Raw genomic sequence first — 144,179 nt, forward strand, 5'->3', positions numbered from 1 at the left:
GCAATATACTACGTCACTGTGCAATATACTACGTGGCTCTGTGCTGAATACTACGTCACTGGGCAATATACTACGTGGCTGGGCAATATACTACGTGGCTCTGTGCTGTATACTACGTCACTGGGCAATATACTACATCACTGGGCAATATACTATGTGGCTCTGTGCTGTATACTACGTCACTGGGCAATATACACTGTAACTGGGCAATATACTACGTCACTGGGCAATATACAATGTAACTGGGCAATATACTACGTAACTGGGCAATATACTACGTGGTTGGGCAATATACTACGTGGCTCTGTGCTGTATACTACGTCACTGGGCAATATACTACGTGGCTAGGCAATATACTACATGGCTCTGTGCTGTATACTACGTCACTGGGCAATATACTACGTCGCTGGGCAATATACTACGTCGCTGGGCAATATACTATGTGGCTCTGTGCTGTATACTACGTCACTGGGCAATATACAATGTAACTGGGCAATATACTACGTCACTGGGCAATATACAATGTAACTGGGCAATATACTACGTAACTGGGCAATATACTACGTGGCTGGGCAATATACTACGTGGACATACATATTCTAGAATACCCGATGCGTTAGAATCTGGCCACCATCTAGTATATATATATATATATATATATATATATATATATATATATATACACACACCGTATATACTCGAGTATAAGCCGACCCGAGTATAAGCTGAGACCCCTAATTTTGCCACAAAAAACTGGGAAAACCTAATGACTCGAGTATAAGCCTAGGGTGGAAAATGCAGCAGCTACCGGTAAATGTCAAAAATAAAAATAGATATCAATAAAAGTAAAATTAATTGGGACATCAGTAGGTTAAGTGTTTTTGATTATCCATATTGAATCAGGAGCCCCGTATAATGCTCCATACAGTTCATGATGGACCCCATAAGATGCTCCATATTAAAATATGCCCCATATAATGCTGCACAAATGCTGATTATGGCCCCATAAGATGCTCCATAGGCACATTTGCCCCATATGCTGTTGCTGCGATTAAAAAAAAAAAAAAATCACATACTCACCTCTCTTCGCTTAGGCCCCTGGCACTTGCTATAGTCACCTGTCCGCGTTCCACCGCTGGGCACAGCTGCGTCTTTCGCGTCCTCTGCACTGATGTTCAGGCAGAGGGCGGCATGCACACTAATCGCGTCATCGCGCCCTCTGACCTGAGCGTCACTGCAGAGGACGCGGAAGATGGAGCGGCGCCCGACAGCGGAACAAGGGACAGGTGAATATAGCGCACTGCTCCCGTCATACTTACCTGCTCCTGACGTGGTCCCTGCACATCCCTGGTTCTCCGGGCGCTGATAGATTCTTCCTGTATTGAGCGGTCACATGGTACCGCTCATTACAGTAATGAATATGCGGCTCCACCCCTATGGGAGTGGAGTCGGTTCCATATTTATTACTGTAATGAGCGGTACCATGTGACCGCTCAATACAGGAAGAAGCTGCTGGCGCCCGAAGAACCAGGGACGTGCAGGGATCGTGCCAGGAGCAGGTGAGTATGATTAGACAGCTCCCACTCCCCTGCCGACCCCTGGGAATGACTCGAGTATAAGCCGAGAGGGGCAATTTCAGCCTAAAAAAATGGGCTGAAATTCTCGGCTTATACTCGAGTATATACGGTATATATAGATATATATACCAGGAGGGGGATATTAGTACAGAATTGACCACATTTTTTACGGAAATTTTTTTTTATTTTCCTCTTCTAAAGTCTAGGCGCGTCTTATGATCCGGTGTGTTTTATGGTCTGAAAAATACGGTATTTATTAGTGGGCGAGTGAGTACTTGGTGGCCATAATACTGTAGGACTGCGTTATATTATATAAGGGCGGCTGCATTATATTATATGAGGGTTGCATTATATTCTATGTGGGGGGACTGCATTATGCTTTAATGGCTGCATTATATTCTATGAGGGGGCTGCATTATATTCTATGAGGGGGCTACCCCAACCCCTGTTGTATCATTAAGACGTGTACTACCTAATAATATACACTGATCTTAGCGTGTTTTACCGAACAGTTGGTGGTCTTGTATTTATTTCTTTGTAGCTAAACAGTGAGCCCCAAGAACGATTTTCTCTGGTGGACCCAAGGTGCTCCCGTCCGACACTGATTGTGTGACATATTGTCATGCAATCCCTAGGAGAGCAAGTAACCACACTGTAGGGGGTCAGCCACTGTCAATAACTGAATAACACTGTGACTTTAAGAGATGATGCTCCCATTTAATTTGTGTGCACTTGGACAAGTCCTGTTCCTTCCTGCAGCTTGCTGTTTGTTGGTTTGAGCAAGATGCAGGAAGTGTCTGTTCAGGAAGTGTAGGGAGAATTGTGCCTGGGTGAGAGAGACAGGACAATAAGTGTGTCCTAACACTGAGAGACTGGTAAATGACCTAATGGCTTCAAGAGAGAAGATAATGCCCGGTTACCACAGAATTGATCACCAGGACCATGTGAGAAGGAAAGAGTCGCATTGCGCAGCCAAGATGGTTCTCCCTGAGCACCTATAACCTGACAGAGAAAACAATGCAGTAGTACCAGTAATCCCTCGGCATTGAAAGTGGGAACAAGACTTGCTGGATCTAGAGGAAGATGGATCTATTAATCTGAAGTAAGAGCTCAACACAACAAACTCAGCTCCACTACATTGGGTCCAAGCAGAAGCTATCAGACTTTTTCCTGAACGCTACAGAACTGTGAGAGTGACACCGGTGTTCAACTGTGTTATGATGTACAGCAGGGTTCCTTAGGTAGGGTGCTATATCAGTGCTGCCTGATTATCGGAACCTAGGTAGTAAGTTAGGATAGTCTATAGAAATTGTTTTTTGAACTTCGCATGGTCACAGCTGGAGCGCAGCTTGTGTGACACTCTCCAGATATCTCTCCTTGTATCTATTATTGCTATTATCATTACAAAAACCGTTAGTCTTATTTTCTGGCATATAAGCCTCTCTGTCTTGCAATTAAGCCGGTGTTTTGTTTCTGCCTCCTTGTCTACTGTATCGTATTTGAGTCCTGCCTGGTAGTAGCATTCATTCACTGCTACAACACAGCGGGAACGACACTGCCACCACGGGTGAGTATAGATGTTAGGCCGGGGTCACACTTGCGAGTGTAATAAGCGAAACTCACGCAAGTCTCTCGCCTCAATACCCAGCATTGCCGCCGGCACTCGGGACTGAAGCGTTCAGCTGCATAGAAATACATGCAGCCGCACACCTGAGTGCCGGCGGCAGTGCCAGGTATTGCGGCGAGAGACTCGCGTGAGTTTCTCGCATTACACTCGCAAGTGTGACCTCGGCCTTACTATTTTACTGGGGATTCAGATGGGGTTGTCCAAGTGACGCGCCCACAGGGCAGTGGGGTACTCGGTACCGGGTCTGGTCACAAAGGGGGATGTCACGGTGGCTGCGACCCAGTCCGTGGCCCTGGGCATCAACATTAAAGGGGGTTAAACGTTCAAAGTTTGTCATGACGCCACCTGTGGAGTTCGGTCCCCTGGGGGATATTGCGGCAGCCCAGATGTTCACTTCCCACAGGTGAAGCGGGGTCCCCAGGGGTCCTATGGTGTAGCCGGTGAATAAATGGAGGAGACAAGTGATAAGTCTTTACCTGGTTTACTTGTGGGTGACAGGCCACAGTCCAGGGTACAAGGCATGGGTGATGGTGGTCTGGCCAACTCAGAGGCAAGTGAGAGTTCTCTTTTGCCAGTAGAGGTCCATGAGCCTTTCCTGCTTGCACCTTTCTAAGTGAGGTCCCTGCTGCTTTAGGCTTCCTACAAGGTCCTCCAGTTTCCCCCTGTCCTGGGACAGGTACCTGCACGACAGGCAGCTTGAGCCTTTTTACAGGGACTCTCAGATGCCACGGGCTCCTCCAGTGCTGCTGCATCTCCCGCGTGGTGCGGTCAGGTGACGTATAGTGTAGTGCCCTCCAGTTCTGCTCCATGTCCTAGAGTCCACGCAAGCCTCGGGCTCCCGGTACCCGGATTACTGCGCTTTAGCTCCAAGGGTGCCACAGTTCCCCTCAGAGCTCTGTCTCTCTCCTTTGCTCCTCCCACCCAACAGGTTACACCTTCCCAGAGGCTTCCCAGAGGCTGCAGCTGCAGGTGGCTGCCAGGCCTCTCACGTCTGCTCCAGACGTCCTTCTCTGTTTCCCTCCAACTCAACTAACTCCTCCTCCAGGTCAGGAAGCATAAAGCCTAGGGAAGCTCCCCTGAATCCGGGTCTTGAGCTCCCCCTCCTGGCCTGGATTCAGAATGTGTTGCATGTGTGTGCCTTACCTGGTGAAGAGAACTCCTTTGCCTCTGAGTATGACATCACCTTCCCTGAAGGAAAAGCAACATCACTGCAGCAACCAGTAACCTGGGGTGCTGCACAAGTAGTGGACAACCCCTTTAATAATACAAACCATTTGTTCCATTCTCATTTTAGAGTACTTAGAATCTATTAGATACATAAGCAAGTGTTGATTTTAAGAAGATGTTTGCATTTTGTGGTGGCAAGAATGAGTATATCTAAAGACGCTCTAACATAAATATCCACTTAGTGGAGATATTATTGGATTTCTGAGCTTCCTAACATGGATGTGCACATTGTACTGCCTTCAATATCTGTACAACAGTTTGTCATTTTTTTCCTTTTTTTTCTAAATTTAACCCAATAGTAGCCATGGTAAAATGATATTAAAAGGTATACAAAAGATAATCTATGAAAGCAACTTAGTCAACCTTTACTTGGTGGCATTTCATCTTGTCTTCACAGATCTTCTTTTGCGGAATGACAAAAGAGTTAGTTGTTCCTCCAGTTCCACATCGTTTGCATTTGATCTTAAAGAGTGGTGGAAATTTGTCATAGGCCATGCATATAAAATCAGACGCCTAAAGGGTTTGTGAATGGTTAGGAATGATGTTCGAGCAATAGAAAGGTCCATTGGGAGAAAAACGTGACACCAGACATGATTGTTTGGAGGCAAAGCTTCTTTGTCTTGTAGATGAGAGCTCCACTTGAATGAGGAAGGACATCATTGTCTTCATCAAAAGGGTTCTCAGCAGATCCAATTTCAAGGGGAAACATGGCCTTCACCTTAATGTGAGGAAAGAGACAAAGAGAATTGATAACTTTGTTTAGCTTGCAAAGTAACTAGTCCTGGTTCACACAGTGATAGGGGTCGAGGGCGACCTTGTGGCTTCTCACCTGTTTTTTGGTCCTAAAAGGATGCATTTCAGAGAAAGATGATCAATGGGACATCTAGTGTGACAAATCTATAGAATGAGTAAATACAGACTGGCATGCTATAATTGCGTATAATTCCCCAGTACTGCTGATTTATGCAAAAGAAAAAAAATTATATTTTATACTAGATTAGATAAACTTTCTTTGTTTTCTGTAATACATTTCCAAGTTATAATTTAAAGGGATTATTTACTGCTTTTACTTTTAAAAATGGGCCCATGGCGGTCCAAACATACTCTCAGCTTGTTCTTCCATCAACGACATCGGGTGGCCACTGCAGCAAATCAAAAGCCACTGATTGCCTGCAGCAGACACATTCAGTCTACCTAGTAGGCTGCTTATTCCGGTTCAGATGTATATCGCTGCGACAGCCAATCAACTGCTTCTGTGGTCCTCTGCCATATGCCAATAAGGCAAGTGACTGGCTGCAGTGGATACCTGTGTTATATGGCATTTGAAAAATAGTCCCAATTTCCCACACCCACTCTAAAATTTAGTGGAAAGCCTTCCCAGAAGAGTAGAGGTTTCTATATCTGCAAAAGATTTCCATCTGCATATTAACATTAGTGGTTCTCTAATGTGAACTCCAAAAAGCTGTTAGGCTCACCTATTAAGGTGGGTCTGTGACACCCCAGTCCTGGTTATCACAGAGGCATTGCTTTCCTCACAGGGAGAGTGATATCACACTTGGAAGCGATGAAGGATTCCTTTTATCAGGTAACCACAAAGCACACAACACGTTCACACTCCAAGCCAGAAGGGTGAGCTCTGATCCAGCTTATGGGTGGCTCCTATATATATATATATATATATATATATATATATATATATACTAGAGAGTTAGTGCCAGACAGCAGACTGGAGCTGTCTGAGGCAGAGAGACGTGTGTGGGGCAATGCAGCCTGAGGTGCTGCAGCTCCAGGATTGAGAGAATACAGAAGGAAGGACAGCGTTTAGTGAGCGTTCAGGCGAGTGAAGCACAGGAGAGTGACATTTGGGGAGGACAGCTGTGACTGGCCTTCCTCCCTGGCAGAGTGCAGATACCGGTAGATGGAAGACCGAGGTTGTGTCGGACTCTTGGAGGCACAGCAGAAACCAGCAGGAGAGCTGGACTATACATTACTAGTGATGAGTGAATATACTCGTTACTCGAGATTTCCCGAGCATGCTCGGGGGTCCTCCGAGTATTTTTTACTGCTCAGAGATTTAGTTTTCATCACCGCAGCTGAATGATTTACATCTCTTAGCCAGCTTGATTACATGTGGGGATTCCCTAGCAACCAGGCAACCCCCACTTGTACTTATGCTGGCTAACAGATGTAAATCATTCAGCTGCAGCGATGAAAACTAAATCTCCGAGCACTAAAAAATACTCGGAGGACACCCGAGCGTACTCGGGAAATCTCAAGTAACAAGTATATTCGCTCATCACTATACGTTACATGTCCACCCTAATACCAAGGAGACACAGTGGCGAATAGAGCCCGGGTCATGATAGAGACCCTGTAAAAAGGCTCGGGTCACCTGTCATACGGGTTGGTGTCCCACCTTTATGGAGGACAGAGAGAACTGGGAGGACCTTGCTAGAAACCATAGGCAGTAAGGGACTACAATTCCACCGCGCTATGAGGAAGGCTTTTAACTCCACCTGGTAAAGGGTACTCTGAATTTACTTCCAAGCCGGCCGGACCCTGCCTGTACCTGTGATCTGGTGCCCTGGACTGTGGATACCTGAAGTCTCCAGTAAACCAGGTAAAGATACTGCAAACCTGTGTCCTCCGTTCTTTACTGCACCACTCACCATTTTCACCTACATACTGGGAGCCCTGGGGACCTACTTCACCTGTGGGAAGTTATACCATCCTAGCTGCCATAACATCACTCCAGAGGACCCCTTTAAGCAGCGTAGTTCCCCACTGACCGAATACCACAGGTGGCGTCACGAACACAAACTTTATTCAAAACTCTTTTAAGGATATTCCCTTTAACATGGGCGCCCAGGGCCATGGACTGGGTCGCCGCCACCGTGACACATCCCCTTAAGTACCGAGTATACCTACTGCCCTGGCGGGCGACCCAGATCCCCAAATCCCAAGGTCCAAGGGCATTGGTGTAGCAGGCAGGTGAGGCACGCTGGAAACATATAGCAGAGGTCTGGAGACCACAGGTCGACAGAAGAATGGGAAGAAGTAGAAGAGGTCCTGGAGACCATATGTGGACAGGAGACCGGGAACAGGTAACAGAGGTCCTGGAGGCTGCTGGCACACAGAACTCTTAGAAGTCTTAATACCTTGGTAGGCCTTATATAGGCACAGGCAGTTGATCAAATGGGATCATGTAATGCCTGACATGGAGCACAACAAAGTTAAGCAGACTGGGGTGAGGTGAGCAAAACCCAGATCCGGCACAGGTACGTAACACAAACTCATACTGGTGTGATGGTCAGATGTCCATAGTGCATGTTGCATTGAGTAGACTAGAAGAGAAAGAAGCTGAATCATCTCTTTTTTCAGTCTTCGTGGTTGTGATTTGTACATGTTAGGAATGTAATAGCCTTGACGAGCCGAACCCTGGAATGTAGAAATAATGAATATTATTATCAGCGTCACGCTGATGTTCATGTTTTCTTTTTAGTCATTCTTGACTCATAAATGTTTCTGTATTTATAAAATTGTGATTGGCCGAGGATGTGCTAGGATGAAACAAAAAGTACATCTTCAGGATTATTATTGTTTCAATACTACACTATGCTGATAAATGTATCGGAATTTGATGTCAAATTAATGAAACACAAGCCTGGGAGTAAGAAACCAAGGTCGGGTCAGACATGAAAAATTAATTGATTTTCATCCAGAAAACTCTGGCGATTTTTCTGTGTATTGTCATCCGTGTGTCATGTGTGTGTTTGTCTTTTACATCCATGTGGCATTCGTATTTACACATTAACATTTTAAAATGTACATGATCACATTCCGTTTCCTGGGTCAAAAATGACAATGTATCCACAATGGCAATGGGTAATTATGACAAACTTTCTTAAAGAGAACCTGCCACCAAGTTTTCACAATATAAACTAAAGCCACCATGTTTGTAACTTCTATCGCAGTCCAGCAACCTGCACATAAACCAAAACCCCTTCTGCGTACCGCAAATATTCCTTTTATAACCTCTGCCAATACGACGTTGTCCAGTCTGATGGGCATGTCTGTTCTTTCTTGGCACATCGTCTATTAGCTATCCCCATCCTCCTATCTTGCTTGATGTGGATGATGCATGCACCAATTTCATTCTTATTCGGGGTGGGCAGAACTAAGTCCTGTAATGCATATGCGCCAACTTTACTTATGGGTAATCGGCGCTATTGATCCTCTCCCTGCACATGCCCATTACAGGACTTTGTTCTTCTCTTAGGAGGATAAGGTAAACCACACCTGCGCAGGAGCAGGATGCCCATCGGACCAGACTGCACCATATAGGGGAATTATAAAAGCTATTTTTTATATGAACATGGGGTTGGAGGCTTACATACAGGTTGCATGGTTGCTGTAAAAGAGACCTTAAAGGTGGTGGCTTTAGTTTATATTGGGAAAACTTAGTGACAGGTTCCCTTTCAACGTGTTATACTTTGTGGTCAATTTTTTTGGTAGAGTCAACCAGATAATAAACTGATTGCAGGGTATCTCACTGCTGAAACCCCCAGAGATCATCTGTAATGTTAGAGGGAACCTGGTATTAAGTGTTCGGCTTCCTTGCAGTGCCATCACACATGATATGAAGCATTGCACATAAATGTTCTACGCAGCTAATCTTCCACAATCTGCTTGCAATTGATTAGTTGTAGCATATCTTTTTTATGTATATCCAGATGGCAAACATATCCTCAAAGGGATATGTTATGGCACATACCTAAATTATAGATGCTAACAGTATAAATCAGCAGAAGTTATTTCGATAGATGTCTACATATGATGAGAAAAATAGACAGAAATGGATTTTCTTCCAGCCAGGGTCATGATACAATGTCAGTGACTCCTTGGCACCTTCTATTCCTGTTAATGTTTGTGTTGTAGAACATGCTGACAATTATATAATTTGCCTATACGCTAAATTAATGGAATAATTTCTTGAAATCAACGGTTTTCCACATCATGGTCTTTGGATGTCATTGAGGGATGTGTCTCACAAGGGACCTATCAATAAGAGCCAAAAAGCAGCATTCATTGTGTTGGACCCAACCTATAAAAGTAACATGCTAATATTACCTGCATCTTAAAAAATATCTCCAGAATGTGACCTTTTTTCATATTTAAAACAGCAAAAACTCTTACGGTCACTCTTATTCATTCTAATCAGGACTATTGCAACTATACTAATTGGTCTCCCTCTAACCAAACTTTTATCCCCCCCAAATCATCCTGAGTACAGCAGCCAGGGTTGTATTTCTGTCCATCCACTTCACCGATGCCTCCACCTTGTGCCTGTCATTGCACTGCTTTCCCATCAGCTACAGAATACAGTGCAAACTTATCTCTCTCACCCACAAGCACTCCGCAGTTTTGCACCAACTTACGTCTCCTCAATCATCTCTATTATCCTTCCCATGCTTCTGCAACAGATCTAAAACTAGCATCCTCCATAAACTGAACCTCCCACTTCTGTCTCCAAGACTTCTCTTGTGCTGCAACAGTTTTCTGGAATGCGCTACCCCAGGCTATCAGACTAATACCTAGCCTCACATTTTTAAGCGTGCTTTAAAACACACACATCTTTAGACAAGCATATCACCTCACTTCACTAACCTAACTCTTTCCTGTTCCTGTTTTCTAAAAATTCCTTAGAATCTGGTCCCTCCTACTCACCTGTCTCCACATCCTCCTTGCACCCAATGGAAACTTAGACAGATACTACTGGCTAATAACAGCTCATGCAGCTTATTTGAAATGCCCTATTTATTATAATGATGGCTGGACTATACATGACAAGCCCTTTTTAGCTATTGTGCCCCCCTATACTTATAGATTGTAAGCTTGAGAGCAGGACCCTCACTCCTCCTGTAACTGGTGAACTATGTGTTACTTTGTGTTGTCATTATTTTCTGTACATATCCTTATTTCTATTGCTGAACTGTGAACTGTAACAATCCTTTCACTAAGCAGATTCACCCCAAAATGGTTGTTGCTCTGCATTCCCTACCTCGACTTTTATACAGGCTATGATCGACTTCACTATGCCGTGTAATGTAATAACTGCAAAGCATTAGGCTATGTTCACACGATGCGGTTTTTGCTGCGGATCCGCAGCGGAATTGCAGCTGCGGATCCGCAGCAGTTTTCCATGCAGGGTACAGTACAATGTTACCCTATGGAAAACAAAAACCGCTGTGCCGACGATCCTTTTTTTCGCAGGCAAATCCGCGCGGATTTGCCTGCAGAAAAAAGAAGTACCATGTCAATTCTTTCTGCGGATTCCGCTGCGGGTTTCCAACAGCACCAATAGGAAACTGCAGTTGGAAACCCGCAGTGGAATCCGCAGTAGAAAAAGGACACAAAACTGCAGAGAGAAGCACCGCCGTTTTTCACTGCGGATTTTCCCGAAAAAGGACCTGAAAAATCCGCAGTGAAAAAAGGATCGTGTGAACGTAGCCTTATTGGGAAGACCGCCCAGTCATGCCCATGGTCATGTCAGTCTTTTCTGGTGGATACGACCTTCTGCATTGTGTAAAATAGCTTTGAACATTTTTGGTTCTCGCCAGTCAAAACTTAAATTGTTCAAATTTGCCCGGTCAAGCAAGTTTCTAAAAGTTTGCCACAAATTTAATTCACATCAAACTGATTCACTAATTGATTCTCTAGTATTAGGGTACTGTCACACAGTGCAATTTTCGTCGCTACGACGGCACGATCCGTGACGTCGCAGCGTCGTATGATTATCGCTCCAGCGTCGTAGACTGCGGTCACACTTTGCAATCACGGCGCTGGAGCGATGCCGAAGTCCCCGGGTAACCAGGGTAAACATCGGGTAACTAAGCACAGGGCCGCGCTTAGTAACCCGATGTTTACCCTGGTTACCAGCGTAAACGTTAAAAAAACAAACAGTACATACTTACATTGCGGTGTCTGTCCCCGGCGTCTCAGCTTCTCTGCACTGTGTAAGCACCATAGCCGGAAAGCAGAGCGGTGACGTCACCGCTGTGCTCGCTTTCCGGCCGGCAGGCGCTCACAGTGCAGAGAAGCTGAGACGCCGGGGACAGACACCGGAATGTAAGTATGTACTGTTTGTTTTTTTAACGTTTACGCTGGTAACCAGGGTAAACATCGGGTTACTAAGCGCGGCCCTGCGCTTAGTTACCCGATGTTTACCCTGGTTACAAGCGAACACATCGCTGGATCGCTGTCACACACAACGATCCAGCGATGTCAGCGGGTGATCAATCGACGAAAGAAAGTTCCAAACGATCTGCTACGACGTACGATTCTCAGCGTGATGTCTGATCGCAGTAGCGTGTCAGACACAGCGATATCGTAACGATATCGCTAGAACGTCACGAATCGTGCCGTCGTAGCGATCAAAATTGCACTGTGTGACAGTACCCTTAGGTCCTCCAAAGTGAGAAAAAATTCTACATAATCACTCTTTGCTCAAGATAGAACTTTTATGATCCCTGTTCTGTGGATCGATGGGGGACTTATAGGTCAGAGCTCCAGTGGTCAGTAAATTATCACCTATTGGGTAGTGTTACAAGACTGTTTTCTCACCATTCGAGAAAATCGGTCCAATTATGCTAGCCCACTCGGTCCAGAGTAGGATCCAATTTTCTTGGAGGTGGAGAGAAAAAATTTCTCCACCTTCTCAACTATGTCAGTCCGTGAAATTTGGACCACACTCAGATATCATCCAAATGTGGTCAGATTTTGTTCATGAACTCATAGACATGAATGGGAAAGTACGATCTGATTCTTGGAGGCCAATCATGCATGCTGTGATTTTTTTTTCCTCAACCTCTTGGTCTAAGGAAAATCTCAGACATGTGCACAGCCTCGAAGAATAACATGTGTACGAATGCTATCCGCTAAAACCATGGTTAGCACTCATCCGATTTAAACGATGATCTGCAAGAGGTCATTCTGTGAAGAGGTGATAATTTGCCCAGTTGAGAATTCACCTTTAACCAGAGGGAAAATCCCAGTTGTAAAATTAGTGGGTAAAATGAAGAAAATAAGAATGGTGCTTCTGTATATTTACTGTAAGAAGAATAATTTGTCCTGGCATGATTTTGTGCTAAAAGACTTACGACATATTTGCATTTCACAATCGAGATAAACGGATTATGAAATCCACTGTCCCAAGATATTGTGCTGCCTCAACTTTTCGTCTAAAGAGGACGTGATGTGGCCACATGTGATGATGTCATGTCATATTGTAGAAAACCTATATGTGCAATAGAAATAGGGTTAAAGGGTTCTGAGGACAAACTGAAGCTGGGCCGGCAATCTGTGATCATCATAGATTTTGCTTTAGAGATCCTCTGCATTTATCCGTCATTGTTCGTGGACGCTGCAGTCAGTAGGTACTAAATGAACAGACCACCAAGTGATACTTTTATAGGTTGGGTCCATCACAGAGAAAGCTGCTTTTTGGTTCAGATTGATAAGTCCCATGTGAGACACATCCCTCAATGACATCCAAAGACCATGATCTGGAAAAAGTTGATTTCAAGAAATGACTCCATTAATTTAGAGCATAGCGTAAAGCCATCTAATATATAATTGCCTAGAATACTACTTCCTGCAATTTGTGCCAACTTCCGTGGCTTTGTCCGGAGCTAATGTCCGGAGCTAATGTCCGGAGCTAATGTCCGGAGCTAATGTCCGGAGATAATGTCCGGAGCTAATGTCCGGAGATAAGTGACGTCACCAGTGTCCTACACCCAGGCAGAGCACAGGGGCCCCAGGCAGCATATGGGGCCCCAGGCAGAGCACAGTGGCCCCAGGCAGAGCACAGGGGCCCCAGGCAGCATATGGGGCCCCAGGCAGAGCATAGGGGCCCCAGGCAGCATATGGGGCCCCAGGCAGAGCACAGTGGCCCCAGGCAGCATATGGGGCCCCAGGCAGAGCACTGTGGCCCCAGGCAGAGCACAGTGGTCCCTGGCAGAGCACAGGGGCCCCAGGCAGCCTATGGGGCCCCAGGCAGAGCACAGTGGCCCCAGGCAGAACATGGGGCCCCAGGCAGAGCACAGGGGCCCCAGGCAGAGCACAGGGGCCCCAGGCAGCATATGGGGCCCCAGGCAGAGCACAGTGGTCCCAGGTAGAGCACAGGGGCCCCAGGCAGCCTATGGGGCCCCAGGCAGAGCACAGGGGCCCCAGGCAGCATATGGGGCCCCAGGCAGAGCACAGGGGCCCCAGGCAGCATATGGGGCCCCAGGCAGAGCACAGTGGCCCCAGGCAGAGCACAGGGGCCCCAGGCAGAACATGGGGCCCCAGGCAGAGCACAGGGGCCCCAGGCAGAGCACAGGGGCCCCAGGCAGAGCACAGGGGCCCCAGGCAGCATATGGGGCCCCAGGCAGAGCATAGGGGCCCCAGGCAGCATATGGGGCCCCAGGCAGAGCACAGTGGCCCCAGGCAGCATATGGGGCCCCAGGCAGAGCACTGTGGCCCCAGGCAGAGCACAGTGGTCCCTGGCAGAGCACAGGGGCCCCAGGCAGCCTATGGGGCCCCAGGCAGAGCACAGTGGCCCCAGGCAGAACATGGGGCCCCAGGCAGAGCACAGGGGCCCCAGGCAGAGCACAGGGGCCCCAGGCAGCATATGGGGCCCCAGGCAGAGCACAGTGGTCCCAGGTAGAGCACAGGGGCCCCAGGCAGCCTATGGGGCCCCAGGCAGCATATGGGGCCCCAGGCAGAGCACAGGGGCCCCAGGCAGCATATGGGGCCCCAGGCAGAGCACAGTGGCCCCAGGCAGAGCACAGGGGCCCCAGGCAGAACATGGGGCCCCAGGCAGAGCACAGGGGCCCCAGGCAGAGCACAGGGGCCCCAGGCAGAGCACAGGGGCCCCAGGCAGCATATGGGGCCCCAGGCAGAGCACAGCGATATTTTGGACCACTGTGCGGTGTTTCAGACCCCCTGTGTGATGTCTGGGGCCCTGTTCTTAAGTATATTAAAGATTAAAGTAACATATATTAAAGTATATTATAGATCAAATTTGACACGTTTATGAGCACCATTGAGTGATATACTCAAGAATGACATAATTTTTCAACATTTTATGGTTTCAAACTGTAAACACTCAGTTTTTTTTACTTCAACCAGAAAACCTTAACGGTTCATAAAAAACTTGACTGTTCAGGATATGATAAAAGTCATAGTATTCTGAATCTTTAACTTATAAAGATACCTTTACATGGGGTGATTATTGGTTCCAGAGAGGCTTTCGGCCGATAATCGTACACATGGCTGGTGACAGGACAATACAATATAAACGTTCAAAGGTAAACACTGATAACATTAAAATCTAATATATAATTGCCTAGAATACTACTTCCGGCAATTTGTGCCAACTTCCGTGGCTTTGTCCGGAGATAATGTCCGGAGATAAGTGACGTCACCAGCGTCCTACACCCGCTCAGGGTGGACAAAGATATATGCCTTCGTGGTGCGCGGCACTTTTCTGATTGGTTGCCGCCTGCCGCGAGCGACCAATCAGAAATGTGCCGTACTGTCAAGAATTGTCAAGAGCTGGTGAGTGCAGCCATTTTTTGTTCTTTCTTACTATTATTTATTAATTGTATTATTCTTACATTTGAATAAATAAAGTATATATGGATTCTAGACTCCCGATTCTTTAGAATCGGGCTGCCATCTAGTATTATATAATTGTCAGCATGTTCCAGAACACAAACATTGACAGAAATAGAAGCCTCCAAGGAGTCACTGATCACCTGCTGTGTAGGACATTGCATCATGACGTTGGCTCGAAGCAAACCCATTTCTGGCTATATTTCTGGTCATATGTAGACATCAATATAGCAAAATAACTTCTGCTTATTTATATTCTTAGCTAGCTTCTATGATGTAGGTATGTGCCAAAACATATCCCTTTGAGGATATGTTTGACATCTGGATATACACGAAAAAGATAAGCTACAACTAATGAATTGCAGGCAAATGGGTGCGTAAATCTGCAAACAACTTGTGGAAGATTAGCTGAGTACTGGTAGGCAAAATGGGATGAATGCAATCAAAGACAGGAACACACTGTTAGGGCTGGCGGAAGGCATCGAATAAATATAAAGATAGTAATAAGGTGCGTTCGCAGCCTGGGGTCCACCGTGCAGAGATGGAACCTGTTGCTAGGTAATGGCGGCACCATATGGCGGTACTACGCCAGAATAAACACGGGTTCCGTCACCCGGTATGAACTGATGCGAACTCTGTTGCTTCAAAGAGTCGCAGGGAAGCAAAGGAAATGCTGTGCCCTGTTAGCAGTCACAGAGTGCAGCAGATGGACTCTAGTGGGATCCCTGAAATTCACCCCCACTATGCTGGTGATTGATCTCGCTCTGACCCTTGGTGGCTTTTGAGCCCGCGCCTAAGGACACCCTGAGTCAGACGCTAAGATCAAGTGGGAGTTGCCACCCTACACTGACTGGTTGTCAGGACTACTTAAAGATTTACCGCACAGAGCGCGTACAGCGCCGCTCTGGCGGACGCCACTAACCATCCTTACTAGGGATAGGAAAGCACACTAGTTGCGCACCGCGCCGCACTGGCGGTGGCTGCAAATTGATGCAGTAATTCGTGTCTAGATGTGCGGGATAGCACTGTCTGGTGCTAGGTAGCTTCCACCATTCACGGGCAGTCAACAACTCAAAGGATGGGAATGATTCGGAGCTTTCATCCATTGACAGGCATACATCCACACACACACACGTAAACAAGTTTATACTAGCGCATGGCCGAGCGGCCAAGCGAACCTTTTATAGCTGTAGCCTTCCGGGACCTCCCTAGTGATCCAATCGGAGATGCTACAGGACCTGAGCATGTGACCCCCGACCTCCAAAAGCAGGACTTAGTCCCTGGAGAGTCTGCTCGCAGCTGATCAATGCTGGTAACAAAGGCTGATCCTGGAAAGGCAGCTGTAACCAAACACACAGTATCTGCTTGAGCGAGATGCTGGGATCGACGTCTCCGCTGAGCAGGCTCCACTGCGGCTGGAGGAGAATGAGAGACCGCAGCGGACATCGTTCGAGATTCCCCCTGTGCAGCGGCGGGAACTCGACACCTAACACACAGCAGTTCAGCTCTTTATTATTGATGTATAGAATAAATGTAAAGGCTTCACATCCAGGTACAAATTAATCTCTTCTTGCCTGTGCATCCGCTTTCCTGGCTATACAGGTGGCCTACTGCTAATCTCCCGAAAAATAAACAAAAAAGGACGAGTGTTACCTCACACCAATAACACCATCTGGAGGCCAGCAGTCCTCAGTAACAGAGTCTCTTGGACAGACACCTTCTGCCTCTTCAAGTTTCCTCTAACTAAAGTGTACACACCCCACTTTCTGTTTTAAATCCAAGTAATACATTAATCTAACATTAGACTGAATATTACCTATAGAGAAAACCAAGCCTGGAGGGAAATAACAGGCTCGGCTACCAAAACAAACCTCTATATCATTCTATAAAATTTCCTGGCTGAAAACAGGAATTACCAAAACCCATAGCAAACTATGTATGGACTTCCTGAGGCCTACTATGCAAGCCAGAGTGATCATGAGGAAATATAGCAATCCCATACCACTGGTCCTGTCGCTACCTCACAAACTGTATGGTTTATGTGTACCTCCTAATATTGAACGTTAGGAAAGATATATGGAGAGCCCCCAGACGCAGGGCCGCGGGGTACTCGTACCGGGCCTCTCTGTCTCAGTCCTGGGGTTGTCACGGTGGCTAGACCCGGTCCGTGACCCTGCTAAGGGGCGTCCAATGAACGGTGTGATGGTGGTGCGTGGTGCAAGGCGCGGGTGCCTAAATTATATGGTGACGGATACAGAATACAACTCTGCAATCCAAACACAGCCGAAGTCCCACGGCAGATTACCAAGTGCACTGTGTAAAAAAAGGGGGGGGGGGGAATATATACGTCCTGGCGAAGGACCGAGATCCGAAACGCGCGTTGGGGTGCGCCTTCACGGGACCTGGCTGACCCTTCCTATACAGGTATATTGTATATATTCCCCCCCCCCCCCTCCCCTTTTTTTACACAGTGCACTTGGTAATCTGCTGTGGGACTTCGGCTGTGTTTGGATTGCAGAGTTGTATTCTGTGTCCGTCACCATATAATTTAGGCACCTCTGGTACTGTGCTGTCAAACATTTCTTAGCTATCTACATTTAGTTTTCTTATTGGTACCATTTGCACATTTTTTGCAGCTGTGCACTATAAATAGCAGTCGCACCTGCTTCATTTATGCACTTTGTGCAGATGTGACAATTTTCATGGTTTTTGCACAATTATTGCACATTGCACTTTATTTTTTCTGCATCATTTGCACAATATATTGTGAGGTGTACTATATAGGCTGTATATGTTTTAAAGTATATTTTTTATATATACTTATTATTTTGCACTTTATATTGTAGTTCTTGCACACATATTATACAGTTCGGTAATTTTGCTAAAAACATTTTTGCACACATTTTTTCACGTTCTAGAGTGGTTAATATATGGACCTATATATATATATATATATATATATATATATATATATATATATATATATATATATATATATATATATATATGTAATTTTCATATTCATGTATTGTTTATGCTATATCCCACATATAGATTTTTTGCCAGATTTTTTGTTTTATTATTTTTTGGGGGTTATATTAACCTGATATTTTTATATAATTGGGTTAGCCTGTACCATTTTCCATATTGATTTGGATTTTAATTATAAATTATTACTTTGTCCTGGTGTGCGCACAATTGTTATATTATTTTATTTTTAATGCTGCCAATCAGATATAATAAAGGCATTTTTATATCTCACCTCTGCTTGGTAATGTTTCTGGGTAACTCTATATTGGCTGTGGTTGCTCTTTCTGATCAGTGGTTTTCCACACTCTTCTCCACAGAACACTAGTCACTGGTATAATATACACATATTTTAATTATCTTTTTTTATGTTGATTTTATAAATTATTGGCATACAGTGATTGGTGCATCTGTGGTTGTGTTAATCTTAAAATTAAACAACTGAATGAACATCCTCCAAGGCCAGTGATTCCATAATTTTTGCCAGGGGTTGTACTCCTCGCAGGGAGAAAATATAAGAAATAGCATAAATGAACAAGGGGTTTGGAACGCAGGGTAATCAGGTGTAGGGGATAGGATAGGAAGTTCAAGTATGGCAAAACTTTTCAGTCCAATGACTTTAGAACGCAGTTTCCGAGCGGTGTACATTTGCACCAAGGCCCTGGCGCATGAGGGAACCGGTGTAGTCCTGGAGAAGATGGCATCCTGGATCCTGGCAACTGCGGTGAAGTTGGATCGCCCCCAGGCGCAGGGCAGTGGGGTACTCTGTACCGGGTCCCTCTGTCTCGGTTCTGGGGATGTCACGGTGGCCCGACCCGGTCCGTGGCCCTGCTAAGGGGCGCCCAATTAAAAGGTGTAGTTTGTCAAGTGTTCGTGACGCCACCTGTGGTGTTCGGTCAGGGTGACCGACGCTGCTAGGGGTCCGCTGGGGTGATGGAATGGCAGCTAGATGTTATACCTTCCCACAGGTGAAGTATGTCCCCAGGGCTTCCCTTGAAGAGTAGGTGGTAATGGTGGATGTTGTAAGGCACGATGAATAACGAGGACACAAAGGTTGCAGTCTCTTTACCTTTTACTGAAGACTTCAGCGTCCACAGTCCAGAGGGCAGACTAAGTCCGGCCGGTCCGAAGGCTCATCCAGAGTTCCCTTTGCAGGTGGAAATCAGTAGCCTTCCTACTAGCGCCTGTGTGTTGTAGTACCTCCCTGCTGAGCACCACGGGATAGTCCTCACAACTCTCGTGTATATTTCTGATGTTCTCTCTCCGTCCCCCAGATGGTATGGCTAGGACGACCCGTATGACGGGGTAGGCCTGGAGCTATTTTATAGGGACCCTAGAGACGCCCCTCTCCCACAATTTGCCTCCGTTGTCCTCATTAGGTTAAAGGTTGGGCAGCCAACTTGGAATTAACTGTCCTGCCGTGTTTCGAAGTAATGCGTAGAGCCAATTACTCCCTCGGTGTTCCGGCCACCGGCTACGCGCCTCAGAAGGATGTTGCCGGTCTTAAGGCAAAACTCCTCCTGGTATTATCTCCTTGTGCTGTGATCTCGTTTCCCACTTCTCCACAATATACTTCGCTTCTTGTCCTTTCTTAGGATGCTGCCGCAATGAGGTGCAGGCGCAGCTCCGTAATGTTCTATCTCTTGCTATGTCTCTGTCAGGATCCCATCCCTGACAGGGACCTCTGTCTGCAGCTCAGATGTTCCTCCTTTTCTCTCCCTGTCTGCCTGACAGGTCTTCTCTGGGTCTCACCCAGGCAGCTTTCTCACTAACTTCCTATCCAACCCCCAGTTTTACCCGAGTGTGAGGAGTGGCCTAATAGATAGAACCTTTTGCTCCCCCTGGTGGCCGGAGTGTGAAGTGTAGTGTGTGACTGTGATACCTGGTCAGGTGAACTCCTTTAGTACCATCAGACGTACCATCACTCCCCCTGGTGGAAGAGCGACAATACTGCAATGATCGGGACTCTGGGGCGCTGCAAATCCTTGTTTTCCGGGCCACAATCGGCGGGTCTAGAAGCGGTGAGCAGGAAGGAACACTTTGTCTTGTCAGAGTCCAGAGACAGTATCTGGTTGGAAGCAGGTGTAACGGGATACCACTCACGGCGGGAGTCCCGACTTCCCCTAAGATAAGTGTCAACGCCCTGACTACGAGGCTTGTCACTCATGGTCAATGCTGTCAGAGGGGACCGGATACGTCCTTGTTGGCAGTGTCTGGTCACGGCTCGCTGACCCATCTGACTGTGGTCTGCTTTGTCTGGAGGTCCAACAGTCGTAGCCTGACACTGCCCTCCTGCGCGCTGTGAGTTCCCACTCTGACTTGACTGATTTCCCACGCGCTGCAGCTCTTTTAACTTAGCCGCCCCCCTACACCCAGGTGCGAAGGTCGGTCTGGGGCCTTATGCTTTCCCCTATGCAACCTGGGTGACAGCCCCGACAGTTCCGGATCCGTCATGGAGTAGGTACTCCTGATCCGGGTCTTTTCCTTATACACACACAGACACAGTCCTCTCATAGAGTATAATGCCCCCACAGTTTCCCCACATAGTAAAATGCTCCCACTGTACATCCTCGACACAGTATGCTGCCCCCAGCCTTTCACCAGATATTATGATTCCTCCATAGGTGAGTCCACACAGTATCCTGCCCCCAAAGTATGAATTCCCCACAATTACCCTCCACACACGTATCTGACTTGCTTGCATGCCTTGCTACCTCTGAGACTTGTGTTTTCTGTTGCTTTTTCAAGTCTCAGTCTATTGATATGGAATGAAGAGCAGAGATCTGACGGCTCCGTGTGCTGCCACTGTCTTCATCTGGATCTGCGTCCACAGGACACAGATACAACTGAAATTTGGACATACCATGACCTCCTGGGACAGCTGCCCAAATTCAAGACTGTCCTGCTAGATCCAGGACCGTTGAGAGGTATGTATATGGTTAGATTGTGTTGAAGAAAAAAATGGAAAAAGAGGGAAATATTTGTTGTTTTTATTACCTTAGAAGGGTATATTTCATGGATCTATCAAAAGAATGTATACAATAGCTATACACTTATACTGCTTTTTCTTGCAGTTAAAATTTTAAAGTTTCATTAGACTAATTCAGGTTTTCTATTATAAAAAGTGGCTGCATGTAAATGAATATGCCATTTCTTTCCAATCAGTGGGGGTCCGACAAAACACAGCAACCTGCACCATGACTCCAGTCAAGTGAATGCATCTAAGCTGTGGTTTCTGCACAATTGGGGCCTGGAGCTCCAATCTGCAGGAAAAAATGTACTCAGTGTCAGCCTCAAATGACTGATGTCCACAGAACCATTTAGAAATAAATTATTGCCCATGGGAACCACCGCCCCGGTATATCCTTTAATTATAAAAAAGAATGCAGAGTGCTGCCTTTTAGTACAGTCAGTACATTTGTCAGGTTAGCTTAGGTTTATGACAGGACAGGAGCCCATTACTCAGCTCCAGATCATAGCTTAGATAAAATAGATAATTTTCAAAGGGTCATTATAGCCCTGTCTCCACTAACAGTAAATCGCTCTATTCTTGCTCTCTGGTAGGCAGAATGAAGTTATTTTTTCATTACATCACATATCGGTACGTCATGGGAATTAATACTCTTTCTGAGATATTGGCCAACACATGTCAATTACTGTTTTCTGCTCCTAGTTTTTTTGTGATTGAACTTGAGAGGTCTCACTGTCTGATCTGTAGAGAAATCAACTCATTAACTCCCATTAATGCTATCTGTCTGTAAGGGAGTGGTTAACAGAAGATGCACCCAGTCAACATCCTACAGAACTTGCAAGTAAATGCCGCCAATGGTTGGTTGGACTGGACAATCAGGAACTGAAGGACGGAGAGTGTGTTTCCTCTGGGGTAAAGTTTGAAGGAGATGTCAGGAGTAGCGTAGTTGTTAAATTTAAAAGGCCGGGATGTTGAGGCAGAGGTTTTAACGCCAAGATGTGAAAAGAAAGAGAGAGTGTAAACAGCGGAGCAGACTCATGGCCACCACTACAGTAGCAGTAGCGGAGAGTGATCTGATCCCAGTAAAGACCAAAATTCACAGGTTATGAATTGAAGACCAAACGCCAAAGGACAAGCACCGCAGACCAGACTTTGCAGGTCAAGCACCGAAGACCAGATGCTGATTACTGAATAGAGGGGAATGCATGTCATCTTCAAAGAAGTTCATTGTGAACCAGGCTGTTGCTTCCTGTGCAGACATATGGTACTAATTGAGGAAAGTTGCTAACTTGAATTGGACTTGTGACTTAGCGGATTGTACCATAGCCCCAGTAGGCCATGTATGTTGATATTTTGAATAACCTATATTGTATATTGAATTGTTTCGATAAGGGGAAGTGGTGACCAGTTGGGATGACACTGCCTCTTCCCTTACATAGAAACCAGGTTTAGGTAATGGTAGGTAATATCTGTTAATTTAAGTAGTTGAACGCAGAAATATTGCCTGTGTATTGATCTGCCTGTTGAAAGTCATTTGTACTGTTTCCTGTTAATCTCTTATCACTGCTAATTAACAGGGACTGGGACCGCTGGACGAAGTGATAAGGGACCAGCTAGTTATGGGTATAAGGGATCCCTACCTGAGACAGGCTCTGAAGGAACGTTTACATTATAACCCCAATATGAACTTCCTGGCGGTAGCAGCAGAAGCTAGGGTTCGAGAGGGAGAGGCACCAGCTATGACAGGTGTAGCCCAGAGCCATGAATTAACCACTTCTGAGTTGCCTAATGCTGAGACAGGCTAGGCTCCAGAATTGTGGCAAGAAATACAAGAAATCACGGGGGGAACTATGCAGTATTAGGAGTATTAGGAGAATGCCTACAAATAGCACAGAGCTAAATGTCGCTCCCTGATATGAAGAGACACCAGAGCGGGGATATCCCCCACCCATAGACCAGCAGTACCAGCCGTGTCATAACACACAGAGAATGTAGGGTCAAATATTGGACCCGTGGAGGAAGGGGACACATCTCCAGGAATTGCCTGCCTTGAGAACACCAACAAAAAGGACGGTTGTTAAACTAGCGCACCCCACAGTCAACGATCATACCGTGAGGCTCTGTACTCATAGACAAGATGACGAAAACTGCAAAAATGTAGTTTTTGAGAGACTCATGACATGGGCCAAACTTAATGGATGAAGAATTCTCGGTTTACTGGACACAGGATCTCAGGTGACCACCATGCCTGAAGAATTCTATTGATGGCACTTCCCGGACGTTGCCCGCTCCTGAGAAGAACCAGTCATATGGCTGATGGCTACCAACCAGTTGCACACTCCCATAGTAGGAAAAGTGTGGCTCAAGATATGAGTATGTGGAAAGAATCTTGGGAATAAGGGGATTCTGCTATTGAAAGACCCTGTTGAGTGAGGACTCTGGGGATGAAGTGGGACAGTTTTTTGCAGACAGCCAACAAGGAAGTGGCTGTACCTGCGCCACTCGACATAACCCAAGTAAAAAAAATATATTACAATATCTCATCTGGGTTAGTCAGATCTAGAAGCTGCCTGCTGCATCCCAACATCTAGGAAAAGTAGTGGTGCCCCCCAACAATGCCTTGACTCTGCCACAAAGACAGACTGTGCTTTTATGCTGTTTTGGGCTTGGAAGCCATTGGAAGTGGTGGAGGTGCACGTGAGGGAGAAGTGATACCAGGACCATCGGTTGTCTGCAGAACGTCAAGGTCGTGTGCTGGTGAGATGCATTAACCTGAGTGGGACGAGTCAATAGCTGATTCCCAAGAAGGAGCTAACCTGATGTTTCCTGTATACTTTGTATATTACTGACTGTGCATTGATCTGCCTGTTGATAGTCATCTGTACTGTTTCCTGTTCATCTCTTATCACTGCTTAGTCTTTTAATTTTTTGTCAAATAAATTCCCGTTGTGAGTCATCACCGAGTCTCCTTTCCTGCCCCGTTGCATTCTTGGATCTTGTTGACATGTCATCGATACACACCTGAAGTTCAAGGAGTGCGTTCAGTTTCAATCTAAGTTTTGCAAGTGATTATTATTGTTGAAAATTAAAAGAAAAAATCTAATTTTTTTGTTTTATTTAATTTATGATAGTTTAATATTTAATATCAATTAAATCTATTTGGTCATTAAAAGGAATCTGTCACATGTATGCACATGGGGACAACACGGTGTAGAGAAGGAGAACATGAGCTGAATGATATATAGGTTTGTTGGAAAAGAAACAATATAACTTTTATTTTATTCAGTAAAATCCTTGGTATTTACATGTAAGAGTCCAGTGGGTGATCCTACTAGTGATTGGGAAGACTGTCAAACACTAGTAGGACCGCACACTGGACTCATGTATACAAACACCTGGGATTTCAATCCATAAAATGCAAGTTTTACTTAAACTTTCCCACAAAAATGTATATCAATCTGATCAGCTCCTCTTAAAAGCTTGCCTGCAGATAGATACCATTTTCAGCATGACAGGTTCCCCTTGATATTGCTGATTTTACAGTTCTTACAATGTTAGTCAATGAAATGTCCTAGATTTTAACTTAGTAAAATCATACATCACCAGCGTCTACATGGTGGAATAACTTGTCATATTTACTTTCAGAAGTTTGTAAAAGTTGGGTGACAAATCTGTGAAATGGCTGGAAAAAAATACACCTACATTTGCTACTGAACTACGTAGTTTAAAACATCAGAATTATTAGAATATATAAAGTAATTTCTGTATTATTCTAATTAATTCATTGTATATATTAAACAATATGTGGCTGCAACAACAGCAGTTTACCACAAGGTGGAGACTCAGCAATAGAAATGATTCCCGTATCTCTCTATGCAGAGGGGTGGCCGCTAGATATTTATAAAGGATGTGAGGCGTCTTCATGCTCGAAATAAATTAATGGAAATTCAAGGATAAAAAAAAATTGTAGATGACCTAAAAAAGGCAAACTGTGGGAATTAATTTATAGAGATGGGACCTAATGTTCAGCAATAAATGGGTTTACTGTTCCAGGCAAAAGTCAAGGTTACGATTCCCAAAAATTAGCAGCAGTTACCCACCAATGAAAATAGGAAATCTGTAATAGGGTGGACCTATAAATAAGAATTTGGGACTATGAGCAATGTTGGGGATATAGACACAGGTGTATAGTTAGCAGATAATACAGAGGGCACTGGGGCCTGAAAGGGATCAAAGGCAGTTTAGGCCATAATACGCAAAAATGTTAAGGATTAAGGGTGCAGTACCATTTTTTGCAAGAAAGGAAACTGAAAATAATAATGTCATCAATGCCCCATAACACTGGTATGTAGTGCTCTCCCTACAATGGTGTCACACAGTGTCCAATCTTTTGCAGCACTCACAAATACCGCTATACCGTGACTGAATAGTAGGTTCCAAACGAGCTGCCATATAGGAGGTTTACATCAAGATATGTTCAGAACAAGACTATTTGGAAAGGCTCCCGTGCTGTAATATGGGCCAGTCTGGGTAAGAGGGCCCACAAGACTGATTGACATGAGCAGAGATGATATACATCCCAATGGTGTATTTCTGCCCCAATCTCACTGATTTGCAGGATTGCTTAAGTCCATCTTGTTGACAGGTTCCCTTTAAGAATGATCTTACTTAAAGAGGATTTCCCACAAAGTTAATTTTAATCAACATTTTAGTCACTAGATCTTGGAATAATAAAGGTACCTTCACACTAAACGATATCGCTAGCGATCCGTGACGTTGCAGCGTCCTGGCTAGCGATATCGTTTAGTTTGACACGCAGCCGCGATCAGGATCCTGCTGTGATATCGCTGGTTGTTGAACAAAGTTCAGAACTTTATTTGGTCGTCAGACTGGCGTGTATCGTCGTGTTTGACACCAAAAGCAACGATACCAGCGATGTTTTACACTGGTAACCAGGGTAAACATCGGGTTACTAAGCGCAGGGCCGCGCTTAGTAACCCGATGTTTACCCTGGTTACCAGTGTAAAATGTAAAAAAACAAACAGTACATACTCACCTTCGCGTCCCCCGGCGTCCGCTTCCCACACTGACTGAGCGCCGTAAAGTGAAAGTGAAAGTACAGCACAGCGGTGACGTCACCGCTCTGCTGTTAGGGCGCTCAGTCAGTGCAGGAAGCGGACGCCGGGGGACGCGAATGTAAGTATGTACTGTTTGTTTTTTTTACAATTTACGCTGGTAACCAGGGTAAACATCGGGTTACTAAGCGCGGCCCTGCGCTTAGTAACCCGATGTTTACCCTGGTTACCCGGGGACCTCGGCATCGTTGGTCGCTGGAGAGCGGTCTGTGTGACAGCTCTCCAGCGATCAAACAGCGACGCTGCAGCGATCGGCATCGTTGTCGCTATCGCTGCAGCGTCGCTTAATGTGAAGGTACCTTAAGTTCTACAATTGGATGTGTTTAAAAAAGTGTTCCTGTGCTGAGATAATCTTATAAATGTGCCCCTGCTGTGTACTGTGTAATGGCTGTGTCTCACTGTGTAGGAACATGTTCTGACCATACCACAGCTGCTGGGCAGAGGAGGAAGCAAAAGAGATAATACAGAGAGGACAGTATGGAAATGCAAACAATTATTTCTTTCAGGAAAAACATTGCTTAAAAAGAGGCAGGGAACTGTTTTACCTCACAAAAGAATCATTTCCGACCAGATGCTGTCCTGTCTGTATACTCTTTTGATTCCTCCCCTGCCCAGGAGCTGTGATCACCGGCTGTAATGTCAGTATACTCTTTTTCTCCTCCCCAGCCCAGGAGCTGTGATATGATAAGACCATGTTCCTGCATGGTCAGACACAGACATTACACAGTACACAGCACGGGCACATTTATAAGATTATCTCAGCACAGGAACATTTCTATTCAACACATCCAGTTGTGGAAATTATTTTTATTCGAAGATCTAGTGACTAAAATTGTACTCTGTTCATGAGAAAACCTATTAATGATCTTTCAGACCATGAGAACATAAAAGGATTCCGACAAAGCTAATATGACCAATCAGATTACAGATCTCATTTGTAGCGATACTTAGAACATGAATTCCTGTGAAGAACATTGTGCTTGCCAATAAATAAATGCCAATATAGTTATATGCCTTCAAGAGGGTGCCTCAATATTATATAGTACCTCAGTATAAACCTGTACATACTGTACTTAACCCTAAAATTGACATAAGGCTAAATATTCAAACATCAAGCTTTTAGTTTATGCATAAGATATACAGGACATACATAAGACATACGCCCTGCATAAGATATACAGGACAAGGCGTAAGCAAACAAAGCTGTGTACATAGGTAGACGAAGCGGGACCACTGGCGCTGCAGGGTGCTGGGGAATATGGAAACCTGTCCATGGATGGAATCACCTCACAGGTTATAGGTTTATGGAAATGTTGGTGAACATTTTTGAGCATAATAGAACCTGTATTATGAAACTTACAGCGGACATCTAACATTCTTCTTCTGAAATTTACTGCTATTCTATTGGTGAATGGTGACCCACAGTAGGACCTATTTGTGGTGATTATGTGCCATTTTGTGGTAACGTTTCCCAATTTACTTTAACTTGGTGAAAATCGACTCCCATGCATAGTGCTTAATGGAGTTATTTGGGAATAGAAAAAAAAGGAAAAAGTAAAAAAAAAAAAACAAAGAAAATGTCATTATAAATTAATTCCTAAATAACTTTAATTAGTGAATCACACTCGTTTTGTCTAGGGAGGTAATCACAATAGAACATTAAAATGGCCGCCGTCTTATTACACTGATAGAAACCTGCCCTAGAATTTTAGGACAAGTCAGGTACTTGTGAGCATGTGCAGTAGGATGCTTTGCTGCTGTGACCTGGAGATAACCTGTACCATGCACTGCCTATCTCCAGGCAGGTCACAGCAGCAGAATTTATTACCTCACATGCTCACAGGCTCCTGTCCTACTAACTAGGGCAGGTTTCTGTCAGTGTAACAAGATGGCCGCTATGTTAATGTGCCATAAAGATTGTCTTCTCAGACAAAACAAATATGATTTGTTCATTTTTTTCTCATTTTTTTTTATACCCAGAGAACCCATTTACAAACTTGTCAAATTCACCCATAAAACTACTGCGGAGTACCACAACTTTTTACCTCAGGCCTGGTATTTCCTTTGGGTGGGATTACCCTTGTCTAAAAACAATCAGTAATTATACTTCATTGATTTGTCATGGAGAGTCCTATCCCTGGGGCCACCACTGATCACCACAATAAAGAATACACAGCGCTCCAGGGAGAATAGGTAATCAATGCGTTTTCCCAGAAAAATCTTTAGTGATGCTCATTCGGACTTCATTCATTAAGCTGTAGTCATCCAGGTTTCCCCTTAGGCTACTTTTCCACAATACGTTTTGGGTGAGTTTTGTTTCGCTGCATATTTTCAAAGAAATGCAAGTAACCTATTTTACTTAAAGGGGTTTCCCCATGAACAAAGTTAATTGTAATCAACATTTTAATCAATAGATCTTGGAATCATAATAAGTTTCACAGTTGGATGTGTGTAAAAAAAATATTCCTGTGCTGAGATAATCTTTTAAATATGCCACTGCTGTGTAGTGGTTGTGTCTTACTGTGCAGGAACATGATCTGATCATACCAGAGCTCCTGGGCATTGGGGAGGAAGCAAAAGAGAGTACAGAGATATTACAGCAGGGGATCACAGATGATTCTTTCAGTAAGCTAAAACACTGATTAAAAACAGATGGAAATGTTTTACCTCACATAAAGAATCAGCTGTGATTCCCTGCTGTCCTGTCTTTATACTCTCTTTTGCTTCCTCCTCTGCCCAGGAGATGTGGTATGATCAGACCATGTTCCTGCATGGTCAGACACAGCCATTACACAAAAGGGGCACATTTATATGATTATCTCAGCTCAGGAACATTTTTTTTTAACACATCCAATTGTGGAACCTATTATTATTCAAATATTTGTTGATTAAAATGTGGATTAAGATTAACTTTGTTCATGGGAAAACCCCTTTAATGATTGCAGAAATGGTGCAAAAAATCTGGAACATCAAAATCTCACCAAAAGCTGAGAACATAGCCTAACACTAGACTTGCATATGAATATTATGGTCGAAAAAAGCATTGTAGGCACATTTTCATCCACACGGCGTTCCATAAGCATGTCCTTATTACTGCCGCATTACCTTTGCATGTCTTTATTTGACCCTTATTGGATCATCAACAATAAAATCCTGCATGTCCCATCCATAATATGGCTCGAAATTGCATAACTTTCCAGATTCCTACTACCAATGTAATTATTGAGATCTGCATTGATTTCTCAGATCAATTCTTAGCTGCCAATCAGGCTGAAGATATACATTCTGCAATTCTTTTTTTTTTTTGCAGCATGCGACCCTGAGTGTGTTATGCAAAAAATCATTCATGTGAATTGACCCTTTGATTATTACGGAGTCAGTGCGCAGACTGTATTGTGCTTGCTGTAAATTAGGATGCCGCACTGATACAAAAAGCTGTATGTCATTGTGGCATCCTTTCTTAAAATGAGGGCAATACTGTCTGTTCACGACCATATGATAAAAAATGATTAAATTCACATGAGAGTTCTTACATGCTACAAGAAAAAAAAACAAAAACAGAAGAATCAGTTAATCAGAGACTCGGGATAATTGGATTCATAGAGCAAATTTAAAAAAAATCATCTGTTTTGGATTCATATGCAGTAGGTCATTAATTTCTGATCGGTGGGGGTGCGGCACTGCACAGCGCCCTGAACTGTATATTGGCTGGGGCTGGGTGTTGGATATATGCCCCCTATTCAAATCAAAAGGGGCAGATGTGCAGTACCCAGGTGTGGCCACTATGCTGTTGAAGGAGCAGTGCTGTGCAGCTCCACAACCGTCAGTACTGGGAACAGCTTATCTAGGAGGGGGTGCCAGTTGTCTCACCTCCACCAGTCAGATATTAATGATCTGTCCTAAGGACAGGCCATCAATGTGTAAGTCACAGACTAACCCTTTAAGCTACAATCAGACGAACAGAGTATGTGGCCTATGTATAAACCGTAATGCCCATTCCGACTGCGTGGCTCCTGACCCAAAACTATTGGTCTTCTAGGCATATGTAAGGTTGCAAGTTTTGGTCAAGAAAAATATGGTCAAGTTGGAAATTTTCTCTGAGAATATATATCGTATAATAAGGACATGTGGATTCAGTCCGTAAGCTCTCCGTGTGCCAAACAAACCCCATATGGACAGGACAGCACAAGATCCAATGCAAGTGAATGGGTGTTTCACATGAATGATTTTTCTTGAGGTAAAAAAAATTCAGCATACAATATTCTGATCTGTTCTTTTGGACAGCCTTGTCCATTTAAGTCTACGTTCACATTAGCGTTCGGCGCCGCAGCGTCGGGCGCCGCAGCATCGCCGCATGCGTCATGCGCCCCTATATTTAACATGGGGGCGCATGGACATGCGTTGTGCTGCGTTGTGCAACACATGCGTTTTTTTGGCCGCAAGCGTTGGGCGCAGAGAACGCAGCAAGTTGCATTTTTTTTGCGTCCAACTTTCGGCGAAAAAGGACGCATGCGTCGCAAAATGCAGCGTTTTAGCGTGCGTTTTGTTGCGTTTTTGTTTGCGTTGTGCGTTGCGTCGCCGACGCAGCGGCGCACAACGCAAATGTGAACGTAGCCTAACTGAATGAGTGCGTCAAAGAAAATTGTATACCATACATATACCATCCGTATGTCATCAGGTTTTTATAAGGGCTGAGTCAAATCTCGGATAATACGGATGAGAGAAATAAGTGAATAGATTTGCAGGACTCTGGTCCAGGAGCCAGGTCAAAATTCCATCACCACTGGCACTGGACAAGAACTTTGTCACACGCCTTCCGTTTGCTGGAATTCCCAGGTCCTCTTTTGGATAAGTGGGCCTAGCACAAGGTTGTGTGTACACCATGCTGCAACAATGACCTCGCTCCAGACCGGCTTATCAAAAGAATCGCAAGGCTCCCATCCAGCGGCCACTGAATACTGACCTGGCCGTTGGACCAGGCTCCTTTGAAATAACTTGCTCAACTTTAATGGATGAAGTAGACGTACAGATGCGAAAAACGGACATATAGAACACCATAGGGATGAAGAATTAGTCAGAAAAACCTGACATATGGATGTCACACTGACATGAAATATGTACATATAGAGCACTGGGTGGATGATGAATCAACCAGAAGGAAACTGACTTATGGATGACACACGGACATCAAAAACGGACATCTAAAACACCACAAAGATGAAAAATCAACTAGAAAGAAACTGACATAAGGATGACATACAGATATCAAAAATGGACATATAGAATACAATATGCATGAAAAATCATGCAGAAGAAAACTGACATTCGGATGCCATATGGATATGAAAAATGGACATCCAAAACACCATTTGAATAAAAAAATCTTCATTTTTTTCCGCATGAAAAATAGACAATTTTTCATATGGTTGCTTAAACCTGGCCTCAGGCCAAAGAGGTTTGTGTTTTGGGTATATGTAAGAAATATTTGCAGACATGAACATAACAGATCCAATATGGAACTCAATTGTACATTGTTCTTTTTCTAGATTCAGATTTTCTTTTTATGGTCGTATGAATTAGTTTTTATTATGAAATAGCTGTAACCCTCTTCCACTTTAAAGCCTGTATGACAGAGCAGTGATTGTAAATTTCTGAAACAGGAGAGGAGAGTCTTTAGAAAGGGGAGGATCCATAGCAAGAAGTCAGCCTGAGCCCTGACAGAGCGCTGTCACCTAATGCTGGGAGCTCAGGCACAGGACACACTACTGTAGACCTGGCTGCTGATCTCAGCTCCCCATACAACACAACTTTACTGAGAAGAACTCAAAACTGACAGCAAGAAACCTCAGTCACTTCTCCAGAACTGGATGATTATAGGGATATCTGCTGCACAGACCATTTCTTGCACCCTCATCATTGTGTCTTACTACAATTACTCAAGTCTTCCTGTGGCTGATTCGGGATTGTTCGTGCTCTTGGATATATGATATACTACACCTGACTATATACTTGAGATTCCAGGATGGAAGTCACACACCCTGAAAACACTTTGTAACAACTGTACGATAAGAATAGGGAAACACAAGGATTCCTATTTGCCTATGATGTTAATATTTGCTAATCTGCCGTGATCCGCATATTATCTGAATGCTTTGGGCTGGCCAATGGAGGAAGCAGCCTGTATGTAGACTGAATTGGCTGTGTCTTGTAAGGAGGTGAGTCCGTCACTTTTAGGAGAGCCTTGTCGGTGTCACCTGAAGGGTCACCAACTCACCACCTCTGCTTGGGACTTGGCGGTCAGTTCTGTCGCCACTGGCTATTTGAGATCCCCAACTGGACAATGCTGCTGTCATCCGCAGGATACGTCATGCTGCTTATCTTAGGTAGGTCATCGTATGATAAATGTTGTATAGAATATTGATTGATGTCTTCAACAAAGGACACCAAGGACATGGTTTGAATCAAAGGAGAAATCAATGATAAATCAAGCCCGGTTCATAATCTTTAACTCAATTTCCTATCTACTGTATAATGTGCCATTGATAATTTTGGTGTCTTATAATGTGACATGGGGACCTTTAGGTTCTCTTAAGAACTGGTATCAAGTGCAATTATCACTGCTGTATCCCTCTTTAGCCTCATCCCAGAAATAATTTATATTTTGATGTCCAGTATGTATCTTTTTGACTATTTATTCATAGTATACATATATAGGTGTTTTGTTGCGTTTTATGGAAAGTGCTCCATAACTACTAATAAATATCGGCTTTGCTGATATAGCTATCCATGGTACCAGTGCTAAATTATTGCTCAGATCTGCTGAACTTCCAAAATGCTCATTAAAGAAGACCGGTACATCCAACCATTACTCTATGAGCTCTTGGTGTCACTTCCAATGATGGCCCCGAGATACACAATATAATCTTCTGGCCTAAGTTCTCCAACCATGGTCGGTATCAGTGAGACTAGGTCACAGGGTGCCTCAAGTCTCAGGTTGAGGGCTACATAATTTATGAAAGTTGATCTCCTTATCCTTCATAGATGAAATACATGTGTGTTACATATAGTGATTTGGATAAAGTATATTTGTGTTAGAGAATGACCATGCCGATTATTACCGATTGGGTGGAGAACCCAACGGTGTCATTACACAGTCTACAGACATGGACAGGCAGGTGTTATGTCATCTACAGGGATCTCTTTGGGATTTTGGGGTCCAATATGTACTGGTGGCTTGGAGACTAGCTAAATAATTGCATTACTGAAGGATTAAATATGAGTAAGGTTTATACTATGATAATCCTCTAAGCAATGTTATAATCAGTGAGCAGTGATGTCATCACTTATGGACGAAGTCACTAGTCTTGTATACCATAGGATAACACACCTTTTTCTATGCTTTAGCTGTACTTATCCTTTACAGTGCAACTACAAGTCTCAGAAACCACAATCAAATAGTAGTAAAAAGATATTTTACATGCACGGAGAAAAAGGAAGTTGACTTTTCAGTTGGTCATGGGAGGTGTGATCTCTTATCGACACCTTTGGTGAGATACAACTCAACCTTCTACCTAATTTCTCAGTCTGCTCCATCGCAGGGGTCTGATCAGTTTTATGTCAAACTAGCTGTACTACCCGGCTTCGCCCGGGTTAATGACTGCTGTTAGCAAAATAGAATGTGTTAACAAAAATTTATTCTGCACACAAAAACCACAAAACAAATAGATAGAAATGTAATTATTAAAAGGCAAAAACTAAGCAAATAGAAGCATTTCACAACATATATTAGCTTTGTTATACTGAGAATGTCTTTGTTGCCTATATTAACCAATCAGAGCTCAGGTTAATTAACTGTAGCAAAATAGAAGCTGAGCTGTGATTGGTTGCTATTGGCAGCCTGATAAATCCCCAGCCAACAGGAAGCCCTCCCCCCTGGCAGTATATATTAGCTCACACATACACATAATAGACAGGTCATGTGACTGACAGCTGCCGTATTTCCTATATGGTACATTTGTTGCTCTTGTAGTTTGCTTATTAATCAGATTTTTATTTTTGAAGGACAATAGCAGACTTGTGTGTGTTTTAGGGCGAGTTTTATGTGTCAAGTTGTGTGTGTTGAGTTGCGTGTGGCGACATGCATGTAGCGACTTTTGTGAGATGAGTTTTGTGTGGCGACATGCGTGTAGCAACATTTTGTGTGTTGAGTTGCATGTGACAGGTTAGTGTAGCAAGTTGTGTGCAGCAAGATTTGTGCATGGCGAGTTTTGCGCGTGGCGAGTTTTATGTGTGGTGCATTTTGAGTATGTGCAAGTTTTGTGTGAGGCAACTTTTGCATGTGGTGCAACTTTTGTACATGTGGCAATTTTTCTGTGTGTGCAAGTTTTGCATGAGGTGAGTTTTCCATGAGGTGAGTTTTGCACGTGTGGCGAGTTTTGCGTGAGCCTAGTTTTGCATATGGCGAGTTTTGCATGTAGCGAGTTTTGAGTGGTGACTTTTGTGTTTCGACTTTTATGTGGCGAGGTTGGTGTGTGTGTGTGGTGAAATGTGTGCTGAGGGTGGTATATGTGTTCAAGCACGTGGTAGTGTGTGGCGCATTTTGTGTTTGTGTTCATATCCCCGTGTGTGGTGAGTATCCCATGTCGGGGCCCCACCTTAGCAACTGTACGGTATATACTCTTTGTCGCCATCGCTCTCATTCTTTAAGTCCTCATTGTTCACATCTGGCAGCTGTCAATTTTCCTCCAACACTTTTCCCTTCACTTTTTCCCCATTATGTAGATAGGAGCAAAATTGTTTGGTGAATTGGAACGCGCGGGGTTAAAATTTCACCTCACAACATAGCCTATGACGCTCTCGGGGTCCAGACGTGTGACTGTGCAAAATTTTGTGGCTGTAGCTGCGACGGTACAGATGCCAATCCCGGACATACACACATACATACATACACACATTCAGCTTTATATATTAGATATACCTGTATGTAATCTCCTGTATATAGTATATACCTGTGTGTCATCTCACCTATATATAGTATATATCTGTGTGTCATCTCCTGTATATAGTATATACCTGTATGTCATCTCCTCCTATACATAGCATATACCTGTGTCATCTCCTCCTGTATATACTATATACCTGTAGGTAATCTGCTCCTGTATATAGTATATACCTGTGTGTCATCTCCTCCTGTATATAGTATATACCTGTATGTCATCTCCTCCTGTATGTAGTATGTACCTGTATGTCATCTCCTCCTCTATATAGTATATACCTGTGTGTCATCTCTCCTGTATATAGTATATATCTGTGTGTCATCTCCTCCTGTATATAGTATATACCTGTGTGTCATCTCCCCTGTAAATAGTATATACCTGTGTGTCATCTCCTGTATATAGTATATAGCTGTATGCCATCTCCTCCTGTATTAGCCCTCGTTCACACGTTATTTGGTCAGTATTTTTACCTCAGTATTTGTAAGCTAAAATGGCAGCCTGATAAATCCCCAGCCAACAGTAAGCCCACCCCCTGGCAGTATATATTAGCTCACACATACACATAATAGACTGGTCATGTGACTGACAGCTGCCGGATTCCTATATGGTACATTTGTTGCTCTTGTAGTTTGTCTGCTTATTAATCAGATTTTTATTTTTGAAGGATACCAGACTTGTGTGTGTTTTAGGGCGAGTTTCGTGTGTCAAGTTGTGTGTGTTGAGTTGCGTGTGGCGACATGCATGTAGGGACTTTTGTGAGATGAGTTTTGTGTGGCGACATGCGTGTAGCAACTTTTTGTGTGTCGAGTTGCATGTGACAGGTTAGTGTAGCAAGTTGTGTGCAGCAAGTTTTGCGCATGGCGAGTTTTGCGCGTGGCGAGTTTTATGTGTGGTGCCTTTTGAGTATGTGCAAGTTTTGTGTGAGGCAACTTTTGCATGTGTTGCAACTTTTGTGCATGTGGCAATTTTTCTGCGTGTGGCAATTTTTCTGCGTGTGCAAGTTTTGCGTGTGGCGAGTTTTGCACGTGTGGCGAGTTTTGCATGTGGAGAGTTTTGCGCGTGGCGAGTTTTGAGCGGCGACTTTTGTGTTTCTACTTTTATGTGGCGAGGTTGGTGTATGTGTGGTGAAATGTGCACTGAGGGTGGTATATGTGTTCGAGCACGTGGTAGTGTGTGGCGCATTTTGTGTGTGTGTTCATATCCCCGTGGTGGTGTGGTGATTATCCCATGTCGGGGCCCCACCTTAGGAACTGTACAGTATATACTCTTTGGCGCCATCGCTCTCATTCTTTAAGTCCCCCTTGTTCACATCTGGCAGCTGTTAATTTGCCTCCAACACTTTTCCTTTCATTTTTTCCCCATTATGTAGATAGGGGCAAAATTGTTTGGTGACTTGGAAAGCGCGGGGTTAAAATTTCACCTCACAATATAGCTTTGACGCTCTCAGGGTCCAGACGTGTGACTGTGCAAAATTTTGTGCCTGTAGCTGCGACGCCTCCAACACTTTTCCTTTCACTTTTTCCCCATTATGTAGATAGGGGCAAAATTGTTTGGTGAATTGGAAAGCGCGGGGTTAAAATTTCACCTCACAACATAGCCTATGACGCTCTCGGGGTCCAGACGTGTGACTGTGCAAAATTTTGTGGCTGTAGCTGCTACGGTTCAGATGCCAATCCCGGACATACATACATACATACATACATACACACACACACACATTCAGCTTTATATATTAGACTAGCTGTACTACCCGGCTTCGCCCGGGTTAATGACTGCTGTTAGCAAAATAGAATGTGTTAACAAAAATTTATTCTGCACACAAAAACCACAAAACAAATAGATAGAAATGTAATTATTAAAAGGCAAAAACTAAGCAAATAGAAGCATTTCACAACATATATTAGCTTTGTTATACTGAGAATGTCTTTGTTGCCTATATTAACCAATCAGAGCTCAGGTTAATTAACTGTAGCAAAATAGAAGCTGAGCTGTGATTGGTTGCTATTGGCAGCCTGATAAATCCCCAGCCAACAGGAAGCCCTCCCCCCTGGCAGTATATATTAGCTCACACATACACATAATAGACAGGTCATGTGACTGACAGCTGCCGTATTTCCTATATGGTACATTTGTTGCTCTTGTAGTTTGCTTATTAATCAGATTTTTATTTTTGAAGGACAATACCAGACTTGTGTGTGTTTTAGGGCGAGTTTTATGTGTCAAGTTGTGTGTGTTGAGTTGCGTGTGGCGACATGCATGTAGCGACTTTTGTGAGATGAGTTTTGTGTGGCGACATGCGTGTAGCAACATTTTGTGTGTTGAGTTGCATGTGACAGGTTAGTGTAGCAAGTTGTGTGCAGCAAGATTTGTGCATGGCGAGTTTTGCGCGTGGCGAGTTTTATGTGTGGTGCATTTTGAGTATGTGCAAGTTTTGTGTGAGGCAACTTTTGCATGTGGTGCAACTTTTGTACATGTGGCAATTTTTCTGTGTGTGCAAGTTTTGCATGAGGTGAGTTTTCCATGAGGTGAGTTTTGCACGTGTGGCGAGTTTTGCGTGAGCCTAGTTTTGCATATGGCGAGTTTTGCATGTAGCGAGTTTTGAGTGGTGACTTTTGTGTTTCGACTTTTATGTGGCGAGGTTGGTGTGTGTGTGTGGTGAAATGTGTGCTGAGGGTGGTATATGTGTTCAAGCACGTGGTAGTGTGTGGCGCATTTTGTGTTTGTGTTCATATCCCCGTGTGTGGTGAGTATCCCATGTCGGGGCCCCACCTTAGCAACTGTACGGTATATACTCTTTGTCGCCATCGCTCTCATTCTTTAAGTCCTCATTGTTCACATCTGGCAGCTGTCAATTTTCCTCCAACACTTTTCCCTTCACTTTTTCCCCATTATGTAGATAGGAGCAAAATTGTTTGGTGAATTGGAACGCGCGGGGTTAAAATTTCACCTCACAACATAGCCTATGACGCTCTCGGGGTCCAGACGTGTGACTGTGCAAAATTTTGTGGCTGTAGCTGCGACGGTACAGATGCCAATCCCGGACATACACACATACATACATACACACATTCAGCTTTATATATTAGATATACCTGTATGTAATCTCCTGTATATAGTATATACCTGTGTGTCATCTCACCTATATATAGTATATATCTGTGTGTCATCTCCTGTATATAGTATATACCTGTATGTCATCTCCTCCTATACATAGCATATACCTGTGTCATCTCCTCCTGTATATACTATATACCTGTAGGTAATCTGCTCCTGTATATAGTATATACCTGTGTGTCATCTCCTCCTGTATATAGTATATACCTGTATGTCATCTCCTCCTGTATGTAGTATGTACCTGTATGTCATCTCCTCCTCTATATAGTATATACCTGTGTGTCATCTCTCCTGTATATAGTATATATCTGTGTGTCATCTCCTCCTGTATATAGTATATACCTGTGTGTCATCTCCCCTGTAAATAGTATATACCTGTGTGTCATCTCCTGTATATAGTATATAGCTGTATGCCATCTCCTCCTGTATTAGCCCTCGTTCACACGTTATTTGGTCAGTATTTTTACCTCAGTATTTGTAAGCTAAAATGGCAGCCTGATAAATCCCCAGCCAACAGTAAGCCCACCCCCTGGCAGTATATATTAGCTCACACATACACATAATAGACTGGTCATGTGACTGACAGCTGCCGGATTCCTATATGGTACATTTGTTGCTCTTGTAGTTTGTCTGCTTATTAATCAGATTTTTATTTTTGAAGGATACCAGACTTGTGTGTGTTTTAGGGCGAGTTTCGTGTGTCAAGTTGTGTGTGTTGAGTTGCGTGTGGCGACATGCATGTAGGGACTTTTGTGAGATGAGTTTTGTGTGGCGACATGCGTGTAGCAACTTTTTGTGTGTCGAGTTGCATGTGACAGGTTAGTGTAGCAAGTTGTGTGCAGCAAGTTTTGCGCATGGCGAGTTTTGCGCGTGGCGAGTTTTATGTGTGGTGCCTTTTGAGTATGTGCAAGTTTTGTGTGAGGCAACTTTTGCATGTGTTGCAACTTTTGTGCATGTGGCAATTTTTCTGCGTGTGGCAATTTTTCTGCGTGTGCAAGTTTTGCGTGTGGCGAGTTTTGCACGTGTGGCGAGTTTTGCATGTGGAGAGTTTTGCGCGTGGCGAGTTTTGAGCGGCGACTTTTGTGTTTCTACTTTTATGTGGCGAGGTTGGTGTATGTGTGGTGAAATGTGCACTGAGGGTGGTATATGTGTTCGAGCACGTGGTAGTGTGTGGCGCATTTTGTGTGTGTGTTCATATCCCCGTGGTGGTGTGGTGATTATCCCATGTCGGGGCCCCACCTTAGGAACTGTACAGTATATACTCTTTGGCGCCATCGCTCTCATTCTTTAAGTCCCCCTTGTTCACATCTGGCAGCTGTTAATTTGCCTCCAACACTTTTCCTTTCATTTTTTCCCCATTATGTAGATAGGGGCAAAATTGTTTGGTGACTTGGAAAGCGCGGGGTTAAAATTTCACCTCACAATATAGCTTTGACGCTCTCAGGGTCCAGACGTGTGACTGTGCAAAATTTTGTGCCTGTAGCTGCGACGCCTCCAACACTTTTCCTTTCACTTTTTCCCCATTATGTAGATAGGGGCAAAATTGTTTGGTGAATTGGAAAGCGCGGGGTTAAAATTTCACCTCACAACATAGCCTATGACGCTCTCGGGGTCCAGACGTGTGACTGTGCAAAATTTTGTGGCTGTAGCTGCTACGGTTCAGATGCCAATCCCGGACATACATACATACATACATACATACACACACACACACATTCAGCTTTATATATTAGATATAGAAGACACAAAGGTGACATGATGACAAGGACATATTCAATTATCCTCTGCATTATGGTCACTGGATAGCTCCGTGTGTTACCAACTGTTGACTCCATTGCCCAATCACGTAAGAACTTACAATGTGTGGAGCTGCGTCAATGTCCATTTCCACAGTCAATTAGTGTTAGGCTAGGATCACAGCACCGTATATTCTCTCATCTGAGAAAATCGGTCCGATTATGCTAATCACACTCTGATCAGAGTTTGATCAGATTGTGGTTATAGTCTGACCTGATTTTCTCGGATGAGGAGAAGATGGGAAAAAAAATGTCTTCATCTTCTCTATTCTGTCAGTCTGGGAAAATCAGACCATACTCAGATGTCATCCAAGTGCAGTTCAATTTTTTTGACAAGCTCATTGATTTGCATAACTGAGTACAATCCGATTTACGGACCGAGGAAAAAATTGGAGTGCACAAACCCCATACAATAGCATTATTCCAAGTGCGATCCAATGTTTTGACTGATGCCACTCGGACCGAAAATACTATCATCTGCTTGAGCCCTTAGACTGCTCACCTGCCTGCACAGATAGGAATTCGTCCAGAAAAAAATAAAGTCCAGCAACAGAATAGACATGTCAAGAGTGATTTTAGGATTTTGGCGCTTACATGCTTGCTGGCATTTTATTTTCATCTTGGCACCCAAAAGCATATTGAATGAATTTAATAGGTGAACTCAAAAGTTTTGAAAACTTTATGCAAAGGTTCCTTCATTAGGTTGCCCCCTAATACATATCTGCCAGCGTCAGTGACAATTGTCAAGTCTTGGACTTTTTAGATGATAAGACTACTTATCTCTGAATATGAGCATGATACGTCTTAGAGTATATGCAGATGATGTCTTTAAGATGCTGGCAGAACCGCCAAATATTCCAAGGCGAAAACGGTTCAAGAAAACAATGGTCGCTTTCCTGAAGTGTTTTCGTCGATGTCTTTTCAGTTGTCTTTGCTCTATACTTTCAAGACTTCTGGGAGGACAGCTTCCAAATAAAGCCACCCCAAAAATGAATATATTAAGTCTTTTAACCGCATAAAGGTTTTCAAATCCTATAGAGGTTAAAAGAAGTGACATAAGACGGAACAAGTCCACAGCGGTGTCGTTTTGACATTACTGTGCATTATGTTCATATTCTGCTACTGTTTTTCGGCCCAGTTCCAGGTGGAACCACCTGAAAAAAATCATATGCACATACCATGAGGATACTACATTTTTAGTACATTTGTACACTGCATGCGCCACTGTAGGTAGATGGATCTGTTCTAAAGGGTGTGAGAAGGACAAATGGTCACCTGTAATATGACATGTTCTGTTATGGATACGGCCAATGGTGTTATCCAAGTACTGGAAAACATTTGATGTATGCTATTTTAATGGGGCAGAAGTTGATATACACTTCTCGTCCCATGGAACAAAATGGACTATACAGGTGAAAATCCCACTAGGTAGATACTCGTTGTCCCTCACAGATACTTTCAGTATCCAGTTTTTGCTGGATTAGCAGGTAATAAGCATATATACAGCAGACTTAATATATATATATATTGTCCTTCATCTATGAACTATGTATCCCAGGGGGTTCCTCAGTGACTCAGAGACACTTTAGCCTGTGGCCTGATATTTCTGTGACAGATCAACACGAAACTACAGGTAGATCTACAGATTCTGCTTCCAGTGAAAAAAACCTTTGAATATTTCACATTTTTGAGCAAGTCAGATAGACTTTCTTAGTTACCAGTTAAACTGCACACGTACAAAATAGCAAAGTTGAATTTGCCATTCAGCTCCCACATAATCAAAAACAATAAATAAATGGAGATGGAGTCTTCCTCTATGACTGGTGGCACTGGCAGGGAATGTTTCCCTTAATGATGAATTCCGAGGAGGGTAACAACAAGCCGGGGCTTAGGCCAGGGGGTTTGTTTGTTTTATGGTAAATGCTGCAACCGGAATCATTGAACTGGGTGAAGGATGGCTAAACATGCTTTGAGGTGGACGTACATGCTAGATGGTTGGTCTGTCATCTAATGAGTTTGGACCTTCTGCTGATCAATGATATTGGAGATTGAGAAGTTGGATTTCTAAATCTGATATTTTAGTTCTTTGGGATGATAACTTACAGTTAGACGTGTCTGACCGTGGCGTACCTTCCTCGAAGTAACTATTGGTCGGCCAACAGGTATCTAACATGTATGGTTTATCTATAGGAAAAACACAGATGAACCTAGTGGTTGGGTATGGGGGGACATCATGAAGAATCCTTGTTAACTGAACAAGCATACCAAGACTGTGAATGTCGGATGTGTGAAACCGGCCTGACATGTATGGCCACCTTTAGGGTTAAGTTTAAGGTTAGAAGTCAGTCAGTTTAATAGAAGTTACTTGAGTGGAATTGCTCTTGTAATCTCAGTAATGACGGCTTTTTTTACGGTCCAGCTTGGAGCTCCTACCTCGAATGAATAATGAAACCCCACCTGAAAATCCAATAATTTTTCATAAATGATAGTAATCCCGGTGATGATTATTTCACTTCCCAGGTGAGTAAAAATGAACATATCTGTGTATATCCTTCTACCCTAGAATACTGCATAGAAGAAGGTTACAGGGATTCCCTATTGCAGAGAACCTCTGGTTTATGTCCTGGGAAACTGTACACTTAGATTTTCTTGGTGGCATCTTCTGGTGACTCAGAGAAAGGATGACATGAGAGGTGCGGCTCGTTCTCTCTTGTTTGTTTTTTAATTTGGTGATATTAAAACCAGCAATCATCCTGGGGAGAAAATTAACCCCTGGTCTTCTGCAGCCACTCCAAAATCTCTTTATGTGGAGCATTTATATTGACCTTGTGTACTGATGAAGTAGGGAGTCTCTTCTTTATCCAAAACGTGCACCGCCTATTGGGCTTGATGACAAGCAAAGAGATGGGACTTCAGATAGTTCACAGTCACACACACATAACAATGCCACGACCTGTAGATTATGGGAATTGAGTGGTGAAGTGTCCAAGTGGTGTTGTACCCATATAACCCAAGGCTTGTGTCATGTGTAGTGCACAGGAGCGCACTGCTCCTCCGCCACCCAGATTCCTGTTTGCCGGGAAGGGAGGTTGCTGTATGGGGCAGCTTGGAGGAGTGAAGGGGCATAGAAGTGTGTTGGATCTAGTCTCTGGCCAGCTTCAGAGTGATGCTGACATGCTCTGTAGAAAAGAATGTAGGAGACCGGCCACCACTGATGACCAATATTCTAGGCAACGAGCAGTAAACAATAAAATAAAAATTTCCTCCGTCCTTGAGACCTGAGAGGATTTTTAATACCAAGAACTTTGCAAATTGGACTCGTTTATAATCTCGATGAGGTAGAGGTGTAACATAGGGGGACTGTCTGTACAATTTCTAAATGCACTGAAAGTTTGGGTTCACACAAGTGTTTGCAAAATCATCCGTTTTTCATCCAGAACAATCAGACAAGATTTCATCCATACTGCCATAGTGTGTCCGTATTTTAGTTCATTTTTTTTCGTGAACAATTCAATGATTAATATAAGGTCAAATCCAGTTCCCAATGTTAATTATTGTAAAGGATCTGCAAAATTTTGTTTTCTCCATCTTCTCCTTTTCCGATAAATTCGGATCACACTAAGCTGACACTCTGATGAAACTATGATCAGAGATTGATCATTGTGCCATTTGCATAATCAAATAGTGTGACCCTAGCCTAACCCTGTACATCCCCTTTAAATAGGGAACTGACGCCCTAAATTTCAGCTATCTTCATTTTATATCATTACATACTGTCTAGATTTTAAAGATTGGTGTGTTAAAGCTAGGCAATCACTCCGGCTTTACTAGCAACTTTAATAACTTTACTGCCTTCTGCAATATATACTGGCGACAAGACCTGAGTTACTAAGAGGCGGCACTTTTAGTTAATAAAGTCTCTTTACTTTCAGCCAAGTAACTTAATGTAACATACTAAATGTCACTTAAAGTATCCACAACATAATTACAGTCCTCCAAAGAACAGAACATTAACTATGGTTTTGACATATCACTTAAAGGGGAATTTCCCTGTTAATAAATCATATTATAGGGATTCTTTTGTTTTGCTATACATACAGTGAAAGGAACTTTACCAGGAAACACACTGATGGTGTATCAGAAGGATCGACCACTAAGGTGTGATCAGTGATCGCTCAGCAGAATGCAGTGACTATAGCGCTCCTAGTGGCTGAGCACTGTAAAGACGTTGCTGGATAGCTGTTGAATGATTCTTGGTGATACAAAGCGCCCTTTCACTTGGCTGATTGAGGGTAATGATCGATCCCACCGATGATACTGATCAACCTCACCGATCACACCTTAATGGCCCATGCTAATATATATTGTACGTGTTCTTGATAACTGCCATATATACTTCCCCTTCATGAAGTAATATTTTCTGATATCCTGACATTGAGGCAGCTCGTATTTAGTACAGGTTGTTGGCCCGTGTGCGTGTATGTGCTTGTATGAATAACTTCACTTCCCACAGATCTATGTTTGGTCACCAAGTTTACAGCAGTTGCCATCCACCCTTGATGTCCGGGGATAGTTCCATGTTTTTGTGAATTGCTTAGTATCACTTTACCTCCCCGAATCTTTGAATGTATTCATAGGTGCTGTGCATGAGGAATGAACTATTGAAAACTATGTAAAGAGCAATGCAGTAATGATAACCAGTGATCACGTTCTATTGTTCTCTCACCATTGATTGTGTCTTTGTCATAATGTGCCAAGCAATAAAAGGTTCCTGGAAATTTTATTCTACATAGTTTATTGGTAGCGCATAGTGGATAATTCACAATAATAATTATTCTCCAGATATTTTATAACGGGCATATTTACAGTTTTTCTTGTCGGAAAACATTATAGGTGTGTGCCACAGGGCCTCAATAAGTAAATTATATGGCCATGTTTAAAAAAAAAAAAAATTGGTCAGTCTTTGCAAAGTTATACATTTTTGTAATGTACTTCATTACTTTAATTTCCTTCTCTCAAAAAACTATGCTGTAGGGCTGTTTTAACTGCCTACTTCAAGCTCCCTATGATACTGCTTTGAACTGCTGCTCAGCAAGAATCCATACACTATTTACAAACAGTCTTTGTTAGGGATATTTCCTGCCTGAGTATGGGTGCAGTCAGACAGCCGTATACATCGGACTGAGATCAGAACACAGTGCACAGACTGGCCAGCGGCTCTCCTGATCTGAGCGTGACAGCTGCGTGGAAACACATGACGCTGTTATGCTCGGGTTGGGAAAGCCACTGACCAGTCTATGCTCTGATTTCTGACCTTGGTCCGATTTATACCGCCATCTGACTGCGGCCTAAGGGAAAGGGGAGCAAGGTAGCTTCAAGCAGGAAAAGTCCTGTACTCTGTAAATAGATTATGGGTTCTTGCTGAGCAGCAGTTAAAAGCAGATTCTTAAGGAGCTTGAGCTAGGCAGTTAAAACAGTACTGCAACAGTATTTGGGAGAGAAGGAGGCAAAAAAAAGTAATGAAGTACCGTATATTACAAAAATTCATAACTTTGCAAAGGTTTCTCAATAATTACATACTGTTATGCTTCATTATTTTGTGGAGCATGGTGATTGTTGCACAAGTTCAAAGGTCATAATGTGGAATATATGAACGTATGAGCACCGTTCTTGGTAAAAAGGCTATGAAAAAGGGGATTGTTGAACGTTATGGTTAGTTGGCATTTGTAGAGAATATAGAGCCTAACAGAGAGAATGAGAAGTTGAGTAGCCTAAGGAACACGATTGGGCTAGAAGGAAAGACAATGAGCATGAGATGAGAAGGGCACAAGCTACTGAGGAAAAAGGTCCAGGAGAAGCAGAAGATGTCTACTGAGTGAATGCAGGTCTGAACACCATAAGGGACTTTACTTGTAGCAAGCCAAAAGACTGAACCACTGTAAGGATGACCCACCCTGTGCAATGTGACCCAAGGGCTTACTACTGTACAGCTGCCATCACAGTAATTCCTTTTGATGTCAAGACACTAAACACCCTTGTGAGTGCCGCTAAGTCACTATATATCTGGTTGTTTGTTTAAGCAAGTTATGGGTTCAACTAACAGCCACTGAAACCCTCCATGTCAAGGGTCCATGAAACATGGTTTTCCTATGTTGAAAGTGAGATAATTGACCACTAGAAACTTTTGGTGATGGCTGTGTTAGGAATAAAATAGGATGGACCAGGATGATAGAGTAGGATGTGCTGACTGAAAAACTCATAGCGTTGGTGGCCAACTTTAGATTGAAAGCTCTTGAGATGAATGTCTTCTGCCTGAAGCAGGATTATTGCTGTAAGGTTTATGAAGGAATCTTCCGCTTTAAGCATATGTAAAAATGAGTGACGTGTGCGGTTAGAAGGTTAGGTTTTATGGGACAGGCTAGTAAAATGTGAAAGCGCCTGTAATGTGTGGAGTGTCAGCTAATATCCAAGCAAGGCAGAGTTCCTCCCTAGGTTTAGAGAAGTAATGACACTGGTGTATGTCTTATGTTCAGCTGACTGGAGAACATAAAAATCTGTATGACAGTGTGTAACTAAACGGACCTGTATGACTCTCCCAGAATACTAATACAATGTGGTACTGTAGGCCTGTAAAATATTTAGAGACTTCTGTGTAAAGTGATATTACAGTCCACCCATTAGTTACACATTGTGAAGGCAGCCGTTTACTCAGCCTAGCAATATTGGAGAATGGCCTGTCAATTCAGTAGGAAAAAGTTGTTGAGATTTGGCCAAACTTAAAGGAGAACTATGAGACCTACGTACAAGCTTTCTTCGTCTACATGATAAAGATGGAGCCAGTTGTATAATAATCTACTTCTTTGACAAGTCACCTATATAATCCTGGAGGGTATACTGTATCTTCTCTATTTCTCCAACACCCCTTAGTGACGGAGCCAAAGTTTTGAAATCTCACCCGTGTCAATTTATGTGGTAATAACTCTGGAACGCTTCAAAAAATCCCAGTGATTTTGAGAATGTTTTTTCGTGACACATTATACTTTATGATGATGGTAAACTTAGGTCGATATGTTTTGTGTTTATAAAAAAATATCAGAAATTTGAGAAAAATGTTAAAAAATTAGCAATTTTCAAACTTTGAATGATTATCCCTTTAATCCAGATAGTCATACCACAGCAAAACATTAATAAATAACATTTCCCACATGCCTGCTTTACATAAGAACCATTTGTAAAATGTTCTTTTATTTTGTTAGCATTTTAGGAGGTTTAAAAATGTAGCAGTAATTTTTTCTTTTTTCAAGGAAATTTACAAAATTTATTTTTTTAGGGACCTATGCATGTTTGAAGTGACTTTAGAGGTCACATATATTGGGAAACGCCCAAAAGTGATACCATTATAGAAACAGCCTGACATATTTAAAACTGCAGTCAGGTAGTTTATTAACCCTTCAGGTGATTTTCAGGAATTAATGCAAAGTGGCATGACAGAAATGAAAATTTGTATTTTCACCACCTAAATGCCACTAACTTCTGAACAGGTTACTACAGCCGGCAGTCTCTAAGGCCGCAAATTAGTCATGAATTGCCATGGCAAACATCAGGACCACACAATCATGATCTGAGGGCACCAATTGGGATAAAGAGGGAGAAGCCACACTCTGTTAACCATTTATATGATGTAGTCACTATTGACAGCAGCATCTCAGGGGTTAAACAGATTTGGATGGTGCAGACACTGATCGTGGCTGATACAGCAAGTTGTCAGCTATAGTGTACAGCCCACAGCTGCTGGATTGTCACCTGTATGGGGAGGCTATTCTCTTATACCTCAGGTCAGTTAAAAGACGTATTGGCGGTCATTAAGGTGTTAACACTTCTTGTTGGGCTATCTTCACTCTTCATTGGCATAGGGTCATCATAACTATTCAAGCCAGGTGGGTTGTGGACACCGGTTTGGAGGCTGATTTGCATCAATGCAATGAAGCAAATTTTTTATTACTGTCCCAAACCAGGCAGACTGAAGAAGAACCCGTCTTACTGCAATGACACACACTGGTTGCACCACCTTTAGGTTGGCCTTCTTTACTAAAAGATTTTGCACAAAAATTTTGTTCTTGTTTGGCAATTTTTAATACACCTTTTCGCCACAACCCCTTATCTATAGAATATAACACATCTGGTGCAAGATTGACGTGTATTCTTACTGTATGGAGGTACAGATACTTATTGGTATCTGATGGGGTACAAATCACCTAAGTTGAGGACTTGAAAACTAAAGGTACCTTCACACTATGCGACGCTGCAGCGATATCGACAACGATGCCGATCGCTGCAGCGTCGCTGTGTGGTCGTTGTGTGGTCGCTGGAGAGCTGTCACACAGACAGCTCTCCAGCGACCAACGATGCCGAAGTCCCCGGGTAACCAGGGTAAACATCTGGTTACTAAGCGCAGGGCCGCGCTTAGTAACCCGATGTTTACCCTGGTTACCATCGTAAATGTAAAAAAAAAAACAGTACATACTCACATTCCGGTGTCACGTCCCTCGCCGTCTGCTTCCCGCACTGACTGTGAGTGCCGGCCGTAAAGTAAAAGCAGAGCGCAGCGGTGACGTCACCGCTGTGCTCTGCTTTTACTTTATGGCCGGCACTCAGTCACTGCGGGAAGCTCTGAGCAGCAGCGCGGACGCCGGGGGACGTGACAGACATCAGAGGGTGAGTATGTAGTGTTTTTTTTTTTACTTTTACAATGCTAACCAGGGTAAATATCGGTTTATTAAGCGCGGCCCTGCGCTTAGTAACCCAATATATACCCTGGTTACCATTGTAAAACATCGCTGGCATCGTTGCTTTTGCTGTCAAACACAACGATACACGCCGATCTGACGACCAAATAAAGTTCTGGACTTTCAGCAACGACCAGCGATATCACAGCGGGATCCAGATCGCTGCTGCGTGTCAAACACAACGATATCGCTATCCAGGATGCTGCAACGTCACGGATCGCTGTCGTTATCGTTGCAAAGTCGTTTAGTGTGAAGGTACCTTAAGTCATATTACATAGATGACTCACAGTGGAAACCCTATTATAACAAATTACGTTTTTCTTCCAGTGGACCATCATTCGTCTGTCACTTGTGTGTATCACTTCATAAGATGGGAAATGCTCTTTGTGCTTATGCGCTATATGTACTCAATGATTGAGGTCCATTGTATAGTTTGCTGTGATAGTACTGTTTGTGGAGGGTGTGAGTGTGCCGCATTGTGATAGTGGAGGTCTATGTGCACACAGGCTCATTCACAGACACACACAACTGTTTTGCTGGTCAAACACCCTGCCCCCACCTCCTTTTAATTAAGAGGGAGAATAAAGAAAGAAGAAAGAAAAAAAATACATCTGTGAGTTTGCATGTATATATGTATATATCACGTCACACCAGCTTGGCTAATCAAAAGCCTTCCCAGAGATCATAGAAGGTAAGAGATATTGAGCCTCCTGTGGATCAGCCGAAGACCACTGACCTGGCCAGTGGACCAGAGTCCCGGGAGAAACTCTACTGTTTATCTTTACATACAATTGTCTCATGAGTAGGGTTGAGCGACCTTGACCTTTTTAGGGTCGAGTCATGTTTTGCGAAACCCGACTTTTTGAAAAGTCGAGTCGGGCGAAATCGGCCGATTACTGCGAAAAGTCGAGGATCGGCCGGAACACGAAACCCTATGCACGTCAATGGGGATTATTTATTTATTTATTTATTTATTTTCTTCTCTCTCTCTCTCTCTCTCTCTCTCTCTCTCCCCTCCGTGCAAAGCATATGTTGTCTGTGTTTGACTGCGGAAATCACTGCAGCCCAAACGGTAATATGGCTCTGTGACGCCGCAGAAACCAAACCGGAACCTATGTCATCACGCTGCCCACACTCCTTAATTGGCTGAAAAAATGGCGGGGAAGGCGTCATACGAAACGCGACTTTGGCGCCAAGATCGCGTACCGCATGGCCGACCCCACACAGGGATCGGGTCGGGTTTCATGAGAAGCCGACTTTGCCAAAAGTCGGCGACTTATGAAAATGACCGATCCGTTTCGCTCAACCCTACTCATGAGCGTTAATCTATTTAATCAAGTTCAGCCAATCAAATATCAATGAGCAATATTTTGACATCCATGTGCAAGCAATCACAAATTATAGCAAATTGATTATTTTTAGGCCTCATTCAGTCACCTGTAAATCACATATGTGTTTTATAGATAGAACACGTACCCATTATAGTCTCTGATGCAATTCAAGTGGTTTTTTTTATGGACCTTGTGTCCATTTTTGAGTATAGTCATGGAGCAATATTGCCCATACAAGATGGAGTCCTTGTGCGGCCCGTGGTTAACATTACAATGAATAGGAGAAGCTTTATCATTTAATGATTTATTTTAAATAAACTCTTATTTATGTAAACTTTTATGGTAAAAATAGACACACTGACCAAACACGGACAAAACTTGGATCCAAAACACTGAGGAACAACGGGCTATGGATTTTACGTATGAGAAAAATCAAGGATCTCTGAATGAGACCTAAGGGACCTCCTCTTTCTAACAAAAAAGAAGTATATATAGTTTGGTGTTGAAGTGGCATAACACATAATCCTTGGCTGATTCCGAAAACAGAAAACAACCCTTTGTTCAGACACCTAAAGATATTGCAGACATCCAGGAGAGCATTATGAGAAGCCAGAGGAAATCAATCCAAAAATTGTCCCAGCAGAACATCAAGTCGGCATGACTAAAATCGCTTCACCTGATGCCATACCAAGTGTTAGCTGAGCAAGAGTTAAGCAGACATGTGTGCCATATTGCAACCGGCTATTGTATATGATCATAGCCGGCCATCTGGAAGTCTACCATTTCCTGTGCAAACCACACATCGGAAACTGAGTTGTTTTTCTACAGCCCATCCTTTATAATGGCCCCCTTCACATCGCACAATCTTCCCAATAACTGATTTAAAGGGGTTGCCCAGGACTTTAACATTAATGGGGTGGATGTGCACTATACAGGATGTCGCATTCCAACCAATCAGACATTGATGACCTATCCGAACTATAGGTCATTATTAGTGTTAAAGTCCCAGACAAGTCCTTTTTAAATAAATAAAAGCCAAATAGATAATTACGGTAGGGAAAATAAGTTTTTGGTACATTCCCTATTTTGCAAGTTTTCCCACCTACAAAGAACAGAGAGGTCTGTAATTTTTATCATAGGTTTACTTCAACTGTGAGAGACAGAATCTTTTTAAAAAATCCAGAAAATCACATTGCATGATTTTTACATAATTAAATTGCATTTTATTGCATTAATTAAGTATTTGACCACCTACTAACCAGCAACAGACCTGTTAATTTTTTTAAAAGAAGCCCTCCTACTCTGCATTCATTTACTAATCCAGGGGAGGCATGGGAGAAGGTCATGTGGTCAGATGAGACTAAAATAGAACTTTTTGGTATCAGCTTCACTAGCCTTGTTTGGAGCAAGAAGAAAGATGAGTAAAACCCCAAGAATACCATCCCAACCGTATAGCATGGTGGGGGATAACATCATACTTTGGGGGTGCTTTTCTGCAAAGGAGACAGGACCACTCCACAGTATTAAAAAGAGAATGGATAGAGTCATGTATCACAAGATTTTGGCCAACAACCTCATTCCCTCAGTAAGAGCATTGAAGATGGGTCATGGCTGGGTCTTCCAGCATGACAATGACCCGAAACACATTGCCAGGGCAGCTAAGGAGTGGCTCCATAAGAAGCATTTCAAGGTCCTGGAGTGGCCTAGCCAGTCTCCAGACCTGAACCCAATAGAAAATCTTTGGAGGGGGGTGAAACTCAATGTTGCCCAGTGACAGACCCGAAACCTGAAAGATCTGGAAAAGATCTGTATGAAGGAGTGGACCAAAATCTCTGCTGTAGTGTGTGCAAAACCTGATCAAGAACTACAGGAAACATCTGACCTCTGTAATTGCAAACAAAGGTTTCTCTACCAAATATTAAGTTCTGTTTTTCTATTGTATCAAATACTTATTTCATGCAATCAAATGCAAATTAATAATGTAAAAATCATACAATGTGATTTTCTGGGTTTTTTACATTCTGTCTCTCACAGTTGAAGTGTATCTATGATAAAAAGTACAGGCCTCTCCATTCTTTGTAGGTGGGACAACTTGCAAAATCGACAGTGTATCAAATACATATTTTCCTCACTGTACTTATATATAGAAGTAATCTTTTTCTTGGGTTAAATGATCTTCTTTTTCAGCTGCTCGCCTCTCTGGCTATATATACATTGCACAAACAATTGCAGCAATTAGAGGCTGTCAGCTCATTCCTCCTGCTTAGCTGGATGAGAATGTCTCACCTATCCTTCTGCATTCCTGTAATAGCAGAAGGGCAGTTTCTCACAGGTTTCTCTGTCCTGGAAGCACGTGGCTGGGAGGCGGTGAGGAAGACAATGTTTAGTGACAACTCCCCTCTTTGGGAATGAGAGCAGAAGGAGGTGTATCTGGCCTGAGTCACTGGTGGGAGTGGGCTGTCTGCCGATCCATGTCCAGGCTCCACACCTTACAGCACATCTATAATAACTCATCTCATGGCGGTGACATCACAGGAGCTATACAAAGTAACCTGTTTAGTATTGAGCATAACAAGTACTCAAAGGTCAGTCTGCCCGGCAGAGACACACTGGAGTTACTGTACGGATAATGCATGGCATTTATAGAGCGAGTGAAATTGACTTTTATGTCCTGGGGTGCATAGACCCTGTAGACCACTCTATATGTAGGTAGACATGTTAAAGAGAACCTGTCAGCATGATTTTTTAATGTACAGTAAACCCAAGGCTGTAATGGCGCTGTAATATAAATGACATTGATACCTTTGGGGAAGAAATAGACTTTGTGGTTCTTCTGTAATCACCATTTGAAGTTTTCTGCTAATTAGATTTCAGTGCCCAGGGGCCGGACTGTGCACTGGGTTTTCTCCGCCCTGCCCCTCTGCTGCCTCCAGTTTGTGAATGACCGGCCTCCTCTGCTTGAAATCTCAGTGGTGACCTGTCATTCACAGACCGGAGGCAGCAGAGGAGCCGGATAATCACAGGCAGAGAGGAGACCAAGTGCACAGTCCGGCCCCTGTGCACCGAAATCTAAATAGCAGAAAACTTCAAATAATGATCAATTTATTGTGCATTGCAGCACCATTACAGCCATGCCTTTACATTACAAAATCGTGCTGACAGGTTCTCTTTAAAGATTGCAAACATAAGCCAAAGTAAAATAATTAATTTACTGCTATAAAGTTGGGCATAGACATAAAACTATAATCAACCACAATGCATTTGTTCAATCATCTCTCGGATCGTTTCTATGAGCGATCCGACTAACCATCATCATGCCAAAGCGTATGTAATAACCTGCTATATTGGCAGCATGGTGGGTCAGTGGTTAGCACTGCAGCACTGGGGTCCAGGGTTCAAATCCCACCAAGGACAACATCTGCATGGAGTTTATATGTTCTCCCCGTGTTTGTGTGGGTTTCCTCCATTTTCTCTGGTTTCCTCCCGCACTCCAAAGACATACTGATAGGGAATTTAGATCAGGGAGAGCGATGGCAATGTAAGTAAAGCTCTGCGGAATAAGAAAGCAAAGTATAATAAATGAATAAATATACAGCCAGTCGTCCCATATATCATATATGATATCTGTGTAGTTTAAGCTGACAATCACCAAAAAAATCAAAGCTGATTTTTGACAAACAATAGTCTGCGGTCGACCATATGCTTTTCACACCAATAGTGAAAATTGTGAATATCAGCCAACTATTATCTTATGTCTGTGTATGGTCAGCTTAATGCAACCACTTACATCCTTTTAAAAATTGTGCAGTATTTTCACCCTGGATGTTATAGCAACATGCATGAGTATACTTTCATGTATGGATGTAAGCAGGACTGCATTAAAGGGGTTGCCCACTCCTGGAAGACCTTTTATTAGTAGACCAGGTCCTCTGTAGTCTGCACTGAATTCCATGCTGGCATCAACACCCAGCAGTGACGTCAAGTGAGCATTGCAGCCTATCGGTAATGGTTGGTTGGCTATAGCGTTCATAGTTTGTCCAAATCAAGATAGAAGAAACACTTTATTTTCTATTTTGGTTAGACAAACTGTAATGGTCTCCATATAACTGAGGAGATGTGGCACTATTACGTCTACATATGGCACATACACTAGTCTATGAGATTTATGGAGACTGATACCTGGATACACCCATTTGACTTAACACTAGGGAGCACATGTATGTGTAACCACCTCTTGACCATAGGTTATCAGGGACCTTCTTTTCCGGAGGGGTGGAAGACTCAGTAGTGAATAGTTGATGTAATTATAAATATTGGACCAATAGCAAACGTTTCAAAGGGCCCCTTGGATCAATTACAGGGTATCCCTTGTTATATGTCGCTAGTAGTTTGTAATGTGTGAAATGAAAGTGCCAGCATAATTGTGTTTGCTCAAAGTGAAGACTCTTTTGCACCTCTGGACAATTGGTTCTTCCTGTCCAGTTACGATTGTAACAATTAGATCCAAATATCTGGCGTTGACATTGAAGTTGAGTCGTTGAGGTCTCATAGTTCCCCTACTTCGTGGATGGTTGGGGCAAATGTCAGGTGCTTTAACTATAATATGACCCTGAGGACAGCAGGTTCTGACATCATTATAGGTGCCATGGACAACAGCATGTAAGTTGACTAGCTGTGATAAAGGGGCAAACACAATGGACATTTCTTGACCACTCGCCTAGATTTCAAGATTGATGCAATTAACTAAGGCAGCATATGTTACTGTCCCTTTTAGAAACAGTTACTATTTCTGATATCCCAACAGGACCGAACCTGCTATATGGTCAATGGTGTAATATAATATCGTCATTGGACCTGATGTCTTCAGGTCTTTAGTCTTGACAGCCAAAGGGGATCTTTACTATTGGCACTGATGTCCATGACAACCTGAAGACAATGTTTTTTTCATTCCATTTCATTGTAATCCCCCAACACTACCATTGTGGTAAAGTTTTAAATTTCCAGATGTGGCAGATAAATTCTTCTTTGGGCAATGGCGTTCCATCTAGTATATACTGTATATATTATGCTATTTATAGTAGTGTAATATAGTGTAGATTTTTTCTTAATTGCACATCTTTTGATTCTACACGTGATTCCTGTCAAATAATTGCTACCTTTGAAGGCATCTGATCTGACAGTCTGGAATGTTATCTGTCAAGCTTGTTAGACAGAATTTCATACCTGTAAATTATTAGCTGCTGTTTTGCCGTCACTTATCTTGTGAATACATGGCCTGGAATTCAATGGGAAAATTGCCTGCAAATAATATTAGAGACGAGATGGCTGGAATGAGTCCAGAGTAAACCAGAGGAGAGGATGGCAACTAAGCAGGTTTCCAAAATTGCAGATTATTTTCTTGCATAAAAGCAATAATTACATCTTTGAGACAGCCAGGCGAGAGCTTGTTGGACCTGAGATGTGTGGGAAAGACTGGGCAAAAAGCCATAAAACGTGTAACCTGCACTAATAGAAAAGCAATTATACACGAGTCCATTGTCCATTGACTTGGTACTCATCAAAATTTGAACATTTGGCTCTAGATAAACTAGATAAATAAGATTAAGCCATTTGTATGGGCTAACAGGAGTAACAAAGAAAATGCTATACTTGTTCTTCATAACTCAGACAAACACAAAAAAGCTCATAGCAAGTATATAACTCGACCCGTTATTTTAGAGCTGATCTTTTCCATCCAGGACAGAATGGTGTTATGTCTACTACTTTCTTCACCCTCTTTCCAGGAGCCTTATGCCAACCCACACCCTTTGTTTGCAAAGACTGCAGTTCTTTAGGGGAAGGGCTGCACAAGTTTACACTATCTAAAAGCAAAGCTTATTCGACCAAATCAAAATTAGGCATCCTCCCTTGAAAGTCTGCATTGCCTATTTCTATGGCCTATATCACATTGTACGCCGATAACACTAAAAGGTAGTACCCAGGTCACATTTAGACAGGTCAATATTCGGGAAACGAGTGTTCTTATATGTAACGTGTCCAAGAGCGGTGGTCGTGACTGAGTTGATGCCCTGTCACGCTCTGGCACTTTACCGGAAAATATTGTGGGTCCGTCTCAGTATTGATGTTGGTGTTGTGTGGGCCTTGTGCCCGTACAGGCTTCCTTTAGTCTATTATATTGACTTCCAGGACCACGACTTCCACAGATCGATGAAAAACACAAACATGGGAACTTTACTTAAGGGTTATGTACAGTACAAGCAATGTCATGTACACAGTCTTAAGCATGTTTCATTCACAAAGAAAAGCCTTTTCACAGACATCACTTCCTTCCACTGTACTCTACTCCAGGGCCGGTATAGCACACTGCCCTACTCCGCTACAGCCAGGCTTGTTGCCACAGTAGAGGTCAGCGAGTTTCTCTACACACGATCAGTGGCTCCACATCCTATCACTATGGACGCCCTGGATCCACTGCTCAGGACCCTCAGTAGTCCCACAGTCTCAGTCCTCTTTAGGTCCGTACCTTCAACGTTTATCAAGCTCAAGGTTTCTCATGACACATTGTCCTGTCCAAGGACCCCTTTAAGGTGGAAGGCCACTCTCTCTTCTGTCAGTTCCCCTCTTGTTCTAGTTGTGGATTACTCTTTGGCAGCACTGCACACTTGTTGCTCTCCAACTTCTCACTGCCTCTATTCAAGAACTAATCTGCCTTCCTTGGCACCAGTCCTTCCCACTGTGGGCTATTCCCAAACTTTAACTGTATCATAACTCTCCCTGTCTCTGCCAGCTACCTGTGGCTGGGCAGGCAACAGTTTCATACTAACAACATAAAATGTATCTATACACTAAACCTTTTACACTTATAATGTTTACCCTATACTATCATATCCTGTACTGTACATTGCTTACATTACTACATACATTAGAGGCAAACATCTTACACTTCACATGACACAAAATGTACACAAGACGCAGGACATTATTCATATTAACATCACATAATATACAGCACTAATGTCATGAAGGGGGAGCAAAGCAATTTGTCCATCTCTTTACATATAAATGCTTGTTATCGACTATCATTCTGTCTATATAGGTCGGCATATACCCAACGGACAAGCACAATGCATGTTAATTGGAAAAAATGATTTTAAAGCAGGCTTAAAATCATTACTCTCGAAAGCATGGTTTTCGGTGTACATAGAAGTGTCTTCTGGTGTACAGTGACCAGTGATCGGTTTGCATATAGCTGATTGGCAGCCATTTAATGTGATTGTGCAGTTGAAACACAGCATAAGATTGAATTTAGATGTACAGCAGTTATATATTTACTTTTATAAAAATGGGATAGTGGGATCTTAGTAAATGCAAATATGATATGTCTGGATTTTAGTGTTCAGAAGATTGTTCGATTGCTCTAGAAGTTCAAAAATGGAAATAGTGGCTTATTTAATACTAAAGTCCCACACCTATATTAGCCGCATAGCAGTTGCCCACACCAACTGGCTATAGTCCATAGAAAACAGCACAACAAGTTGTTTTTCTTCGTAATTTATCCAAAAATATTTCATCCAGTATATATATATACAAGTAATAGAAATAACTTTGCAGTATATTCACCACTGTCAACAAATCATCCAGACTGCGGTATGGGCTCTAGAGAGCTTCCGACTTGTGGACAGATCCTGGGTGTGGGTGATCCCTGTGCAGACTTGCACTTCCATACATTGAGCAGGATAGCATGGATACCGACCAACGATGAGGGAAACACACCTGCAGCGACGTTTCGGGGGACTTCCGGATTGCACTCATACTAGTGTTATTCTACAGGGACGAGCACATGTCTGATTTTTCCCTCGGACCGAGCGAATCACACTCGGCCATGCAAGTCATTGAGTCCATGGAAAACATTGGTCTGCACTTGAATGACATCTGAATGTAGTCTGATTTTCACAGACTAACAGAATGGAGAAGATGGAGAAAGATTTCATTCCATCTTCTCCTCATCCAAGAATGTCGTATCACACCATGCTCAGACTCTGATCAGTGTGGTTACCATATTTGGCCCGATTCTCTCAGATGCGAGAAGATACGGTCGCTTGACCCTAGCCTAAGGAGGTTACAATTATGGGGCCGTAATTAGAAATGATCAAGTCCTTCATCTGTATTATTGTAAGGTTACTTCTTTTAGAGTAATATCATTATTAGTAGGAAATTGATCCCATAGATATCAGTTTTTTGGTAAAACAGTATAGTTGTAAAATGATAAATCTGTTTACTGCTGTACTGTTCATTCAGTGTTGCTAGCGGTTTCTTGGATTCTCAGTCTATTTGTGCATGTCCACTTCTGAGTGTATTATTATAGTCTAGAAGGATATTTGTGAAATAATAACCCATAAGAAATGGACTCTTGTGACAAGTGGTTGGATCCAAAATCAGCTCGGAATGGGATTGTCATCCGCTAGACCTTGGGTGACCATTGTATCAGGGATTTGGCCCAATTGAGGATCCCCTTGTATTCTGGTGTGACAATAGACTCTCTAAAGGATTCCAATAAGTAAGAAGACTGTAATGACAAGTTCAGCGCTCGGCTATGTCTGACAGTCCCAGAAATAATGAATGGAGAGTAGCACATATGTGCGACCATGCTGATTCATTCAGTATAGAGTACAGGGAAAGTGGGAGTGAACGGGAGTCCCAGTGTGGGGAGCCGTAGCAATTACATAATATCACCTATCATATGAATAGGTAATAAACAGTGGCGGACACAGAAGGAAGAGGGGCCCTGTGCAAGAAAAGTATATGGGCCCTGTACACTCTAATAGCTTGTCATAATGCACAATTCCACTTACTCTGGAGGTGGATATTTGCCCTCTTACCTCTTGGGCCTCAGGTTGTACCGATGATATGTCTACCCCCGGTGATCAATGTGTTTTGTAGGAGTAGCCCCTGCAGCACCCTTAAGACACCCCAACATACATATTAGATAAAAGTCTGAGGAACCCACAGATTTTGTCTGGATCAATGTTTATGGGGGCCTATCAACTCTATAGATGGTGTTGGGGGGAGAGAAGGATCCAGCCGTTGTTATTTCAAGTGCTGATCCTTTTGTTGAGAGCCGAGATAAGATGTTTCCACAGGAGTCTGACAGCAACTTCCCATAGAGAACACAGGAACCATGTGCTCCTGATCATGGGGGACAGCTATTAATGTGTCATTGGGAATATAATGCTCATCTGGACCCATTATTTAATAATACCATATGTACAATCTGGTATGGCTTTAAAACTAGTTTCTATGCTATGTTATTTAGTGGACTTCTGAGAATTGCAGCTTTTAAAGTGACCGTACTTTTAAAGAGCAAGTAATGACTTACCATTACATGTAAAGCAGCTCACTCGTCAGCTATATAACTTAAAAAATTGAGTCCTTCCCTCCCTATTAAGGAGTTAAATAATAACACCTAAATGCGATCTGACATTTCTTCGTGAACTGTATGCAGCTAACTGCATAGATCTTGTACTCAAAACTCACCCGTCAGGAGGACGCATTGCTTAGAAACTTGGCACAACCCAGGCCCAACCACTTCAAAGGCCAGGACCAGAAGCCCTGAGCGACTTCTCCAGCAGTTACATACAGCAGAAGTAAATCAGAAGCTTTCTCCTCTTCTTGTTTGGCTTGGCTAATGGTGGTAGTGTAATTAGATGACGGAGACTGTGGAAGAAAAATGATCGCTGCGTGGAGTTAACTGAATGTAAAATGCACCCAGTAAAGGACATGTTCACTTTGAACGAGATGGTTGGCAAAACTTTAGGGAGGTTTCCTAGACAAAATCTATGAAGCTCTATGTCCATTATGTAAAACATTTTGATATTTTTTAGTAGGGTTCAATCGAAAAAATTTAAGGCTTGCTATATTGATCAATTTTTAGGATCAGTTATCAGTATCAGATTGGTGGGGTCCGACACCCAGAACATTGTGTAGTGGTTATTATTACATATTGATATCAGCCCCTATACCTTTTTTTGGCTTTGTTCAATGCTTACATCCGGATATAGCAGAGTCTGAAAGCAACTCATCATTGGGGGTTACAGGTGTTGGACCTCAACCCATCTGATATTGATGGCCAATCCATTGTATGTCATCAATATCATAAGTCTGGAAAACTCTTTTAATTATTCAATATTGTACTGAATTATAACCTTGAAAATAACAAAATAACATAAGCATCCAATTGTGTGGTTGAAGAAAGACGCAATTTGTTTAAGAAACTTTGTTTTGAACAGTAACATACAATAAATGTATAAAAGGGATTTTACTTTCAAGAATGTGGACCCCAAATGCTTTAGAATGCCTAAAATAATAAACAAAGCAAATACTCACCCTCCCCAGGTTCACCCTGGCTCCCCACTGCTGCCCTGGTCTCGGCATTTTGGATACAGCAGTGTTATCACGTCGACAGCATGCATCACCACTATAGCCACTCGCTGAGAATCATAGAATCATAGAGTGTTAGGGTTGGAAGGGACCTCCATGGTCATCATGTCCAACCCTCTGCTCAATGCAGAATTCACTAAACCATCTCAGACACATGTCTGTCCAGCCTTGGCGCAGCTCAGCAGCTGCACTAAAGTAGATGGCACGAGCCACTGACCTTAATGATTGCCTACAGCGGAGGTATACACTATTAACATGACATCACAACTGCAGCCATAACTCACGAAACTTGAGTAGCGACAGTGAGATGGGGTTGAATTTGGGTACAGTGAGTACCTGCCTTTTTTTGTTATTTGATATATTTTAAACCTATTTTTTGAAAGAAGAAATTCCTTTTAAAGGAACCTGTCACGTTGAGAATGGTATCCGATCTTCGTGCAGTTTCTTATAAGACAGTAGAAGCTGAGCAGATCCATATATATAGTTTTGTGGGTGGTTCTAATCAATGGCTGACACTTATTTGTGTAAGCATAGAGAGTTAGCTGTCCATCACTGAATAGGACCACCCACTGGACTCAAGCTCAGAAAGGGTAGGGATCCAAATCAATACATTCAAACTTATACTGAATATTTTCCTCCCAAAACTATATATTTATCTGCTCAGTTCCTCCTGTTCTATAATACGCTAGCTTAACATAGAACATAGGAAATGTCCAAAATAACAGGTTCTCTTTAAGTCCATACAGTGAAGGAAATAATTATTTGATCCCTTGCTGATTTTTTAAGTTTGCCCACTGACAAAGACATGAACAGTCTATAGTTTTAAGGGTACCGTATTTTCCGGCGTACAAGACGACTTTTTAACCCCTGAAAATCTTCTTAAAAGTCGGGGGTCGTCTTGTACGCCGGGAATCGCCTTGTACGCCGGGTGTATATGGTGGGTGGGGGGGGGAGTGATCCTGATGACGACGAGGGGGCGTCTCACAGAAAAGTGAGTATCCCCCATTACCTTATCATAGCGCTGCAGCGTGGGGTCTCTGTGCTGGGAGCGGCGGCGGCTGCTGTGCTGTGGCGGCTCCTCTTCTGCAGTGTGGGGCCTGTGGGGCGGTGGCGGCGGCGGCGTATCTTCATGCAGTCGGGGCTCCTCCGGCATCTCAGCCTGGAAGCCCCGCCGGCAACTCCATCGGTACAATGCGCTGGCCTCCGGGAAAATGGCCGCTGCTTAGATTCAGATCTCGTTGAGATCTGAATCTGAGCATGCGCAGCCCCCAGCGGCCGGGCCACCGCATCGCACCTATTGAGCTGCCTCCGGGAAAATGGCCACTGCTCAGATTCAGATCTCGTCTCCCGAGATCTCGGGACGAGATCTGAATCTGAGCAGCGGCCATTTTCCCGGAGGCCACCTGACCGCATTGTACCCATGGAGTTGCCGGCGGGGCTTCCAGTCTTTGAGATGCCGGAGGAGCCCCGACTGTATGAAGATACGCCGCCGCCACCGCCCCACAGCACCAGAGGCCCCACACTGCAGAAGAGGAGCCGCCACAGCACAGCACAGCACAGCACAGCACAGCACAGCAGCCGCCGCTCCCAGCACAGAGACCCCACGCTGCAGCGCTATGATAAGGTAATGGGGGATACTCACTTTCCTGTGAGACGCCCCCTCGTCCTCATCAGGATCACTCCCCCCCCCCCAAAAGGCACATATTCACCGGCCCTATAAGACGACATAGGGTGTATAAGAAGACCCCCGACTTTTAAGAAGATTTTATTTTTTAACTGGTAAAGTTGGGGGGTCGTCTTATACGCCCAGTCGTCTTATACGCCGGAAGGTTAATTTTAACATTGAGATATAGAATATCAAAAATAAAATCCAGAAAATCACATTGTATAAATTATATACATTTATTTGCATTTTGCAGTATTTGATCCCCTACCAACCATTAAGAGTTCTGGCTCCTACCGACCAGTTAGACGTTCCTAAGCAAATCGTTACCTAGCTTTTTTCGTTTTTTCTTTTTCATTTTTTCATTTTTCACTCCCCTTCTTTCCAGAGCCATAACTTTTTTTTATCTTTCCGTCAATATGGCCATGTGAGGGCTTATTTTTTGTGAGACGAGTTGTACTTTTGAACTATACCATTGGTTTTACCATGTCGTGTAACAGAAAACGGGAAAAAAATTCCAAGTGTAATGAAATTGTTTTTTGTTTGGCTTTTTTGTTAGGTTTACTAAATGCTAAAACTGACCTGCCATTATGATTCTCCAGGTCACTTCATAGACACCAAATATGTCTAGGTTCTCTTTTATCTAATGGGTAAAAAAAATTCCAACCTTTGCTAAAAATAAAAAAAATTGCGCAAATTTCCCGATACCCGTAGCGTCTCCATTTTTCGTGATCTCGGGTTGGGTAAAGGCTTATTTTTTGCGCACCGAGCTGACGTTTTTAATTATACCATGTTTGTGCAGATACATTCTGTTGATCACCCGTTATTGCATTTTAATACAATATCGCCAAATAAGCGTAATTTTGGCGTTTTGATTTTTTTCTTGCTACGCCGTTTAGCGATCAGGTTAATCCTTTTTTTATTGATAGATTGGGTGATTCTGTACTCGGCGATACCAAATATGTGTAGGTTTGCTTTTTTTAATTGTTTTATTTTGATTGGGGCGAAAGGGGGTGATTTGAACTTTCATATTTTTTTTATATTTTTAAACACATTTTTTTTAAATTTTGGCATGCTTCAATAGCCTCTATGGGAGGCTAGAAGCATGCACTACTCGATCGCCTCTGCTACATAGAGGGAATGAACAGATCGCCTCTATGCAGCAGAATTACAACATTGCTATAAGCGTCGACCACAGGGTGGCGCTCATAGCAATCTGCCATCAACAACCACAGAGGTCTCAAGGAGACCTCTGGTTGTGATGACAATGCAGCGATGACCCCCGATCACGTGACGGGATCAGCGGTGCACGTACTTCCGGCCGCGCGGCCGGCAGCGTGTGTTAAATGCCGCTGTCAGAGCTTGACAGCTGCATTTATCTAGTTAATGGGCGTGGGCGGATCGTGATTCTGCTCGCGCCCATTGCGGGCACATGTCAGCTGTTGAAAACAGCTGACATGTAGAGGCTTTGAGGTGGGCTCACCGCCGGAGCCCACCTCAAAACGGGGGATACTGCCAGCTGACGTACTATTCCGTCAGGGAGTTAAAGCTCCGAGTTGCCAACTGACAGCCTCAAAATCTTAATGATTTAGAGAAGATCTGCAAAGAGGAGTAGACCAAAATTCCTCCTGACATGTGCACAAACTTCATCATCAATAACAAAAACATCTGACTGCTGTGCTTGCCAACAAGGGTTTTGCCACCAAGTATTAAGTCTTGTTTGCCAGAGAAATCAAATACTTATTTCTCACTGCAAAATGCAAATACATTTATATAATTTACACAATGTGATTTTCTGGATTTTATATTTGATATTCTATGTCTCAATGTTAAAATTAACCTACCCTTAAAACTATAGACTGTTCATGTCTTTGTCAGTGGGCAAACTTACAAAATCAGCAAGGGATCAAATACTTATTTCCTTCACTGTATCTGCGGTCTGTGTTCTTATGCATGTTGTATGGTGTGCTTCAATGTATTAACTGATGTATAACATTAGAATTTTCTCAATATCTCCTTAGCATCACAAAGAAAATTAGCAAGAGTCAGAGGTTATGCTCGCTAATTATTTTGTATAGAAGTGCCTGGACAAAACTTGATAGCCAACATATATGTTAATGGTTATAATGTTTGGTATCTCCACGCGGATCAGTCACTCACCGCTCTCACAAGCTGATCTTTCCCACACCGTAACAAGTTGATAAAAGTTTTCCACATGTCTCATCGTCCCAATGGTCCAATACCCATTTGACTCCAATATTACAAGAGCCTTAAGAATGAATACATTACAAATGAAAAATCTTAAGTCAATAAACTAAAAAAAAATACTCTGCCATGAAATTTGCATATGATCCAACTGCAGCCAGCTGTGACCAGGTTAAAGGGTTAAATCCAGTGTTGAAAATGGGATTAAATTGCTAGCTGGGAATTTTCTTCTCCTTAAGGGGAAACATCCAAATAGATTTCTTGGCTCCAGATCAAACTGTTGCCGTTTATTGTCTAGAAGCTTTAGGTCGGTACACTAAAATGAAAAAAAAAAAAATCGGGGATTGTCCTCACCTGACTTCCCACACTCAGACAGTAGGAAATATAATTATGTTTAATGAGTTTTCCAAAACTAGATTGTCTTTGGTCTGCAGGATAATAGACAAGAATGTATACCGGAGATGCTAATAAATGCTTTTATGATAATAAATTATTATTTTGGTATGCATCAGTTGTAGGACATATTTTTAGCTAACCTACCACACAAATAGGCAGCAGTTATCTGCAATAACAGCTAAGATTACCACTGTCAAACCCAATTTATTGGCAAAGAATAGTTGACGGACCACACCGTGAATCACAGTTTTAGAGAAATTTTCACCTTCTTAGACGCAATATTTTTCCCCAACACATACTGATTGCTGCCAAGCCCAATTTATTTGCCAAGTCTAATTGATGGACTTCACAATGACAGTGAGAAGACAGTGACTTTTTTATTACCGTATGTTGTTTTTCTTTCAATTATTAAAAAAAATATAGAAATACAGGAGCTGGGCTGGTTGCAATATGGTTGTGATAAATGGTTGACATTTTTTGTTAATGCAAATAGTCCAAGAATGTCCATGGGGTGGTCTTTTTTGGGTGATCCCTGCTTGCTAGAAGGGTTTTTTGTCAATGGGTAGTTCACAAAGAGTCCTTCAGATGGGGCTCCCACCAATCATCTGTAATTCAACATGGCAGTAAATAATCAATTTCCCTGCAGCGCCTGCACAGGGAAAAATAAAGCACTACACAGAGCATGTTCAAATATTTGAGTTGCCTGTGTAATGCAGCTCAGGACAGGTCATCCAGTGCAAGAGACACTATTTGTAACCTCTCCTCTATGGCAAAGAGATGAAATTTTGACCAGTCAACATCTCTCCCATTGCAATAACTAAAAATTCCCTAATAGAGTAATAGAGAATATATCTGGATGGATGAATGGTTAGATTGACAACGTGTGAGCCTTTCTCAAAAACCTTTATGATCTTCATCAGACTTTTCTAACAAGAGTTCCTTCAAATGGTTGAACAACATGTCCTTGATGGTAGAATGAGAGAACAACAAAAATATCATCCTGACATAGACAGGAAAACCGAACCAAAAAAACGATATTATGTGATACACTTTAAGTCCCTAGAGAAGGACTGCAGGTCTAGGTGGTAGGGCAGATCCAGAGACCACGTGGAGCCATCTCTCATGCATCTCAGGCTTCAAGTAGAGTGCGATGGTTGATTGGCAGTGCAAACTACTCAGTGCTGTCTGCCTGTGGTACCACTGTAAATAATATTCCATCAATGACTAATAGCCCCCTGGAAATCACATAGTTCACATCATTTCTATAGCACTGATACTGAAATCTTGGACACATGTCAGGGTTTGTTGCAAAAAGTGAAGAAGCGTCTAGAAATCTTTAGGAAGCATCCTATTTTGCATTAACATTTGGCACAAGTTGCTCCTTCTTTTTACTCAAATTTCTTTTTGATTTGCCTCCAAAAGGCCAGATGTGTGCATCCACCTAAACAGTCTTCTAAGGTGTCTAGAAAAGGGTAGTGGTTTCGGAGAATCTAAAAAGGCACCAGATTTAGTACTGGCCAGTGCCAGTTTTATGGCCTGAATTATTGGCCGGTACTAAACCAATTAAAACTTTGTGCAAGTCTCTAATTTCATGCCAAATTAACCAACTTTAACACGCAAGGAGCGCCATTGTGACATGTTGTTATGTTGTCTTCCTTTTGAACCGTGTTAGTAAATGTTGGCCAATGTCTTAATGTGAAAAAGTTGTAAATAATGTCACCGTTTGGGCAAAACTGTAAGCTATATTTCTTTTTAGTGTTACTTGTCCATCACTGGTCACAGAATGGCCGGAATGGGACACTGATGCTCTGACTCATACCTTTATGAAGTTATTGACATCTGAGGGATTTTTTTTATTTTTTTTTTTGGTACTAAAGAAAAAGTCTGATGTTGGTCAAATTACCCCATGTGATTTTTACTAATAAGCGTCATTGTTTGTAAAGTAACTGGTGCTAACAGGTTCTATGCACCTCTTACTATAGTCAAAAAAGTTTTGGGATAGATTGTCTGAATGCAAATATACTGTATTAGATGGTTTGTGCTCATATTAATAGAGTTTTGTTGTTTTTTATAGGTATTCTTTTAGCTGCTTGCCATGCATTGGAAAACACAACAGAAGCAATCACAGTTAGTGGTAAGTGACCTTCATATAATTTGGCTTGTACACTTATACTTTCTATGTTTTATATCAAGCCAACACAAGAGGCAGACTATGTGACTGCTATTTTGCCCCCAAAGAGAAGAGACCCAGCCTTGGTTGTTCAAGTCCCCGTGATACTAGGTAGAGACAAACTCTGCAAGACTTCATCATTCCGGGGGAACTGTATCTGTAGCAAAAAAACAGTCATGGACTGAAAATAGCCACTAGGTCCTTCAGTGTCTAGAGGCAAAGATGGGGCCCTTTTTACTATGTGTAACACTGATGGAGCCATGTGAACTAGGTCATAGGAGGCTTGTAATATCCATAATAAATGGATGTAAGGCTTGAGTCTATCCACATGATTTTGCAGATAACATACCAGTGAAATGGGGTATTCCCACCCAGAACAAATGTAGAACATTCATCTGTGGGACCTGCACCTATCTGTGGAAAATGAGATTCCGACGAGCCCTGAAGTGGCCTACAGACATGCCATAAATGTCCTAGGTGGGAAGCAACCTAGTCACAGGTTCAAGAAAAATCTATGAGAAGCCATTTCCATCTAGATCATAGTCCTCATATGTAACATGTCCTTTCATTTCTGTAATAATTGGAAACATATTATGTATCCTCACACCTCTATATAGTCATCTACCAGTCATCCGCTAAATTTAATCGGACAAGTGCTGGCCGTGGTTTTGACAGATAGCACTCATACCCATGTTATTCCATGGGGCCGTGTACATGTCTGATTTTTTCTCAGACCAAGTGATCGATAAGAATAATATCAGCATGTTCTCGGTCATTCATGTCTATGGGTTCGTGAATAAAGTCGGACTGTACTTGGATGACTGACATAATGGAGAAGATGGAGAAACTTTTTTTTCTCTCTACCACCAAGAAAATCAGATCACACTCTAATCAGAGTTCGATTAGCATAAATACCAAACATCCGATTTTCTCAGATTTAGAGAAGACGGTCATGTGACCACGGTCTTAGAAGTAGTCATCATGGACATTGTAGGACATACCCTGTATTTAGAATATTCAAGAATTCCCTGATCAGAGGCCTGGCTATAACTAGTGCAGTAACACGTATATTTTACCTGTCAATATGTAGACATTGGTATTTTATCTGATTTATCTAGAACATTGAGATCTCTATTCTGCTGTTCAAGAATGCACATCATGGGGCAAATACTGTAATACTAGATCTACAAATATTCAGTACGACAGTGTAGCATCGAGTCTACATACGGATACACAACATTTTCTGTGCATTTTTCAAAACTTCTCACAATTTTAACTTGCACATTTTGCCAATAAACACGTCTTACCTGAAAAAATAAATCACTTTTTTATGAGCGAGTATCAAAATATACTGTTCACGTTGAAAATCTGCAAACAGTATATGTCAAAAGTCAATATTATCCATTTGATGGCTTGGTGGCTATGGCCACCATGCCAGGACAAGAGCAAGAAGAGCCTGTTTCATTCCATATGGTAGGAAAATCACATAGAAATACCAAAAAGAGGGCAAACCTTTTAGTGGGTTGTCTGGGATTAGCAAAAAAAAATGTCAGTGGGGTAGAAAAGTGATAAAATAACTCCTAACCTGTAAAATCCTCCGGTGCTCCCCCATCAGCCTTTGATTATTGTGCCTTCACAGTGCATCCATTATCGAGGTTATACATATAATGTACATACATTGGTTCAAGTAGTTATGTAACTTCCTGGCTTTCTTCAATATTTATTCAGACTTATTTTTTGGAGGTTTGCAATTTCATTAGTGTAATTTTTACAACAGACGCATCATGCAATCAAACGTGTCTGTTGTCCAATTTGTACACTGTTTCTGAGACAAGCAGAAGTATGAATGCAGCTCTAGGCTATAATACTGTCTGTATTTTAGGTTGAGTACATATATAATACAAAACGCAATGTACGAAGATACTCAACCTTCTCTATAGATTGGATATACACAATGGTGACATGACAATTAAAGGGGTAGTCTCTGATTAACCATGGAGATCCTGTCTATGGAGGCATTCACATGTCTGTGATTTTTCCCGGACTGAGCAGTTCATGGCAGAAACAAGTCCATTTTTGATACAAGCGTTGGATCGAAATTGGAAATTGACTGTCACGTTGGAGAAGTTTTTTTTTATTCTCCATGTACGAGAAGAATGGATGACACTCCGACCACACTATTTTCAAAGTCTGATCAAAATAATCGCTTCATTTTTCTCGTTTGTTGGAAAAAATGACGTATGAATGAGACCCTAGGAAAGGAAGTTTGGCAGAAAAGCTTAAAGCTGGAGCGGATTTACACCTGTGAATTCACAGAGCAAATAATGACAGCTCACCTGAAAGGCAGCGCTCTCATGTGAGCGCGTTCGTCTGTGTGTTTAACCAGCCAGAGCTGCAGCCCTTTCCCAGGCTGCACATTATATGAGGAGTTCCCTTTCTTCTGTATTTGGACCTTTCTTCCGTGGAGCGCACATTGTAACCGCGCTGTTTGTTGCTGTTCCAGCCGTATAGAACAAGTCCGTCCTGTCTTCTAAACAAGGCAAAAACCTACGATATGAAACACAACGAGGCTACTTTAGCTTTGACGGATTTTTTAGATTTTAGTGTAATTTGCTATATGCATATTAACGCAGTGCCGCCACATGTTGCTCTTTTCGGCACAATTTTTATGCCGCTATCCTCCCATGTAAGCTGCTAGCTCCATAGTACTGCATCTAAAAAAACATGTCAATTAATCAAATGCAAATAAAGAAGCGCAGCAGCAGATGGTGTGCACTAAGGCATATGTGAGCATTGTATATATGAATTCTGAACATTACTGCTATACAGACTGTAATTATAGAATTGAGATACTTGGTATGGAAGTGTGCTAATTTGCGTGTACCCATCTTCTACGACAAGGCGTATCCTGTAAGTGGAAACCTACATTATCAAGCTTAAAGGATTTATCTGGAGCTATTTAATCTTTTCCTTATGGGCCTGAAAATTAACAGGAAGGTAGTTGTTAACTTCCTGACCATTGTGCCTGGCACCATTCTCTGCCAGGTCAGAATGGTCACGGACTGCCCCTTCATCAGCTTCCTGTGATGTCAAGTCGACAGAGCAGTGGCTTCTCTTCCTCTCTACTCTGTTGACAGGGCATGACTGCCAATGTCACGCTGACTGATAGACGACTCTCCACTACAGAACTGTGTGAAGCCAGCTGTCAATCAGCATGACATCGGTAGTCAAGCCCCATTGACAAAGCTGCCAGGAATCGGAAGAGCTGCTCTGTTGATGTGAAGCAGCAAAATCGCTGACAGGAGCAGTCTGTGATAGCTTTGAGCTGACACCAGGCAGAATAGGAAGGTAATGAGTAACCACCTACCTGTCAGTTCTCAGCCCCATGAGAAAAAAATAAAATAGTCCCAGATAACCCCTTTAAATTTACCTCTCCTTAGGTCAAACCCTACAAATCGGATGCATACAGACATACACCTGCACCCAGTAGAAGGCTATTGGTGCACATGCACACCACCACTCTGTGTGATTGCCATAAACAGCAAAGTGAAGCACTGGGCTTTTTCTGACTGTCCCATAAAGAATGTTTGGAGTGGAGGGATGCATTCTGATTCTTAAGATTGGTGGAGGTCCCAGCTATTAAACCCTCAACAATCCTCAAATTATTACCTATTATTTGGACTTTAAATGATTGGAATAACCCTTTATGGTGGACTATTAGTGTTATAGTCCCCAGAAAACTGAAAACATAATACTAATCTGTGCAAGCAGTTGTATGGGCATAGTTCTCCATAGCCCTCTATTGTTATATCCGAAGTATCTTGTACAGGGAGATATCTCATATAAAAGACTCCCAGCCGCAGTCTGGGATATTTAGTACAATGCAAGTGTGATTGCTGCTTGAGCCCCATTAGAGCAGCACTCCGACCAAAGTTTTTATCCTCTTAATATATTGCAATCATCATATTATATAGCACTGTGTACTTACAATTGCTCTTTTTGCCTTTCTACCCAGATAATTCTTCTCTTTCCTCAGCTCTATGTAGAAACAGGAAGTCTCTTGTCCCTGCATTTATCATTCTCCTCTTCAACTCCAGACCCAGCTGCTCCTGCTCCTTCTGCCAGGGGCTATTGCAGTGAGTTATGACTTATGCAGGGAAAAGAGACGTCCTGTTCCTACATAATTCAGAGAAAAGAGAAGAATGATCTGGGGAGAAAGGCAAAATGAGCAATTGTAAGTACATAGTGCTATATAATATGATGAGTGCAATATATTAAGAGGATGAAAACTTTGATGGGAGGAGGAGTGCTGTTTTAATTAATCTTTATATTTAACAAATTGAACCACTCCATCAAATGACATCATTATGTAAAGGGGCGACACCAACTACCCACATCATTGTGTCTGTGGTCGGATCATTTACACAGGGCAGTACCAGAAATATACATTTAGCATTTACTGCTATATTTTCTGAAGGAAGAACTATTCTGACTCCAGTATGTGGGCACCAGACAATTTCTAATGAATGAATCGGCTTTTTATTCTAATTATAGAGACCCCTGTAATTTGTCAGGTCGCCTTTCTCCTTCCTGCAATCATTCTTATCCCTGATAATCCTCCGGCTAAACTGATTGGTGAATGAAGTGCAGTTAGTTGTTTCAAAGGAAATTATGTCTGAGGATTTCACAGTGACTGGGGTGGGTCGTTGCTTTATAGAAGATGGGAATTTCCAATTCTCTTTACGAAACTGTTGCTGTATGTTCTAGATGAGTGATTCTGAATGTAATGTCCAGATTCGCTCTAATATCCAGTACCGTCCTGCCACAATAACTCGACAATTATCCAAAACTTGCTGGTCAGATTCTTGCAGACTGGTCATCATTGCAGTGTACATGACTATGCTCTGCGACATCTCTATCATCAGATCTTGTCATATCCTGTTAAATCGATAATTTCTGCCCAATGTTATCATATTCAGTACATAAAACCAGCCAAAACCTTCTGACTATGGCAGGATCATCTGAAGATCTAATGTGTAAAGGGGCCACATCCCCTAATAGTAGATGTTAGGGGAAAGGAGATTCAGACATGTTGGACTTTAAAAAAGACAATCTTCTGTTCCCATGGGAGACAAGCCGCTACTAGATGTGTCTTCTTATCTTATATTCCCCTCACAGCTGAGAATTCATATTTATGGGTCAGAATTAAGACCATCAGGAGAAATAAACTTGCTGCCTTACGCACCTTTGTAGAATACTGTGGTTCAGGGTGGTTTCACCCAATAGCGACATAAGCAGAGGATAACCCTAAAATACAACCATGGATTTTGCCTCTTAACTGGTAAAATTATGAAACCTATAACGAAAGACTACACATACCCTAAATAATTTAAAGACTTATAGCATTATTATGAACAAATACAAACATTTAAAACAAGTGTGTGCCGATGGTTTTTACGAATATCAACTAAGAGTGAGTAGTAATGTGTACATTAATCCTGTAAATCCAAAAATATGTATAAAAAATGGCTCCAAAATGCAGCAATTGATGTAGTGTTACCGGAAAAATAAATAAATAATAATAGATAAGACGAAGGATGAATTCCATAAAAATGGCGAATGTTCCCGATCTATAGATTCTATTCTACAAGAGTACAATGTCACCACTAGGGGAAAAAAAGTGTTTAGTGGATAAAATAGTAATTCATAGAAAATTCATGGAGTTAATAATGAAAAATAAATAACAGTTTATACAGATATGCAATGAAGTGCAATAACAAGTATGCAAAAAGTGACTGAAAAGTGCAAAAGGAATGCTACATATAATATTCTGTATACTAGGGCATAAATGACTAATTCTCCTTCATAAGTATGTAACCAGTGAGTCAGTCCTGATGTGTCCACATAAGAGACCACACAGGGACAAAAGATATGAAACACTAAACATGGTAAAACTGGATCAAATAAACCACATCATCTCAGATGTTTGCCCCTGACTCGCGTTTTGCCATCGCTTCATCAGTAAGCAGATGGTATAATTGTTAAGTGCCTGTAAAACTAGTAATAGCGATGAGCGAATATACTCGTTGCTCGGCTTTTCCCGAGCACGCTCGGGTGATCTCCGAATATTTATCACTGCTTGGAGATTTAGTTTTTGTTGATTTAGCTGAATGATTTACAGCTGCTAGCCAGCCTGAGTACATGTGGGGGTTGCCTGGTTTGTAGGGAATCCCCACATGTAATCAAGCTGTCTAGTAGTCGCAAATCATCCAGCTGCGGCAAGGAAAACTTAATCTCCAAACACTAACAAATACTCGGAGACCACCCGAGCGTGCTCAGGAAAACCCGAGCAACGAGTATATTCGCTCATCACTAACTAGTAGCTTTGCAACCTATCTCTTATCAAAAATTCTCTAGAATGGAGGAATTTTTAATTTAATAGTTTTCAGCTCATTGCCAAGGCTACTGTCCACTGCTACTGTCTATCAAAGATGGCTAGTCTCCTAGCACTTACATGCTCTTTGCTTTAGAGCGTTAGAATCTCAGTGCTCTTCCGATGCTGAAGGGACAAAGCCGCCTCTACTTGTAGATGTGGAGAGTGTACAGTTCACATCAGTGGCTCAGCCATGCCGCTTGTCCAAAATGTTGATAATTCAGGAGCGAACCTCCCTCCTGGCAAGCAGGAGAGCTGGAGGCAGTAGAGCAGTGTGCTCCCGAAGAAAAATCTTGAGATATCTCCTTTTATTCTTCTGCATACAGTTGGATACATGCAGAAGTTCAGTAAGGTCTCATACACTTCTATGTTTGTAATAATAGTAATAATTGAGATAATGACTTATCAAAGCATCAGTTGTTTGTGAGCTTTTGGGTCTTCCAGTATGAACTGTTGTGAATTTGGATTCTGGGCTCCCCCGGTGGCCGCTTGTGGAATTGGACTTGTCATCCTCTTTCCTGTTTCACCTGGTTCCATCAGTAGTGGGTGTCGCTATTTAGGCTCATTTCTCTGGTGGTTTCTTGCCGGTCAACAATGTTATCTGATGCCTCTCAGTGCTTGTTCCTGCTTCTAGACAACTACTAGATAAGTTGGACTTTTGTCCATGTTTTGTTTTGCCTATTTGTTCCAGTTCACAGCTGAAGTTTTGTTACTGTGTCTGGAAAGCTCTCGTTGATCAGGGATTGCTACTCTGGCGTTATGAGTTAATGCCAGAGTTTAAGGTAATCTCTGGATGGTGTTTTGTTAGTGTTTTTCTGCTGACCATGAAAGTATACTATCTGTCTTCTGCTATCTAGTAAGCGGACCTCAAATTTGCTAAGACTATTTTCCTGCTGCGTTTGTTGTTTCATCTGAACTCACCGTCATTATATGTGGGGGGCTACTGTCTTCTTTGGAATATTTCTCTAGAGGTGAGCCAGGTCTTATATTTCCCTCTGCTAGCTATTTAGGTCTTAGGCCAGAGCTGGGCATCTAGCGATAAATAGGAAATGCTACCTGGCTATTTCTAGTTGCGCGGCAGGCTTAGTTCATGGTCAGTATAGTTCCATCTTCCGAGAGCTTGTCCCTCTATAGGCTTGCTATGATCTCTGCCTGCAGAGATCATGACAGTTTGACCGGCCAATAAAGTGTTAAAGACCCAGGTTGAGAAAGGAGAGTTATAAGAAGTCTGCTGGAATTTTTTTTTTTTTTTTTTTTTCCTCCAGTCTGCCTTGCTGCAGTCTTTTTTCTCTCTCTCCTCCTAATCTCTGTATGCTCTGTGTGCACCTGACAATAATGGATCTCCAGAGTGTAACTGCGGGTTTGAATAATCTCATCACGAAAGTACAAAATTTACAAGATTTTGTGGTACATGCTCCGGTATCTGAGCCGAGAATTCCTTTGCCGGAGTTCTTCACAGGGAATAGAGCTAGCTTCCAGAATTTCCGAAATAATTGTAAGCTTTATTTGTCCCTGAAGTCTCGTTCAGCTGGAGACCCTGCTCAGCAGGTTAGGATTGTGATTTCCTTGCTCAGGGATGACCCTCAAGATTGGGCCTTCTCATTGCCAGCAGGGGATCCTGCGTTACGCGATGTGGATGCGTTTTTTCTGGCCTTGGGCTTGCTTTATGAGGAACCTCATTTGGAACTTCAGGCAGAAAAAACTTTGATGGCACTATCTCAGGGGCAAGACGAAGCTGAAGTTTTCTGCCAAAAATTCCGTAAATGGTCTGTGCTTACTCAGTGGAATGAGTGCGCCTTGGCGGCAACTTTCAGAGAAGGTCTCTCTGATGCCGTTAAGGATGTTATGGTGGGGTTCCCTTTGCCTGCAGGTCTGAATGAGTCCATGACAATGGCTATTCAGATTGATAGGCGTCTGCGGGAGCGCAAACCGGTGCACCATCTGGCGGTGTCTATGGAAAAGACGCCAGAAAGTATGCAGTGTGATAGAATTCTGTCCAGGAGCGAGCGACAGAATTTTAGACGGAAGAATGGATTGTGTTTCTATTGTGGGGATTCTACTCATGTTATATCAGCATGCTCTAGGCGTACAAAGAAGCTTGATAAGTCTGTTTCCATTGGCACCATTCAGTCTAAGTTTATTTTGTCTGTAACCCTGATTTGCTCTTTGTCATCCATTGCCACGGACGCCTATGTTGACTCTGGCGCCGCTCTGAGTCTTATGGATTGGTCCTTTGCCAATCGTTGTGGTTTTGATTTAGAGCCTTTGGAGACTCTTATTCCTCTGAAGGGGATTGACTCCACCCCATTGGCTAATAATAAACCACAATACTGGACACAAGTAACCATGCGTATCAATCCGGATCACCAGGAGATTATTCGTTTCCTGGTGCTGTATAATTTACATGACGATTTGGTACTGGGATTGCCATGGTTGCAGTCTCACAACCCAGTCTTGGACTGGAGAGCAATGTCTGTGTTGAGCTGGGGATGTAAGGGTATTCATGGGGACGTACCTTTGGTTTCCATTTCGTCGTCCATTCCCTCTGAAGTCCCTGAGTTCCTCTCTGATTATCAAGACGTCTTTGACGAACCCAAGCTTGGGTCGTTACCTCCGCACCGTGAGTGCGATTGTGCCATAGATTTGATACCGGGTTGTAAATATCCAAAGGGTCGTTTGTTTAATTTGTCTGTGCCGGAACATGCTGCTATGCGGGAATATATAAAGGAGTCTTTGGAAAAGGGACATATTCGTCCATCTTCTTCTCCCTTGGGAGCTGGGTTTTTCTTTGTCTCAAAGAAAGACTGCTCTTTGAGACCATGTATTGATTATCGGCTTCTGAATAAGATCACTGTTAAGTATCAATACCCATTGCCATTGCTTACTGATTTGTTTGCTCGTATAGAGGGTGCTAAGTGGTTCTCTAAAATTGATCTTCGTGGGGCGTATAATTTGGTGCGGATCAGGCAGGGGGATGAGTGGAAGACCGCATTTAATACGCCCGAGGGCCACTTTGAGTATTTGGTCATGCCTTTTGGTCTTTCTAATGCCCCTTCAGTTTTCCAGTCTTTTATGCATGATATTTTCCGCGATTTTCTGGATAAATTTATGATAATATATCTGGATGATATTCTGATTTTTTCTGATGACTGGGACTCTCATGTCCAGCAGGTCAGGAGAGTTTTTCAGGTTCTGCGGTCTAATTCTTTATGTGTGAAGGGGTCTAAGTGCGTTTTTGGGGTCCAGAAAATTTCCTTTTTGGGGTATATTTTTTCTCCCTCTTCCATTGAGATGGATCCCGTCAAGGTGCAAGCTATTTGTGACTGGACTCAGCCCTCCTCTCTTAAGGGTCTTCAGAGATTTTTGGGCTTTGCCAACTTTTACCGCCGATTTATTGCTGGTTTTTCGGATGTCGTTAAACCACTGACTGATTTGACCAGACAAGGCGCTGATGTTGCTAATTGGTCCCCTCATGCTGTAGAGGCCTTTCAGGAGCTTAAGCGCCGTTTTGCCTCTGCCCCTGTGTTGCGTCAGCCTGATGTGAATCTGCCTTTTCAGGTTGAGGTTGACGCTTCGGAGATCGGAGCTGGGGCAGTGTTGTCGCAGAAAGGTTCCGACTGCTCCGTCATTAGGCCTTGTGCCTTCTTTTCTCGCTTTAATTTTGTGGTGTCATACCTACCGGGTTCTAAGAATGTTAAGGCAGATGCCCTTTCTAGGAGTTTTGACCCGGACTCTCCTGGTAATTCTGAACCCACAGGTATCCTTAGGGAGGGAGTAATTTTGTCGGCCGTTTCTCCTGATCTGCGGCGGTCCTTGCAAGAGTTTCAGGCGGATAGACCGGATCGTTGTCCGCCTGATAGACTGTTTGTTCCGGATGATTGGACCAGCAGAGTCATCTCTGAGGTACATTCTTCTGCATTGGCAGGTCATCCCGGAATTTTTGGTACCAGGGATTTGGTGGCAAGATCCTTCTGGTGGCCTTCCCTGTCACGAGATGTGCGAGTCTTTGTGCAGTCATGTGATGTTTGTGCTCGGGCCAAGTCTTGTAGTTCTCGGGCTAGCGGACTGCTGTTGCCCTTGCCTATTCCTAAGAGGCCTTGGACACACATCTCGATGGATTTTATTTCAGATCTGCCTGTTTCCCAGAAGATGTCTGTCATCTGGGTGGTCTGTGACCGTTTCTCTAAAATGGTCCATTTGGTTCCTCTGCCCAAGTTGCCTTCTTCTTCTGAGTTGGTTCCTCTGTTTTTTCAGAATGTTGTCCGATTGCACGGTATTCCTGAGAATATTGTTTCTGACAGAGGTACCCAATTTGTGTCTAGATTTTGGCGGGCATTCTGTGCTAGGATGGGCATAGATTTGTCTTTTTCGTCTGCTTTTCACCCTCAGACTAATGGCCAGACCGAGCGGACTAATCAGACCCTTGAGACATATCTGAGGTGTTTTGTCTCTGCTGACCAGGATGATTGGGTTGCTTTTTTACCATTGGCAGAGTTCGCCCTCAATAATCGGGCCAGTTCTTCCACCTTGGTGTCCCCGTTTTTCTGTAATTCGGGGTTTCACCCTCGATTTTCCTCCGGTCAGGTGGAGTCCTCGGATTGTCCTGGAGTGGATGCGGTGGTGGAGAGATTGCATCACATCTGGGGGCAGGTTATGGACAATTTGAAGTTGTCCCAGGAGAAGACTCAGCGTTTTGCCAACCGTCATCGTCGTGTTGGTTCTCGGCTTTGTGTTGGAGATTTAGTGTGGTTGTCTTCTCGTTTTGTCCCTATGAGGGTCTCTTCTCCTAAGTTTAAACCTCGGTTCATCGGCCCTTATAGAATATTGGAGATTCTTAATCCTGTTTCTTTCCGTTTGGACCTCCCTGCGTCCTTTTCCATTCATAACGTTTTTCATCGGTCGTTATTGCGCAGGTATGAGGTACCTGTTGTACCTTCAGTTGAGCCTCCTGCTCCGGTGTTGGTTGAGGGTGAGTTGGAGTACGTTGTGGAGAAAATTTTGGACTCTCGTGTTTCCAGACGGAAACTCCAGTATCTGGTCAACTGGAAGGGTTACGGCCAGGAGGATAATTCTTGGGTCAATGCATCTGATGTTCATGCTTCTGATCTTGTTCGTGCCTTCCATAGGGCTCATCCTGGTCGCCCTGGTGGATCTGGTGAGGGTTCGGTGCCCCCTCCTTGAGGGGGGGGTACTGTTGTGAATTTGGATTCTGGGCTCCCCCGGTGGCCGCTTGTGGAATTGGACTTGTCATCCTCTTTCCTGTTTCACCTGGTTCCATCAGTAGTGGGTGTCGCTATTTAGGCTCATTTCTCTGGTGGTTTCTTGCCGGTCAACAATGTTATCTGATGCCTCTCAGTGCTTGTTCCTGCTTCTAGACAACTACTAGATAAGTTGGACTTTTGTCCATGTTTTGTTTTGCCTATTTGTTCCAGTTCACAGCTGAAGTTTTGTTACTGTGTCTGGAAAGCTCTCGTTGATCAGGGATTGCTACTCTGGCGTTATGAGTTAATGCCAGAGTTTAAGGTAATCTCTGGATGGTGTTTTGTTAGTGTTTTTCTGCTGACCATGAAAGTATACTATCTGTCTTCTGCTATCTAGTAAGCGGACCTCAAATTTGCTAAGACTATTTTCCTGCTGCGTTTGTTGTTTCATCTGAACTCACCGTCATTATATGTGGGGGGCTACTGTCTTCTTTGGAATATTTCTCTAGAGGTGAGCCAGGTCTTATATTTCCCTCTGCTAGCTATTTAGGTCTTAGGCCAGAGCTGGGCATCTAGCGATAAATAGGAAATGCTACCTGGCTATTTCTAGTTGCGCGGCAGGCTTAGTTCATGGTCAGTATAGTTCCATCTTCCGAGAGCTTGTCCCTCTATAGGCTTGCTATGATCTCTGCCTGCAGAGATCATGACAATGAACGTTCAGTTGCCTTTTGGTGTAAAATTATCAACTGCTCTTCTATTACATGGCCAATGTACTAGTTGTCACATTTTTAGATGGAGTGACAATAATTACTAGTAACCTTCTCACAAATGCTAATGTATTTTCATCATTCAGTAGTTATCGAATAGAAAGACTCCATGTTTGTATTTCAGTTCAGAGGATTACAAATTATCCTGAGTATGTCCGTACACACATCATATCCTGGCATCATAATAACATTGTTTTTTTTTAACTACTATTATATTTTATGAGTTAATATGAAGTCACCTTCATTTTTTTAACTCCCTTTCTAAGAAAACCTGACACCTCAGAGGTTTAGTTTTTTTTTTCAAAGACATGATTAATGACCCTAAGCCTATTTGATGTGGTCACAAGTGGAAAATTGGGACGCAAATGTCTTGGATCAAAGCAAACAATCTGTCCCATCCAGGATCAAAGTGAATAAATGGCTCAGAAATTATAAGTATTCTGTTGAATTGTACAAAAAAGTCCAGTTCAAAGAATTTCTCATTCAATTATTAGTATATAGATTGACTGAATCTATAATATGGTAGGAAGGAAGTACAATCAATCCATATAAAGAATGTGGATAGACTCTGCCAGCGATTACTTCAATGGCAATTATATAGTTTTAATATCCGTTGGGTAGACCGGAGCAAGAAGGATATCTTCATACCTTAAACACACACAACCCATTAATTAATACTGAGAGGGCTGTGTAAACCCCTCCGTAGACATTATACTAATGTCGGCTGAATCTGCCAATATTGATGGGTTCGGGTCAACTGTCTAATGTGTATGGGGGTCCCGAACAATTTATTGTCAGGAAAGATATGGTATGTCCGATGTCAGACTGCCGATACGCCACCGGGAGACATATCTAGGAATGGGTCTGTTATAGAGAACACCAGAGCTCACGGTTGAATGAGAACCTGTATGCGAGAGCCAGCCGAGATGACTGCCAGCTGAGGAATCGGCCAAACAATCTTTCAGCTCACAAACACCTCTTGTTTTTGGCGGGCTTTACTATTAGATGCACTTTTGACAGGTTTGCTACTTACGCTTCACATTCTCTTTTTTAAGTAATAACTTTAATGAGTAGAAAGATTGGTCCAAAGTGCAGGGACTACTAACATTTCAATGAATTAGTGGCACAGAAAAGTGGGTAGCTACCCTGATTAGTTAAATCTTGGCAATCATAATCAATGCAATACCCGAAATCTCCATGGTATCATAATTGGTACCCCATTTGCCACCAATGCCTTTTAGGCTGTCAGATTCCTGGTAATGTGCTTTTTAAAAAATATTTTCAAGACACCCGTTGAAATGAGTGGGAAACCAAATATTAAGATATCTTGTCAAGTCTTCCAGATCGAGATCCATTCTTTAGAGGGAATTCCAGAGATAAGGGTCCTTCTCTACGCCCTAAAAGGATTGTCCTTCCTCCTTGTATTTAGTTACTATAAGAGTTTCTTGTTTTATCAGAGTGTTTTTTTATTATTATTACGGAAGGAGAGTTGGAAAATACTGGGGCTGCTTTTTGACACTTGGGCCTCATTCACAAACTAGAGAATGCTGCAGTTTGACCACCTGTACACTTCTGATGCATATGAACGGCAATGATAGTGAGCTTGAATTTTCACACTTCATTTCTTGCCTTGTACAGATTGGCATGATGGCTTCCAAATCATAACAGTGTGCCAAATCAAAATGGAACCCTATGGACCTTATTGATATAATGCTGTATGTTCCATCAAGGTTTCCATTTTTTCAACCGCAAAATTAGCACTCCATGTTCTACTATCCTTGCTATCAAAAGTGATTGACCCTCTTATATAAGCCCCAATCGAGAATCCAAATGTCAATGCAGACAGATTATAAAGGATATTTCTCTTTTAAAGGGAACCTGTTGCAAGAAAAAACGCTGTTAACCTCCAGATATGGGGTTAATCTACAGGTTAATAGTGTTACTAAAAATAAACCCTTAAAAAATTCCATCAGACCAAAAAATTATTTTAAAAATATGATTTTATTTATATTCAATTGCAACAACAATAGTAATATCACCACGATATATGGAAATCTTTATTTGTTAAAAAAATAATAATTAAAACAGAATATAAAACCAATATAAAAATACATAAAATATATATGTAGATAAATTTCTCTCCTCAAATAGAGGTTTTTCACGTATTTTTAAATATTAAATAATTTGTATAAACCCACGTGTGTGCAGGACAGGGCAAGTCCCAATCGATCAGCACATAAAATAATTATGCAGCATTTAATTATATTAAATTAATTATATTAAAATAATAATATGTGATAAAAATCAACTAAAATAATATAATGTGAAAAGTACATATATATATATATATATATACACACATATGCACACAAAAATATACACACATATATATATAAAAAAGCAAACCACCTTGGTGTATAGTAACCAAATATACAATTTATATTAAGGTGCAATGGTGCAAACAATATACATACACATATATATAAAAAAGCAAACCACCTTGGTGTATGGTAACCAAATATACAATTTATAATAAGGTGCAATAGTGCAAACAAATATATTTAATATAAAAAAATATAAAAAAATATATCCATCACCACAATGTGATTATATCTATACCACAATGCTGCCAAATACCGAGACTAGTGCCAAGAATAAGTGCTGTAGTACTAACCAGTCAGGACTGCCACTGCCCCGCACACACCACTCCAACACACTTCACTTATTCTTGGCACTAGTCTCGGTATTTGGCAGCATTGTGGTATAGATATAATCACATTGTGGTGATGGATATATTTTTTTAAAGTTCACTTATTGATTGATTAAATTTGGTATATATTAGGTTCCAAATATTTATTTATTGTTTGCACTATTGCACCTTATTATAAATTGTATATTTGGTTACCATACACCAAGGTGGTTTGCTTTTTTATATATATGTGTATGTATATTGTTTGCACCATTGCACCTTAATATAAATTGTATATTTGGTTACTATACACCAAGGTGGTTTGCTTTTTTATATATATATATGTGTGTATATTTTTGTGTGCATATGTGTGTATATATATATATATATATGTACTTTTCACATTATATTATTTTAGTTGATTTTTATCACATATTATTATTTTAATATAATTAATTTAATATAATTAAATGCTGCATAATTATTTTATGTGCTAATCGATTGGGACTTGCCCTGTCCTGCACACACGTGGGTTTATACAAATTATTTAATATTTAAAAATACGTGAAAAACCTCTATTTGAGGAGAGAAATTTATCTACATATATATTTTATGTATTTTTATATTGGTTTTATATTCTGTTTTAATTATTATTTTTTTAACAAATAAAGATTTCCATATATCGTGGTGATATTACTATTGTTGTTGCAATTGAATATAAATAAAATCATATTTTTAAAATAATTTTTTGGTCTGATGGAATTTTTTAAGGGTTTATTCTTATGAGTTTTTTTCATTGACCATACAAAGGTGTTATTTTTGGTGTCTTTTTCTATATAGGTTGTTGTTTAATAGTGTTACTAACCTGCCCGACACCCGCACATAAACAAATGCTTCAGAGAGAACATGAACTTTATTCCCCCTGGCAGCATTCCGATTTCAGTCATGGAGTGGCACCGATGCTGGTTCAATAACCGCTCTGAGCCACGGCTGTAACCGCGCTCCTGGTCCTGACTGATAGCGGTCCCTAATGCAGAGCCAGTGTCAGTCAGAACCAGATTACAGCTGCCGCTGTCTATATTCAGAGCGTTGACTGAACCAGCGCCAGCACCGCCCCTGTGACTTAAACTGGAATTCTGCAAGGGGCGAATAAAGTTAATTTTCTCCCCGCAGTGTTAGGCTAAGTGTGGGCACTGGGCAGGTTAGTAACAATATGATCATGCAGATTAATGCAATATCTGTAGTTTAATACCATTTTTTTCTGGTGACAGGTTCCCTTTAAAGGAGACCTGTCATTTGTCACAAATATGCGATTTTTATACCTGAATCTGGCGTCATTTATATTTTTGGCCCTTTGCATCCTCTTCCCTGTAAATAAACCTAGTCTTTTTCCCCATTTGGATGTGGTCCTCAAGAAGCCTCCCACAGACAAGAGCTGAGTACCACTCCTAGTTGGCTAAAAAGAGTAGATTTATATACAGTGAAGAGGGGGCCATATCTCAGGAATGAAGAGGCAAAGGAGCAAATTTAAAAAAATGGCAAATTTAGAATAGTGGCATTTAAAAAAAATGACATATATAAGACTAAACTAAGATGCCCGTGAAGCATGGTCTATGCATGGGCCACAAAGCATGGACTGGCCGCCGGTCTGCCGATCCGAACTCAACAACCTCATAGGCATAAATGCCGTACATCAAGGTCTGTTTATTTTTGACAGACATCTAAGTTTGGCCTTATTGAAAGTGACAGGTCCTCTTTAACCCCTTACGACATATTATGTACAGTTACGTCATATGCAGAACCCACATCCTAGTAGATCATGGGAAGAATAATTTAATCCAATTGGTAAATGGTATAATTAGGAAAAAGTTCTAAGCGCCAGTGTTTTTGGTTGCCACAACACTGGAAAAAATACAATAAGATGCGATCAAAACATTGTATCTACCCCAGAATGGTATCAGTAAAAACATCTGTTCAGGGCATAAAAAATAAGCCCTCAAACATCCCCATCGACCAAAAATTGGAAAATGGTGAAACAAGCAAAAAGTTTTTTGTACGAATATCTGAATTTTAGTTGCCACTTAAACAAAGAAAACTATACCAATATAGGAGAACCCAGAGTCAAAACTAGCCAAAGAATTCACAAAAGATTATATTTATTAAATAAATTCATTGCAATAATAAAATGAACAGTAGCAAAATAGTTAAGAAGAGCATATAGTAACTGCATCCATAAGTACATCCAATCGCCCAAGTGACTATGACAGGACCAGAGTGAATATGATACACAATTTAACAGCCATAAGGGTCAAAGCAAGTGCTGCCCACACATGAGTATAATTACCACAGGTGTTTAGTGATCAGACAGAGTCTGAAATAGTATACTGCCAATACTCAAATAGTGAAGATCACTATATCACACCGTGGATATATATCAATGGTAACAAAAAATATCAGATAAATAAATTACCCATGTGTGTGGTAAGGTCCTGTCAGAGTCCTGGATCGTGTGCCCCAACGCACGTTTCGCAGTAGGTTATTGCCGCTTCCTCAGGGGGCACACGATCCAGGACTCTGACAGGACCTTACCACACACATGGGTAATTTATTTATCTGATATTTTTTGTTACCATTGATATATATCCACGGTGTGATATAGTGATCTTCACTATTTGAGTATTGGCAGTATACTATTTCAGACTCTGTCTGATCACTATACACCTGTGGTAATTATACTCATGTGTGGGCAGCACTTGCTTTGACCCTTATGGCTGTTAAATTGTGTATCATATTCACTCTGGTCCTGTCATAGTCACTTGGGCGATTGGATGTACTTATGGATGCAGTTACTATATGCTCTTCTTAACTATTTTGCTACTGTTCATTTTATTATTGCAATGAATTTATTTAATAAATATAATCTTTTGTGAATTCTTTGGCTAGTTTTGACTCTGGGTTCTCCTATATTGCTATTCATTTCATGAGTCGCCATATATGCTTATATAGTATTTCAAACTGATGAATTTTTTGTTCAAAAGAAAACTATACGTTTGGCATGTGCATACTCGTATTGGCCTGGGGAATCTGGGGAAATACTGACAGGTCAATTTTACAGTATAGTGAATATAGTAAATAAATAAAAAATTGCGGAATTGCACTTTTTTCACAATTTTGCCACACTTGGAATGTTTTCCTGTGCTTCACATAATAAAATGAATGGTGTCATTCAAAAGTACAATTCATCGTGCAAAAAACAAGATCTGATATGGCAATTTCATTTGCAAAATAAAAAAAAGTTATGGCTCTTGGAAAGGAAAGAGGAAAAAAAAGAAAAAAAAATGAAAATTGCCCGATCGGGAAGGGATTAGGTACAGTAACTTAAGAGAGCACAGTGATGATCAAATAATTACACGGTGTAGCATCTAAAGCTTTTACTACTGCCCTCTAACCTCTTATACACCATCTAAGGCGCCCACCATTACTGTATGTGTTACTCGACGTGGGGTGTGCAGAGATATCTCTGCCAGGCTCTGATGGCTTCTCTGGCACTTGTGACATTACATCGGTATTATGGGTGGGGTCATGCCATTAGAATTTTTGTGGCTTAATGCTTCCTATGAGTTTTCACGGCAGCATAATCACAAGTGACGTGTCTCCACACATACACTCTCTGCTATCACTGACTTCATTCATAAACCTCCTCTCACAAGTCAGGAGCTGAAACCTGAAACTCCCAACCGTCCTGTGTTTTCCGATTATACGGCGCCTGCCTAAGAAAAAAGGGGTTTTACATTCACCCTCTTCTTCAATAAATATGCAGAAATAAGAGAAATTAAAATAAAAACTGGATAAGCTTCTGTGTTTTTCATCGAGCCTCCCCCCGTGGTTATTAATGCACAATTTCCATCCATCCTCAGCCCATGCATTGAGGTGATACAAGGAAGGCGTGTATTCTTGTTTTTAGTTGAATTATTTTCCAAAGGGTTCAAAGAGCGTTTCATTAACAGCGCTGCTTGTTTGCTCAGCGTGATGTTAAAAAGTAGGTTGTGTTTTTTGGAAGTTTGTCTGCAAATATGTCTGCTGCCAGTAAAATAAATTGCCTGTGTTTTTTTTTTTACATTTGGGGCATCCTATGCTGCCGAGTTAAAAAGGCGGCCATGGAACTTAAAGGATTATTGATAAGCGAGCAGGACTTTATGCCGAGCTTTGCTTTCTATCCCCTGATACGTCTAATGGGGAGTCATTGGGTGCAGAGATTTGTAACCACCTTGTTCACCCTGTTGGTAATTTTCCAAATTGCTGTAAAATATCAGGTACTTGATTTTTCGGCTTGTCTAAGAAGAGACAACCAAAGGATTCTTTGGTGCTCTGGTGGGCCGGTTTGTCCCTGCATGGTATTAATAGAGATTGCACTGGTCTAACACCACTAAGGATGGGTTCAGACTGGGTTATAAAAAAAATGGGCGAATGTCAAATGGACATGCAGCAATTTTTTCCAAGTGGGAAAACTCCAAAACGATGGCTATGGCTACACAACTGTTCCTTGTGCTGCCGATGTGTGTCCCGTTGCGCTCATGAACCAAAAATACAATCGACTAAACAAGCCCTAACTGTTCTCCCAAGGAGAACTTATTCACTTCAGTCAGATGTAACACAGATGTTGACTTAGGGTCCATTTACACTTATGGTCCATTTACCGGTGGCTCTACACTACTGGAGATCGGTAAACTTTTATTGATTGGCTGTCATTTAAATTCCTGTTTACACAGCCACACCAAAGTGGGCGATGCGCTCTGAGTGATCAGTGATAGATCCTGTTTACACAGGACAATGTGCTGTCGGGAATGATGAATTTTTGAGCTGCGCAAAAATTATTTAACCCGAGCATTTTGCTCATCCATGAGGTGATCTGAAGCCTACTTACTTCGAAAGATTGTCATGAAACAAGAATTATTGAGAACGCTTGTTCACGATGATCTCTCAGTGTAAATACAGCCTTAGATTCTGCGTTGAAATCAGCATCAAATACAAAATCAGAGTACAAAAATGGCATCAAATACACGCCTCCTGTGCATGTATATGTTACCACAAACCCCCATTAACATGCAAAGGAAAATTTTGGAGTGGAATTTTAACATCATCGCTCAAAAAAAGTCACCAAAATAGTTAGTATGCCCCTTATTTTGCCTAATAAGATGAGAAGAATCAAGCAAACAGCCACAGGAAAAGAACTTCCCTTCAGAAGCAGTATATATACACTCAACGGCCACTTTATTAGGTACACCTGTCCAACTTCTTGTTAACACTTAATTTCTAATCAGCCAATCACATGGCGGCAACTCAGTGCATTTAGGCATGTAGACATGGTCAAGACAATCTCCTGCAGTTCAAACCGAGCATCAGTATGGGGAAGAAAGGTGATTTGAGTGCCTTTGAACGTGGCATGGTTGTTGGTGCCAGAAGGGCTGGTCTGAGTATTTCAGAAACTGCTGATCTACTGGGATTTTCACGCACAACCATCTCTAGGGTTTACAGAGAATGGTCCGAAAAAGAAAAAAAATCCAGTGAGCAGCAGTTCTGTGGGCGGAAATGCCTTGTTGATGCCAGAGGTCAGAGGAGAATGGGCAGACTGGTTCGAGCTGATAGAAAGGCAACAGTGACTCAAATCGCCACCCGTTACAACCAAGGTAGGCCTAAGAGCATCTCTGAACGCACAGTGCGTCGAACTTTGAGGCAGATGGGCTACAGCAGCAGAAGACCACACCGGGTACCACTCCTTTCAGCTAAGAACAGGAAACTGAGGCTACAATTTGTACAAGCTCATCGAAATTGGACAGTAGAAGATTGGAAAAACGTTGCTTGGTCTGATGAGTCTCGATTTCTGCTGCGACATTCGGATGGTAGGGTCAGAATTTGGCGTAAACAACATGAAAGCATGGATCCATCCTGCCTTGTATGGAGCATCTTTGGGATGTGCAGCCGACAAATCTGCGGCAACTGTGTGATGCCATCATGTCAATATGGACCAAAATCTCTGAGGAATGCTTCCAGCACCTTGTTGAATCTATGCCACGAAGAATTGAGGCAGTTCTGAAGGCAAAAGGGGGTCCAACCCGTTACTAGCATGGTGTACCTAATAAAGTGGCCGGTGAGTGTATAGTGGCATGTAAAAGTTTGGACACCCCTGGTCAAAATGACTATTATTTTAAACTGTTCAGCAAGTTGCAGATTAAATTATTTCTAAAAGGGCTAAAGTTAAATATGAAACACATTTCCTTTGTATTTTAGGCAAAACATTTTTATAGATCTTTATCTTTTACATTTTAAAAATTACAAAAAGGAAAATGGGCCAGTGCAAAAGTGTTGGGACCCTGCATGGTTAATATCTAGTAGCACCCCCTTTTGAAAGTATCACAGCTTGTAAACGCTTTTTGCAGCCAGCCAAGAATCTTTAAATTCTTGTTTGAGGGATTTTCATCTATTCTTCCTCGAAAAATTAATCCGGATCTGTGAGATTCCTGGATCATCTTGCACACACTGCTCTTTTGAGGACTAGCCACAGATTTTCAATGATATTCAGATCAGGGGACTGTGAGGGCCATTGTAAAACCTTCAGCTTGTGCCTTTTGAGGTAGTCTATTGTGGGGGTTTTTTAAATGTGTTTAGGATCATTATCCATTTGTAACAGTCATCTTCATTTCAACTTCAGCTTTTTTACAGATGATGTTTGGATCAAGAATTTATTAAAATTTTATTGAATCCTTTCTTTTCTCTATGAAATGTTCCCCATGCCATAGGCTGCAACACAACCCCAAACCATGCTTAATGGTTGGTGAGATGTTCTTTTCTTTACATTTTGTGCCATTTTTACTCCACGCATACCCTTGATCATTGTGGCCAAATAATTTTATTTTAAGCTCATCGGTTCACAGGACTTGTTTACAAAATGCATCAGGCTTGTTTAGATGTTCTTTTGCATACTTCTGGCTCTGAATTTAATGGTGTGGACGCAGACGAGGTTTTCTTCTGACCACTCTTTCATGAAGGCTTTATTTGTGCATTTGTGACCTTATCTTGACCTACAGTATGTTCCTGTTAACTGCCATTTACATTACAACTGAGGATATGGCAACTTGAAAATGTTTTGCTTATAGCCTTCTCCTGCTTTGTGGATCTCCACTATTTTTATTTCCAAAGCGCTAGGCAGTTGCTTAGAAGAACCCATGGCTGCTGTTTTTTGGCACAAGATTCGAGGAGGCTGGGTTTTTATAAAGCTGGGAAATTTGCATCACCCCGCCTTTCCTAATGATGATAGTGAACAAGACTTAATCTTAACAGGCTAATTAAGGTCTGAAACCTTGGTCAATGTAATATGAGTACACAAAACTCCAAGGTACCAAAACTTTTACATCTGACCATTTTCCTTTTTGTGATTTTTAAAATGTAAAAAATTACTATATACTGTATATATTTTTTTGCCTAAAACACAAAGGTATTGTATCATCTTTAACTTTAGGCCTTTTAGAGATAACAGTAATTTTGTCCAGGGGCACCAAAACTTTTACATGCTACTATATATATATATATATATATATATATATATATATATATATATATATATATACGCAAACAGTTATCGGTGTCGTAATGAAGGGGTTAAACCTATTTCAGCATATCAGGTTATTGTGAAGAGTAGATAACTTCAAAGAGACAGACATCTGTGATAAAGTTCAAAGCAGCTGTAAACAGGTGGTCACAAAAGTTCAGGATTTAATCACTACTGGAATAATAAGGTGAGGAGTGAGGGTTCAGGGAAGACAATGCACCTGGTAGGTGGCCTGATATACTGGCCAAGACCATCCAGGCATAGCAGACTGTAAGAAAATAAAAGGGGCACTAGGACGAAAGTAAATAAAATTACAATTGTTCTTAACAAATAATATCCTGTGCTTTATATCTATATTCACCCGCAGATGTAGACGAAGACTATGCCAGTTTAGGTGTGGAAGGAAAAGGGGATATCCTTGGCTTTACCTACTGCTTTATTCAATATGTATGGCAGGCTCTGGTTCATTTATAGCAGTCAAGGGGCCAGAATGCCCAAATCCTAATTTGCTATTCTGTTTTCAGTTTTCTAGATCTTTCATGGGATCTGTTTTGCATTGTGCGTCTCACCACCATAAGTGGGCCCTACAAGTGAAATCACTAGTGGCTCTGCTATAAACATGCATGCTGTGCCTTATATACATGTTTATTTCAGAGCGTAGAGGGTAATAAGAGAGGTCTGATAGTTGTGGGTGTCTGCTGTCAAAAAAGGATTGTGCATCTTGGATTCATCAACTGTCCGAAGTCAAGAAGTTCACATGCACGTTAGGTTTTGGGTCGTTCCCACAAAAATTGGCAAGTTCATTTGAGTTTACTCTGGCTTTTATGGTCACCTTTAAAAGGCAAATAATATTGTCACTATTTAGCGTAACTTTTTTAGTCAAAATTAAAAGGGTTATTTAGTTTCAGATTAAAAATATAGAAATCCAGCAATCTCGATGACCACCAAGTCCAACCCAATAAGGATAAGATCTGGGCATTCAGAGGCTACATCCATGTAATTGTTGGAGCTCGTAGCTCTTGGATTTTAGATCTTCACTGGTAGAATCTTCTCAAAATGTTTTTATGCAATTTTAGATTATTATCACCTGTTTAATGCATATCCTGTTACTTTCTCATTCCCTTTTGTATGAGACATTGGTATAGGAGGGATAGCTAGGCTTTCCTCCACACGGGAAGAAGATTCAGTTTGCTGCTGTAACTGTATCTAAATCATACATGCCTGTTATGGACTGGTAATTTAGGAGCGACATGCGACTAGCTCTGAGCAGGTGGTAACTATACAGACCGCAGTTCCTGATCTTAACACAACACTAGCAGTAGCCGTGGGATGTTCCTGTCACTCCTGGACACCTCGTCACAGCCGGAGAACTAGCTACCCCTAAAGGTAGAAACAGGAAAGCTATCTTGCCTCAGCGAAAATCCCCAAAGGATAGGACAGCCCCCCACAAATATTGACTGTGAGAGGAGAAGGAAATGACATATGTAGTATGAAACAAGATTAAGCAAAGGAGGCCACTTCTAGCTAAATAGATAGTAAGGAAAGAACACTGTGCGGTCAGTAATAAAAGCTAGAAAAAGTCCACCGCAGAGATATGCAAAAATCTCCACACCTGACTAAAGGTGTGGAGGGCAAAATCTGCAGCCCAGAGCTTCCAGCTTAGCTGAATAGATCCATACTGATAAGCTGGACAAATGAGCAAAACATAGAATGTGCTGAACAATCAAGTCCACAACAAGTGGACTGCAAAAGGACAAGCAAGGACTTATCTTTACTGAACTGGACAGAGTGTCAGGGAAATCCAAAAGAGCAGTGGCTCCAAGCAGGAACAATTGACAACTGGCATTGATTGAGGAATAAGGCCAGACTAAAATAGCCGAGCCAGAAAGACGATCAGTGGAAGCAGCTGCTCCTGCTAGATCCAAGAAGCAGCTATACCACTCAAAACCACAGGAGGGAGCCCAAGAGCAGAATTCACAAAAGTGCTACTTACAACCACCGGAGGGAGCCCAAGAGCGGAATTCACAACACATGCCCACTCCACCGGAATGTATGGGATTCTACCAGATTAAAAATACGGTACATCCTAGACTCGTAAAAGACTTGGTAAAGCTCCTGGGCACCACATAAGGCTCTTGGAAATCAGTGCTCTCCTATCCTCCATTGCTGTGATGCCTAGCCCAAGAATCCAGAGGTGCAGTCAGAGGAAGGAACAAGTTCGGGAAGCCTGGCATTGGCATCGCACGTCAAGTGCCAAACTCCCCCAATTCTATGAGCCAATTTTGAAGACTTGCAAACATGATCTTAATATCCTATCTCTCTCCCTGCCCCCATCGGTCTAGGCATATGTCCCCCCAAAAAAGACATAAGATTCTACCCCAGTACTGCTGTGCTCTGCTAATAGAGTCAAATGTCTCCCACCTTCGCCCAAGTTACCAATATTTATCCCATATTGGTCATTTAATAGCATGGGCTATCAGAATGATAAATCATTGATCATTCTGTATACATAGGCTGCTATACTTCTTGGCAGCACGTGTCCTGTTTCCACACGTCAAAATGCTGCCGAGAATGATTATTGTTTAATCAAGCTTAAAAATAGTTTTGTTTGACGAATGAGCATTTTGCTCATTTGTCGGGTGATTGTTAGCCTGTTTGCAGTGGCTGATCGGGAAACGAGTGTCCCGAGGAATTCTCATTCACAATAATCATCCAGTGTGAATGCGCCTAAAGTGATAACAGCTTTGACTGAGTGCTAGGTGACACTGACCCCGTATTCTTGAGAAAACAAGTAGTATCATTGTGGAATGACCTGGTTTCTCCCTGCGCTTATAAACGATTACTTATTTGTCAGCTCCCCTCACCCAGGGAATTTCTAAGCTGTTTAGCGAATTCCATTATAACCACAAAGTGAGGCCAAGAAGGCTGCAGGTACTGCAAGTTAACCCATCAAATTACAGAAATGACAGCCGATGTCTCGAGGTCCTTCCTAGATCATGCCTTCATTAAGCGAGTAGTCACAGTCCTTCTGGTCTGTTGGAAAGATTTTCCTAATGGCTGACGGCTGATTTATAAGTACGCGGATTATGGTCGAGAGACTGATCTCTAATTGATGTGACTGTTGCTCGGTAAGAGCAGCTGACTCGTAATGGGGGATCATTACCTCCCTGCTAATATCAACCTATAGGACTTCATGGACTGACTTGTATCGCTAAGCATCAGGTCACCCCTATGACATATGTATGTTCCAAGGGAAACTAATCATCTCCTCTGTTTCTTTTGACAAAATCATAATCAGAAGAAGTATACAATTTGCATTATATACAGTTTTTAATGAGACATTAGCACTGAACAAAGGGGGCCTATTTGAATTTTAAATATGGGGTACCATCCCTGTGTTACTAAATGGCATCACACCTGTCTACCCACTCCATAGACGGGTGCTCCTGTGCCCCAAAATAAAATCTGTTTTTATGTATCTGTTTAAAATCTGTGGCATTTATAATTCTAATGCCTTCTTATGTGCATTGGACTGATGTGCTTTAAGTATTTGCTATCTTTAGTATAACTCAGGCACATTTCAGTGTTAAAAAAAAACTGCACATTGCTCACTTTAATCACTGACTCTCGGTCCACTACTGAGTCTCCGGCGATGCTCCTGGTGGCTGCCATTGGCTGTGGTGTTAATCTCACGTTAATAGAGCGACAGCCAATCAATGAGCCTTATACACGCGCAGAGCCACTGAGCATAGTGATTGGATCCACACTTTCAGGTGATGGCCGCCAATGCTAAACACAGCAGCGGAGACTCAGAGGTGGACCGTGGGATAGTGAGTAAAATATGGTTTGTTTTTTTATACCAAGCTGCACTTCGGGACCAAGGTCTCCTGAAAGGGGACAAAACCCCTTTAAGTAGGGGAGGCCAGAGAGGGTTCATAGAGAATACATGAACTGAGGATTAAGGTCTAGCCTGTAACTATAGTGGGTGCAAAGGTGTAGTCGCACCTGGGCCCTTAAGCATTATGAGGGCCAAAAGTCTACTTGGCTTATATGAGAAAACCAATTCTATTAAAGGATATCTGTCACCAGTTTTGTTTTTCAATATGAGAGTAGCATAATGTAGAGACACAAACCCTAATTTCAGCAATATGTCACTTACTGGGCTGCGTGTTGTAGTTTTGATAAAATCACAGATTTATCAGTGGGAGGTTATTACTAGAGGACTAGTAAACCTGCTGCCATGTAGCACTCCATATTCATGAACTTTGTATAACCCCATCTTCACCACTTATTGGCAGCTTTCTGCCTATGTTAAGTGTACACAGAAAGCTGCCAATCAGTGGTGTGGTTGGGGTTACACAGAGATCAGCATTCAGAGAACTGCTATATCTGCAGCAGAGAAACCTGTGATTTTATCAAAACGACAAGCAGCTCAGTAAGTGACAAATCAATGTAATCAGTGTTTTTGCCCTAACATTAGGCTGCTCTCAGATGGGGTATCAAAAACCTGGTGACAGATTACCTTTACCCATGATAGTTTGGGGCCCTGTTGAAGATTTTGCATCGGAGTCACAAGATTCAAGTTACACCACTACTCATCACCACCACTACTGCCCACCCTGGGGTGAGCTTCAATTCTCATTGCATTTGTATGGGTTGGCTCCATGATATACAGTTGTGCTCAAAAGCTTACCTACCCCGGCAGAATTTTTGCTTTCTTGGTCTTTTGTCAGAGAATATAAATGATAACACCAAAACTTTTTGCTCCACTCATGGTTAGGGGTTGGGTGAAGCCATTTATTGTCAAACTACTGTGTTTTCTCTTTTTAAATCATAATGACAACCCAAAACATCCAAAGGACCCTGATCAAAAGTTCACATACCCCATTTCTTAATGCCATGTATTGCCCCCTCTAACATCAATGACAGCTTGAAGTCTTTTGTGGTAATTGTGGATGAGGTACTTTATTTTCTCAGATGGTAAAGCTGACCACTCTTCTTGGCATAAAGCCTCCAGTTCCTGTAAATTCCTGAGCTGTCTAGCATGAACTGCGCACTTAAGATCTCCACAGAGTGGCTCAATGATATTAAGGGCAGCTGACTGAGATCGCAACTCCAGAACATTCGCTTTGTTCTGCTGTAGCCAATGGCAGGTTGACTTGGCCTTGTGTTTTGCATCGTTGTCATGTTGGAACATCCAAGTAAGTCCCATGCGCAGCATCTGGGCTGATGAGTGCAAATTTGCATTCAGTATTTGCTAATAACATGCTGCATTCATCTTTCCTTCAACTTTGACCAAGTTTCCTGTGCCTTTGTAGCTCACACATCCCCAAAATAGCAGCGATCCACCTCCGTGCTTTACAGTAGGAATGGTGTTCCTTTCGTCATAGGCCTTGTTGACCTCTCTCCAAATGTAGTAATGTTCAATCACCGCGCACTTTATTATACAGGTGTGGATGCAGCGATAACACAATTCAAGAATAAGGAATTGGTGCAGGGATAGAGAAAATGTTCAGGCGACAAGAACATAACGTTTCGACCCTCATAAGGTCTTATTCATATAGTCACTGTTGGCAAAGTTCAATGAATGGTGTAAAGGATATCCTGCTTGCAAAAGGACACCTGGGTCCTGGGTAGGTCCTATCCTTTACACCGTTCAGTGAACTTTGCCAACGTTATGTTCTTGTCGCCTCAACATTTTCTCTATCCTTGCACCAATTCCTTATTCATGAATTGTGTTATTGCTGCATCTGTATAATAAAGTCTTTACAAGCATTTATTTAGAGTGTCCAGTGATTAAACATTACTCTATTACGGGGATTGCCATCCCACTTCACCAGTACCTCGGATCTAAGCAACAGTGTTCGCACACTACCTGTCTCTATCCAAATGTAACATTTATGGTTGTAGCCAAAAGTTAAATTTTGGTCTCATCACTCCAATTTACCTTGTTCCAGAAGTTTTGAGGCTTGTCTCTTTGCTGTTTTGTGTATTGTAGGTGAGATACATTGTGGCATTTGCGCAGTAATGGCTTTCTTCTGGTGACTCGACCATGCAGCCCATTTTTCTTCAAGTGCCTCCTTATTGCGCATCTTGAAACAGCCACACCGCTAGTTGTCAAATTCCTGTATTTCAGCTGATGTAATTTGTGGGTTTTTATTTGTATCCCAAACAATTTTACTTGCAGTTGTGGATGACATTTTTGTTGGTCTACCTGATTGTGGTTTTGTTGTTACAGAGCCCCTGATTTTCCATTTGCTAATCACAGTTTGAACGCAGCTGACTGGCATTATCAATTCCTTGGATATCTTTTTGTATCCTTTTTCTGTTTTATACAGTTCAACTACCTTTTCCCGTAGATCCGTTGACAATTCTTTTGCTTTCCCCATGACTTACAATCCAGAAACATCAGTGGCTGGATGAAAGATGCAAGAGTCTGACTGGATCTCAGAATCTCTTGCAGCTTTTATGCACATACTGATTACAAGTAAACAGGTCACAGGTGAGAATGTTACCTTTAGTTGCCATTCAAACCCATTTGAGTCAACTTCTGTGCATGTTATCAGGCCAAAATCACCAGGGTATGTGAACTTTTGATCAGGGTCATTTCCATATTTTGGGTTGTCATTATGATTTAAAAAGAGAAAACACAGTAGTTTGACAATAAATGGCTTCACCCAACCACTAACCATGAGTGGAGAAAAAGTTTTGGTGCTATCATTCATGTTCTCTGAAAAAAGGCAAAGAAAGCTAAAATTCTGCAGGGATACGTAAACTTTTGAACACAACTGTATGTGGCCAAACTGTATCTTTGCATAGTGTATGCATAGTAAGCAATGTGGCTGCAGGATACTAATTCATTGTTTTTATCCCTGAGTCCACGGATTAGGTCTTAGATTTCACAATTATGTAAAACTTCCAATAAAAGGAAAAAAATCAGACTTTGACCTGGTATTTGTTGACTTCATATAGCAGCCCCATATCTGTTTACCTTCCACTGGATCAAAAGGATTGGAAGGCTCTTATCAGGTGCATGGGTTTAATATAAGGTACTTTGCTCAAAATAGGGCATCAGGGGAAACAGTACTTTAGGCAGTATTTATTTCTACAGATGGTGAACAGGACCACAACACCTATTTATGCTGGACCCTCACTTATCACGCTGTAAAGAAAGTATGTAACAGGAACCCTGAGATTTTCGTATTTTAGTACCATATTAGCAACATTGGGAGAAAAAAAAAGCAAAACTAAATTTTCTGAAAGTTTCTATCGCAATGATTTGTTATAATTATATCATAATAAGTAGTCAGGAATAATAGGAATTGGAACAAATCAAGCCAGACATGTCACTCAAAGCAAGGATCACCAAGCTACGAATTGCCTATTTTGGACACATCATACAAAGAGAGCAATCACTGGAGAAGGACATTATGTTTGGAAGAATAGAAGGAACAAGGTGAAAAGGAAGATCAGCAACCCGTTGGCTTCATACTATCAAGAAAACAGTGGCAAAGACCCTGGTGGTTCTATATAGGCTGCACAAGATCGGCCTTCCTACAAATCATTCATCCATAAACTTGGCATGGCTCGAAATTGAGCCAAAGGAGGTTAAAAAAGTAGTAGTGCGAACATGATGACAAGAGGTAACAATCTATCAGAAAGTAAGGGTGACACAAAAAATGAAAAGTACATATTGTCTAGGCATTTTGAAAATAAGTAAAGTTATTCGCGTAAAGCTACATGAACCAATCATCGACCATTATCTATTCTGTATATGTCCAGATACAAAGTTCCATTGAGTCCATGGAGTGTGTGAGAAACAGATGATAGAAAGGACCAGACTTTGAGGAAAATGTAGGAAAATAGAACAGGGAAGAGTTATATTAGTGAAGTGATGTGATAGGCCAGTCTACAGAAATGTGTTCTTATGGTAGGCTTAAAACTGTGTACTTCAGGAATCATTTGGTTTGTCTGGGGTGGTAGATTCTAGAGAACTGGTGCAGCACTAGAAAGACTTGGAGACAGTTGTGGGAAGTTTAGATCATGGAGAACGTTGGTCTTAGGCGATTGACAGAATAGATTGAACAGGTAGGGTAATAGATAGAGATGGAGAAGATGTACGGTGATGGACAACTAGCGCAATGGCTGGCACAGGGTGGAGGCATCTGTGTAGCAGCTGTACAGAAATATGAGCAGGAATGACATAACTACAAATGTAACTGATCACATCACCAGTCGCAAAGTGTATGGATGTATTTCTGTTATTCTTTTGTGCCCTCTCATTTTACATCAGGCAGTTATAGTAGCTTATGCTTTCCTCTGATGGGTGTTATATCTTCACTTCCAGTTCTGCATTTTACATTCAATTCAAAGCTGAAGTTTTACAGGCATGACATAACTACAGTTGTAACTGATGACCTCACCCATCACAAAACCTATGGATGTTTTTACAGGACATTTTACATACAGTATATGGTACTCGTGTGACGTACAACAGTTCTGAGTCACAGTTTATCCTTGTTTCATGGTTACAGCACAGCTCTGTGGGGCTTTTACTATTACACAATGTTTTTCTATGTATTTCTTATGTGAAATATGAAGTGAGACTCTGAATTGCGTCATTGGATTAAACTAAAATGTATGTTCAGTTCTAATTGTGATGATTGTTATATTAATGAGCATTGGGATTTTCGAAAAGGTTTTCTCTTGTGAGCCAGACATGAATATTATGGATGGGGGAGGGAGATAGATGACAGCTGGTGATTATATTATGTATATGGTGATCGTTACAAATCAAATAATGAGAGACAATTGTGTCGCTCCTGTGTTCTCTACTGGAAAGCCACTGTGCAATGACACTGATGGTGTCACTGGCGCAGCCTAGGGGGCGCTATCAGAGGGCACGGGCATGCACACAGGGAGTGGAGGAGCAAGGCACGAAGCACGCAAGGATCTGAGACTAAACAGTGAGCACAGGACCTGGAGCTAAAAAGTCACGTGATAACAAGGGGGCAGAGTCACCCCGCGTGCGGTCAGGGAATGCAGCTCGTAGAGCGGAGTACAGGGCACAGAACGTAAACATAGTCAAAGGAGAGCCGAGGGTCAAAAACCAGACGAGAGCATGGTACTTAGGGATGAGATACAGAGTAAACCGAGACGAACCAAGGGGTCAGATAACCAGGAAAGACAGGGCAGTACAATGCAGGATACAGAGGCAAGAGTCAGGGAACAAACCGAGTCATACACAGCAAAAGCTCACATGCACTGAGGCACAACGATTACGGACAAGTAACCTGGGTCAGCAACCACAAAACGAGTATACGGAAGTATCACCGACTCCAAACCCAGGAACTACCAACATTAAATAGCCGCCCCAGCACCAAAGAGAGGTGGACTAGAATTAACCCTGACCTGACCAGGAAGGAGGCAGAAACATCCTGTCAGAGTCATGACCCACTAAATGACACGTTGGTGGGCGGCTTAGCTTCGAAAGAACAATGTGATCAGTAGTCCAAAATCGAACATTTGTGACCAACATCTTCCTCCACCATCAGTCCGCTGGTGCCTCCATACAAATTAGACTGTCGGACTAACCTGTCGTTATCGGTGGGTTCGGCTGACATTACTCTAATGTGTATCGGGGCCTTAAGAGAGAGTATGATCATACGAAGCTGTAGGGATTGTCTGCCTGATGTGATGAGTTCAGTACCCTAAAATATAAGGCATAATGTGTGTCCAAAAGTCTTTTAAATACCTGCCATAATCCTGCATACAAAACATTTAGCAACAACACAAACTGTTAAAGACCTAACATTATAGTATGTGTACAGTGTATCCGCAATCATCACTCCATTATCATGTGCTTTTATCTTTCGCAGATCCTCCAGTTGCAGCGGCCGTGAGGTCTCACTTTCTGGATTGTCCAGATGCCCACATTAATTTCTGCTTCCATGGAACTTGTAGGTATCTAGTGCAAGAAGAAGAACCAGCCTGTGTGTAAGTTACCGTCCTCGCTGCCTTGTATGAGGGATATGTTGGATTTATTGAAGAATATTTACATTGGAAACCTCAGTATCAATGCAGTTGTTCATATACTAGAGTTCATGTTTTCATAGAAGTTTCTCAGTGAGTTTTTTTTTCTCATGTTAATAAAACTTTTTAAATTAAATATTTTCACTGCAAGGCATGGAAAATGTTGCTGTATTGAAGGAGATATGTGCAACCAAGGCAAATCCGAGTGCAAATTTCAGAATTTTGTCAGTGGATTAAACTAGTCTACGTGACCTTGTTTCAGGGTTAGCAGTAACAAGGATATGTTCACCTTTCTACACATTTTTACAGTTTATATATAGAGCTTACAGACAGTAGCTACAAAAAGTTGAACAAATTGACAGATGCATTGTATTACTGATCCTGTTCTGATCCTGATTCCTGAGTTACATCCAGAGCTGTGCTCAATATTCACTTTGATTAAAAGGGTTGTCCATGACTTTACAATTGATGACTTATCTGTTGGATAGGTCACCAATATAAGATCTGCTCTGACAGCAGCTGGCTACAAGCAACATACACCACAGCCCTGTACAAGGCTTAGTGACCACTGCCAAGTATTGAAGTTTATTCCATTCTTTAATTGTAAAGGTCCAGAAAACCATTTGAAGGGCTCAGTCTCTGCACAATGTGGACATGTACTTGTCATCTTTCGTGAAGTACCCCTTTACAGTAGCCCACGCCCTACTCTACCTCCTGAATGTGCCTTCTACATTATTGTTAGGGAACTGTTAGTTGACAAGATTGCTGACTTTTTTCTATTATAACCAGTAGAATTATAATTGAAACTTTGGTTCATAATATAGAACATAATTTAAAGGAGTTTTCTGGGTCTCCTTTATTTTTTTACTATGGGCCTAAAAACTAAAAGGCAGATAGTTGTGAACAGAGGAAACTACCTGCTTGTTCTACCCTGCGATGGCTCAGCAATTCAGCTGCTCCATGTCAATACAGCAGCTCTTCGTTTTCCTGGCTGCCCTGTCGATGGAATGTGACTGTTGATGTCATGGTTGTTGACTGCCATCTCCCTGCAGTTAGGCAGCAGGAAGCTGACTATCAATCAGCATGATAGTGGCAGTCACACGTTGTCAACAGAGCAGAGCGGAAGAGGAGCTGTTGCTCTGTCGACGTGATGTCAGCGGAAGCCACTGAATCGTCGGTGGTATGTGACCCTTCTGTGCTGGCAGATATCGGCGCTGCGCACAACAGGCAGGTAGTCCACAACCTACCTGCTTTTTAGTTCTAAGGCTCATAGTCCTTTAGGATCAGTCCAAATAAGTCATGCAATACATTGAAAGTCAGAAAAGTAACATGAAATTACATGGCGGGGGTGGAGGGTTTAATTTGCCTTCACATATACAGTATATGTACATTAAAATAACTTTTTAGAAAGTTTCTACAAAAGTTTGCAAACAAAGCCATGTCCTATGGTGAGCCATTAGACAAGGGCTTGCTTGCCCAGTATAGTCTCCTGTTGCTACCAAACTTCATGAAATATGGACAGTGTACAAGGTCATAGGAGTTTTTCGCTGTAGCTAGGTAATATGGACTTCAGACCTGCTGCCTCATCTACGCTCCTCTAGATATAAGTATGAAACAGATAACCTTTGATTTCCTCGCCATTCATGGAATAACTGGGAAAGACCGGATCTGATAACGTTATGCGTAGTTTTACGTCATTTATCTGATTGACACTTTTACCCGGTTGGCTCTCGCTCTTAAAATTTTCAGAGAGCAGAATAAATAGTTCAATGGAGAAAAAGATCTTATTTACACACTTTCAATGGGGATATCTAATAATGTTGTAGAATAAATATGATATAAAAATTCTGCATCTAAGCTGCAAGATGTGTAACATATCTGGAATAAAGTCTGAATTGCAGTGCGTAGAAGCTTCCATTACAGAGACAAGATAGTTAGGTATTTTGATCGCAGTTGACGTTGCTTCCCTGTCTTGTCTTCCAGATGTCTTCCAGGCTTTGCCGGCAAACGCTGTGAGCACGCCGACCTCCTGGCAGTTGTGGCTGCAAGTCAGAAGAAAAACACCATCACAGCACTAGTGGCGGTAGCAGTGATATGCACAGGTCTCCTTATTACCGGCTGTATATTAATGCAGTAAGTAGGACAATTCCTTATCCTTGATGCAAATTTTCTTTTTTGAGAGACCATAGAGATATTGTTGAAGGGGATGTCCACCTTTGGGGCAATTTTTTTTTCTTAATGGGAATCTGTCGGCAGTTTTTTGTCATGTAATCTGATATGGGGTAGAGAGCCTGATTTCTGCAATGTATCACTTAATGAACTGCTTGGTGTAGTTTTAATAGAATTCTTGATTTCTCTGCTGTAGATGTATCGTTGGTCACATTGCTGAGCTGTGTATAACCCCGCCCACACTACTGATTGGCAGATTACTGTGTACATTATACAACAAGCAGCCAATCAGTGGTGATGCTGATACACAGATTAGCTGGACTGGCCTGCACGTAATAACTAGTCCTTTAGTGATAATCTCCTGCTGATAAAACACTAATTGTATTAAAGCTACAGCAATGGAATCCCTGGAATCATCGCCTTTCTCCAACAACAGTCTGCCTTTCGACAGTGCTATATTGTTTTTGTTTCTTGACATGGTCTTAAATGATCTCTTAATCTGAATAAAGTCATATAGTTAGACCAAAACATGATTTTTGTTTGGATTGCTCTACAATGAATGAAATTCCTTCTTAACATTGGTTTGGAGTTAGGGCACTACTTGTGCACCTCCAGCATCAAAAGTGTTGTATTCTTAAGAAAGGCTAATCTCAGTCTCAGTCTAAGGGTAGGTTTGCACGATCATATAAAAATATTTCATCCAGAAAAGTGAGATGATTCTTTATTTAGTTGCCACCTGTGTGTAGTCCGTATACAATCGGATTTTTCACAGAACCATTTTCAGTTTCCTATGCTACAGAATTGCAATGTATCTGTAAAAATCGGATGCTTTACGCGCCCATAGTCTTCAATATGTGAGTCTCATCCGATTTATAGAAGAAACTAGTGCCCACTGCCATTTTCTCTGCATGCAGATTTGGTCAGTGAAAAAAATCGCCCATCTGCACTGCCTCTTTGAATAACAATGGTCCGAGTGATGTCCGTTCTTTTCATGCACAACAATTAGATCGAAAATACGGTTGTGTGAAGGAACCCTTACAGGCAAAGTATGCATCTGCGCTAATTGTACCAAGGTTTGTTACCTCCTCCCCAAAAACACAGAGGTGACTGAGGAAGGGTCATCTGTAAGCCAAGTAGAACTTAAAACTTACAACATTAGTGATTTTTATATTGACTCTGGATGAAGTCCCACTAAAATACTAATAACCTTTAATGGCAATGAAGGAAAGCAATAATCACCATCCCGCACACTTGTGTTACAGTTGTTGCAGCTGGAAAAAGCACCGCGAGTGGTGTCGATCAGTGATGTGTCGGCAAGAGAAACCAGATGGACTCTACAAAGGGGGAGCTTCCTGCTGCAAGTCAGAGACAGGTGACCGTGCATCAGGTATGACGTGAGAATGAGGCAGAGGGCGATGAATATTTTATGCCTCTTAACTAAACTAATGTCATAAGTGTTAGTGTACAAATTACAAATCTGATGTCATTGCATTTAAAGCTTGACACCCTGTCAGAAGATGAGTGAGCATTAATTACACGGAGGCTTAAGTAAATGGACATCACACCTGCTTAGGAGATGAGTGTGAAGGGAGTATGTGTGATCTCTGGCCTGTATCCATAACTCTTACATAATACTCAACCACAAGTATCTATAGGTAGACCTAGATGCATCGGCAAGTCACTGATCTGCCCAGCATTGAGCAGTTGAAGTGTTAGTTGGCTCTCATGCCCCCTGCCTCATGGTCCCTATCCATAGGCAGACATATCATTATGTCTGGGACCACAGGGGCCCAGAAGATAAGCGGGTCCACTTCTACCTCCAAAGTAGCAAGAAGCTTCTGTCATAGACACAGTATTGGACTGTAAATAGCCCATATACTGTTTCTGCATTGGCGCCCTCTTTTGTCTGGGTCCACGGGTGTCCCTGGCTATTGGCATCTCCATATTTGGTTGTGCACCAGTGGTACCAAAGATGCCATGCCATTACAAAAAAGTAAGACTAGGGTGAACATCAGTTACCTGGCACAACGTTAATAGTTGCCTATTTCAGGCCAACGAGTACTTATCGACTTTATACAAGACCAACATCATTTATTTCCACAGGCCAAGGAGTAATGATGACAGAATGATTGCTGACTAGCTGATATTGGTAATATTGTGCTGTCCCTATAAATATATAGCACATTTTGTCAGCATTCTGTGCGGCTAAAAATGATTTTTATGCATGCATAAAAATCCAATCACCCAACGAATAGCCTTTTTGCCCATTGATTGGGATGATTGGTGGCCTATTTAAATCAGCAGATATTTGGAAAGAGCATACGAGCTCCTATTACTGCGATTGCTCGTTCACTGACTTTTGACCTTAAGACAAGCGTCAAATCAATAGGTCATATCTTTAATAGGTTTTTTTCATTCCATTAATACTCACGGTGGTTCAACAACATCTATTGTATTAGACCTACTAAAGGTACCTTCACACTAAGCGACTTTGCAGCGAGGACGACGATCCGTGACGTTGCAGCATCCTGGATAGCGATCTCGTTGTGTTTGACATGCAGCAGCGATCTGGATCCCGCTGTGATATCGCTGGTCGGAGCTAGAAGTCCAGAACTTTATTTCGTCGCTGATCACCCGCTGTTTTTTTTATTTTTTCTTTTACAATGGTAACCAGGGTAAATATCGGGTCACTAAGCGCGGCCCTGCACTTAGTAACCCGATGTTTACCCTGGTTACCCGGGTGCTGCAGGGGGACTTCGGCATCGTTGAAAACAGTTTCAACGATGCCGAAGTCGTTTCCCTGATTGTTGGTCGCTGGAGAGACCTGTCTGTGTGACAGCTCCCCAGCGACCTAAACAGTGACGCTGCAACGATCGGCTCTTTGTCTATATCGCTGCAGCGTCGCTGAGTGTGGCGGTACCTTAAGAGTTAGGGACCTCTGACCAATAGACAAGACCTTGAAGTTAGACCATGAAAATGTAATTCTTTTTTGGAAACCCATCAAATGTTTATTTAAATAAACTCAGTCTATTGAAAAATTGCCAATTTTCACTACGTCTGTTAATGAAATGGTCCATAAACTAGTATTAATTAGAGTTGAGGAAAAATATTGCCGGACCCTGGTCCGTCCAACAGACAGATTGATTGTCCACCAATGTGGTTGCCAGACCTTAGCCCTACAAACTTCCTTCTACCTACCAACATTCACAGCTCCTGTTTTCATAAACAGTGGAGGCATGTGTGTGTGACCCCCAACAATAAAATCAAGCCATGTCCGGTCAGTCAAGGTTCATAGAGCTCTGGTCTGATGGCCACAGACCACCAGTGTGGTCCTTGGCCCAGAGTCTTGGGAGTCTTTTTGCTCAACTCTAGTACTAATGGATACAAACGTGAACAATTCTACCAAGGGGTTAATATAAGTTAAAATGGCTGTTCACGATTACAAAAAAAATAGCAACTGTCTGCCCATGGGTTGTGTCTGATATTGCAGCTCAGCATTATTGTAGCAACAATTTCACACACCACCAATTGACAGGTTAGGCACTATTCTAGTCCTGGAGCACCCCTTTAAGTCTGTGTGATGCCTATATCTGGCCTTAGGGAGGAACTGGCAATCAAGAAGATTGAGGTGAACATCTTGTTAGACACATTTTGTGGTTTCCGACAACCATTCGGAAATTGGAAGCAGATACTTACATGGTTGATACGGATTATAATAACCACCTAATTATGAAGCTATTATTCTTATTAACATCCACATCAGTATTTGCAGCTTTGTGAATTGCCTTTGATGTGCTTCTGACTCAGGAGCCTTTCATGGTGGCCAGCTTGAGAACCATGTAATAATCTTCCATTTATCCATTCCTTTAACATTGGAAAACAACAGGTGTGACTTGGCTGATGTCAAGAGCAGGAAAACATGCTCAAGCCCTACTTTGAGTTTACAGCAGAACCTCATATGGGTGAGGAGTCTTTCCATCTCTCCACATGTTTCCATAGGAGACAAAGTGACTCTGTGCACGTCCCCGGCTTACTCAACCGCACAATGGCCGCGTTGTCCTCACGTCGACAGTTTAACGCAGCAACACTGTGGATACTGAAACCTTTCAGCACCGCTGCGCACTGATTTTAAATTGCATTTGGCAGAAGGCCACAGATTTATGGTCTGAACTGCCCTTTTCAACCCCTAAACCTAAAACCTCTGGTTTCCAAGTTTCATCTTATAGAACATCCTGTTTCCACTTTCTATAAAATGAGCAAAGACAGAAAGGTTACTCAACTCATTTATTCTATGCAATGATGCCCATTTCACAGCAGATATTTAGGTATTGTAGCTTTATCAAATAAACTAAAGAACATGTTCACACGACCATCTTCTCCTCACCCAGGAAAAATGGACCATATATTCTGATAAGACTCTGGCCAGAGTGGCATCAGTTTGTCCTGGTTCTCCAACTTTTCCATTCAGTCACTCTGGGAAAATTGGACCAATTACAGACCCATAGACTTGCATTGGTGATTTTTTATCCAACTCTTGGATCAAAATAGGTCATGTCTCCAAGTTTGTTTTTTTTGTGGACCACTTATTCACAGCCCTATATAGTAGAATATCATAGGTATGAGTGCTAGCCTGAAAACCACAGATAGCAGTTGTCCGAGATAATTGGTCATGTTCACAAGCCATATAGAAGAGTTCCTAGTTATGGGGTAGAAAGTAGACAAGGGAGACAAGGGGTAAGGTTAAAGATAATGATATTAGACAGCCTCCTATACTTCTGGGGTAACTTCTAATGATCACTTACTTCGTAGCTTTCAGCTATGCATCATCACCATCATCGTCATAAAATTTTGTAGCAACATTTTTTTGCTGATTCCAAAGATGGGCAAAGTTTATAAATATGTGCATGGTATTAAAATTTTTTCTTGTTTAGTAAATAAAAAGGCCCATATCTCTGGCAAATTTAAAAGACTAAAAACTGCATACTCCATTGAGCAGTGCGAATAAAAGAAGAGCAAACACTGACCACTTTTGACCCGGTGACAGGTCCTCTTTAAAGCTTGTTCACATAGGCTTATACAAACTGTATGGAGATAAAACAATTATTAATAATAATAATCTGTCCCCATACCATTTGTATTCTGCCAGCATGACTTTTCCTGTTTACACGAGATGATGTGTTGTGACGATAATTTTTAGACTGCAAAAACTATCCGATCAGCCAACAAAAAAAGCATTCTGACCATTTGTCAGTTGATCGAGGTATGTTTACATCGATAATTTTAGGGAACAAGCGCACTTACAAACATTTCTTTAGCCAACTATTAATCCACTAGATAGTGGCCCGATTCTAACGCATCGGGTATTCTAGAATATGTATGTAGTTTATTTATGAAGTTTTCAGAATAATGCAATTTATACACAGGATTCAGCCGGCCGGGCGCGACCAATTAGCGAAGCGTGGTTCAAATTCCGTGCCAATTCGCGGCCGGACTGCGCCTGTCTCTGATTGGTCACGCCTGGCTGCGAACAATCAGTGAATCCAGGGCCTGCTCCAGGTTTTTGAGGGCCCCAGGCGAAAGAGTCTCTGTGGGCCCCCCTCTTTAACACATACCACGATTCTTGATGCACAGATACAGCAGAGAAATATAGCACAGCCAAGTAGCATACAGCCCACGTAGTATATAACACAGCCCACATAGTATATAACACAGCCCCCGTAGTATATAGCACAGCCCACGTAGTATATTACCCAGCCACGTAGTATATAGCACAGCGCCCGTAGTTTATAGCACAGACACATAGTATATTGCCCAGCCACGTAATATATTGCACAGCCACGTAATATATTGCACAGCCACATAATATATTGCATAGCCACATAGTATATAGCACAGCCACGTAGTATATAGCACAGAGACATAGTATATAACACAGCCCATGCAGTATATAACAGGCCACGTAGTATAGAGCACAGCGATGTAGTATATTGCCCAGCCACGTAATATATACCACAGCCACGTAGTATATAGCACAGAGACGTAGTATATAACACAGCCCACGCAGTATATAACACAGCCCATGCTGTATATAACACAGCCCACGTAGTATCTGACACAGCCCAAATAGTATATAGCAATGTGGGCTCCATATCCCTGTTAAAAAAAATAATTAAAATAGAAAATAGTTATATACTCACCTTCTGTCAGCCCCTGGATCCAGCCCAGGTGTTTACCGATGCTCCTCGTGACGCTCCAGTCCCAAGAATGCATTGCGGTCTCATGAGATGATGATGTAGTGGTCTTGCGAGACCGCTACGTCATCATCTCGCGAGAACGCAATGCATGGACAGGAGCATCGCGAGGAGCAGCGGGAAAGGCGATGGAAGATGAGAATATAATGATTTTTTATTTTGTTTATTATTTTTAACATTAGATCTTTTTACTATTGATGCGGCATAGGCAGCATCAATAGTAAAAAGTTGGTCATACAGGGTTAATAGCAGCGTTAACGGACTGCGTTACACAGTGGCATAATGCGGTGTAATGCAGCCATTAACCCTGTGTGAGCGCTGACTGGAGGGCGCACTGACAGAGAGTTGTAAGGGGGGAATTTGCAGCCAGACTGTGCCCATCGGTGACCAATCAGCGACGCGGGATTTCCGTGACAGACAAACAGACAGAAGTGCCCTGTAGACGATTATATATATAGATATTAAAGAACCTTAAGGTTGTATATATTATCTTTCCATAAGGATGATGGTCCCAATAATTAAGGGCAGTATGGTGGTTTATTGCTTAGGAATGAAGATTTGTATGTAGCACTAGGGTCTTGAGTTTCAGACCAACTAAGCCAAAAACTACTTTGAGCTTTTATGTTGCTCTGATGCCTGCATGGAGTATATTCTCTTAGTTCAGAAATATTTTCATGGATTAATTTGGATTCAAGCACAATGAGCCTACAGTAGTCCATAGGGACATTGAATTGTGAAGCTCACTTGAGACAGCAACTGGCATGAGTGGATGCGTTCATTAACAAATTATTGTGTTGGGATTGTGTGATATCTGCATATATTTTATGGGGTTTTTTACAATTAGAATCTTAGAATGGTAGAGTTTGATGGGACCTCCTGGGTCATCTTGTCTAACCCCCTGCTCAAAAATCATCCCAGGCACATGTCGGTCCAGCCTCTATTTGGAATTACATAAAAATGATTCTTCATACCATTACCTGTCGTATGAAGAAAAAATTCTGAATGTCGTCAACTGAATAAAATCTTCAAAGTTTTATTTCAAGACATGAAATTAAAATTCATGATGGTAGGATAACGCTCATTACCTGTAGTACTACGTTTAGCAATAATGGGGAATTTTCTAAGATCATATGGCAAGTATGAAGTGATCCTACTCATGACACTATCCAACACCAACCAATCTGAAAATACGTTAAGGTGAAGAATATGGCTATAGACTGAGTCCATTTGCTAAAATGTTCCCTTAACCGATCTCTAAATATACAGATCACATGGTCACCTTGTAGAGTTTCTCAGCTTCAGTTGAATTCTTAGTGACGAGGTGTCTTGAGTTTGACATTTATCCAGGAAGCTACTGTAGTGTTTTCTTGGATAGGTGGCAGCATGAAGGTCAAAATAAATGTCAGTATCCCAAATAGTGATCATCTTCTGGTCATATATGGATAACCTTCATTCTGTGCCTTCTCCAGGCAAATGCAAGTGTTTGCTATCCTGATAAGTTTTCTTTCTAATTGCCTAAATACTCTTTCATATGAAGACTTCTCATTTTTGTATTTTCTCTATTGCTTTACAGTGGTCTGAGAAGGATCTGCAGAAAACAAGGGCATTCCCCATCTATGGAGAAACCTTCTCACCCATCTTGCTCTAACTACAGCTGGGACACATATTCTTAACAGGACACATGCTGGGGTCCATGATGCAAGGACATGGGAACTGTACCCAACGTGCCTTGAGTAATGTGAAGCAGTGGTGAATGGAGAAGGACAATTCACACTGGAAATATATTAGGACTCCAAGTACTCTATGGGGATCACGGAGTAGATCAGCATAATAAAGACTGACACTACAAGTGCGGAACATGTTTTGTTACAAAGGCATCTACTATGAGCCAGACTAATATTTTAATTCTTATACTGTCAGATGGGTCTTCAGTGTGTAAGTCAATGAGTTTTTGGGCCCGTTTGTTGGTAAGGCATTGATAGATATTTTTTTTAAAATCATTTTGACACTCTGAAACAGGTCCTTCTAATGGACCATTCGCTTATATACCATGCTGCTGGAATTTCAGTATATTCATAGATGTATATCTAGGGACAGCTTGGTGATATCCATGGGAAAAAAAATTCATTTTCATCAATATGTTGACATCTTCCAACTTTTGTATATTTAAAAAAGAAATTACCTATACAGTGCATTAGAATTAATCTCCGTTAGTCTATTATCTTTAGTCCAGCAAAACTCATGAGAAGACCTACATAAACACCCAAACTTTACTATTTGTCTATGGCCTATTTTAGCCAACTTAAGGGCGTGTGTTTGCCCAAAAAACGTTACTATCAAATTTAGATGTTTTTTCAGCATATTTATTAATGAGTCACGAGTAGTACAACCCATTCATCGTTCATCGACGCTACACACTGAATGGTTTGGGTATTGATCCAACGGACCCTTCCTTATTCAGTTCTTGAATTTTTCATTACCTAATTTTTTCTGTACCCTGGAAGAGCATGTATGGCAGGAAGAATTACCTTGGTGTCCTAATTATTGGTTTCCACTGTAGACAGTGATGGGAAAGTGAGTCACTATGAGATTAGGGTTTCGATCTCGCAATCCTGTGTCTGGAGACATATAAAAACAGCTGGTCTACATTCCTTAGTTCAGCTCTTACCTGAGGATTCAAGGAGATGAGATACCTACAAGTCATATTCATTGCTGTAAAGCAGGTTTTAGCATGTGTTGAGCAGTCAGATGGTACATATAGCTTTCTTCCAGCTTAGGGGAAGTCTGTTGTCCAAAAATTACCCATTTTAGGAAGCAATTATTTAGGCTTTTTTGCCCTCTATAGGACCCACAATGCCAAAGCTCCCTCTTCTTTTTTATACCTCCTTTTACAATAAATGTTTATTAAGAGGGTTATTAGATCAACACCAAAGGGGGTGTAACTGCGAAATGATAACTTTTTTGTGCTGTGGGAGACTAGACAGGCAGGGTAACACAGAAAATACTAGTTGATGAGGTGAACATACATACATGAAACCTATTCATGTTAGCTCTTAACAATTTTTGGGTGAAAGTTGTTTTAAAAAATGTATGGCCCCGATTCAACAAGATTTTTGTTCAAGCCGCATGCCTCTTAATGAATCAAACGCATCTGAAAAGTGGCATGTGCGCATCACCACAAATCTTACTCAATTCAAGAACTGGAGTAGGATTTCTGGCGTATGGTACGCTACAGCCCGTCATGAATTAGACGTGCTGGGGTATTTTGCCAAAAGTCAAAATAAATTTGTGACTTATCAAAGTGTTTTACCCCGGATTTTTGGCGAAAGCACTTTGATGAATCACGGCTCATGTATTATACCCATCTAAATTCTACAATGGATTATGCAAAAATTGTACAAAGCCATATCCAAAGGATATACAATAAATTTTACAAAAACTTTCATATTTCACATACTTTATAGGGAACCTATCAATCGATTCATGCATCAGAAACCACAGTCACCATGAATCAGAGCCTGGCTATGGAATTGCAGTCATGTATTGTTTTCTCCAGTGTTTCAGAGAAAATATCGTTTGAAGAGCCGGGAACCATAGGAATAAACATGACTAGTCCAGCGTGGCCACCAGATGGCTTCTCCCCACACCACTTTAGTTGATTGCCAGGTCTCTCCCATGCTTGTATATAAGGAAAGGCCTGTCGACCCCCTGGAGTAAGACGGGGAGAAACTCATTAAATTATATTTTCTTTGAAACGCGGCAGCATTTTGGAGACACTCTGATTCATGTCGCCTATGGTTTGAGCAGCAAGAGTCAAGTGACAGATTCCCTTTAAGAAAAATGATAGATCTTTTTAAAGGTGCTTGGTTCACCTTATTGGGTACTGGAAGGTTGTGAAATCAGTCACAGACATTAAATAGGACAGAGCCACAATTTAAAATCGCAATGTTCCCCTTTTTTTTTTCTAGATTTACGGTACTTATTTTAATTGCACATATACAAAAAAAAATGAGATTTTTGCTTTCATTATTTATGACAGCGTCTAATCATTACGCTTATTTTTCCCTCTTTGACGTACATTACTTTACATACCTAACCCATTACGGTTTATGACCAAAATCTTCCCCTTTGGTGACAAAAAACAATTTCGAGATCCATCATGTCCAATACAAGTCCTGTCTTCGAGGTGCTCTAAAGTACACCCTTTCTTTCTGGATCTCGTGGTACCGGATTGGGTGACATGTTTAGGCTTTTTGTGGGTAATTTTATGCATTTTCTCTCAATTCTTCATACTCTTGAGGCCCCAATCTGACGTACGTTTTTCTCTTGTACGAGAAAAACGAACCGATTACGTTGATCGGACATTGATTAGAGTGTGGTCCGAGTGTTGACCATTTTTCTTGTTCGCGGAGAAAAATAAAGATACAGATTCTCCTATGTATGTAATGTAATTTTTTCACGGCCCCATAGATTTCCATGGCAGATTTAGCTCTGACCCTCTGATCAAAATTGGATATATCACCGCGATTTTCTGTAGTTCAAGAAAAATCACGGACATGTGAATGGCCCCATAGACTATGAATGCCATCCGCGAAAACCACAGGTAGCACTCGTACACGAAACACGGACGTCTGAACTAGGTCCAATCTTGTGTACTCAGTTGAGTACTCACCACCAGTAGTGTCCGGTGCTCCTCCATGCATCAATCCAACCATTGCCATTGTATGGCCAGCATAGGACAAGAACAATGCCAGGATTGGTGATCTCACGGTATCATGGTGCTGAAATGCCAGATTTATTGTTGACCAACCATGCAGCCGAGATTGCCTCAATCATTAGGAATCATAGACTGATAGGTGTGAATCAAGGTTGCTATAGTTTAGGTATAAAGCTTATACATGAGGAAATCAAAAAGATAAATAAAACATTGGGTTACAAAGTGTAACTTTGAAGTGGAAGCCTGAACCCAATGCAATTAGGTTGTGAACTTTCCATTCAGTACAAATAACTCCGCTACCATATAGTTTTAATTGCACTAATCTTTGTTATATCGGGTAGAAAAAAATGTACGTTAGTTGTTTCTTTCCAGCCAAATCTTTGTTTATTGCAGCGTAAAGTACTGTATTATAGGTAGATAGTAAAAGGGGTCAAGTGGTAACACCACAGCAAAGAAAAAACATTACATCGCAAGCGGTGAAAGCAGCGAGACCGTCTGAATAAAAATCACCCACTATTTAAAGGGAATCTGTCAACAGGTTTTTGCTATCTAATCTGACAGCAGCATGATGTAGGGGCAGAGACCCTGATTCCAGCAATGTGTCACTTAGTATACTGGATGCAGCAGTTGTGATACAATCCCTGTTTTCTCTGCTACAGATCTAGCAGAGCTCTAAATGCTGAGCCTTGTATAACCTCGCCCACACCACTGATTGGCAGCTTTCTGTGTACACTGTATATTGGCAGAAAGTTACTAATAGTGGGGTCATTATGGGACCAGAAGGCATGAAACACCCAGACTTCTAGTGATCATCTCATGCTGATAAAAAAAAAATGGTTTTATTGAAACTTCAAAATACAGCGGTGTGGGCGGGGTTATATAACAACTCTCGGATTATATAACAAAAACCTGCTGACAGATTCCCTTTAATTCACCCGTTAGAAATGGATAGCAATACTGTTATTTATTACTTATTTCTTTATTACTATATTTTAGGTCACAGTTCATTAGAGGGGGGCAGTTTAAGGACACTTGTGAAAAATTTGGAGGTATATATATATATCTATATATATAATTGTCTAAGGGTTTTTCTGTCTGTCTGTCTGTCTGTCCCGTTTATTCATTCGCTGATTGGTCGAGGCCGCCTGGCGACGATGATGTCATAATGGAAATCCCGCGTCTCTGATTGGTCGAGGCTGCCAGGCCTCGACCAATCAGCGACGGGCACAGTATCGACGTAGATGTCATAATGGTTGCCATGGCGACGATGATGTCAAAAAGGTTGCCTCGACCAATCAGCGACGGGCACAGTCGGAATCATCATTGTCCATATACTACGGGGACATGCATATTCTAGAATACCTGATGCGTTAGAATCGGGCCACAATCTAGTATATATATATATATTTTGTCTTTTATGGATTCTTACACTATACAACTTCTACATCCGCTAGCATCATCTGCGTTTTCCCTTCATTAGATTTACTATTTGCTGTTCATGAAAATTTATAACATCCAGTGAACTGTGGGGCAGATCTGTCGCCACATTTCACATTACCACCTCCCTACGTTACTTAATGGACCTCCTAGACCTAATAAGACTGGTGTACTCACTTTCAAAAATCTATGTTAGGGCGGCTGTATAATCCTGGCAGGAGCATTTTATGAATCCGGTTTTAGAATGAAATACCTCAAGAGTCTAAGTGGATTCCATTTTTGCCCACCCAGCCTCGCTGACAGCTGCAGTCTGTACTGAGCATTGTGAGTTCTCAGCAGCGGAGGGGAGGAGGGACGCTGAGAAGCCGTCAGCGATAGGTGGGCAAAGATATAAACTTTCATTAAAGATTGTACAGCCTTTCCAAGATGAATTTTCAAAGTAAGTACACCAGCCTCATCAGCTGTAAGAGTTCTATTTAATAATGTATGTGGTTTATTTAGTGACAATTTATGGCAGATCCTCTTTATTTATTAACCATAATTTGCTAATTGATTATGCTGTGTTGTTTATAGTGTTTGATACTTACCCAATCGCGGGAAGGAGGCCGCTTGCTTTATACTTTTACTTAAAAGCAATGGGAGAAGAAATTACATAATCTTCTATTAAGTATTGACTTAACGTATATCTTGAATTACCTGGATCTGCTTGAAATCTGTTCTCCGTAGCAATCTTTACTGCTACAACTGTATGAGTATCCAACAATTGGGCAAATGGCTGTGATTGGATTTTCCAATGAATCGTTGCATTCACATTTATTGGCGGGATTGTTTTCTCCATCTGTGTAATATCTTCACCTTTGGAGCAAATTAATAAGCATATTAAGGTTAGAAATAGTGAAAAAAAACAATGCCAAAATACATCCGGGGTGGGCTACGGGGGTTGGTGGGACATGTGCCCTGGCTGCTGGTAGCCAAAGGGAGCACGACAGGCCATTCTGCCATGACGCTGATAATTAGATAAAGGGTTGTGGCAGAAAACTATCTGGAACTCTGATATATCTCATAAAATGTCCTATATACCAACTCTAAAGGCATCAAATGTGAAAACTTAGGCCATACCTGCCTCCATAATGTCTAGGTAACAAGTCTTTATTTTTTCCTATATTTTTTATTTTTGCGCCGGTACCGTACTTTAAAATTTGATGACGAGCCTTGATCCTGGTTATTAATGTACTGCTATGACCTGCAACTTGTGTTATGAAAAAGCTTTAATACCGACCGATGTTAAATGTTTTCCACGGCTCTTTTCTACTCTCAGTCACTTTGTAGAAATTGTAACTATAATGTATATCTTGCACTGAAAGAGAAGGTAATATTTAAAACTTAATTTATTTGTATTCTAAATTAATTGCAATTTTGTGTGATTGGCTGGATATTAGTTATTTAAAAGAAAACCCTTGGATATTAAACATCATTTTTGTACTCATTTGTGGTTGATGGTTCTTTTTAATTGAAAATGGGTATTGTCAGGGCCCATTTTAGACAAAGTGGGGCCCTAAATGCTAACATATTAGACTATCACACAGAAACATTTAGGCTATATTTACATGCGCTGAGTTGAGACCACCAAACGAGCGTGATTAACAATATTGAAGTTGTTCGACTTTTGTTTCCTTTAGGCTATGTGCACACGTTCAGGATTTATCGTGGTTTTTTTTCGCATTTTTTCGGCCGTCTTCTGCTGAAAAAAGGCTTGCATTAAGCATCCCATCATTTTAATGCATTCTGCAATTTTTGTGCACATACTGCGTTTCTTTCCTCGAAAAAAAACGCATCGTGGTAAAAAAGCGCAGCATATTAATTAATTTTGCGTATTTTTTGTGTTTTTGCTGCTATATTATTACATTGGGAAGCTGCAGAAAAAAATGTGAAAAATCCGCAAAAAAACGTGCAAAAACGCAATAAAAACTTGAAAAAAATGCAAGCGGATTTCCTGCAGAAATAGTCCGGTTTTGTTCAGGAAAATTCTGCAGACATTCCTGAACGTGTGCACATAGCCTTACACCGACCGAGGAAGAATGGTGGACACAGAACAATAATTAGTAGATCAATCTGTCCCCATACAGTATCATGGTATCAGCAGCGTATTTGTAGTTTTCACTGGGTGATGTGCTGTTGAGAAGAATGATTTCTGTTCCGGCATAAACAATCCAATCACTCGATGAATAGGCAGCATTATGATCCCCATAGTCGTCCACATTGTATAAAGCATCCCATAGTCCTTCATATAGGATAATGCACACCCCATAGTCCTCCATATAGTGTAATCTGCCCCACAGTCCTCTACATAGGATAATGTGCCCCATATTCCTACATATAGTATAATACACTGCCAATAGACCTCCATATAGTATAATACACTCCCCATAGTCCTCCATGTAGCATAATACACTTCCCATCGTCCTCAATAAAGAATAATGCATCCTATGGCCCTCCAGATAGTATAATGCGCACAATAGTCTTATATATAGTATAATGCATCCCATAGTTCTCCATACAGTATAATGCAGCCCACATAGTCCTTCATATAGTATAATGCACACACCGTAGTCTTCCATATAGTATAATCTGCCTCATAATCCCCTACATAGGATAATATGCTCCATAGTCCTGCATATAATATAATACACTCACCATAGACCTCTATATAGTATAATACACTCCCCATAGTCCCCCATGTAGCATAATACACTTCCCATAGTCCTCAATATAGAATAATGCATCCTATAGCCCTCCATATAGTATAATGCACTCCCAATAGTCTTTGATAGAGTATAATGCAGCCCCATAGAGTATAATGCAGCCTCTGTAGAGTATAATGCAGCCCCCATAGAGTCTAATTCAGTCCCTATAAAGTACAATGCAGCCCCCATTGAGTATAATACTGCCCCCATTGAGTATAATGCAGTCTTATAGAGTGTAATACAGCCCCATAGAGTATAAGGCAGCCCCATAGAGTTTAATGTAGCCTCATAGAGTATAATGCAACTCCATATAGTATAATTCAGCCCCCATAGAGTTTAATGCAGCCCCATACAGTACATAGAGTATAATGCAGCCCAACAGAGTATAATGCAGCCTCATCGAGTATAATGCAACCCCCATAGAGTATAATGCAGCCTCATAGAGTTTAATGCTGCCCCCATAGAGTTAAATGCTGCCCCCATAGAGTATAATGTGGCCCCAAAGAGTATAATTCAGCCTCATAGAGTATAATGCAGCTCCATAGAGTATAGTGCATCCCCTAGAGAGTGTAATCCAGCCCCCCATAGAGTATAATGCATCCCCCATAGAGTATAATGCAGCCCCATATAGTATAATTGAAGACAACAATAAATACCCTGGAATACAAATACGCATACATAAATCTAGAACTTTACATTTGGAAACTCATAGTGGAAAAAAAGAGTATAGGTACCATGTAAAATTAATTTTAATCTTTATTTAATAAATATGAAAAAAGAAAACCATATAGAATATATGAGAGTAATATCAGAAGCTGCAATACCATATATTAGTCACAGGAGACCATATTACTTATATTACCCTGTTTAAAATCCTATTACATATCCCTTAGACTGGAATACATATAGATTGAACATTGATACAAGTAAACAACAAAGTGCATGTAATATAAGGTGCTGCTTATTAAAGGGAATCTGTCACCACATTTTAGGCTTATCAGCTAAAAATATCATTGGATTGAGTGTCAGCTTTGCATTTCCTAACTACTTTTGAAACCCCCTAACTCCCCATGTATCACCCATAAATACCTTTTTTATTTCACCAACGCTGTATGTTAATGAGTTGGGTCGAGTCCGATGGGCGTTTTCTTTGGTCCTTCACTCCACCCCTCCTTGGCTGCTGTACGCAATATTTCTCATAAATTTCATAGTTCGTGGCCATATTTTGCGCATGCGCATTGCAATGTTCTCTCGCGTGTGTGCAGTATTTACGAGAAATATTGCGTACAGCAGCCAAGGAGGGTTGAAGGACCAAAGACAACGCCCATCGGACCGGACCCAAATTATTAACATACAGAGCGGGTGAAATAAAAAAGGTATTTATGGGTGATACATGGGGAGTCAGGGAGTTTCAAAAGTAGTTGGGAAATGCATAGCTGACACTCAATCCAAATCATATTTTTAGCTGATAAGCCTAAAATGTGGTGACAGACTCCCTTTAATTTGACAGGAGGAAGTGACCACACGAAACGTGCGTTGGGGAGGCGGGAGCACCATTACTACACCTTGTCCTATTATGTAAGTCTTACTACTATTATATTGTATGGTATATGCACATTAAAAAGCATGGGAAGAGGAGCCATGCATACCAGGATAGAGATGAGGACAATGCATACCTGGCTTATACCTGAGTCAATAAGTTTTCCCAGTTTTTTGTGGTAAAATGAGGAGCCTCAGCTTATACTCGGGTAGGCTTATACTCGAGTATATACGGTAATAATCAAAAATAAAAACTGGCAAATAATTGCGCATCCAGTGTGTGTACATTTTATAGGAGTTTCTCAAAACAGAGGCTCATTAAAGAAACTAGTGCAAATATGTGCATGTGCAGATATTGTACCCCTCCACTACGGCCAGCCTTCTTTACAGAAACTTGTGGAACCACCAAAGAATGGAGTAACCATAAACCACCAGACACCAATTAAAACATATATGTTTATTGAAACAATTAAAGATACCAAGCATATAAAATATTGTGATCTATTAAAGAGGAAACATGAAGAATAGGAGAAGCAACATAGTCATGTATAAAGCATGGGGAAAGCACATTTAGATCAAATCTATAGATGCAACAGAAACCAGATGCCAATATGCATAGAATGAAAAACAGATAACAAGGAACCCCAACATACACCAACAAGATAGGAAGCAAGTGCAAAAGGTCTATACTAATCACGTAGTGTATGCAGAGTCTCTTGTATCCATGGTGCCTGAATCAGTACACTATAAAATGCTTACCCATAGTAACTAAGGAACAAAGGTGCCCTCCTGGCTGCCCCAATGTGCGTTTTGAGTAGCTGCTTTCTTCCCTTTCTCTCGATTAATGCCTAATACCAAATTCTTACATTTAAGGCAGAATTGTAAAGGGTTCTCTCATCTGTGACAACACTTTTAATATAAAAACAGAGCCAAACAGCTGATGTCACAAAGAGGAAGCATTGACCAGTCCATGGACCAGGTCCACCAGAGTGAGAGTTGTTGCTTGTTAGCCCTCCTTCAGACTTTCCTGCATTATCTATGGGTGCAATGTTTCTCCTTATCCACATCTAATCCTGCCAAACCACAATTTATTTTGGTTAAGCATCTTTTAGAATGTGGTTGAGTTTTCCATCTATTCTTACATCATCAGGTTTATTAATGGTTTTCTGTAATTTGAGTTCTTGTTTTTGACAGCATCAATATTGGTGTTGTCCATCCTGCCAAGCTGAAGACCTGCGCTATAAATTTTGTGGCCATAAGCAAAAGTTAAGTAATTGGGATATTTAATAACGTAAATGTCATGTGCAGATTTATTAGAAGTGCAGGAGCCACTAACGGTTTTTTCAATATTTGTAATTCCCAACAAGTGTTTTTTATATTATTGACCCTGGGTTAGGACATCGCCCTGGAGCTGAGAACCTTGAAGGACACTCACATTAACCAGAACTTTCTGTTGGCTGGAAAACTGTTATTCAACATTTTGAGTAAAAATGAAAGTTTATTAACCCTATAGTAATGTCACGAGGGTGTCACATCCCCCTGGGAGACCTGGCGTTAGAAGGTTACAGCGGGTAATGAATTACAGGTCCTCTTTAGAGATGTTGTGATTGGTGTTCTATTTTAAATGGATTTCCTTTCCATCAGTGCTGAAAGGGTTAAGGACTATTTCCATGCTGGTTGGGAACATACAGCTTGCTGCTAAGCTTTGAGAAAGAACACCTGGCATGTTTGAAACACGTTGCTGCTACTTCTGGTTATGTGAACCATGTCCTGTCAAATCCTGTTTTATCTGTGAACCAATAAATCTTGGAGAAAAATATTTTGGAAGCTGGTACACCTTCTTTATTCTTGTTTTGTATGATAGTCATTTTAATTTACTTCTGTCTGTCTTTGTGTCTTGCTTCCCTTACATTTCTGTCCCATGGCTCATGGGTTGGGGGAGGGGACAGATTAGGGTTTAACAGGGGCAAAGTCAGGTTGGAGACCCAGGCCTCTCTACCATCAAGAGTACCTCTGAGACAGGAATAGTTAAGGTCCCAGTTCCAGGGTCAGCTTTAGACCCCTCTCCCTTACTTCAGACTGTCACATCGTGACAAGTAAGTAAATAAGTACAGTAAATAGTATTAGTACATGTAAATAACATATGGTATTTAGCAGAAACATCCCAGTTTGTACAAAGTATAATAAACTACAGCAAAACCAAGGAAATGAGCCAGAGCATAAGTTGGTATACGTGCAATGTAAGAGCATGTTCACACAGTTGCCATTTCACAGACTAAACCCAAGAAAAAACAAACAAAATGAGCTTATACCCAATAGTAAGTAAATAAGTAAATAGTAACAGTACATGTAAATAACTTAAAGTACTTTGTAAACACTATGGAAAGGAATTTGAATGAAAACATTTTATTGAATGGCATGTCGGCTTTTGACAATCCTTCTGTATAAGAGGGGGCTCTGATGATAAACTAAGTGTCATTACTAAGTGTCCCACTTGTGATCCATCTTAAGGTACCTTCACACGAAACGACTTTGTAACGATATCGCTAGCGATCCGTGACGTTGCAGCGTCCTGGCTAGCGATATCGTTTAGTTTGACACGCAGCAGCAATCAGGATCCTGCTGTGATGTCGCTGGTCGCTGAATAAAGTTCAGAACTTTATTTGGTCGTCCAATCGCCGTGTATCGTTGTGTTTGACAGCAAAAGCAACGATACCAGCGATGTTTTACACTGGTAACTAGGGTAAACATCGGGTTACCAAGCGCAGGGCCGCGCTTAGTAACCCAATGTTTACCCTGGTTACCAGCGTAAAAGTAAAAAAAACAAACAGTACATACTCACCTGTGCGTCCCCCGGCGTCCGCTTCCTGACACTTACTGAGCGCCGGCCCTAAAGTGAAAGTAAAAGCACAGCGGTGACGTCACCGCTGTGCTGTTAGGGCTGGAGCTCAGTCAGTGTCAGGAAGCAGACGCTGGGGGACGCGCAGGTGAGTATGTACTGTTTGTTTTTTTTACTTTTACGCTGGTAACCAGGGTAAACATCGGGTTACTAAGCGCGGCCCTGCGCTTAGCAACCCGATGTTTACCCTGGTTACCCGGGGACCTCGGCATCGTTGGTCGCTGGAGAGCGGTCTGTGTGACAGCTCTCCAGCGATCAAACAGCGACGCTGCAGCGATCGGCATCGTTGTCGCTATCGCTGCAGCGTCGCTTCGTGTGAAGGTACCTTTAGCAGCAAGAGTTCAAATCTAGAATTAGGCTTCTAGCACAACAGTGAAAATATATTGTAGGTAATCAATAAAGAGGCTACAAATCCCAATGACATCTAACATTGCCTTTGTCACATTAACAACTCTCTGAACTAAAACCATTGGGCTGTCTCAGTTTTACCTATATCAGTGTATGGAGCTAGTAATTGTCATGTTCTTTCGTCTCTTACAATTCTACACTACATCCATAAAAGTCAATCAGTTGCATATAATCTTTTATCTGTCCTTTGCGAGTTTAGATATCTATAGATGTAAAGATACTTCATCCATCTTATCTTTCTCCAGTGAACCTTTATGTAGATGTCAAAAGAAACTTTTGACCATGGATTGTGTCTGATACTACAGCTGTTCCTCATTCAAGTGAATAGATCAGAGCAGTGATACGAGACACAGTCCATGGATAAAAGTGGAGCTGTTTGAAGATATATATCCATGTTAATGAGCACCAGTTACAACAGAATATTTTTCTTTAATCAATAAGTGTTTCGGCTCACATACTGAGGTGGATCCTTCAAGGACCTGGTCCAAGTGGGCACATGGGCCACTGGAGTTGGTACGGCACAAGGGATACAAGGACTGAAAGCAATGGGGACTGCAGGCGAACTGGACACCGGAAAGCAGGTATAGATATGGAACAGGTACTGGAAGCACTGGAGGCGGCAGACAGAAGACAGATGAAACTAATAGTCTTAATGCCAAGACTCAGTTGTGTGTATTGGTGGGCCTTATACAGGCCTAGGTAGATGATCACATGGGAGCATGCCGGGCAAAGCCCAATGCGGAACACAACAGACTTGAGCAGACTGGGCCGAGTGAAACAGACCCCAGACCCAGGACAAGTATGTAACTAACAATAAGATACCAAATAATTGCTTAAATAGTCAATTACCACCTGAAGATAAAACCAAAGCCCAAATTAAAGTGGAAAGTTCAATAATAACTATACTTTTTTATAAATAAAAAAAAACAATCTAGGCTAAGAAACTGTGTAATATACAGTTGGGAAATTAAGTATTTGATACACTGCTGATTTCGGAAGTTTTCAAACCTACAAAGAATTGAGATGTCTATAATTTTTATCGTAGGTACCCTTCAACTGTGAGAGACAGAATCTAAAAGAAAAATCCAGAAAATATTATAATATTTGGTACAGAAACCTTTGTTTGCCATTACAGAGGTCAGACATTTCCTGCAGTTCTTGACCAAGTTTTTCACAGGGCAACATTGAGTTTCAGCTCTCTCCAAAGATTTTCTGTTGGGTTCAGGTCCGGAGATTGGCTAGGCCACTCCTGGACCTGGAAAGGAGGTTGTTGGCAAAATCTCTCAATACATGGCCCCATCAATCCTCCCTTCAATACAGTGCAGTTATCCTGTCCCCTTTGCAGAAAAGCCCCCCGAAAGTATGTTTACCCCACCATGCTTCACAGTTTAGACAGTGTTCTTGAGGTTGTACTCATTCTTTATCTTGTGTTTCTTCCATTTTCTAATAATTGAGACAACAGTTGTTGCCTTCTCCCCAAGCTGCTTGCCTATTGTCCTATAACCCCTCACAGCCTTGTGCAGATGTACAATTTTGCCTTGGTGTCCTTAGACATCCCTTTGGTCTTGGCATGGTGGAGAGGTTGGAGTGTGCTTGATTGAGTGTGTGGACAGTTATCTTTTATACAAGGAACGCGTTCAAACAGATGCAATGAATAAATATAAGGAAAAAAGGGCCAAAGTCAGCTCACCGACAGCCACCACAGGTGCATGGAACACCGTCCTGATGAGACGTGATGATGTAGAAAGAAAGTTGTAGTTCCAGCTCCTTAAAAATTCCAATCTTTATTAACCCACTTTAAAATTGCAGTATTGGTGGGTGCTCCTCATCGCAGGGAAAGGGGGATAGAAGCGTTGCGTTTCGATCTAGATGACAATCTTTATCAAAGCCTTTGCATGGAGAGCCTGTTTGTTGGGTTCTCCATGCATGTGTTGTGACAGTGAAACAGCCGCAACACATGGAGCTGCGCCGGACAGCTGATCAGCAGGAGCGATCCAGGTAGCCGGGTTCCCTCTAAAGCTTATTCGGTAAGCACTATAGCTTGCCGAATAAGGAGGGACCCAAACAAATTTGCTCATCTCAAGTAATGAGTGCAGAGTAGGAGGTCTTCTTAAAGAAAAACTAACAGGTCTGTGAGAGACAGAATTCTTACTGGCATTGGCCCCACTCAGCCTTAAAATAGCAGCCTGCAGCCGCCCCATGAGAAATTTATCACGGTGAACTACAGTGAACTTACTGAGCTCAGCGCTGTACCATGAGACTTTTTCTCACAGTGCAAGCGGTGATCTCACTGAGGTCACCGTAGTTCATCGGCCCGGATGAGAACCCATCCTCAGTGACCTGTTGTAACCTTGATGACGTCACCATAGTTACTGACACTGTGCTCACAGCAGTTCATTCCCTAAGGTTTTCTGCCTGGACGGTCACATTTTGACATCATCCAGGTTTAAAACCAATTATCACAGACATGGATTGCAGCATAGGACAGTATGTCAAACAGGTGTGGGATATTGTTGTTTTTTATTTTTGTTTTTTTACAAGAGAGAAGAATTTTAATGGAATGGGTGTTAGGTGAGCATAACTATATTTGTTATTTTTAATTAAATTTGTAAAGCAATGTGTATGTTTATTTCAAATAAAGAATTTTATTCTGGGTGTTTTTTCTGACCGTATGATTATGAAGTTAGTAGTGGAAAGGCGTCTTATAGACACCTCTCCATTACTAACCTGTGGGTATGATACCACCTAAAAATACAAAGGTGACATCAACCCCACAAATACAAACCCCACTTGCCACCACAGGGCCATCTAATAGTTGTGCATATTCTGGGGCAGATGCTCACTGCTATTTTTAGGTTGGGGGGCAATATCCATGGCCAAGTACCAGCCTGAAAATGCCAGACCCCAGTTGTCTGCTTTAGCTTGCAAGGTTGTCAAAAGTGGGGGGGACCCCAGTCCGTTTTTTTAAATTATTTATTTAAATTATTTTTAAAAACCAGCATTGGGATCCCTCTATTCTTCATAACCAGCCATGATAAAGCTGACAGCTGAGGGATGCAGCCCCGCAGCTATCAGTTTTGCCATGTTGGTTATCAAAAATAGAGGGGAACCCGCGTGTTTTTTTTTAAATTTATTTATATTGCAGGCTCTGGCTGATGAATACTCCCTTCATCTGCTCTCCTTAGTATTAACGGCAGAAAGCATTGGCTGATGCAAGTAGCACCTTCTCATCAATCAACGCCTCTGTGACCAGAGGTAATTTTTTTCCGCTGGTCGCAGTTGCTTCATCATTGTGTTTCACCAATCACTTCTCAAAAAAAATCTTGCTTCCTCTGAACCATCTCCAACACCACCTTCCCCAGTCATTGTTGATGAGAATCTGAAATTCCAGATAGCGAAGTTTATCGATTCTCGCTTTGTATGACGGTTTCTTCATTATTTGGTACATCGGAAGGGTTACTGTCCTGAGGAGAGAATGTGGCTACCAGCGTCTGATGTTCATGTGATCAGGTTGGTCCGGTCTAGTCATGCTTCACATCCAGATAAACCTGATTCTGAGGTTCCAGAGGTCCCTCTTAAGAGGGTGGAGTACTGTCAAACGGCAATTCTAAAGTGTCCGAAAGCAGTTGTTGCAACCGTGCTGTTGTGTGGTTTTGCTCTGACACTTAACAGACAAGGTGTATCCCAGTACCAGTGTGCTGTAGGGTGTGGGGTGCATCACACTCACTTGTAGGCCTCAGGCCTTCCCTGTCTTCAGGCTTCCGTCTTCAGGAGCTGTCACTCACAAAGCAAGGGACTTCAAGTTCTCTGTAACAGTCAAACTTTTACTAAACAGTCCAAGTCCATCAGGTCGGTGCAAGTGGGATAGGGCACTGCAATTAGCACTTTTTCCTCCTTAGTGCAACTCCTCTTCTATCTTTCCACCCATTTGTTCTGGACTACCTCCAAACTGCTAACTCCATCAGCCTTCATCGTTGTCCACTCCGGCAGCACACCACCTGCCCCCATGTAATTCAACATCCACCGACCTCATGATGTCAGAAGGCCAGGCCCACTCCTTGGTACCTCACTCAAGCCTTAGGCTTTAGATGCTGTTGTAATGTCCATCAGGGAACTCCATTTGGCCTCCCACTGACTTTAATGTTTGGTCCATGCTGCCCCTAGAAACCCACCCCACCTGAACTTAAATTTGGCTATGCAGATCACTAGCTGACACTGAACTCTCTACAACCAGGAAGTGCCCCCATTCTTATCAGCACTAGTGCCCACCCACTAGACTAAACATAACCTTAACCATTACGTGTCTTACACGCTAACCTATTAAGCTTATCCTTATGCTATATTCATATTATTATTGAGTTAAAAATCACAGCAAATTTTTATTTAGACAAATACATAACAAAAATTATAGAAAAAGCCATGATGCATAAACATATAGTCAAAAAAAGGGGCAAAAAAGTGACACCTAACTGCCACGTCCAAAGTGGAAGGTTGAAATGTATCAACACAGTGTAGGCAAACTACAATTATGAATAATATTGCCTATATGGATATAGTGCAAAATTGGCAAAAAAGTGCATATAATATATATATAGCAATATATAATATATAGCAGCAAGCAATACATATATATAGCAGCAAAAAATGAATTGAATATAAGGGACCCCAATCATATCCCATAAAGTGCTAAGTGCATAATAATGATAATAAAGAGATCCCTAAATACAAGGAATAAAAAAAGTCACTGCAATATCAAATATGCCACAGTCTGCTATAAGGGCAATATACAAACATGTGCTGAAATAACAGGTAGAAACAGCTACAATAGAATGCCATAAGCATAAACTGACCTGGAATGGGCGCCCCCACCCATTACACCCCCCCCCCCCCGAGAAAGCACAACTGCGAAACGCGCGTTGGGGTCCTTCTCCCATGTCAGTTCCAGGTCGGTTTATGTTTATGGCATTCTATTGTGGCTCTTTCTACCTGTTACTTTGCCCCTTTCTTTTGACTATATGTTTATGCATCATGGCTTTTTCTATAAAAAATGTTTATGTATTTGTCTAAATAAAAATTTGCTGTGATTTTTAACTCAATATTGCTCTGTAAGGAGGTAAAACACAAGAAGAGTCTGGTGGGAAGGGTGCAGAGCGGGGAGGTAACCACCACCGCAGGCAATATCCCCCAGTGGGTGGAGGACCTGAGAATGGAGATTAGACAGGTCCGTGAAGAAATGGCGGCCTCCAGAAGAACTCTGGCAGAAGGGCCCTCTGGTGCGAGACAGAGAAGCTGCCCCCCGAAGGGAGGGTGAAATTACCAGGAGGAGAAGCCCTCTTACATGCTACCCTTGTGGAGAACCCAGCCACATTGCTCGATGGTGTCCCCAGCGGAGCCGACCATCCCCGCACCCTCCTTTAAACTAGGTGGCTCTGAGCTTGAGGGGCACCGCTCAGAGCGTGAAGAACAGAGGAGGAGGAGTAAAAGTCCCCACAGCCTTGTTTCCACGTGCCCTCTCGTCTGGGCAGAAATCAATGGAACAGCAGTGCGATGCTTGAAAGACACCGGCTCACAAGTGACCACCATGCCTGAGAGATATTTCCACCGTCACTTCACAGAGGCGCTACGGCCCGAATGGGGCCCTGTGATCAAACTTATGGTGGCCAATCACTTGCCCATCCCGGTCGCAGGGGTGGTATGGATGAACATAGAGGTCTGCGGAAAAAACCTCGGGAGAAGAGGAGTGGTACTGGTGGATAGAGAGGTAGCTAAAGAGCATACTGTGACCTTGGGCATGAATGTGTTAAAAGACCTCGGAAGCCCTGTTTTCAACGAGCTCCCACAGAGACGGTGAGGTCTTCTAGCCCCATGGACCTACTGGCAATAGATTACTTGACAATTGGACCAGCACACCAAGGCTATGAGCATTGTTTAGTGATGATAGACCACTTTACTAAATTTGCCGTAGTGACGCCCATGCGGGACCAGACTGCCGAGTCTGCTGCTCACGCAATCTGCAAACACTTTATACAGGTGTATGGGTGTCCCAAGCGCATCCATTCTGATCAAGGGGCCTGCTACCTCGGAAAAGTGATGGAGGAGCTGCACCAGCTGTACAAAATCGATAAGTCCCGGACCACCCCTTATCAACCACAGGGGAATGGGGCTTGTGAAAGATTTAATCGCACTCTGATTCAAATGCTGAGGACCCTGGAAGAGGACCAGAAGGCGAAGTGGACTGAGTCCGTCCCTGAATTGGTGTGGGCGTATAACAATCGGAAACACAGCACCACCAGATTCACCCCCTACTCTCTGTTCTTTGGCCGACCCGGGAAGGGACTGGCAGAGCTGGCGCTGGAACTCAAGGAGGACTACCCACGGACGGGGGTGTACTCCTGGGTTCAAGAACATCGTCGTCGGCTGCGGACAATTCAACGTCTAGTGCAGAACCGGCTGCAAGAATTTGAGCATCTCCAGGTAGCTCCTCAAAAGGGGACAGCCCTGCGGCCTGGTGACCGAGTCTTAGTGAGGGAAAAGCGCCCCCACAACAAACTAGAGTACCGGTGGGAGAAAAGGCCGTACCGAGTGAAGCGGCAGCTCGGCAACGGGGGTCCCGTTTATGAGGTCCAGCCCGAAACGGAAGAGGGGACTCCCACCTGCACACTGCACAGGAATATGTTGCATCCATGTTTGTCTTGAGATCCTGAATCAGTCCAATTGGCTCCAGCGCCCCCACCGGCTGCGCCAGTGATCAATGTAGATGTGGAAGACGAGGAAGACTCCCAATCTCTCCCAGGGAACCCTGGAACAGGGCTGGTACCTGAAACTACCAACGTATCAGAGGAAGCCTTGACTCCTCCCACAGCAGTTGACACTACCGCCCCTGCTGGTTTGAGACGCTCTGAACGTTCAACAGCTGGTGTACCCCCTGTTTGCTGCAATCAGGACGAGTTCATCTGGCAGCAGATTATGCAAGGACTGGAAGATTGCCAACAGGAACTCCTGAAGGTCTCGCCCGTGGAATGGCGAGCAGAAAGAGAGGGGAATGTAAGGAGGTAAAACACAAGAAGAGTCTGGGAGTGGTTACCTTCTCGGCTCTGTGCTTGGAACCATTGAGCTGTGCTGCAGATTCCCCAAAAGGCAGACTTAGAGACTGGGACAGGAAGGAAACAGGCAGAGAGCGGGAAAGGCACGCGCGCAGGGGACAGAGCAGCGTGAGCAACGGTCAGAGCAGAGTGCAGCTGCACTCCAGGAGAGAGACAGGTCCCGGTCTGAGGACAAATACAGGGAGACTGCCCAGAAAGACTGCATCTTGTGAGTACATGAAAGCGGACTCTGCTGTGACTGGAGAGGGGCGCTTTGAGACCCGTGTAGAGACATTGGCCCGTGCAGAGACTTCGACCCCCTGGTCCCCGCGGTATCAGTACAGAGACTGTGATTCCTGGTCCCCGTGGTATCAGTACAGAGACTGTGATTCCTGGTACAGAGACTTAACAGTGCTGAGCCCCTGATTCCTGGCTGTGCTGTAAAAGCTAAAGATTCAGATCCTGTGCATACCACATTAACTTCCGAAACCCCAGGCAGCAGGCTCCTAGAGACTACTCAGCCCACGGACAACAGAGGGACGACAAGTGCCGCTGTTTCTCGGCGCCTACATTGGAGAAGACGACCCTTCAAGCAAGTCCTCATCAGACTGATAAGTGTTCTTTTCTCACGAAATCTTGCTTACTTCGGTTACATTGTTTCACTCCCATATTTTTGCACTGTTTTATTGCTAGTTATTTTCCATTGCTTCCTCCCTGTGAGGAGAACCTGATTCCTGTTATTAAACCCCTCAACTATTGGTCTGTCTGTTCCGTGGTGACACACTCAGTACCTGCATACTATTACAGCTCTGTGGTCCATATACAGTGGGGCAAAAAAGTATTTAGTCAGTCATCAATAGTGCAAGTTCCACCACTTGAAAAGATGAGAGGCGTCTGTAATTTACATCATAGGTAGACCTCAACTATGGGAGACAAACTGAGAAAAAAAAATCCAGAAAATCACATTGTCTGTTTTTTTATCATTTTATTTGCATTTTATGGTGGAAAATAAGTATTTGGTCAGAAACAAAATTTCATCTCAATACTTTGTAAAATATCCTTTGTTGGCAATGACAGAGGTCAAACGTTTTCTGTAAGTCTTCACAAGGTTGCCACACACTGTTGTTGGTATTTTGGCCCATTCCTCCATGCAGATCTCCTCTAGAGCAGTGATGTTTTTGGCTTTTCGCTTGGCAACACGGACTTTCAACTCCCTCCAAAGGTTTTCTATAGGGTTGAGATCTGGAGACTGGCTAGGCCACTCCAGGACCTTGAAATGCTTCTTACGAAGCCACTCCTTCGTTGCCCTGGTGGTGTGCTTTGGATCATTGTCATGTTGAAAGACCCAGCCACGTTTCATCTTCAATGCCCTTGCTGATGGAAGGAGGTTTGCACTCAAAATCTCACGATACATGGCCCCATTCATTCTTTCATGTACCCGGATCAGTCGTCCTGGCCCCTTTGCAGAGAAACAGCCCCAAAGCATGATGTGTCCACCACCATGCTTTACAGTAGGTATGGTGTTTGATGGATGCAACTCAGTATTCTTTTTCCTCCAAACACGACAAGTTGTGTTTCTACCAAACAGTTCCAGTTTGGTTTCATCAGACCATAGGACATTCTCCCAAAACTCCTCTGGATCATCCAAATGCTCTCTAGCAAACTTCAGACGGGCCCGGACATGTACTGGCTTAAGCAGTGGGACACGTCTGGCACTGCAGGATCTGAGTCCATGGTGGCGTAGTGTGTTACTTATGGTAGGCCTTGTTACATTGGTCCCAGCTCTCTGCAGTTCATTCACGAGGTCCCCCCGCGTGGTTCTGGGATTTTTGCTCACCGTTCTTGTGATCATTCTGACCCCACGGGGTGGGATTTTGCGTGGAGCCCCAGATCGAGGGAGATTATCAGTGGTCTTGTATGTCTTCCATTTTCGAATTATTGCTCCCACTGTTGATTTCTTCACTCCAAGCTGGTTGGCTATTGCAGATTCAGTCTTCCCAGCCTGGTGCAGGGCTACAATTTCGTTTCTGGTGTCCTTTGACAGCTCTTTGGTCTTCACCATAGTGGAGTTTGGAGTCAGACTGTTTGAGGGTGTGCACAGGTGTCTTTTTATACTGATAACAAGTTTAAACAGGTGCCATTACTACAAGTAATGAGTGGAGGAAAGAGGAGACTCTTAAAGAAGAAGTTACAGGTCTGTGAGAGCCAGAAATCTTGATTGTTTGTTTCTGACCAAATACTTATTTTCCACCATAAAATGCAAATAAAATGATAAAAAAACAGACAATGTGATTTTCTGGATTTTTTTTTCTCAGTTCGTCTCCCATAGTTGAGGTCTACCTATGATGTAAATTACAGATGCCTCTCATCTTTTTAAGTGAGCTTTTTTTATTTGGGCTTTTGTTTGGTAAATATATTCATAGTATGCATTAACAATAGTGATGAGTGAATGTGCTCGTTACTCGGGTTTTCGAGTCACCGCAGCTGAGCTGCATGACAGGGTTGCCTGTTTGTTAGGGAATCCCCACATGTATTCAGGCTGTCTAGTAGCCACAAATCATGCAGCTGCGGCGACTCAAACATAATCTCCCAGCATGCCCCAAATACTTGGAGACCACCCGAGCATGCTCGGAAAACCTGAGTAACGAGCACCCTCGCTCATCATTGATTATTAACAATCAAGATGTGCGGACCCCTAGATGTTCAGGTCCGGCGGGTTTGGCCTAACTAGTAAAAGAAAGTTTGGGTTTGGGTACCAAAGCAATATCCAGACCCAAACCCCATTCACTTGAACATCCAGTTTTTGCAAACACTGCTTCTGATAGGCAGTGAAATAATTACCAACGGTCAGACAGCCATGGTTCCCACGCTGTCAAATGATCAAATGACAGCGTGAGCCAGCAACTGTGATCAGAGGTAAAAAGTTTACTTCCGGTCACTGGTGTCGACTGATGGGACTACTGCTCCCATCAGCCTATGCCTGCTGACGCTAATAACAGTGAGAGCAGGCGCGAGCTGATGGGAGTATCCATAAGCTGGTGCCTGTGCTCTAAATAAATAATTAAGAAAAAAAAATGGCATGGATCCCCCTGTATTTTTCATAACCAGCCAGGCAAACCTGACACCTGGGGGCTGCAACCTTCAGTTGTCAGCGTTAGCAAGGCTGGTTATCAAGAATAAATAATTAAATAAATAATTTTAATAAACGCCCATTTTTGACAACCAATCAAGCTAAAGCAGACAGCTGGAGGATGGTATTCTCAGGATGGTAAGGAGATATTGGGTATTGGCCCCCAGAGCCTAAAAATAACAGCCCGCAGCCACCCCACAAAAGATGCATCTATTTGATGTGCCATTTCTGGTGCTTTGCCCAGCTCTTTCCACTTGCCCTGTAGTAGTGGCAAGTGGGATTCATATTTGTGAGGTTGATGTAACAAGTTTCTATTGCATGGTGATATCAATCCCATAGGTTAGTAATGGAGAGGCATTTATAAGACATCTATCCATTACTAATCCTACAGTTATATTGTTAATAAACACACAGCCAGAATAAAGTCCTTTATTAAAAATCAACACACTTTTACTTTTTTATTTAAAAATTCGAAACATAGTTATACTCACCTAACACCCATTCCATTAAAGCCCTCTTCTCCTGTAATAAAACAAAAATAAAAAAACAACCATATCCCTCACCTGTCTGAGGTTCTGTCACACGCCATAATCCATGTCTGGGCATGAACAGTTTTCATCCTGGATTGTGCCAAGATGCAAATGTCCAGGCTGAAAACCACTGATGAATGAGCTGCTGCGATCGCTGCATCAGTGACTAGTAGTGTTGAGCATTGCGGTATCGGGTATCGGCCGATATTTGCGGTATCGGAATTCCGATACCGAGTTCCGATATTTTTGTGATATCGGAAATCGGAATCGGAAGATCCCAGTGTATGGTTCCCAGGGTCTGGAGGAGAGGAAACTCTCCTTCAGGCCCTGGGATCCATATTCATGTGTAAAATAAAGAATAAAAATAAAAAATAGGGATATACTCACCCTCTGACGCGCCCTGGTTGTAACCGCTGCAACCGGCAGCCTCCGTTCCTAAGAATGAGCGTGTGAAGGACCTGCGATGACGTCGCGGCTTGTGATTGGTCGCATGAGCGGTCACATGAGCGGTCACGCGACCAATCACAAGCCGCGACGTCATCGAAGGTCCTTAACTCGGCATTCTTAGGAACGGAGGCACCGCTAAGAGCAGGGGCCGCCGGAGGGGTGAGTATATCAATATTTTTTATTTTTATTCCATATGAATATGGATCCCAGGGCCTGAAGAAGAGTTTCCTCTCCTTCAGACCCTGGGAACCATTCCAATATTTTGTGTCCCATAGATATGCATTGGTATCGGGTATCAGTATCGGCGAGATCCGATATTTTGCCGGTATCGGCCGATCCAAACCGATACCGATACCTTTGCATATCGGAAGGTATCGTTCAACACTAGTGACTAGCGGTGACATCATCATGGAAAGAGTCAGGCAAAACGCCAGAATTGGCACATCTATTAGATGCGTCTTTTCTGGGTGGCTGCGGGCCGCTATTATTAGGCCGGTGGGGCAATATCCATGCTGGTGGGGCAATATCCATGGCTCCTTACCAGCCTGAGAATACCAGCCCACAGCTGTCTGCTTTAGCTTGGCTGGTTGTCACAAATGAGAGGGACGCCACACCATTTTTTTAAATTATATATTTAAATACTTTTTAAAAAAACATGGGGACCCCTCTATACAGCTGAGGGTTGCATCCTCCAGGTATCAGTTTTGTCTGTCTGGTTATCAAAAATACAGGGGAATCCACACCATTTTTTAAATGTAATTATTTAATTCGAGCGTAGGCGCCGGCCGATTGAATACTCCCATCAGCCGCCGCATGCTCTCGCTGTTATTAGCAGCAACAGGTGCAGGCTGATGGGAGTAGTAGTCCCATCAGCCTACACCAGTGACTGGAGGTAAACCTTTTACATCTGATTACAGCTGCGGGCTCATGCGAGCAGAAGCCGTGTTTGCCACGATATGAAAGCACGACAAACACCCTGTGTTCGTGGGGGCCGAACCCGAAAAGTAACACAGACTTCCTGTGAAGTCTGTGTTCAGTGTCCGTGCCCGAACAGAAGGTGTTCGGTACAGATGCCAAACTTTACTTTTCGGGTTCGCCCATCTCTAATTAACCCCTTAAGCCCCGAGGGTGGTTTGCACGTTAATGACCGGGCCGATTTTTACAATTCTGACCACTGTCCCTTTATGAGGTTATAACTCTGGAACGCTTCAACGGATCTTGGCGATTCTGACAATGTTTTCTCATGACATATTTTACTTCATGATTGTGGTCAAATTTCTTCGATATAACTTGCATTTATTTGTGAAAAAAATGGAAATTTGGCAAAAATTTTGAAAATTTCGCAATTTTCCAACTTTGAATTTTTATGCCCTTAAATCACAGAGATATGTCACACAAAATACTTAATAGGTAAAATTTCCCACATGTCTACTTTACATCAGCACAATTTTGGAACCAAATTTTTTTTTTGTTAGTGAGTTATAAGGGTTAAAAGTTGACCAGCAATTTCTCATTTTTACAACACCATTTTTTTTAGGGACCACATCTCATTTGAAGTCATTTTGAGGGGTCTATATGATAGAAAATACCCAAGTGTGACACCATTCTAAAAACTGCACCCCTCAAGGTGCTCAAAACCACATTCAAGAAGTTTATTAACTCTTCAGGTGTTTCACAGGAATTTTTGGAATGTTTAAATAAAAATGAACATTTAACTTTTTTTCACACAAAATTTATTTCAGCTCCAATTTGTTTTATAATACAAAGGGTAAGAGGAGAAAATGGACCCCAAAAGTTGTTATACAATTTGTCCTGAGTACACTGATACCCTAAAAGTGGGGGTAAACCACTGTTTGGGCGCATGGCAGAGCTCGGAAGGGAAGGAGCGCCATTTGACTTTTCAATGCAAAATTGACTGGAATTGAGATGGGATGCCATGTTGCCTTTGGAGAGCCCCTGATGTGCTTAAACATTGAAACCCCCCACAAGTGACACCATTTTGGAAAGTAGACCCCTTAAGGAACTTATCTAGATGTGTGGTGAGCACTTTGACCTAACAAATGCTTCACAGAAGTTTATAATGCAGAGCCGTAAAAATAAAAAATAATATTTTTTCACAAAAATGATCTTTTCGCCCCCAATTTTTTATTGTCCCAAGGGTAAGAGAAGAAATTGGACCTCAAACGTTGTTGTGCAATTTGTCCTGAGTACGCTGATACCTGATATGTGGGGGTAAATGACTGTTTGGGTGCATGGCAGAGCTCGGAAGGGAAGGAGCACCGTTTGACTTTTCAATGCAAAATTGACTGGAATTGAGATGGGACATCATGTTGCGTTTGGAGAGCCCCTGGTGTGCCTAAACATTGAAACCCCCCCCACAAGTGACACCATTTTGGAAAGTAGACCCCTTAAGGAACTTATCTAGATGTGTGGTGAGCACTTTGACCCAACAAGTGCTTCACAGAAGTTTATAATGCAGAGCCGTAAAATAAAAAATCATATTTTTTCACAAAAATGATATTTTCGCCCCCAATTTTTTATTTTCCCAAGGGTAAGAGAAGAAATTGGACCCCAATAGTTGTTGTACAATTTGTCCTGAGTACGCTGATACCCGAAATGTGGGGGTATACGACTGTTTAAGAGCATGGCAGAGCTCGGAAGGGAAGGAGCGCCGTTTGACTTTTCAATGCAAAATTGACTGGAATTGAGATGGGACACCATGTCGCGTTTGAAGAGCCCCTGATGTGCCTAAACATTAAAACCCCCACCATTTTGGAAAGTAGACCCCCTAAGGAACTTATCTAGATGTGTTTTGAGAGCTTTGAACCCCCAAGTGTTTCACTACAGTTTATAACGCAGAGCCGTGAAAATAAAAATTCTTTTTTTTTTACAAAATAAATTTTTTAGCCCCCAGTTTTGTATTTTCACAAGGGTAACAGGATAAATTGGACCCCAATCGTTGTTGTCCAATTTGTCCTGAGTACGCTGTTACCCCATATGTGGGGGGGAACCACTGTTTGGGCACATGGCAGAGCTCGGAAGGGAAGGAGCGCCATTTGGAATGCAGACTTAGATGGATTGGTCTGCAGGCGTCACGTTGAATTTGCAGAGCCCCTGATGTACCCAAACAGTAGAAACCCCCATAAGTAACCCCATATTGGAAACTAGACCTCCCAAGGAACTTATCTAGATGTGTTGTGAGAACTTTGAACCCCCAAGTGTTTCACTACAGTTTACAATGCAGAGCCGTGAAAATAAAAAATTATTTTTTTCCCACAAAAATGATTTTTAGCCCCCCAAATTTTTATTTTCCCAAGGGTAACAAGAGAACTTGGGCCCCAAAAGTTGTTGTCCAATTTGTCCCAAGTACGCTGATACCCCTTATGTTGGGGTAAACCCCTGTTTGGGCGCACGGGAGAGCTCGGAAGGGAAGGAGCAGTGTTTTACTTTTTCAACGCAGAATTGGTTTCAATTGAGATCTGATGCCATGTCGCGTTTGGAGAGTCCCTGATGTGCCTAAACAGTGGAAACTCCCCAATTCTAACTGAAACCCTAATCCAAACACACTCCTTACCCTAATCCCAACGGTAACCCTAACGACACCCCTAACCCTGACACACCCCTAACTCTAATCCCAACCCTAATCCCAACCGTAAATGTAATCCAAACCCTAACCCTAACTTTAGCCCCAACCCTAACTTTAGCCCCAACCCTAACCCTAACCCTAGCCCTAACCCTAACCCTAACCCAACCCTAGCCCTAGCCCTAACCCTAACCCTAGCCCTAACCCTAACCCTAGCCGTAACCCTAGCCCTAACTCTAACCCTAGCCCTAGACATAGCCCTAGCCCTAATCTTAATGGGAAAATGGAAATAAATAAATTTTTTTTATTTTATTATTTTTCAATAACTAAGGGGGTCATGAAGGGGGGTTTGATTTACTTTTATAGCGTTTTTTATAGCGGATTTTTATGATTGGCAGCTGTCACACACTAAAAGACGCTTTTTATAGCAAAAAAGTTTTTGCATCTCCACATTTTGAGACCTATAATTTTTCCATATTTTGGTCCAAAGAGTCATGTGAGGTACTGTTTTTTGCAGGACGAGTTGATGCTTTTATTGGTAACATTTTCGGGCACGTGACATTTTTTGATCGCTTTTTATTCCGATTTTTGTGAGGCAGAATGACCAAAAACTAGCTATTCATGAATTTCTTTTGGGGGGCGTTTATACCGTTCCACATTTGGTAAAATTGATAAAGCAGTTTTATTCTTCGGGTCAGTACGATTACAGCGATACCTCATTTATATCATTTTTTTATGTTTTGGCGCTTTTATACCATAAAAACTAGTTTATAGAAAAAATAATTATTTTGGCATCGCTTTCTTCTGAAAACTATAACTTTTTAATTTTTTTGCTGATGATGCTGTATGGTGGCTCGTTTTTTGCGGGACAAGATGACGTTTTCAGCAGTACCATGGTTATTTATGTCTGTCTTTTTGATCGCGTGTTATTCCACTTTTTGTTTGGCGGTATGATAATAAAGCGTTGTTTTCTGCCTCGTTTTTAAAAAAATTTTTTTACGGTGTTCACTGAAGGGGTTAACTAGTGGGACAGTTTTATAGGTTGGGTCGTTACGGACATGGCGATACTAAATATGTGTACTTTTATTGTTTTTTTTATTATTTAGATAAAGAAATGTATTTATGGGAATAATATATATATATTTTCTTTATTTAGGATTTTTTATTTTTTTTTACACATGTGGAAATTTTTTTTTTTTACTTTGTCCTGGGGGGACATCACAGATCGCTGATCTGACAGTTTGCACAGCACTCTGTCAGATCAGCGATCTGACTTACAGTGCTGCAGGCTTACCAGCGCCTGCTCTGAGAAGGCGCTTGGTAAGCCACCTCCCTGCAGGACCCGGATGCAGCCCCGCGGCCATTTTGGATCCGGGGACTGCAGGGAGAGGAGGTAAGAGACGCTCGGAGCAACACGATCACATCGCGTTGCTCCAGGGGTCTCAGGGAAGCACGCAGGGAGCCCCCTCCCTGCGCGATGCTTCCCTATACCACCGGAACGCTGCCGGGGGTTAATATGCCGGGAGCAGTCCGTGACCGCTCCTGGCACATAGTGCCGGATGTCAGCCCCGTGAGCGCGGCCAATCGCATATGACATACTATCCCGTCATTGGGAATTAAGGCCCACCCTACCTCGACAGGATAGTACGTCATATGGGATTAAGGGGTTAATACCTATTGTACATCATCATAATACATTACATTACATTATTCACACGTTACTGTTACATATAAAACCACACAACGGTATTCACATAGCACGTCTTTTGTCTTCAGGAGCATGAACAGGGTAAGACAGTCCACATCCCTACAATGCCGTGAGAGAGAGAGGCCAGAATATTGCAAATTCTGGTTACATGAACTCCTGCACTGATTAAAACTGCTTCACTATCCTATTAAACAGTGCAGGTTTTCTTTGCTCTGTCATTGCAAGGGTTAATCGGTTCAGTTGTTCTCCTGGAGCTCTCCATCCTGAAGCTCTTCTTTGTTGGCCACTAGCCTCTGGTATGTAAACTTGCCACTGGCACTTTGGATTTGCCAGTGATAGTGGCTCTACTTCCTGACTTGGAGCTGAAGGAGAATTTCAATGCATGGAATTGGTTTGCGTGTTTGTCCTTATCCTCTCCCATTTGGTTTGTGCCTCTTATTTCTCCACTGTTTCCCACTCTGTTATTTCATGAATGTATTTGTATGACTGTAGTTTTCTTTTATCCTTATGTGTTAACCCTTTGTCTTTCTGGTGTATGTTTTCCAATATACTTCGACCTCACACCTCCTTGGGTGGAGGAGGGAGGAGGGAAGAGATAAAGGTTAAGCTAGGAACAGAGCAAGGTATGAGACCCCAGCATCTCCACCAATTGGGGTAATCCGAGGGGGCAGGGATAGCCTAGGGTGCCCCTAGTTCGAGAGATCGGAGAGATGGCCACAGTCTCTTGCTACTATGTAACAAATAGCTACACCTGAGATACCTGTACATTAGACTTGCCAGTAGGGCAACCAAAGACTTCAGGCACTGTTGAGCCTCCTCCCTGAACAGCAGTTGAGATATCACCTATTTCTAAACTGATCTGCCCGTAAAAGATCTTTTGATCAAATGTCGACTCCGCTCTTGATCGCCAACACCAACAACCTTTTCCTCTCATGACATTACCTCCTCTTCACAATAATCTGGTCCCTATACTATGTCCACCATACAATCATTGTCCTTGACTCGGCTGATAGTTATCACAATATGGTAAATATTATGAGACCCTAGCCCCCTCATGATTCTCACCTTTAGATTTGCCCTGCCTACCAATGCCACCTAGACCACAACTGTCAGTGCCCCTACCACAGCACCTGAGAGACCCACCAATACAGCTAAATGTGTGAATTATTCCCTCAGTATCATCAAGCCTCTTGTCATCCGAGTATAAATGCTGTCTGCTCATCTCATTCAATAAATTAACTGGAAGAAGTTATTATTGTTAAATACAATCATTGCTGTGGCTTTGAGCACTAAAGGGTGGAACAGATAGAGGTGTCTTTGACAAAATCAGAATTAACTGTCATGGCAGTGGAGGAGGAGGACTGTGCAGAACACTGACGCAATATGACATAATATACTGTACATGCGGTACAAGATATTAGCCCTTGATCGTTAAACTGCTTCTTATATTCCTAAATTTCCTTATACATGTATGCGTTTTTTCCTGTCTGTATTACCATTAGTAATCCCATCGTACTTGTGAGTAGGACAATGTAATGCAATCCTTCCTACATGAGTCATTCAGAGAATTTGTACTAGATATAGTAGATATATGAAAAACTGCATAAAAGGCTATTTATAGGGCTCTTTATTGGGCTATTTATAGTGCTTTTAAGTTATTATTGTCATCAAAGCCACAGGAAAGACAACACTTTCAGGAGTACAACGATCTGAGAGGTTCTCACAGGTAGAACATAGGGTACTGCAGCAAATTTTTATGCATAACTGCACAATTATTATAGTACATATTGTACATATTCACATGAAGAGACATTACACCATGCTGACATTTTACTGTCTTTGTTCTGCAAGACCAGCAAAAAAGCAGATAGTTATGCACTTGTTGTTATCAGAAACATATTGGGGTTTATATGATGAATATGTAATTATCGGATTCTGTGTTATCCGCTACTTATAAGGGTTTTATCTGTCATTATAATACTGCCTGTGATGATAAGGAAACTGCTGAAGTACGAGTCTAAAATAGCCCAAGTGACCAGTGTGAAAATTGCTAAATTTCTAAGTTTCTTATCAGTACAGTTAGTGATATTAAAAAAAGTTAAGAAATAAATATATACAGTGGCTTGCTAAAGTATTCAACCCTCCCTCCCTCTTAACTCTTTACCTACTTTCTTACATTACAACCTGTTTGAATATTTTTGTAATCCGATTTGAATATGATGCATCAGAACTAAATAGTCTAAGGCTAGTTTCACATTTGCGTTTTAAAATGCAGCGTTTTAAAAAAAACGCAGGTGGTGAAAAAAACACATGTAAACGCATGCAAACGCTGCGTTTTTTAGACGCATGCGTTTTTGCATGAGGAAAAAAAACGCGGCGTTTTGACACGTTTACATGCGTTTTTTCCTGCGTTTGCGTTTTTGAAACGCATGCTGAGAAGTGTGTTACAGCTGCCAATCATCAAAATCAACTAGAAAACCCACTATAAATAGAAATAGCTAAGGCTAGGGTTAGGGTTAGGGATAGGGTTAGGGTTAGAATCCCTAGGGTTAGGGTTAGGGTTAGGGGTAGGGTTAGGGTTAGGATCCCGCGGCAAAAAAACGCCTCTAGAAATTACTAAATGTTGCATTTCCGCAAAAAAACGCAAGCATAGAAAAAACGCATGCGTCGTCAAATGCGGAAAAACGCATACAAAAAAACGCATGCGTTTTTAATGTTAAATATAGGAAAAAAACGCATGCTTTTTTTGCGCTAAAACGCAGCGGCAAAAAACGCAAATGTGAAACCAGCCTAAGTTGGTGAAGTGAGAAAAATATAGGCATAAATTAGATTTATGGGATAAAATAACTAAAAATTGGTATGTGCTATGCATTCACTCCTTTTGTGATGAAGTCCCAAAAAATTTCTGGTGCAAGCAATTACTTTCATAAATCACTGAATCGTCAATATGTAGAAAAAGTAGCAGGACCCTACACCGGGACCAAATGTTGGCCTCAATGTAACTGGCTAAACAGCTACTCAGGAGTCCGGTACAACTGCATGCGGTAATCTGGGTGCTTGCCGAATATACAGTATAATGAAAATGTTCTTTTGTTGTCTCCACTCTCCACCTCTTCTCCCCGTCGCCATGTGTAATTCCGCTTTTGAATAAAGAATCACAACCGGTACTGTGAGTGCTGCCTTCTTTCTCTATTGGACACTTTCATAAATCACATGCTTAGTGAAAGGAAATCCACCTGTGTGCACTCTAAGTGTCACATGGCCGGTCAGAATATACACAACGTTACGGAAAGGCCACAGAGGCTGCAACACCATTAAGCAAGAGGCACCACTAAAGGCCCCGTCTCACATAGCGAGATCGCTAGCGAGATCGCTGCTGAGTCACAAGTTTTGTGACGCAACAGCGACCTCAGTAGCGATCTCGCTATGTGTGACACGTACCAGCGATCAGGCCCCTGCTGTGAGATCGCTGGTCGTGTCGGAATGGCCTGGACCTTTTTTTGGTCGTTGAGGTCCCGCTGACATCGCTGAATCGGTGTGTGTGACACCGATCCAGCGATGTCTTCACTGGTAACCAGGGTAAACATCGGGTTACTAAGCGCAGGGCCGCGCTTAGTAACCCGATGTTTACCCTGGTTACCAGCGTAAATGTAAAAAAAAAACAACAGTACATACTCGCCTTCTGATGTCCGTCAGGTCCCTTGCCGTCTGCTTCCTGCTCTGACTGAGTGCAGCCGTACAATGAGAGCACAGCACAGCAGTGACGTCACCGCTGCGCTCTGCTCTCACTGTACGGCGGCAGTCAGTCAGAGCAGGAAGCAGATGGCAAGGGACCTGACAGACATCAGAAGGCGAGTATGTACTGTTTGTTTTTTTTGGTAGCCAGGGTAAACATCGGGTTACTAAGCGCGGCCCTGAACTTAGTAACCCGATGTTTACCCTGGTTACCCGGGTGCTGCAGGGGGACTTCGGCATCGTTGAAGACAGTTTCAACAATGCCGAAGTCGTTCCCCTGATCGTTGGTCGCTGGAGAGAGCTGTCTGTGTGACAGCTCCCCAGCGACCACACAACGACTTACCAATGATCACGGCCAGGTCGTATCGCTGGTCGTGATCGTTGGTAAATCGCTATGTGAGACGGGGCCTTAACAAAGCAACACCATGAAGACCAAGGAGATCTCCAATCAAGTCAGGGACAAAGTTGTTGAGAAATACAAGTCAGGATTGGGTTATAAAAAAAGACCCCAATCTCTGATGATCTCCTGGAGCACCATCAAATTCATTATCATCAAATGGAAAGAACATGGTACCACAATAAACCTGACAAGAGAGGGCCGCCCACCAAAATTAAACTGTAAGTCTCATCTTGAGTTTGCCAAAAGACATGTGGGAGACTCCTCAAATGTATAGAGGTAGATGCTAGGGTTGAGCGACTTTTATTTTTATAGGATCGGGTCGGGTTTCACGAAACCCGACTTTTTCAAAAGTCGGGTCGAGTGAAATCGGCCGATCCTATAAAAAAGTCGGGGTCGGGGTCGGCCGAAACACGAAACCCAATGCAGTGCAATGGGATACTATGGTTCCCAGGGTCTGAAGGAGAGGAAACTCTCCTTCAGGCCCTGGGATCCATATTAATGTGTAAAATAAAGAGTTAAAATAAAAAATATTGATATACTCACCTCTCCGACGCAGCCTGCACCTTACCGAGGGAACCGGCAGCCTTCTTTGCTTAATATGCGCGCGTGAATGGCCTTAGATGACGTCACAGCTTCTGATTGGTCACGGCCGCCCATGTGACCGCCACGCGACCAATCACAAGCCGTGACGTAATTCTCAGGTCCTAAATTCCTAATTCTAGGAATTTAGGACCTGAGAATTACGTCACGGCTTGTGATTGGTCGCGTGGCGGTCACATGGGCGGCCACGACCAATCACAAGCCATTACGTCATCTAAGGCCCTTCACGCGCTCATTCTTAAGAAGGAAGGCTGCCGGAAAGAAGCAGGGCGCGTCCGAGGGTGAGTATATACCTAATAGGAATATACTCACCCTCGGCTTCTTTCCGGCAGCCTTCCTTCCTATGAATGCGCACGTGAATGGCCTTAGATGACGTCACGGCTTGTGATTGGTCGTGGCCGCGCATGTGACCGCCACGCGACCAATCACAAAGCCGTGATGTAATTCTCAGGTCCTAAATTCCTATAATTCATCTAAGGCCATTCACGCGCGCATTTTAAGCAAAGAAGGCTGCCGGTTCCCTTGGTAAGGTGCAGGCTGCATCGGAGAGGTGAGTATATCAATATTTTTTATTTTAATTCTTTATTTTACACTTAAATGTGGATTCCGATACCGATTTCCGATATCGCAAACATATCGGAACTCGGTATCGGAATTCCGATACCAGATTCAGAAGATCGCCGACCTCATGGCTGACCCCACACAGGGGTCGGGTCGGGTTTCATGAAACCCGACTTTGCCAAAAGTCGGCGACTTCTGAAAATGGCCGACCCGTTTCGCTCAACCCTACTAGGTGCTGTGGTAAGATGAGACCAAATTTTAACTTTTTACCCACCAAGATAAATGCTATGTCTGGCACCAAACGAATAAAGCTCATCACCCCAAGAACACCATCCCCACAGTGAGACATGGTGGTGGCAGCATTATGAGGTAGGAATGTTTTTTGGCAGAAGGGACA

The 144,179-nt window shown here is 42.3% G+C and overlaps 1 protein-coding gene and 1 long non-coding RNA gene across 2 annotated transcripts; one reads left to right on the forward strand and one right to left on the reverse strand.

Moving 5' to 3' along the window:
* Positions 1-31,962: 31,962 nt before the first annotated feature.
* Positions 31,963-115,324, forward strand: TGFA (transforming growth factor alpha). Its single transcript, XM_077263079.1, has 6 exons — positions 31,963-32,603; positions 67,019-67,078; positions 99,689-99,806; positions 101,826-101,975; positions 103,274-103,398; positions 109,836-115,324. The coding sequence occupies exons 1-6, from the start codon at positions 32,561-32,563 to the stop codon at positions 109,841-109,843; spliced, it is 504 nt and encodes a 167-aa protein (XP_077119194.1). The 5' UTR covers positions 31,963-32,560; the 3' UTR covers positions 109,844-115,324.
* LOC143773404 (uncharacterized) lies at positions 53,745-59,819 on the reverse strand. Its single transcript, XR_013215168.1, has 3 exons — positions 59,778-59,819; positions 55,467-55,541; positions 53,745-53,793 (listed from the first exon to the last, which is right to left on the reverse strand). It is a non-coding gene; the product is annotated as an uncharacterized LOC143773404 (long non-coding RNA).
* Positions 115,325-144,179: the final 28,855 nt, after the last annotated feature.

This window comes from Ranitomeya variabilis, chromosome 5 (genome assembly GCF_051348905.1).
Source record: "Ranitomeya variabilis isolate aRanVar5 chromosome 5, aRanVar5.hap1, whole genome shotgun sequence".
Classification (NCBI taxonomy): domain Eukaryota; kingdom Metazoa; phylum Chordata; class Amphibia; order Anura; family Dendrobatidae; genus Ranitomeya; species Ranitomeya variabilis.

Coding starts and splice junctions, on each gene's coding strand:
- TGFA (XM_077263079.1), top strand. CDS start 32,561: ATGCTGCTGTCATCCGCAGGATACGTCATGCTGCTTATCTTAG. Junction 99,807..101,825: donor GAAGAAGAACCAGCCTGTGT/GTAAGTTACCGT, acceptor CTTGTCTTCCAG/ATGTCTTCCAGGCTTTGCCG. Junction 101,976..103,273: donor ACCGGCTGTATATTAATGCA/GTAAGTAGGACA, acceptor CTTGTGTTACAG/TTGTTGCAGCTGGAAAAAGC.